The 102,863-nt window shown below is 50.0% G+C and overlaps 4 protein-coding genes and 4 long non-coding RNA genes across 13 annotated transcripts; 3 read left to right on the top strand and 5 right to left on the bottom strand.

Moving 5' to 3' along the window:
* Nucleotides 1-3,338: 3,338 nt before the first annotated feature.
* LOC140610325 (uncharacterized) lies at nucleotides 3,339-5,153 on the top strand. The gene is made up of 2 exons (XR_012012029.1): nucleotides 3,339-3,556; nucleotides 3,954-5,153. It is a non-coding gene; the product is annotated as an uncharacterized lncRNA (long non-coding RNA).
* A 32,274-nt stretch (nucleotides 5,154-37,427) lies between these two features.
* On the bottom strand, nucleotides 37,428-38,795 carry BLOC1S4 (biogenesis of lysosomal organelles complex 1 subunit 4). Its single transcript, XM_072802688.1, has one exon. It carries the CDS (start codon nucleotides 38,786-38,788, stop codon nucleotides 38,060-38,062), a length of 729 nt encoding a protein of 242 aa, XP_072658789.1. The 5' UTR covers nucleotides 38,789-38,795; the 3' UTR covers nucleotides 37,428-38,059.
* A 3,544-nt stretch (nucleotides 38,796-42,339) lies between these two features.
* On the top strand, nucleotides 42,340-69,270 carry LOC140619358 (uncharacterized). 5 transcript variants are annotated; one of them, XR_012019253.1, is made up of 5 exons: nucleotides 42,340-42,894; nucleotides 61,906-62,211; nucleotides 62,601-62,725; nucleotides 62,899-63,983; nucleotides 64,566-69,270. It is a non-coding gene; the product is annotated as an uncharacterized lncRNA (long non-coding RNA). The 5 variants fall into 5 exon arrangements; XR_012019251.1 differs by having other exon boundaries at nucleotides 64,563-69,270; XR_012019254.1 differs by lacking the exon at nucleotides 62,899-63,983 and having other exon boundaries at nucleotides 42,342-42,894; nucleotides 64,563-69,270.
* On the bottom strand, nucleotides 53,953-56,473 carry S100P (S100 calcium binding protein P). Its single transcript, XM_072802651.1, has 2 exons — nucleotides 56,222-56,473; nucleotides 53,953-54,166 (listed from the first exon to the last, which is right to left on the bottom strand). Exons 1-2 carry the CDS (start codon nucleotides 56,357-56,359, stop codon nucleotides 54,017-54,019), a joined length of 288 nt encoding a protein of 95 aa, XP_072658752.1. The 5' UTR covers nucleotides 56,360-56,473; the 3' UTR covers nucleotides 53,953-54,016.
* Nucleotides 62,779-70,573, bottom strand: MRFAP1L2 (Morf4 family associated protein 1 like 2). 2 transcript variants are annotated; one of them, XM_072802646.1, is made up of 2 exons: nucleotides 69,974-70,573; nucleotides 62,779-65,596 (listed from the first exon to the last, which is right to left on the bottom strand). In XM_072802646.1, exon 1 carries the CDS (start codon nucleotides 70,370-70,372, stop codon nucleotides 69,989-69,991), a length of 384 nt encoding a protein of 127 aa, XP_072658747.1. In that variant the 5' UTR covers nucleotides 70,373-70,573; the 3' UTR covers nucleotides 62,779-65,596; nucleotides 69,974-69,988. The 2 variants fall into 2 exon arrangements, with proteins under 2 accessions (XP_072658747.1, XP_072658737.1); XM_072802636.1 differs by lacking the exon at nucleotides 62,779-65,596 and adding an exon at nucleotides 68,479-69,206 and having other exon boundaries at nucleotides 69,974-70,569.
* Nucleotides 70,574-70,644: 71 nt separating this feature from the next.
* Nucleotides 70,645-79,055, top strand: LOC140619375 (uncharacterized). Its single transcript, XR_012019275.1, has 2 exons — nucleotides 70,645-71,145; nucleotides 77,054-79,055. It is a non-coding gene; the product is annotated as an uncharacterized lncRNA (long non-coding RNA).
* A 909-nt stretch (nucleotides 79,056-79,964) lies between these two features.
* Nucleotides 79,965-87,594, bottom strand: LOC140619368 (uncharacterized). The gene is made up of 4 exons (XR_012019259.1): nucleotides 87,353-87,594; nucleotides 80,880-80,991; nucleotides 80,531-80,649; nucleotides 79,965-80,328 (listed from the first exon to the last, which is right to left on the bottom strand). It is a non-coding gene; the product is annotated as an uncharacterized lncRNA (long non-coding RNA).
* An 11,452-nt stretch (nucleotides 87,595-99,046) lies between these two features.
* LOC140619338 (MORF4 family-associated protein 1) lies at nucleotides 99,047-101,154 on the bottom strand. The gene is made up of 3 exons (XM_072802622.1): nucleotides 101,022-101,154; nucleotides 100,468-100,901; nucleotides 99,047-100,095 (listed from the first exon to the last, which is right to left on the bottom strand). Exon 2 carries the CDS (start codon nucleotides 100,861-100,863, stop codon nucleotides 100,480-100,482), a length of 384 nt encoding a protein of 127 aa, XP_072658723.1. The 5' UTR covers nucleotides 100,864-100,901; nucleotides 101,022-101,154; the 3' UTR covers nucleotides 99,047-100,095; nucleotides 100,468-100,479.
* Between the last annotated feature and the right edge of the window lie 1,709 nt (nucleotides 101,155-102,863).

Raw genomic sequence — 102,863 nt, 5'->3', positions numbered from 1 at the left:
GTTCATCAGTGGACATTTCATTTGCTTCCATACCTTGATTACTGTAAATAATGCACTACACATAAGAGTGCAGAGAGATCTTTTTGAAAGAGTATTTTCATTTTCTTCAGGTAAATACCCAGCAATGGAGTTAAAGGATTATACGATACTTCTGTAAAATACACATTTATATTTGACATTTTAAAAAAATGTAAAAGTAAAAAAAAAAAGTAAAAGTAAAACCATGCAGATGAAAGTTACAGGGGTCATGCTTTCTGCTGAAAGCATATGTTGGTCGTGGTGATGTTGGGGATCGGGGCGCCCTCTGGCACCCACGGCTCCCCAGGCTGGGGCAGGCGGCCCAGCCCAGCTCTAGCAGCTGGCCGGCTACAGGCCGCTCCCACCCTATCTCAGGCCTCTGAGCTTCTCTCCTCCGGATCCACCGTATGGGTCTTTGAGAATCAGAGCCCTCCTGCCCCTTCCATTGCCAACTGCCAGGCCAGGGCCTCCTACACACCCGTGGGGGTGTTTCTACAACAGGAAAATGGGTCGGATGTCCAAACATGAGTCTCAAGCCACCCTGAGCACCCAGAGGTGGGAGGGAAGGACTGCATGGTGAGCATTCAGGGCCACGCAGTGACACTGAGTAACTGCTGGGCTGGGGGACAGAGCTTCCTTTGTCCTCAACCGGCCAGGGGGATGCCTCCCCTGAGAGGCTGGTGACATAGCGTTCCCTCAGAGGCAGGAGGACAGGGCTGCAAGCTACAGTTCACAGTTTCCCTATTCCAACTGGATGGGGAAGATGGGCATAAAGGACATCTGGCAGGGACTGGGGCCTGGAAAGAGAAGGGTCTGCAAGGCCAGACTCTGGTCCAGGTAGATGACTTGACCATTGTGCTGGCAGGGTGTCCATGAAGTCAGGCTTGGGAAAGGCACCTTGATGCCTGGGAGGAAGAACAAGATGAGGGCTGTGGGGATGGGGAGAGGGGGCTGACATCAAGGATGATTAGAAAGGGCCTTGGCAGTGCTTGAGCATGGGGGCCTTGGCTATGGGTCAGTGTTGAATTTCTGGTGGAAGGTGGTACTGTCACTGAGATGGGAGCCCAGGAGGAGGAGCAGGCTGGGGCCCCTGGCCTGTTGTCCCTGCCATTTTGGAGATGTTTGAGACATCCGAGAGAAATCACCAGGAAGGTCTGGCAGGGACTGGAAGGATCTGGCCTGCAGGAGTGACCTGAAGGGCTTTCACCCCTCCTTGTCCTCAAGGCAGCAGCTTTCACAGGGCTTCAGGAGTCAGCAAGGACTTTCCAAGCAATATGTGGGTGCAGAAGGTTAAGGACCTCAATTTCCAGGTAGTCCCCTATTGGGAGGCCAAAGCATTGCTCCTTCCCCGTTTCTCCCCAAGCCCCCCACCCATGTCACCTGCTCTATGAGAGAAAAGCCTGACTCATCCATCCTGGATCACAATCCAAACCACAGTGTGGGCAGAGCCTCTTCAATCTAGGCACAGGGACAGGCTTTCCCCATCTTTATCCGTACATACTTCCAGCAGGGGCAGGACCAGAGATGGACTGGCTGCTGCGGCTCATGCCAGCCATTCCAGATTCACATATATCTGGAAAGAAAGAACTCTCAGGTTTTTTGTTTGGTTGTTTGGTTGTTTGGTTGGTTGGTTGTTTTTTAAGGAACATGAGTCTCTTTAAAAAAAAAAAACAAATTTAAGTAGCTCCATGCACAGCGTGGGGCTCGAACTCATGACTCCGAGATCAAGAATCACAGGCTCTAGGGGCACTTGGGTGGCTCGGTCAGTTAAACATCTACCTTCAGCTCAGGTCATGATCCTGGGGTCCTGGGATGGAGCCTCACATCAGGCTCCCTGCTCCACCTGCTTCTCCCTGTCCCTCTGCCTGCCACTCCCCCTGCTTGTGCTCTCCCTCTCTCAGTGTGTGTCAAATAAATAAATAAAATCTTTAAAAAAAATAAAAAATAAAAAGTCAACATCTACAGTACATTAGGAAATTTACAGTATTGGCAACTGTGTAAATTTAGTATGAAAAATTGAGAGTCCACTTAAAAATATACAACAGGGATGCCTGGGTGGCTCAGTGGTTGAGCGTCTGCCTTTGGCCTGGGGCGTGATCCTGGAGACCCGGGATCAAGTCCCACATCACGTTCCCTGCATGGAGCCTGCTTCTCCCTCTGCCTGTGTCTCTGCCTCTGTGTGTGTGTGTGTCTCATGAATAAATAAATAAAATCTTTTTAAAAAATAAATAAAATAAAATAATAAAATATACAACAGTACATCAGGGGTTCCCATCTTATTTTTTTTTTTTAAGGTGGGTGTGAACAAAAAAGCGTGGAGATCCTGACACAAAGGAAAGCCCTTCAAAAGTAAACCAGAGCAGGACCGAATCACTTCCCTTCATTTAGAACTGAGATTTGTGTTTGTTTTAAGCCACAGAAATGATATTCAGGTTGAGTGAGTGTTAGCTGAGAACATATCTGCAAAGAGCATTTGGAGGTCAAGGTCACCCCGCTCTGGGCAAGCCTGGCACTCTGGCAGCGCTGGTGGACCACGGGCTGGCTGTTGGCCTTCAGGGGGCCTGGCAGCAGGGTGGAAGGTTGCGGGCAGGCCAGGCGCTCCTCCCCAAAATAGGCAGAGCCCACAGAGGCCCTGGCTGGAGCCCTCACCCAACTCTTGCTGCAGTGGGCACACGTTGGGAAGATAACTGGCAAAAGACATACATACCCTTAAAAATCTGTCTCTATGAGATCCCCAGCAGCCACAAATGGGCATTATTCCTGAGTGCTTCCTCACTCTGTGCCAGCCACTGACCTAAGTGCTTTCTGAGTTAGGATGATGGAACCGGGTAGCCTGATTCCAAGCCACGTCGTGTATGAGCACAGGTGCAAACACAGACACATTCGAGACCAGGAAGCATTGATTTGATGCTTTGCAGTTTTACTTACAACTCTCTGATCTTGGGACACTGGGTGGCTCAGCAGCTGGGTGTCTGCCTTTGGCTCAGGGCGTGATCCCCTGGTCCTGGGATTGAGTCCCACACGGGACTCCCCACAGGAAGCCTGCTTCTCCCTCTGCCTGTGTCTCTGCTTCTTTCAGCGTCGCTCATGAATAAATAAATAAAATCTTTTAAAAAACAAACTACTCTCTGATCTTGGATAAGACTCTCTGACCCTATATCTTCATCTGCAAAATGGTTCTTAAGAGCTACCATACTGAACCTTCAGGCCCCAAATCCTCCCAGGCTGTGGTGACTGCTTTATGCTCAGAAAGGACTCTGCTATCATCAGAAAAGTTTGCACCTAAATTTAGAAGGCTGGAATCTCTATTTTGAAGTGTCAGACAAGATAACAAGGGAGGAGAGCCCACCCTGACTTCTGTGGCTGTTCTGGTTGGCTCTGCTTGGAGCACAGTCTGGTATTTTCCATGTCTGGGTGTTCCCAGATGCCACCTGGGGTCTAAGCAAACTTTTGTCCTGAACCCCAAATACCATAGAAGCTGCACAAGAGCTAGCAGCCATTCAGACGATCCCCTGATGGCCTCTTCTGGACATTTATGGTGAGTAGGTAGGAGCTGTGGGGCCTGCCTTAGAGAAATCAGGGCATGATGGGGGCGGTACAGTCAAAACTCAGAGGCCTGTGTCTCCTCCTGAAAAATCACCTACTCTGTCAACTTGGGCAGCTGGCTTAACCTCTCTGAGCCTCATTTCTTCACTCTGTTGTGCCCAGCCTTTCACTGGCCAATGCCGATTGGAGATTTAAGGATGACTCAAAAAGGCCCTTCTTCCAGGCACTCCCAGTTTCATGGGAGAGGCAGCTAAGGAAATAGACAGTAACAGGCACTGTGCTGGGGCATCAGGAGGACTTCCTGGAGGAGGTGAGGTCTGGGCAGCATTTTCCTCTTCTGTCAATTGAGAGGGTCATAATAACACTTTCTTTTTTTTTTTTTTTTACAGAGTATGGTTTTATTTTATTATGAAAGTAATACACACTCCTGGTGAAAATTTCCAAGAGAACAGAAAGGTACTAAGTGCAAAGTGTCCCTGGCTCATCCCCAGAAGAAACTACCTATTGCCCACAGTATCTTGTGTCACCTTCCAGAAATGTTCTCCGTGAATGGAAACCCGAGTGAACAAAGCATAGAAGCCCAAATAAATGGTCACAACAGCTTCCACTTCTCAAGTGTTTACTAGGTGTTCCCTGATGGTATTTGCTCTTCTTGATTAACATCTCTTGGACATATTTCTATGTCCACAATCAGCTTTCCAAGATACTGAACGAGAAGCCTGGAGAGGCATAGGGAGCATGTGACTAGGCATCTCCCACTGCCTTCGTTAGTTAGCATGTGTCTGGCTCCCGCTGGAACTTCTCTGTGGTTGAGTTTCCAGGCCCTTGGCTTCCAGATGGAGAAACTGAAGTTGAGAACATCGAAGTGGGGTGCTAAGGCTGCATGGTGACCAGAGGCAGTACCACGCCATGAATCACGGTGTGCGGCTTTGGGGCCTGCGGGAGGCCATGCTGTCTTCCGTCCTGGCTTCTGGAAGGATAAATATAACCCTGGCAAGCCGGAGCCGGTGTTGAAAGCAGAGACTTAGCCTGAGAGTGCAGGCCAAAGGGCGGCCCTGCCCTCCCCCCGCAGGGCTCAGACCCACTGCACTGACCTGTCTCTCCGCATTCAGGCCTCCAGCCAGCGTCTCCCATCCACCCAGGAGCTTGCACAGAACCAGGTCTGTCCCCAGATATGTCACTCGCAGTTTTCACCCTGTGATTCTACTTCTGGGAGTCAGGGTCATGGTGATGGCTGCAAACCTTGAGGTTTCTGTGGTGTGGGCTCCAGGGGACCCAGGAGGAAAAGCATTTGGGCTACTTTGATCATCAGTTGCTGGCTCTGTGATCCTGAGCCTGGCATTTTTCCTTCTTTCCTTTCTTGTTTTTTTAATTGAAGTGAAATTCATTATTTAAAAAAATCAACAGGGCTGCCCGGGTGGCTCAATGGTTTAGCGCCGCCTTCAGCCCAGGGCCTGATCCTTGGAGACCTGAGATCGAGTCCCACGTTGGGCTCCCTGCATGGAGCCTGCTTCTCCCTCTGCCTGTGTCTCTGCCCCTCTCTTTCTCTCTCTCTGTCTCATGAATAAATAAATAAAATTTAAAAAAAATCAACATTTGTTTGTTTTTAGAGAGCATGTGTGCGTGAAAGGGGGAAGTGGCAGAGGGACAGGGACAAAGAGCATCTCCACTGGGCATAGAGCCTGACACCCAATAGAGCCTGACACTCCACTGGGCATAGAGCCTGACACCCAATCCCCCCACCTCAAGATCATGACCTGAGCCCAAATCAAGAGTCTTGCGCTCAACCGAGTGAGGCACCAGCAGCCCCCCAAAATCAATTATGTTTAAATGGACAACTCACTAGCATCCAGTACATTCACAATTTTGTTTAACCACCACCTACATGTAGTTCTAAAGCATTTCCATCATCCCTAAAGGAGGCCCCATACTCAGTAAGCAATTACCCTCCCTCCCCCAGCCCCTGGTGGCCACCCATTGATGGTGTCCCCGTGGATCTGCCTGGCCTGGCATCTCATAGAAATGGATTCAGACAATACATGGCCTTTGGTGATTGGCTTTTTCCACTTGGTATACGTGTTCTATGTGCAACTACGTGGTAGTGAGCATCAGCGCTCCGTTCCTTGTTAAGACTGAGAGATCTTCCACCAGTGGGGATAGATTGCATTGTATTTGTCTATTGTTCTAGCAATGGACACGTGGGGGCTGTTTTCACCTCTGGACTCTTGTGCATGAGATTATTATGACACTCCACTTACGTCAGCCTCACTTGTCACGCCTGCAAAATGGGGACAAGAGAAGGACCTACCTCCTGGAGTTGCTGGGAGGCTGAGTGGATTATAGATATGAGGCCCTTACCTGGCACCTGGTGAGTCCTCCATTGTTGATTCTGTTGGGAGTTTGCTCACAATCTGACGTTTATTGAGCACCTACTGTATACCATGTTAAGCGCTTTACCTGTATTAATTCATTTATGCCAATGTTTTTCCTTCATTCATTAATTCCTCCAGCAACTCTACAGGGTAGGACCCCCTGGGCAATTCTACTGTACAGAAAGCTTGGGCCCTGAGAGGTCAGCTCAGGAGTTGTGTGTAGAGGCAGGACTTGAAGCAGCCGACCTGACCCTGAATCCCACATTCTTAATGCCTTTTTGGTTTATACTCATGGGGTCATTTACACAGCCATCCACTGGGATGTCTGTAGTCGTCACCTCTGGATTGGGGACTGTGGGGGATTTTCGCCTTCTTTTCCCCCCTGGACTCTTCCACATTTCAGTAATTGTTTTTGCAAAACGCAAATAATAATTTTGTAATCAGGAAATAACCACAAATATGACTTTAGATCATAACATATATGCTAAGTGAAAAGAGCCAAACACAAAAGTCCAGGTACAGCTTGATCCCAACAGGTCAAAACGCGCACAGAAAACAACCAGGGGGACTGTTCCTCAACATACTAATAAGGTTTGCTGAGCCACGTGGGATGATTCTGTGACGATTTGGCATAAGTTTATTGTCTTTCTAGCTTTTCCAACTGTATTCTGACAACAGACAAATATCACTCTTATATTTGTTTTGTTGTTTGTTTGTTTTTTAAAGATGTTATTTATTTATTCATGAGAGACAGACAGAGAGAGAGAGAAGCAGAGACACAGGCAGAGGGAGAAGCAGGCTCCATGCAGGGAGCCCGATGTGGGACTCAATCCCGGGTCTCCAGGATCACACCCTGAGCTGATGGCAGACGCTCAATCATTGAGCCACCCAGGCGTCCCTCACTCTTATATTTGGAGAGAGATTCTAGAAACCAAAGACCCACATTCCCTGCTGGGAGCCCAGGGTGTTTCTGCCTTGGGCTGGCTGGGTAGGTGAGTCTGAGCCCCTGACAGGCCAGGAAGCTCCTGTGGAAGCTGTCAGATGGGGCGGTTCCTGCACCGAGAGACTGACCCAGGGCTTGCTGGCCAGACACTGCCGTTTGTCGTTTTATCTCCATCCAGGAATGCAGAGATACAGAGAAAACCTCAGGACCATTGGTGCCGAGACAGGGACCACCTCAGCCTCTGACTGTCCCTGTGCTGGCCACCCAGCCCAGCCACCTCACCTTTGCTTAGGCACTGCCTTCCACCTGGAATTCCCGTCCCCCCTGGGATGTGCTTCCCAGATCCTCATGCTCCCTCTGCTACAAGCAACAGGGCCCAGTGGAGCATTCCAGAGGGCCACCCACGATTAAAGGAAATTGTTTGTCCTGGCTTGTTTTGCGTGGCCCTCGTGCTCCCCCCTTACCCCCCAGGTGGACATCTCCATAGCACCTTCTCCCTCTGCTGACACACGCTTCAGTCTAAGGCCCCCATGCCCTCCCTGGTCCTGGTTTAAAGTGATCCCTCACACAGGGAAACGCGGTAGTCGTGCCTCCCTGGACAGGGCCATGCAGAAGCGAGGATGGCCAGGAAGATGGCTAAACCCCTAATGAAGCACAGCAGGGGCAGAAGGGCTGGACTAAGCTCCATCTGGGGAAGTCCAGAAGCTTCCTGGGGGCAGTGCCTTTCCTCAGGGCTGTGACAGACCGGTGGGAGTTTGACGAGATGAGCTAAGAGGAGAAAGACTTCTCAGCCAAGGAAGGGCGTGGAGGGCAGAGGACGCTGCGTCTGACCCCACGGCCACCCCTGCCTTGGCAGGACACCCAGGCTAGCCCAGCCCAACCCTGACAGCCCCTGCCAGGAGAACAGGTCAGAGCAGGACGGACCCTGGCGGCATTGCCTGTGAGCTGGGCGGGGACACGCCGCTTAAGCAGAGGAGGGTGGGTGGCCTAGGCTGGCCCCTTGGCCTCCCTGGGGCTGTCCCTCCGGCCAGGACACCCAGGCCGCCCAGCGAGGTGTAGGTCACAGCCCAGCTGGCAGGGCGGGAGGGCTGCCCCGCAGCCCAGACCACAGGATGGGTGGGAGCCCTGTCCCCACCCAGCTGTGCTGACACAGCCCCACCCAGGATCCAGGCCCAGCCTCCTGTGGGCTGGACGTGCCCCGTAGCAGGAGGAGGAACCTAGCCAAGGTGAACAACCACTCTGGACCTCAGTGTCCCCATCGGTAAAAGAGGATAAGCTTCTTCCCTCGCGGCTCTCAAGCACATCCGGGGAAATAATGTTGGAAAAAGTGCACTAACCGTTGGAAGCTCATTCACATTGGATTCTTGTTACCATTGCTACCATTATTATGACTTTGTTATTAGTGGTGACTATTATTATGGGCGAATGCCCAGTCCAATGGGAGAAGAAGACAATTCTGGATTTGATTCCAGCTCCGCTCTGGGTAGCTACGGATCTGGGCTGATCACGAGCCTCAGTTTCCCATCTGTAAATACCTAGGAAATGTGAGTCCCTGAGCTCTGCATGGGGCGTGGCCAGCCTCGGGGAAGGCTAAGGTCAGTCCAGAAGGGCAGGTCCAGCTGGGGCAGCTCCAAAGAAGCAGCGTCCTCTTGGACCAACGCCAGGCCACTGCCCAGGGCCTCTGGGTGTGTGTCCCAGCCCACGGATGACCCCTACCTCCCACCCAGCCCCATGCCCAGCCAGCCTGCGGGGCTCACACTTGCAACCCCTGCACTGCGCACCAGCCCTGGCCATTCATGAGGCATTTCACCTAGAAGGTCAGAGGCAAATAGCACTGTTTGGGTGTTGCTGTGGGTGCCGTGCTGGGTGCTGGGCTTGTGTGAACAGCAGGCCAGCAGAGACTGATAACCATAGCCAGCCAGACAACTGGAGCCTCCACCGACATGCCGGCCCAAGGGTCGGGGGCTTAGGGAGGGTCAGGCAAGGCTTTGAGGAGGTGCCCTTGGAGGGCACCTTGGAGGAACCATGGAGGGACCATGGCCTGGCTTCTGCCCTTCCAACCTCTTCTTAAGTCCAGGCTGGTTGTTGGCTCGGGGGCCTGACAGGGGCCTCATGAGTGCACACAGAATGATGATTGCATGAAGGAAGGAAGAAATGAGTGACACCAGGTGGGGAATATTATATTATCTTTATATCAGACTCTGAATTCTCTCAGGGAGAGAACTTGACTCTGTGAAATCACTTAGTTGAGTCTCTTTGGGTGGTAATGGAAGCATGAAAACATCTGGGACTGAATGGCCGCCCCTCCCAGGCCTTCTTCTGGCCTAGGAGGTGAGTAGGGCTCTCCCTAGCCTCTACTGTCCAAGGGCTGGGAAGTCCCAATGGTCAGGGCTCTTGCTGTGCTATGTGGCCTCAGGCCACCCCTGACCTCTCTGGGCCTCGGTCTTCTCATCTGTGAAGTGGGATCATGACGGCAGTGTGCACAGGGCTGTGCCAGGATGGGCGGGTTAGTGGGCAGCGTGGGAGTTGTTAGCCCGCTCCCTGCTTTCTGGAGTCCCACCAGCCGTGGGGGGGTTCCCTGGAGACCCAGAGCAGGCAGTTCGCTTCATTCATGCTTCTGGGCATCCCGGTGCCAGTTGTGCTGGCTGCTGGCAACCTCTTTAATGACCAGGTCTGTCCCCACGCCCCGGTGTGACTCTGTCTGCCTGAATGTATTCATTTAGGCCTCATAAAATAGGGTGACAATGAGCCATGTCAGAGATGAAGAGAGAAGGCTTTCCAGAGGCCTCCCGATGCACTCAGGCATCCAGGAGGGCAGTCTGGGGCTCTTGGGGGAGCAGCTGGGCTCTGTCTGCCAGAAGGCCTGCAGGGCCTGGGCCAGCCTTCCTTAGAGGGGATGTGAAGGGAGAGACAAAGACTAAGACAGGGAAGCAGAGAGAAGAGGATAGGGAGGGGAACCAGTGAGAGAAGGAGCTTGAAAGGACCAGAGACAGGGTCAGAGTCCATGTCAGAGACACAGAGACAGGGTCAGGAGGGTGGGAAGGCAGGAGGGGCAGCCTATGTCCAGCTGCTCTGGCCCGTGGGCCTGCGCAGCCCCACCAAACCGCATAGGAGCCAAGGTTGCGGGGGCAGGTGGGAGGGAGTGGCCTGCTTGGAAGCCCCCCTGCAGCTCACCCACAGCTGCACAACCCACAACTGCACACGTGCCCCTGCGATGTGCACACCTGGTCAGCACAAGGCAGGGGCTACCAGGCTGCGGGGAAGCAAGTACGGACCGGGGCACGCAGGTGCGTACCCAGGACTGTCCCCTGAGGCTACGCGTGTCCAGGGTGCACAGATTCGCCTGAGCAACCGGTGGGGTCCTGGAGATGCGGATAACAAAGGCGGAAGGAAATGGAGATAAAACCAAATGTCCTTATAACCTACAGCCCAGTGACAAATACTTGAGGCTGGCAGAGCTTAGTGTTCCTCCAGGAAGCTCCCAACAGTCTAGATGTTAATGCCTGGATAGAGGGAAAAGCAACCTTGGTTGGACAACAGCAGGGCCTCTGGTATCCTGTGAGTCTTCTTTAGCATATGAAAATCCTTCTGGAACTCCCTTTATCCTTACTTCCCCCAAAGCATATAATCCCTTACCCCTCACAATGGGGATGGGGCAGCAGCTCTTCCTGACCCTGGAGTCCTGTCCCCGTGCTTTAATAAAACCACCATTTTGCACCAAAGACGTCTCAAGAATTCTTTCTTGGCCGGTGGCTCTGAACCCCACAACCTCACCAACATCTAAAAACTAAATCACTGGAACCATCTGGGGCTTCAGTGAGGGTTCCACAGCCCCATTTTATTTATTTTATTTATTTATTTAGAATTATTTATTTATTTGTTTATTTATTTACTTATTTATTTATTTATTTATTTATTTATTTATTTATTTATTTATTTATTTATGAGAGACACAGAAAGAGCTAGAGGCAGAGACACAGGCAGAAGGAGAAGCAGGCCTTCTGCAGGGAACCCGACCCGGGACTCTATCCGGGTCTCCAGGATCACGCCCTGGGCCGAAGGCAGGCACCAAACCGCTGAGCCACCCAGGGATTCCCCACATCCCCACTTTAGAGCTGATCCTGCCCATCCTGCATTCATCCCACAACCCAGACAACAGCTGGGGCCCCTCCCCGTGGAGACCTCCCATGAGGAGTTTCTATGTCGTGGGCCCCACTGCCTGTTATCTTACTGCTCCTCATTGGGCCTGGTGGGACACTCAGCTTCCTATTCTCATTACACACCCCAAATCCACTCCTAAGCAGTATCGTGAACAGAGCAGAGCTTAGGGGTTATGGGGGGCAGGCAATGCAGAGGGAGCTTCGCGGGGACTGAGGCACAGACATGCACAAGGGGCAGAACCCACCACCTGCAGAAGCCATCGCCACGTGGATGGCCGTCGCGGTGGGCAGCAGCCCTGGTGGGGGCCTGGCCCGTTTCCCTCTACCTTTGTCCAAGTCCAGGGCAGATCGGAAGGGGGGGCTGACCCCACCCCAGCAGCCCTCCACCAAGGAGGGCTCGCATGAGTGAGCTCTCTGGCTTCCACTTCGGTCAAACCACCTCTGTGGAAAGGGGTTTATAGCAGCTTATAAAATCCTCGGGAGCAGAGCCAGCTCGGGACGCGTGCAGTCAGGCCACGACAAGATAGTCACGGGATGACTTAAGGTTGTCAATTTTTATACATTCCCAAACTTTTTTCCTACTTTCACTTTTCAAATTGCAGTTTCTATTGAGATATAATTTCTACTACAGAAAACCTGTCATTTTTTGGGCACCTGGGTGGTTCAGATGGTGAAGCGTCTGCCTGTGGCTCAGGTCGTGATCTCTAGGTCCTGGGATCGAACCCCACGTCAGACTCTGAGCTCACAGGGGAGTCTGCATCTCCCTCTCCCTCTGCCCTACCCTCTGCTCGTGATCTGTCTCTCTCTCTCAAATGAACAAATAAAATCTTTAAAACAAGGAAACCTGTCATTTTACAATATACAATCCAGGGGCGCCCGAGGGGCTCAGTTGGTTTTGGCTCAGGTCGTGATCTCAGGGTCATGAGATTGAGCCCCGCTCAGGCTCCACACTAGGTGTGGAATCTGCTTAAGATTCTCTTCTTCCCTCTCGCTCTGCCTCCCCTTCAAAAAAATTAATAAAATGAAATCCATTTTAGGGGAAATCCAGAGCCAATGACCAGGAAAGAATTCTGGACAGGTCTTTGGTGCAAAATGGTGGTTTTATTAAAGCTCTGGGGCAGCTGCTGCCCCGGGTCTGCAAGGGGAGGCTGATTATATACTGGGGAGTTGGAGGTAAGGAAGAAAAAGAATTTTCATATGCGAGAGAGGACCTAGGAGCTATTAGAGGCCTTGCCATTATCTGGTTAGGGTTGTTTTTCCCTCTCGCAAGGCATTATCCTGAAGACAGTAAGGAGCCTCCTGGAGGAACATTACACTTGGCCTGACTTAAGGCTTGTCATGGAGCTGCAGTTTAAAAGACATTTAATTGTATCTCCATTTCCTTCTGGAAGTTAGGTTATTGATAAGAATGCTTTCTCTTGTAAATTACTAAGACATTTGTAAGCCAAAGGGAGACTCCTAGGCTGCAGGATGGTAATCTTTATAAATTAACCATTTGTTTTTCCTTCCCTTAGCTTTAGAGCAGCCAGGAGCACCTGAGGAAGGTCACACACATCCCACCTGGGATTGTGGCAGGAGCTGCAGGATGTCAGCGCGTGCTCTGCCCTCAGCTTGCCTTCTGCTCCCTCATCACCACCATTACCACTTTCCATTTCTAGAACACATGTATTGAACCTCGAAAGATACCTTGGACCGAGTGGCAGTCACACCCATTCCCCTCCTCCCAGCCCCTGGCATCCCTCCAGCCACCACCAATCCACTTTCTGTTTCTATTGACTTGCCTATTTTGGACATTTTATATAAAAGGCATCCTTGAACATGTTTTTGAGATTCACTCACATTGTAGCGAGTGGCAGGACTTTGTTCCTTTTCGTGACTGAATAATATTCCATTGTATGAATAGACCGCCGTTGTGTGCCCAGTCATTTGATGATGACTGTGGGCTGTTCCGAACAAACTTTTAAGATATGTCATTCACAAAATAATTTTGGAAACACCAGTATGCGGTGGACAACTGTCCTTTCTTGTTTTCCCTATTCTGAGACTTAAGTTCTTCCTATGTTTAATTTTTTTAAGGTTTTTTATTTTTATTTATTTGAGAGAGAGCACAGCGGGGAGAAAGAGACTCCCTGCTGAGGAGGGAGCCCCACATGGGGCTCGATCCCAGGACCCTGGGATCATGACCTGAGCCAAAGGCAGAGGCTTAACCAACTGAGGTCCTCAGGCTCCCCTAAATGTTTTTTTTTTTTTTAATTTTAAGAAAACCGTAGTGACTCCAGACAAAAGTTTTAACAAAATGTCCTCGGTGGAGCAAGGGGAACGGAGTTGGCAACTCTAAATTGAGTCCCAACCCTTTCTAGTCTTTTGGTGCAGGAACCACAGGGCTGATGAACCACAGCGCTGGTTCAGCTGTGACATTTACTGAAGGCAGGAGTCTTCACTCATCATTAGGGTTTTTCTTGCACCAGTGTTTTCAGGAGTTTGCATCTAGGTGGAGAAGAAGGCATCCTGGCCTGGCCTGTGGGGAAGTGGATGGCCTTTGTGCACATCCTCCCTGCCCTGGGGTTGGTTCTGAGCAGGGCAGGGGCTGGGAGGAGGACCAGGCCTCCACTGAGCCCACGTGTGGGGTAGGGCCTCAGGCTCCCTGGTCTCACTTACGTGTCCTGTTTCCTGCTGTCAACTGCACGCTGCTGTTACAGGTGAGATAAGGCGCCAGTCACCTGGAAATGGACCGGGCGGGGTGGTGAGAAGGTCATTGCTGAAGAGACTCCATTCAATGCACTAAAAGTTACAAGTAAATAAATAAATAAATAAATGTTACAAGCACATAGAGTTTATTATAACAGTAATACAATAAAGCAAATCAGGTTCTTTTTTTTATATTTTATTTATTTTTTCATGAGAGACAGAGAGAGAGAGAAAGGCAGAGGCAGAGGGAGAAGCAGGCTTCATGCAGGGAGCCCCATGTGGGACTCGATCCAGGACTCCAGGATCAGGCCCTGGGCTGGAGGCAGGTATTAAACCGCTGAGCCACCCAGGCTGCCTGCAAATCAGATTCTTAAAAATAGGAGAAGAAAGAAAAAAATCGCCTGTTATTTCACCCCAATACAAGCACTTATTTGCATTTTGATGAACTTTCAATCTGCCTAACCATTAAAAACAAAAAAGATTAAAAAGCACTTTTTTTCTGATTACACTGGTTGTACAGCTTCCCTGTAGCTAAGATGTAAACCAAAAGAGAAAAAAAGGAGGAAAGAAAGTGAAATGACTCATTATGCCACAACTTAAAGACGCAACGAACAAGTTGCTGTTCTTCCTTCCAGGCTTCTTCTAAACTACTCTATTTCTCACAATTGTATCCTACATGACTTCACACCAGCTTTTCCAGTTTTGTGGTCTTTTTCACCTAAAATCATGGACTGAATTTTTTCAAGGTGTTAAAAAATATGAAAATGTTTTAATGCTACATGTCTTAATAGGGGTTACACATAACATAGGAATCATAACAAATCTTGATTTTTTTCATTTACGATCTCTTTCACACCCTTGAAGCCATCAGGCAGCTGTTCACAGCCCTCACTGCTGATTGACCTATGCAAATACAGCAAGTGGTGGGTAATCATTCTTCACTTACCAGGTCCCCTCCTGATAGGCGGCTCTGTGCTATCGCAAATGATACTCCAAGAAATGCCCTTTTGTAAGTCAAATGTTTCCTACAAATGGGCTTACTGGGTAAAAGAGCATAACTAGTGTTAAGGTTCTATTTCAGCATAACATTGCAGAAATTTTCCCACATAATTGTGTAGGTGTGAAAATAACCAGACATCAACATCCTTTTGACGTAAAGCTGGAATGTCAAGTCCAACTCTATTGGGACATATGAAAATAAATGACTCAGTAGAACAATGACAGCACACGAACCCTAGGGCTTCACTTCTGTGAGGTACAGTCTTAGAATCCCAGGCATCCCCACCAAACCCTCCTGGAGCAGAGAAATGTTGGTGCAGGGACAGCAGAAGAGGCATTAAGTACACTTATGATCCTATATAACCTTCACCATTACTTATTTCCAGATTTTTTTTTTATTATTTTGAACAGAAACTCTACCATTAAAAGGTTAGACCCCACTCCTCCCTCTACTTCTGTCTCCATTAATTTGCCTATTCTAGGGACCTCATACAAGTGGAATCATACAGTATTTCTTCTTTTGTCTGGCTTATTTCCACTCAGCATAATGTTTTTGAGGTGCATCCATGTTGTAGCAGGTGTTCGTAAATTTATCATTATGAACTTCTCCCAACCCTTTCTACTCTTGGTGCAGGAACCAAAAGATAGATAGATAGATAGATAGATAGATAGATAGATAGATAGATAGATAGATATTCCTGGATAGCAAGAATGCTATCCAGCATTCCACCTTACGGATAGACCATATCTTGTTTGTCCATTCATCTGTCAATATACACTTGGGTGTTTCCATCTTTTAGCCATTGTGAATAGTGTTTAACACTGTGTAGGAGTATCTGTTTGAGTCCTACTTCCAATTCTTTTGGGGCATATACGTAGGAGTGGAATTGCTGGATCACCTATGTTTAACTTTTTGAGGATCTGCCAGTCTGGTTTTCACAGCAGCTCCATGACTAAATGTTATGGAAAAAAAACCCAAAACACCTTTTATCTTTAATATTGCTAAGCTGTCAGTATTGCCCAAAGCAATGTACAGACTCAATGCAATCCCTATGAAAATCCCAATGACACTTTTCTGTAGAAATAGGAAAATCTATCCTGAAATTCATGTAGAATCTCAAGGAATCCTGAATGGAACAAAGTTGGAGGTTTCACTCTTCCTAATTTCTCTTTCTTTTCTTTTCTTTTCTTTTTTTTTTTTTTTTTAAGATTTTATTTATGTATTCATGAGAGACACACAGAGAGAAGCAGAGACATAGGCAGAAAGAGAAGCAGACTCCTGGCAGGGAGCCTGATGCGGGGCTTGATTCCAGGACCCCTGGATTAAGACTTGAGCCAAAGGCAGATGCTCAACCACTGAGCCACCCAGGTGCCCCCTAATCTCAAAAATTACTTACTTGAGACATCTTTGGTGGGAAAATGTGATTTTATTAAAGCATGGGGACAAGAACCCTGGGGGCAGGAAAAGCTGCTGCCCCAGGGCTGTAAGGGGTAGTGATTATATACTGGGGAGTTGGCGGAGGTGAGGAAAAAGGGAGGTGTCCAAAAGGACTTTCATCTGCTAAAGAAAACTCTCGGGATCCTGGAGGCATGGCTATTATCAAGCTAAGCTTGTTTTTCACTCTGGCAAAGTATTAACATTAAGATAGTTGGGAGTTCCTTGTAAGAATGTCACACAGATCCCACCCAGGAGTGTGTGCATGGGGGGGTGGGGGTTGAGGTTGTGAGGTGTCAGCTTGTGCTTTGTCCTCAGCTGCCCTACTGCTCCCTCATCCACTAGACCCATATATCCACACAAGCAGCACTCTACTCTGACATCTGCTCTTTCCTCTGTGGAGAGCAGGCCGGGCACATAAATGATGCTCAAAACATGTATCTGAGGAGCAAAGGCATCATGCGAAGTATGTTTACTTGTAACAATTTTTCAGAGAGGTAGTGTTACTTCTCCAAGAGTGAACAGCCAGAAAGAAGCAGGGCCGTGATTTGAACTAGAAGTTGGGTCTCTTTGGTCCACGAATCTTGAAACCTATTGTGTAGGGTAGGTGGTGTTGGCTTGTGTTTCTCTCTGGGTGGCACAATGGGGCATCCCTATGCATTAGCTCCTGGGAGCAGGCTGTTGGGTTGGCAAGTTCTATGGCATCACTGTCATTGTCATAGAGGGTGAGGGTCCCCTTTCTCTCCTGCTGGAGGTTTACTCCTTTAGGTCCTGGTTTATGGGGCATCTCCTCTAGGAAGCCTTCCCTGACCTGCCCCAAGCCAGCTAGTCTCCCTCTTTCTCTAGACTATCCTAGGCTCTGTACAAAGTCCTACTAAAGTGTCCAATTGTAGAGAATCCTAAGAACAATGGAAACACTTTGGGGGAGGATGTCAGGCTTTCCCAGATGTGAATCCCAATTAGCCATCACAGAGTGTGAGACCCTGGACGTATCACTTCTCTCCCTTGGGAGCACCTTCTCTCATCTGGACAGTGGATGCACTAGTACCCACCCTGCCTGGGCTGCTATATGTGACACCACAGACCAGGTGGCTTAAACAACAGACATACATCATCTCACATTCTGGAGACCAGAAGTCAAGGTCAAGGTGTGGGCAGGTGTGCTTTCTCCTGAGGCCCATCTCCTTGGCTTGCAGATGGCCATTTCTCCCTGGGTCCTCACATTGCTGTCCCTCTGTGGGTGCTTGTGTCCTAAGCTCTTATAAGGACACTGATGAAGGAACAGAAGGCAAGCTGAGGGCAGAGCACGTGCTGACACCTCCAACCCTACCCTGCCCCCAAGTCCCAGGTGGGATGTGTGTGACCTTTCTCAGGTGCTCCTGGCTGCCCTAAAGCTAAGGGAAGGAAAAACAAATGGTTAATTTATAAAGATTACCATCCGGCAGGCTAGAAGTCTCCCTCAGTTTACAAATGTCTTAGTGATTTATGAGAGAAAGCTTTCTTATCAATAACCTAACTTCCAGAAGGAAATGGAGATATAATTAAATGTCTTTTAAACTGCAGCCTGGTGACAAGCCCTTGAGACAGGCAGAGTGTAGGGTTCCTCCAGGAAGCTCCCTACTGTCTTCATGTTAATGCCTTGCTAGAAGAAAAAACAACCCTAACCAGACAATGACAAGGCCTCTAACATCTCCTAGGTTTCCTCTTTAACATATGAAAGTTTGTTTGTTTTTTTTTTAAGAAATCTCCTTTTTTTCTTTACTCCCAACTCCCCAGTATATAATCAGCCACCCCTCACACCCTGGGGCAGCAGCTCTTCCTGCCCCCAGGTCCCGTTCCCAGAGCTTTCATAAAACCACCGTTTTGTACAAAAGACGTGTCAAGAATTTTCTTGGTCGTCAGCTCCAGACCTCACCTACATTCCAAGGCTACCTCAGACACCAGTCAGATTAAATGAGGACCCACCCATATGATCTCATTTTTGAACTTGATTACCTGTGGAAAGACCCTATCTCCAAATACAGTCACATTCTGCAGTGTGGGGGTGAGTGGATTCCGGAGACACACAGTTCAGCTCATAGCACTGCCTTTAATCTGCACTCAAATTCCTGCTACACTGCCTCTGACGAGAGTTGCCCAGCTTTGGCTTGCACACCTCCAGTGACGGGGAGCTTTCTACCCCCTGAGGGGATAAGTGGTGGACAGTGATTTTCAGCAGTGGCTGCTATCCTTCCGAGAAGCCTCACATGGAGGCTGAATTCCTTTAGCACTCTGTACACAGAGAAGGCTATTTCAGAGTCTTGAGCAATTCAAAACAGGTTGTTTCGCCCTAAACAGCAAGAGAGCTTGCTTGTTTTGGAAGGCAAATTCAAAGGCAGATTCCTGCTGGTAGACTTATCTGTGTTTTGTTATCTGCCTTGAACAGAAGTGGCTTTGGAACCCCAGAGTGTGGACGCCTGGTTTGCCCAGATAAATGTCACGTCTGCGCACCCAAAGGAAGCTATAAATAGGCCACCTGAAGGAGAGGGGGTGGCTTTCAGGGTGGCCAATGTGAAACTGAAAATTATTTTCTTCCCACCCAAATGAGCTGGATAGTTCTTGTGGGATCCCATCCAGATGGTGAGAGGAGCCACTAGGGACGTTCAGATCAAGTCTTACTCAATTCAGTTTGACTTTATTTATTTATTTTTTTTTTTAGATTTTATTTATTTATTCATGAGAGACACAGAGAGAGAGAGAGGCAGAGACACAGGCAGAGGGAGAAGCAGGCTCCATGCAGGGAGCCCAATGCGGGACCCGATCCCAGGACTCCAGCATCATACCCTGGGCTGAAGGTGGCCCTAAACCACTGAGCCACCCGGGCTGCCCCAGTTTGACTTTATTTATTTTATTTTCCAGTTTGACTTTAAATATCCATTCTCAGCAAAGGAAGCAATTACTATTTTTGTACCCCAATTTCACTCTGCTATTCTATTTTTTTTCTGAAAGATTTTCACATTCCCAACATAATACACATTTATTATAAGTAATATGGAAAATGTACCATGTGAGGGAGAGGAAAAATATTACCTTTAATCCCATCACCTAAAACCTCTGTTAATATTTTGATGTACCTCTCTCTCATCAATGGGATTATACCTTTTATTTTTATTTATTTATTTATTTTTAGATTTTATTGATTTGAGGGAAAGAGAGCGAGCACAAGTCACGGGGGGGCCAAGGGAGAGGGGGAAGCAGACTCCCCACTAAGCAGGGAGCCTGATGTAGGGCTGGATCCCAGTCATGATCCTAATGACCTGAGCTGAAGGCAGACACTTAACCAACTGAGCCACTCAGGTGCCCCTGGGATTATACTCTTTAGAAACAGGTTACAGGGAAGCCTGTGTGGCTCAGCAGTTGAGCGTCTGCCTTTGGCTCAGAACATGATCCCAGGGTCTGGAGATGGAGTCCCACATCGGGCTCCCCGCAGGGAGTCTGCTTCTCCCTCTGCCTGTGTCTCTGCCTCTCTCTCTCTCTCTCTGTGTGTCTCATGAATAAATAAATAAAATCATTTTAAAAAAAGAAAGACAGAAACAGATTACACTGTATCTCTTGCACCCACCAGAGGTGTGTAGAGTGGTGAATAAGACAGCCAAGGGCCTGTCCCCTTGGACCTCACAGTCCAGAGGGGAGACAGAAAAAACACATAGATGAATTTTCAGGCCATTTCCAATGTTAGTGTTAGATACAGGACTGTAGCGAGCACTGGGCCCGTGGAAACCCTGAATGTACACATGTTGATTGCATAGGATGACTTTCTAAATGACTTTCTTTTTTTTTTTTAAGATTTTATTTATTTATTCATGAGAGACATACACAGAGAGAGAGAGAGAGAGGCAGAGACACAGGCAGAGGGAGAAGCAGGCTCCCCGTGGGGAGCCTGATGTGGGACTCGATCCCGGAACACTGGGATCACGCCAAGCTGAAGGGAGGTGCTTAACCACTGAGCCACCCAGGTGTCCCTCTAAATGACTTTTTAAAAGTGGAATTTATGAGGAGGCTGGGTTGCTCAGTGGTTGAACGTCTGCCTTCGGCTCAGGGTGTGATCCCAGGGTCCCGGGATTGAGTCCCACAGTGGGCTCCCCGCAAGGAGCCTGCTTCTCTTTCTGCCTGTGTCTCTGCCTCTCTTTCTCTGTGTCTCTTATGAGTAAATAAATAAAAATCTTAAAAATAAATAAATAAAAAATAAAAGTGGAACTTATGACACAGAGTTTCTCTCATTATAAGCAAACTGTGACAATCTTCTTCATGTATATTTGTATGAGTAGCATGTTGGTATCATCTAATAAACACCTCCTCTGCCTGTGTTAGACCCTATAGATTCTCTGGATTCTCTGGCGTTTTATAGCTTTCCCATCTAGGTGAATCCCTCATCCTTCTCCCTAGACAGCTTATATACCCCAAGGAACAGAATCCTCTCATTCCCTCCTCAGGCAGCTCCTTCCATCTCTGTGTGGCTCTGCCCAATTTTGAAATGAAATTGGTCTTCTTGGGCTTCCACCACTGGCTCTCGAAAATGCGGAGCAAATCAAGTGAAGAAGGCAGCCCTGGTGGCTCAGCGGTTTAGCGCCGCCTTCAGCCGAGGGCGTGATCCTGGAGACCCGGGATCGAGTCCCACATCAGGCTCCCTGCATGGAGCCTGCTTCTCCCTCTGCCTGTGTCTCTGCCTCTCTCTCTCTCTCTGTGTGTCTCATGAATGAATAAATAAAATATTAAAAAAAAAATCAAGTGAGGAGTCTTCTTTGCATAAGCCCTGCTGAGCTTGCAGCCAGCTCCACATCCCCTTGGAGGGCTGACCTTGCAGCTCCCACACCAACCCCCACCTGAGTGGGCAGTTCCTTTCTTGGGACTCCACCCAAGTGGAGTTACCTCACCTCCCCCAGGGAGCCTTCCCATACCACTCCTTCCTGAGGAGCAGGTGGTCTGGCTCTTCTGTCCTCCTGCTCCCGTCCCTGCTCCAGGAAGCACATATTTCTTCACTCAGCAGCTTCAGCTCCATTTCTGTTCTCACTGGGTGTTGGATAAAAAGCTGTCATATAAATGAATGGAGGACAGGAATCCATAGAGCACCTGTATCTCGGACAAACTCTGTCACTGCGGGCACACCGTGTGCCGGATCTGGGCCCACTGCCCTGAGCTGTGTAGTGGACGCGGAATCAGCTATACACGTCCTGCACAACCAGGACTCACTCAGGTTGAGTGAGCACAACCTGCCCTGAGAAGGGGCCGCTCCAGCTGAGACCCCAAGGAGGACGATCCTCATGTGAAGGGGGCAGGCAGCAGAACTCCAGGAATAGTGGCTACAAAGATCTTGAGATGGAGCAAAACCAGGGTGACCCCCCCCCAAATTTATCAGAGGTCATGTGAAGGGCCCTAGCTTCTTCATTCAATCACTACTCACGGAGAGATGGTGTGCGCTGGCCCAGCGGTGGCTGTGGGTCCAGGTACCCCGGGTCAGGAAACTGGCCCCAGCACTGCCCCCAAAGGGCTTAGAGGCCAGTGGGGATGATCAGGTGATTAAAGATATACACATCAGGAAAGGCTTCCTGCCTGTGTGCCCTGACCTCATGAATTCGGTGATTGATCCATTGAATCATGGTTTCACGGACTCACAGGCTGATTTCTTAATACAGTGGATGGTTTGTTCATTCATTCATCTAACAAATCTTGATTGTGGCCTTCTGTGAACCAGGCTCTGTGCTGGGCTCTGGGGAATGGCCATGATCAAGAGATACAGCAACTTGACTCTTGAAGGATACCCTCTAGAGGGACAAGACAAATGCTACCGACATGGGGGTAAAAATCAAACCGGGCCCTGAGATAGAGCCGAGCATTCAGTTGGGGCCGATCCTGGTCCAGGGAGGACCCACTCACGCAGGCGCAGGTGTGAAGGAGAGGCAGGAGGCAACCCCCACAAGGATCAGAGGATCAGCCCGTGGAAAGGCCCAGCACCAGAGTGAGCTTGGCATGTTCGGGAAGCCCGCTCTCCAGGGCCGTCTGCCTGCTGAACATGTGTCTTGTCCACAACAAATCACCCCTTAATTTGAAGGGGCTGCCAATGAAGACGTGCCCCGCCTCCGGCCACACACGGTGCCTTCGTCTTCCTGCAAACCGGCAAAAGCAGCCTCCCCGGCTGGCACAGCCTCCTCCCGGGTAGGCCTGCGGAGCTGGCGGCTGTGTGGCAGGAGAACAGGGCCACATTGTGAGCTTTCCACAGGACGCCGTGGGCAAACAGAAGGGCGGGCAGGCTGGGCGCTCAGAAGCTCATTGAGCCCGCAATCGCCCGGCCAAGAGCGCAGCCAGGAAGAAACAGGTCTTTATTAAGGGAAGGCCCGGCACGGCCTGAAACGGGGGGCATGCCAAGCCCATCCATCTGCAACCTCTGTGAGGCTGGGCTGGGAGGGCGGCGGGGCCGGACGCGGAGCCACGAGCCCCAGAGAACCAGCAAGTCTACCTTTATGGTCTGCAGGCAGCTCGCCTCCCGGGGAGGGATTCACACATGGACGCACATCTTCCTTTCCTGCACTTCCCTCCCCTGGGACCGAAAACGTGTTTTGAATTCCCACGTGAAGGACGGTGGTCCGGGAATGATGCCATGTGAGCCTCCGTGCGCCTCGACATCTCAGCTCAATTGCTCTCCACGATCCCTAGGAATAGGTGCCCCTAGGAATCAACTGGGGCCAGAGCATACCAGTGACTTGGCCAGGGTCCGAGGAGTAAATAATGGAATAGGGATGGAACTGAGTCTGCCCAGCCCCAGGCCTGTGCATTTCACCATCGGTGTGTGTGTGTGTGTGTGTGTGTGTGTGTGTGTGTTGTCTGACCATTCCAGGGCCAATCCAGAAGCTTGACCTGATCGGGACACTCAGGGCGAGCTGGCTTTGGGAACAGCCAGGCTTACTTAGAGCAACTTTTGGGGAAATAAGCCCCAAGGTGCCCTCTGCCAATGCAGGAGTGCTCTTCAGGCTGTGGCATTTCTTTCATGGGATCAGGGCCTCAGGGAGCTGGGTCAGTCCCTGGACGGCTGGTGGGCAGGAAAAGTAGCAGAGGCCCAGAGACAAGGAAGGAGCAGTGGGGGGATACAGGCAGGGAAGTTCAGGGGCCTGCTGAACCTCTCTGCCCCACAGCAAGACCCACCTGCCTGGGGAAGGGGGGCCCAAGGTTTATGGGGCTATAACCTCCTCACCGCTCACCCACCTCCAACCAGAACCCTCCCAACTCTTCCTCCCCAGTGTGGTCCCCAGAGGATCTCAATCAAATCTGCTCCACCTCTCCCCTCCTTTAGGCTTCTCCGGGGACAGATTCCAAGGCTGCAGGACCTGCCCTGTCTCTGCCCTCACCCCCTGCCTCACCCGTCTTTGGACTTGGCCCGCTAACAGAGCTCTGCCAGCACACTGGGTTCACACCTCTGGGCCCTTGCCCCTGCGGTTACTCTGCTGGAATCCTTCCCCTGACTGCTCCTCTGGCAAGTTCTCTTTTTTTTTTTTTTTTTTTTTTTCTGGCAAGTTTTCTTTCTCTTTCTTTCTTTCTTTCTTTCTTTCTTTCTTTCTTTCTTTCTTCTTTCTTTTCTTTCTTTCTTTCCTTCTTTCTTTCTTTCTTTCTTTCTTTCTCTTTCTTTCTTTCGATTTTATTTATTTATTCATGAGAGATAGAGATTCAGAGACAGAGAGAGGCAGAGACACAGGCAGAGACAGCAGCAGGCTCCATGTGGGGAGCCCGACCTGGGACTTGATCCCAGGTCTCCAGGGTCAGGCCCATGGGCTGAAGGTGGCGCTAAACCACTGAGCCACCCAGGCTGCCCTCTGGCAGGTGTTCTACCCTCTGCCAAGGCTCTGGGCCTCCAGCCCCTGTGCTTCCCCTGCCCAGCGCTTGTCACAGGGGGGTTGATAACTCATCCATCCCACTACCAGCCATTCCCCATTCAAGGGTAGGGTGGCGGGTCCCATTATTCTGGCTATGGGGCAAATTACCCAAAGACTTCCTGAAACAAAGATTTGTTAACAGATTCCAGGGGTGGGGGATTTGGGCTCATCTCTGCCCCACGTCATCTGGGGCCTCATCAAGAATCATCTGAGGGTTCATTCATGTGGGGCAGTTGATACTGGCTGTCCCCATGGGCGCCTCCCCATGTGGTCCTTCTGTGTCAGCTAATTTGGGCTTCCTCACAGCATGGCAGCCAGCTTCCCTCAGAGTGAGCATCCACGGAGATGGAGGCAAGTAGAGGGTGGACCCAAACGGAGAGACTGCTTGGTGGGAAATGTGTCTGGGGCACCATGTAAGGAGTGAGGGTAGGACCAGGGTTTATTTCAGGCGATTCAGGTGCCACCCAGTCCAGCAGCCCTGAGCCCAGTGCAAGACCAGCCGCCAGCTCTGGAGAAGTGACCAGAGGCTGGATGTCTGGGGACACATGGCCTGAGAACACGCACTGGCATCTGGGAAATGGAGTGATGGGTCCTGCCCCTCCTAGGGCATGTGGGCAGATTCTTGAACCTTGGCAGGTCCGGCAGAGTGGGATCAGTGCACATTGGTGTGGACTTGCCCTGTCATTCAGGTGACCCCCTGTTGGTGACACCCTTAAAGATCTCTGGGGTCACTGGTGGCAGCTTGGCACTGACTGGACTTACTTGCTGAGTGCTACAGGGTACCTGGATGTAACTTCCTCTGAGTTTTCCAAGGTGGCTATGCAGTGACTCCCATGGTCCCTGGGATGAAGGCCACAGTCTTTAAAGTGGCTTCAGAGGCCCCTCCTGCTCCCTGTCTTACACTAGCCTCAAAGAGTCAAGGCCCCAGAGGCTCCTGCTACCTAGTCAACCATCAACAGAGCAAGATGCCCATGCTCTGCAGGCTTGCAAGAGTCAGACCAACGGCCCACCTGCAGGTTCTTGCTCCTGTCTCATATTGGCCTTTAAAAAAAAAAAAGGTAAATTTTCATATGCTTAACTGATTTTTCACTAGTTCATTTTACAATGATGACTTCACTGTACTGTGTGCTCTCCAAATCCATCTCTGCTCTGTGTGTTTGCACATGCTGTTCCCTCTGCCTGGAGGGTGCTTCCTCTCCCATTTCTCTCTGGAAAGCTTTGACTCACCCTGTAATGTTTAGTTCAGCTATCACTCCCTCCAGGGAGCCATCCCAGACTACCTACCCCTACTCCAGACCTCACATAGAATGCCAAGATTTCTTCTTGTGATGACTAAGATGACTCTTCAGCACACTCTTCCTCAGCGTCCCTTGAAGTCAGGGCCTGGGTCTTACTGGCCAGTGTGCCCAGTGCACATTACACACCCCAAACAGTGTTTGTTGAATGAATCAGTAAAGGATGCGTTTTAAATGAAGCCATCTAGTCTGGTCCAATTTCCATCTCTACCACTTTCAGTCTATGTGATCTTGGATAGTTTTCTTGACTTCTTTGGGCCTCTCATCTCAAAGTCTGGGAGAGTCTGAAAGCTATGTGTGTCTGCCAGCAGTTGTCCATGTGTCTCCATCTAGCAGTGACTTTTTCTTTGTGGCTGTTCTCACCAGATACCGAGACTGGGAGAAATAGAAGAAAGCACGACATACAATGGGTAACCTGGGACGAAGAGCCAGCATGAGGGGTGGAGGGGGAGCATGTGCCACGGTGAGGGGCGAGGGGCATGGCCTTGAGTGGGTTTCCTCCCTCTGCCTGGCCTTGGTTTTCTCATATGTAACAAGATGGAGGTGAGCTGAAATTTGAAGCCACATAGGCTGGCCCCTGACCAGGCACTAGTGGCTTCACCCCCGCTACCTCCTTCTTCGCTCTCTGCCTTCTCAGGAGATCCAGCCACCCCTCCACCCCGCTGACACCTCCTATAGCCCCCACACTCCTGTCTTGGGATTGAGTGAAGTGTGTCTCACACACATGCACACACAGGCATGCATGTACACATATCTCCACCTGAGTGTGGTTTTCTGTACTCTCTCTTCATGTGAGGGTCATGTTCTCCAGTCACTGCCCCAGATTTATCCAGCCAAAGTCAAGACAAGTGACTAGGAAGTGGAATCCCCACAAATAAAATCCTTAACACCTGATACCAGAGACTTCCTTCCCTGTCTTCACTCCTAAACCTCACGGAGAGACACCAGGTGCCATGCCTGTTGCTGCCTCAGGGCCTTTGCAATTGTTGTTCCCTTGTGCATTAGCTGTTCTTCCCCTCATCACAGTCTGGCCGCCTCCCTCTCCTGGTTCAGGTCTCAGCATGGATGACACCTGCTACCAAAGATCCTCTCCATCCCAGGCCATCCTGGGAGTGGGAATGGGGAGTGTCCCACATGGGGAACGGGATGGCACAGTCGCAGGTGGGTGTGTGCTGGAGTGGCTTTCTGGGGCACACAGGGCATCTCTGCTCACAGCCAGATTAGAAGCGAATGACATCTCTGTGCTTCTGCTTCCCAACTGAAAGCTGGGTACTCACCCAGCGGGGCTGAGCAAGAGAATGTGAGCAGGGGGCACAGCACAAGGCCGAGTCTGCACTGACTGGGGCTGCAGAGACAGGTTGCCTGGGGCTCACGGCCCAGGGTCCTGCTGCCTGGAGCACAGCACTCAGGCTGTGGGAGCCAGGAAGCCAGGGGGTTCAGGAAATGGGTCGAGGCCTCTTCCCTAGATGGGAAGACAGACAGTGTCAAGAACAAAAGGAACAGCCCTGCAATGAGACCACCTAGGCTCATCTCAAGGACATTAGGCTGTGTGAACAAAGCCAGTCTCAGATTACATGCTGGATGATTCCATTTATATACCGCTCTTGAAATTTTAAAAATATATCTAGTCATACCGAGAGTGAGTGGGTCAGTGGTGGCCAGGGGTTGGAGTGGGGAAGGGGTGACCAGCAGGCAGAGAGCACAAGGGAGTTCTCTGGGAAGATGGAACAGATCTGTACCTGGGGCGGTGGTTACAGAGAACTAGGTACAAAGGGGAAAAGCGAGTGCCCCCAAGGGCAGGAGGAATCCGAATAAGGGCTGCAGTTCAGTTAGTGGATGGTGCCAACGTCAATTTCCTGGGTCGATCATTGCACAGCGGTTATGTAAGACGTGTCACCGAGGGGAGCTGGCTGAAGGGCACACGTGAGCTCCCTGAACTATTTTTGCAATCTCCATGCAAGCCTAAAACTATTTCAAAATAAAAAAGTGTTTTTTTAAAAAGATTTATTTATTTGACAGGGACAGAGAGAGAGAGAGAACACAAGCAGGGGGAGCGGCAGGCACAGGGGGAGGGAGAAACAGGATCCCCGCTGAGCAGGGAGCCTGACGTGGGGCTCCATCCCCAGACCCTGGGATCATGACCTGAGCTGAAGGCTCAACCGACTAAGTCCCCCAAGCACCCCTAAAGACAGCTTTAAAAATGAAAAACACTGAGACGACCTCATCTAATAACAGCAGAGTGCACATTCTTCTCAGGCTCCTGTGGAACATTTGCCGGAGCCACGTTATGTTTAAAAGAATGGCATCTGGGATCCCTGGGTGGCGCAGCGATTTAGCGCCTGCCTTTGGCCCAGAGCGCTATCCTGGAGACCCGGGATCGAATCCCACGTCGGGCTCCTGGTGCATGGAGCCTGCTTCTCCCTCTGCCTATGTCTCTGCCTCTCTCTCTCTCTCTCTGTGTGTGTGACTATCATAAATTAAAAAAAAAAAAAAAAGAAAGAAAAAGAATGGCATCGATGCAGTGTGTACTCTCAGACCACAGTGGAAGTAAGCTAGAAAATCTTAATGGAGAGATAGTTGAAAAACCCCAGATTCTTGGAGATCAAACAACAGTCTTCTCTTTTTTTTTTTTAAGATTTATTTATTTATTCATGAGATACAGACTGAGAGAAAGAGGCAGAGACACAGGCAAAGGGAGAAGCAGGCTCCTCGCAGGGAGCCCGACGTGGGATTCGATCCTGCATCCCAGGATCACGACCTGAGCCAAAGGCTGGCGCCCAACCACTGAGCCACCCAGGTGTCCCAAACAATAGTCTTCTCAACACAGGAGTAAAATAAGAAATCAAGAGGAACTTGAAAATATTTGAACTGGGTAAAACTAAAAACACAACTTATATAAATTGTAGCAAAAGCAGTTCTTAGAGGGAGGCTGGTACCATTCAACTCATAAATTAGAAAAGCAGAAAAATGGGGTGCGGGTAGCTCAGTCGGTTAAGCATCTGACTCTTGATTTTGGCCCAGGTCATGATCCCAAGGCACTGGGATTGAGCCCCACATCGTTGTCGGGTTCCTTGGTCAGCGGGGAGTCTGCTTCTCCCTCTTCCTCTGGCCACCCATCCCGCTCCTGCTCTCCCTGTCAAATAAATAAATAAGATCTTAAAAAGAAAAAAGGGGATCCCTGGGTGGCTCAGCGGTTTAGCGCCTGCCTTTGGCCCGGGGCGCGGTCCTGGAGTCTTGGGATCGAGTCCCACGTCAGGCTCCTGGCATGGAGCCTGCTTCTCCCTACTCCTGTGTTTCTGCCTCTCTCTCTCTCTCTATCATAAATAAATAAGTAAATAAATCTTAAAAAAAAAAGATCTTAAAAAGAAAAAAGAAAAAAGAAGAATAGCAAATTTTTTAAAAAAGATTTTATTTATTTATTCATGAGAGACACAGAGAGAGAGGCAGAGACGCAGGCAGAGGGAGAAGCAGGCTCCATGCAAGGAGCCTGATGTGGGACTCAATCCGGGGACTCCAGGATCATGCCCTGGGCCAAAGGCAGGTGCCAAACCGCTGAGCCACCCAGGGATCCCCAAGAAGAGCAAATTCAATCCAAAATCGACAAAAGGAAACCCATCTACCCTGAGAAGGCCCTGCTCCAATCTCACTGGTCTTGCACAATGTATTAAGAATTTCCAGGGGCATGTTCCCCATGTGGCTGCAGTGGATATGGGGTTGTCCATGTGGGCAAGAGCTTCTCCACATGCCCTCCCGCCTACCGTCAGGAAGGCAGCCAGAGCAGCCAGCTGTTGCGACCATTGCCATGGCACACCGGGCTGAATCCGCCCAGGGGTGGTGGCTATAATTCAGTAACTCTGCCACTAAGAAATGGTGCCTGAGGCTCACACCCAGCACCCCTACTGGGGGGAAGGAAGGGTGGGCAGGAGGCTTGATGGTGAACCAAGAACACAGGGGGATGGGGTGCTGACTGCAATTCTCACTGCTGGAATGTTCTCCACCCCCTCGCCACCTTGCATCTGCTAAGATGGCCATTATAAACTAATAATTAGAAGGGTTGGTGAAGATGTGGGGAAATCGAAACCCTGTGCATTGTTGATGGGAGTGTAAAAGATGGTGCAAGCGCTGTGGAAAACAGTGTGGAGGCTCCTCAAAAAGTTAAAATTAGAACTATTGGGCAGCCTGGATTGCTCAGTGGTTTAGCACTGGCTTCAGCTCAGGGCGTGATCCTGGAGACCTGGGATCGAGTCCAGCTCAGGTTCCCCACAGGGAGCCTGCTTCTCCCTCTGCTTGTGTCTCTGCCCCTCTGTGTGTGTGTGTGTCTCTCATGAATAAATAAATAAAATCTTAAAAAAAAAATAGAACTGCCATAATGATCCAGCAATCTCACTCCTGGGTATTTACTGAAAAAAGTTGGAAGCAGGGTTTCAGAGAGATATTTATACCCCCACGTTCAAAGCAGTGTTATTCACAGCAGCCAAAAGGTGGAAGCAACCCAAGTGCCCATCAGCAGATGGATGGATGAACACAATGTAGTCCAGACACACAATGGGATATTATCCGATGTTGAACAGGAAGCACATTCTGACACCTGCTACCACATGGATGAACCTGGAAGACACTGTTCCCTGCAAAAGAACCCTGTCACAAAAAGACAAACACTGTAGCACTGCAGTCACATAAGGTGCTGAAAGCAGTCAGGTTCACAGAGGCAGAAAGCAGGTGGTAGGTGCCTGGGCTGGGTGGGGGGTGGGGGTGCGGATTAGTATTTCATGGGGACAGAGTGTGAATCTTGCAAGGACAGAATTTTAGGGATGGACAGTGGTGGCGGCTGCACAACAGCATGAATGTGCTAAACAGCACGCAACTGGACACACAAAAAATGGTTAAGATGGTAAATATATGTTACATGTTATTTTATCAGCAATTCTTTTCAAAAGAATAAAAACAATGATTGAACTAAAACAATCAATTAAGGGGACCCTGGGTGGTTCAGTCGGTGAGACAACTACCTTTGGGCTCAGGTCATGATCCTGGGGTCTTGAGATCAAGCCCAAGAGTCAGGCTCCCTGCTCGGCTGCTTCTCCCTCTCCCTCTGCTCCTCCCCCTGCTCATGCTCTCTCTCCCTCTGTCTCTCTCTCTCAATCAAATAAATAAATAAAATCTTGGGGACGCCTGGATGGCTCAGCATTTGAGCGTCTGCCTTCGGCTCGGGGCGTGATTCTGGATCCAGGGATCAAGTCCCACATCTGGCTCCCTGCATGGAGCCTGCTCCTCCCTCTGCCCGTGTCTCTGCCTCTGTGTGTGTGTGTGTGTGTGTCTCTCATGAATAAATAAATACAATCTTTAAAAAAAAATAAAATCTTAAAAAAATAAATAAAGCAAGAAAGAAGACAAGAACACTTAGGTTTCCAACTTAACCATCTTGCAAAGCAGTAGTGCTGCTGGCACGGGGGACTCCGCTTGTGCCAGCTACTCTTAATTTCTGCCTCCCAGCCTGGGACCTCCCAGCCCTGGATCTCCCACCCAGCAGACTCTTCCCTCAGTGAGCAGAGTCCCAGGCAACAATATACTGTCACGAAAGCCCACCTGGGAGCAGTGACAGGGACTTTGTGTGTGTTGGGACAGCAGTCTGCCTTTTTCTCCCCTCCGAGAAAACTGCAATAGGTCTCCTGGTTTTGGCAGGACCGGGAACTGGATTCCGGGGGACATATGAGCTGCAGGCTCCTCCTTGCCCACCGCCTGCCCATCCTCCAGTGTGCGTCTTCCGTGCATCCCTCACACTGGGAGGGCCTGCTCTGGGCCAGCCCTTGGGCCGGGCACCCCGGACTCAGGGGCGCCCCAAGCCGACAAAGGCCAAGCTCCCGGCCCGCCGTAATGGGGAAACAGGCAGACAGACGGACAGGCGCATCAACAAAGGAGCCTGCTCATTCTGGGTGCAGAACAGACGCAGAGGACGGCAAACAGGGTGAGGGACGGGGCAGGGCCACTGTATGCCCCCCTGCCCCTGCCCCACACTGTATGTGCCCCCTGCCCACTGGCGGCTCCTAGCCCACCTCCCGCCACGCACCCCGGGCCAGAAGAGCAGCCTTGAGGTGTTGCCGCGGCCCCCCCACTGCGGGCCCCCCGGGAGGGACCGGGCCTGAGGGCTCTGATCCTGCAGCTTCCAGGGCCCACGGCCCGACCCGGGGTCGCAGCTGCGGAAGGCGGGGCGGGACCGGCCGCTTGCAGGGCGGCCTTTCTCGCTGCGGCGGCGCCCCCTGCCGGGAAGGCGCGGCTCCTGCAGCTCCCCGGCCAGCCTCCTGCGCGGTCCCGGTGCCGGTGCCGGTGCCGGTGCCGGTCCCGCAGGAGGGGCCTGGGCCGGGCCTGGGACGCGCCCGGGAGCTCCGGCCTCCAGCCTCCGCCTCCAGCCTCGGCCGGGCCCACCCGACGCCCCACGGGCTCGCCTCCCTCGGGGATGAAGACACAAAGGGGAATCTCTCATTCTAAGATGCATTCCCTTCCCTATGGCTGGAGCTAACCGTGGAGGTCCGCTTTGGAAAGGGATTTTTAACCTTTTGGCACATGAAGCAGTCTCTTCAGAAAGATAGTTCTGGGGGGCCCTAGGGGGCTCAGTTGAAGAGTCTGCCTTCGGCTGGGGTCATGACCCTGGGGTCCTGGGATCCAGTCCTGCATCAGCCTACCAGCTCAGTGGCGTCAGCTTCTCCCTCTCCCGCTTTCTCTGCTCATTTCTCTCTCAAATAAATGAATAAAAGAGAGAGAGAAAAAAAGAAAAGGTAGTTCTGGAAGTTCTCTATCAACATCCCTGGGGCACAATGGACAAGTGGCCCTCTTAGAGCGCCCAGGAAAGCTTGCACCAAATTAACAAATTCAATCCTGAGCCTACCTGAACCTGGGATTGGACCGAGTGGCCATCTGACCCGCTCACCTGCTGGCCCATCAGGCTCTTGAAGAAGAAAAATCAGGTCTTATTTTCCTTGGTGTCTTCAGTCCTCCTTGGGTGCTCCAGTTCCCAGAAGACACTTGACTGAATTACTGTATTCACCTTTCTGCCTCCTGATCCTTGTGGGGCACCCGGTTTTTGCCTGGCCATTGGTTCACTCTGGAGGCCTGAGGGATGTTACTGCTGTCAGTACAGCCTCCGGCAGCAGGCCTGATGGAGCCCACACCTGCCAGAGGGAGGGGGTGCAGACCATGCTCTCTCTCAGGATTGAGATTCTGGAGGGGTGTGAGCAAGGGGAGAGAGGAGGCCCAAGTCAAGGTCACTGCAGGGGTGGGAGCCAGATCCTGTAGGGTGTGGCAGGCCATAGAACAGAATTCAGATCTCATTCTAATGTCTCCAGAAGCCAATAGTAGGGGGCATCCCTGGGTGGTTCAGCGGTTTAGCGCCTGCCTTTGTCCTGTATCAGGCTCCCAGCATGCAGCCTGCTTCTCCCTCTGCCTCTCTCTGTTTCTCTCATGAATAAATAAAATCTTTTAAAAAAAGAGAGAAGCTAATGATGGTATTAGGCAATCTATCTGGCCTGTGGTTTTTTGTTTTTTAGATTTTATTTATTCATTCATGAAAAACAAAGAGAGAGAGAGAGGCAAAAACATAGAGGGAGAAGCATGTTCTCTGCAGAGCCTGATGCAGGACCCCATCCCAGGACCCCAGGATCACGCCCTGAGCAAAAGACAGACGCTCAGCCAGAGCCACCCAGGCATCCCTGGCCTGTGGTTTTTAAAGACACCTCTAGGGATCCCTGGGTGGCACAGTGGTTTGGCGCCTGCCTTTGGCCCAGGGCGCGATCCTGGAGACCCGGGATCGAATCCCACATCGGGCTCCCGGTGCATGGAGCCTGCTTCTCCCTCTGCCTGTGTCTCTGCCCCTCTCTCTCTCTCTCTCTCTCTGTGACTATCATAAATAAATACAAATTAAAAAAAATAAATAAAGACACCTCTGGCTGCTGCTTACTGTGTGCAGAGTGGCTTGGAGAGGGGTTGAGGGAAGCAGAAAACCACTTAAGAAGCTGCTGAGCAGCCCAGGTGAGATGGGTTAACTGTGGTATGGGCATTTGGTGCATTTGGGATGTGTTCTGGGTGGTCCTTGTAGTCATACTGATGAGTTGGATGTCAGTTCTATTTTTTTTTGAGAGAGAGAGAGCGCACATGCGCGAGCGCACAAGCAGGGGGAGGGGTAGAGGGAGCCGGAGAAGCAAACTCCCCGCTGAGCAGGGAGTGTGACACGGGCTCTATCCCAGGATGCTGGGATCATGACCTGAGTTGAAGGCAGACACTCAACCAACTGAGCCCCGTTAGCTCTATTAACAAATCATTTTAAGCTGAAGTCCTTAGAAGATACTGCTGTGTGAGAGTCCATGAAGTTTTGTTTCTGATAAAGAAGGCGGGTCTCGAAGCAGGTAAGACCTAAGGTGGCCTCCAGCTGTTTGTGACTGTCTGAGGTCTGAAGACAGCTGGTGACCTGGCTCTCTCTCTGCTGTCCTGAGCCCAGCTCTCTCATTTGCTTTCACCAGCAGTGGGGAAAAAAACCTAACCAACTAATGCTTTCCCATGTGCTGCTCCTTTTGAGGCAGCCAAAGTAGTTTAAAATCTTAAATTCAGACCATTATTAGTTTGCTCTCGTTAGGTCTTTTGTTTCAAGAAATACCTGTTTATAAGTTTTATTTGCACACACCCTGCACATTTGTCTACATGTGGTCTGTGGCTGCTTGTGTACCACGAGGGTGTAGTTGGGAGACTGTGGAGCCTTGTGGTTCTTTCCATCTGGCCATTTAGGGATGTGACTAGCCTGTCCTAGTTCATACAGTTAGCAAGTTCACACCAGACTGATTCTACGAGCTGCACTTTTTGTTTTGTTTTGGGAGACAGTGAGTGAACCCAGGTAGGGAGCTCAAAGCAGGGCTCGATCTCAGGACCCTGGGACCATGACCTAAGCTGAAGGCAGACATTTAATGGACTGAGCCATCCAGGGAATCCCTGGGTGGCTCAGCGGTTTAGTGCCTGCCTTTGGCCCAGGGTGCGATCCTGGAGTCCTGGGATCGAGTCCCACGTCAGGCTCCTGGCATACGGCCTGCTTCTCCCTCCTCCTGTGTCTCTGCCTCTCTATATGTCTATCATAAATAAATAAATCTTGCAAAAAAAAAAAAAAAAGGACTGAGCCATCCACTTTTCTATCTGCACTTTTCCATTTACAGTGAATGGATCCACCTCCTTACACATGGTCCAAGACTCGTTTCTCAAAGTTCTGGCTAGGAGGAAAAGAAGCCACAAGGTACTGACTAGCTCATTAGTACCGTTTCATGAATGTTCATAAACTGGCTCCCGGATGCCCGAGGCTGCCCTTGGACTAGGTGGAGGTCCTATGGACTCCCAGACACTCTAAGCAGAGCTGTGCTCTATAAGCAGGTGTGAGAGTGAAGAACAGATGGACTCCAGTGAGACTGATGGGATACCTCCTCTCGAGGTTTATTAAACCCCATCCTTGTTTATTCTTCTATTAAGTGGGGGAGCTCCAGACCCAGCAGTAGAGATGGGTCTGCTGGGGTCACCCATGATGAAAACTAGTGTCCCCCCCAAATTTTATTGACTTATTAGAGTGAGAATGACCTTCCTTAAATCTCCAGTTGGTCAGGGGTAGTGGAGGAAGGAGCCAGGAGGTCTGAGGGTAGCAGTGCCAGAGCAGAGGTGTGCCTGGCTCCCCCAACCCTGGTTCTTGAGACAAAGGAGCTTCATTTGTCCCACACTATGCAAACCAGCTTCGAGTGCCCCATTCCAAACAAGGCCCTGCACTCTCTATTTAGAACCCTCAAGAACAAGTGACCACAAGAGTTTTCAGAACCCAAGGCTGCTTAGAGATAAGCTGCACATGTAATCATGTAAGTTGTCATCTAAACCAGGGCTTTTTTTTTTTTTTTAAGTTTGTATTTGGAGTGCCTGGCTGGCCCAGTTGGTACAGCATGCAGCTCCTGATCTCGGGGTTGTGGGTTCATGCCATGTTGGGTGTAGAGATTACTTAAAAATAAAATCTTAAATAAAATATTTATTAATTTTAAAGATTTTATTATTTGTTCATGAGAGACACAGAGAGAAAGAGAGGCAGAGACACAGGCAGAGGGACAAGCAGGCTTCATGCAGGGAGCCCGACGTGGGACTGGATCCCAGTCTCCAGGATCAGGCCCTGGGCTGAAGGCGGCGCTAAACTGCTGAGCCACCTGGGTTGCCCCATAAGTTTATTTTTTAGTAATCTCTATATCCAACGTGGGGATCAAACTCACAACCCCAAGATTAAGAACTGCACACTCTTCCCACCAAGCCAGCGAGGTGCTTCCAGGGCTTGTTTTTTAAAGTATTGTCAGAAAATGATATGTGGGGATCCCTGGGTGGCGCAGCGGTTTGGTGCCTGCCTTTGGCCCAGGGCGCGATCCTGGAGACCTGGGATCGAATCCCATGTCGGGCTCCTGGTGCATGGAGCCTGCTTCTCCCTCTGCCTATGTCTCTGCCTCTCTCTCTCTCTGTGCGACTATCATAAATTAATAAAAATTAAAAAAAGAAAATTATATGTGATTAACTTTAAAAAATGTCAAGCTGAATTTCATTCTTTTACTGGTTATTATACTTTAATTTTCTCAACCCAATTTACTTTATAGGTAATAAAAGTAAATAAGTACTATATGTTCCTAAAATAAAGTGTTACTCTTTAAAGTGTTACTTGTGAACTTAATGCTTTCTGGAATTTAGAGTTTTTATTATGCAGAGATTAAATCTCAGCTTCAAAATTCTAATTTTTTCATAATCTGCCCTAATTACTACCTGCTTTTTAATATTAACCACAATTTTATTTTATTTTTAAAGATTTTGCTTATTTGACAGAGAGCATGAGCAGGGGCAGTGGCAGGCAGAGGGAGACAGAGAAGCAGAGTCCCCGCTGAGCACGGAGCCTAATATGGAACTCAATCCTAGGACCCTGGGGCCAGGACCTGAGCCCAAGGCAGGTGCTTAACCAGTTGAGCCACCCAGGGTGCCCCTTTTAAAGAGCATTTTAGCTGGGGCACCTGGTTGGCTCAGTGGCTGAGCGTCTGCCTTTGGCTCAGGTCATGATCTTGGGGCCTGGGATGGAGTCCTGCTTCAGGCTCCCTGCAGGGAGCCTGCTTCTCCCTCTGCCTATGTCTCTGCCTTCCTCTCTGTCTCTCATGAATAAATACAAATCTTAAAAAAAGAGAGATTGTCCTTTATAAAAAAGGCATTTTAGCAACATGGATATTAGATAAGAAAGCTATTTTCAGGGGCAGCCTGGGTGGCTCAGTGGTTTACCGCTACCTTCAGCCCTTCAGCCCAGGGCGTGATCCTGGAGACCTGGGATGGAGTCCCACATCGGGCTCCCTGCATGGAGCCTGCTTCTCCCTCTGCCTCTCTCTGTCTCTCTCATGAATGAATAAATAAAATATTAAAAAAAAAAGGAAAGCTATTTTCATATTCAGTGACGTCATAGGGATATGCTAATGACTTCCCAGTGATGGCCAGTATTAAATGTAACTTACATGTGCTTTCAGCTTCTAAATTCAGAGATTCTTTGTCATCAATGAGCTTCCTGAATAAACACTGTAAATGTGCGATATGGAAGGTCCATGAAAGCTAAGCAGATTGCATTATCGGATTTATCATGATGTACACAGCTAAGGGAGGCTATACCTGCCCTGTCAACCTCTGAGATCTTCGATAAATGACACAAAAACACCCTAAGCTGGGTGCATAGTTGAGGTCTACTGTCTGGGAGGACCAATGGAGAATACAGATTAAGATTCAAATCAAGACCAAGACCTGTTGTAACTGCAAGATTCTATGCTGTCGGGTGAAAAAGACAAAAATCCTAACACTGGTCATTCACACGTGTGATTTAACTATTCACTTTGAGAGGAAAGAAACATAAAATTCTGTGAAATAGTAGCTGAGCCTTTTCACATTTTTCACATCCTCAAGGAGGTACTCCCAAGCCACTTTTCCTTATCCCTAAAATCATGAACAACAGGTGGATTTTCAAACAAACAAACAAACAAACAAAAAAGGGAATAAGTCCTTTTCAGAAGAAAAGCTTTTTCCGATAAAAGCTAGAATTTTTATTAATATTTAAGTTATAAGCCAAAATGTTAGCAACCACAGACGTTTGCCGTGGACAAATTAAGATTCTGAGGCCCCAGTGTCAAATTCAACTTCAGAATTAGCTGCAATAAATCAATACATCTTCTCAGAAAGTGTATGATCCTTCCGTTTACGACCCATGATGTGAAAAGCTTCATAGAACGTGAAATAACTTACCATCTACCCTGAAACTAAGCTACAGAAAATGGAATCGCCATTAGGATGGAAATAACAAGGCTCTGAAGCCCTCGGCAGTTCTTCTTAAGCGTATAAAATATAGAAACTCTGGAAAGGTGAACACTGTTGGTTGAGCTGTAAAACCCATAAAAAGAACGGTTGTGCCGCAGCGCCCCGATGAGCTGGTTCATTCAGCTTCCCCGACGACCCCCCGACCAGGCAGGCCTCGTTTCGGCTCGGGAGACACGGAAAACCACATGCAATCACGCAGGCGGCGAGGCACGCGGGTATGCAACAGGCAGCCCCCCGCCGGCCTGCCACCAGCACGTCCCCGGGACTTAACGCCCGAGGGCGCTCTCGGGCAGCGCCCCCGACCGGCGCCGTCCCGCGGACTCAGACCTGAGGTCTCTCGCTGCAGCAGGGGAAGTGGTCTTCGGTCCGGAACAGGACGGGCGGTTCGTAGGCGCCCGGTTGGGGCCTGCCGGAGGACGCCTTGTGGAAGAAGGAGGGCACGGCGATCGTGTGCAGCAGCTTCCGGAAGGCGCTGGGGAAAGCGCCCAGCTCGGCCTCCGCCCGGGCCACCTGCTCCTCCATCCTGGCCACGCTGGCGCCGATCATCGCCACGAAGGCCTCCAGCCGGTCGATCTTGCTGTACACCTGCCGCATCTCCGTGGCCTTGGCGTAGATGCGAGGCACGCCCTCGCTGACCACGTGGGACGAGTCCCCGCGCAGCATGTCCAGCATGCCCACGAACTCGTCCACCCTGGTGAGCAGGTCCTCCAGGCTGGCGTCCAGGGCCTCGACCTCGGGCCGCGCCCCGGCTCCGGGAAGCAGGCAGGCGGCGTAGCCCGCGGCGGCGCGGCGCAGCAGCGGCAGGTCGCGGCCGGGCGCGCCCGGCTCGGGGCCCTCGTCCTCCCACGGCCCCGAAGCGCTGCTGTGGCTCTGGGACACGTTGCCGCTGTCCCCGCTCCAGGCAGCTCCCTGGAGCTCGGCCTCCTCCTCGGCCGGCCCCTCGCGCGGCGACGCCCGACCGGCGGGACCACCCTCCATGGCCGGCTTCGGCCGGGCCGCCCGCCCCGCTTCCGGGCCCGGCCGTTCTCCTTCCGGCCCCTCCGCACGCATGCGCGCGCCGCCCCCCGCCTGGGCTTCCGCTCGCGGACGCGCGCGCGCCCGTCTCTCTCCCCGCCCCTGGGCGCTCGTGCACGCGCAGCGCTCGCAGGCAGGACTGTAGAATGTGAAGAGGTGACAGGACTGTGGTGAGAGGCGCACATCCTCAGCGCATCTTTTTTTTCTTTTAAGATTTTATTTTTATTTATTCATGAGAGACACGGAGGGAGACGCAGAGACCTAGGCAGTGGGAGAAGCAGGCTCCTGTGGGAAGCCTGATGTGGGACTGGAAGCAGGACTCTGGGATGACGACCTGAGCTCAACCCCTGAGCCACCCAGGTGCCCCCTCAGTGCATCTTTTGCATATGTTCACACAATCCTGTAACCTCCACCCGGATCAAGATACAGAACATGTCCAAGACCCATGAAGAGCATCCTATTATCCCTAGTTTATTCTTGCTGCTTATATCGAAATGAAAGAGGAGAAAAATAAAAGTATGGTCCCTGAAACCTTGCTATTCTTGGTGACTTTAAGAGTTCTCAGCTTCTGGGACGCCTGGGTGGCTCAGCGGTTTAGGACCTGCCTTTAGCACAGGGTATGATCCTGGAGTCCCAGAATCGAGTCCCACGTCGGGCTCCCTGCGTGGAGCCTGCTTCTCCCTCTGCCTGTGTCTCTGCTTCTCTCTCTCTCTCTCTCATGAATAAATAAATAAAATCTTTAAAAAAAAAAAGAGTTCTCATCTTCTTTCCATATTTTCCCCAACACTTGGTATTGTCAATATTTTCACTTTTAGGATGTATAGTGAGTACTATCTCATTGTGGTTTTGATTTGCATTTCCCTGTTGAATCGTGAACTTTAGTGCCTTTTTATATACTTACGGGCCCTGTGGATATTCTCTTCCGTGAAGTGCTGGCTCAAGTCTTGTCCATTTTTAAATTGAGCTATTTATCTTTTCCTTATTGACCTACAGAAGTTCTCAATACAGTTTGAATATGAGTCCTTTGTCATATATCTTCTCCCACTCTGTGGCTTGCATTTTCATTCTCTTAAATGATGTCTTCCGATGAACATGTGAGAATTTTAAGAAATTCCAATTCATCAAACCAGGAACATCTGAAGAGTGAAAGAGGACACTCAGGATACAAGATATAAAATCTTGGGCAAACTATATCATGTAATTATTATGGACTATAAAGATTATAAGATGATCATGAAGGATCATATGTCCAATGCTTACCCTAGTGCAACAGGTGGTAATTGACACCCAGAGATATGTATTTGAGTTAACCAACTTGTCCAAGGCAAGTAATTGGAGGGGCTAGGACCTAATGCAGGATGTGTCTGACTCCAATACCTTTGGCATCAAATAACCTCTATTCACTGTCATAATAGTTATAATACCATCACCACTTACATCTACTGGTGCTTTGGCATTTGCAAAACACTTTCCTGCACATCATCTCACTTATGCATCTTCCCACTGACAGAGATTCAGGCTGGGATCACTGGTCTTTATGAGACTGGAAAATCAAAGCTCTGATGTGTGGCACTGTGCAAACAGCATCCCTCCAAAGTACTGCTATTATGGCACCAGTTGAACAAGCCTGGAAACAGACTCCATCTACTCCACAATGGCATACTCTCGGTGCTCAATAACTTTTTAAGTGAATATTGAAACAACATTTACTGGGCCCATGCTGTTTTGCAGGTCCTGTAGGTGGTGGGGACTGAGACCAGAACCTGTCCTCAAGGAACCTCCAGTAGGCAGAGGCTCCTACATTTTCAGAAAGGAGGCCTTCTCTCTAAAACATTCCCTAAGGCCCTACTTGTGTCCAGGCTGCCAGGAGGGGTTAAGGACAGAGCTGAATCGGAAGTGGTCCTTTATCGTAGGTTGCTCACAGTCTGATGAAGTTGATGCAGGCAGGCTGGATCCAAGGATCCACAGAGGGTGCCCTGCAAGACCAACTTTGCACAGGACAGAAATGAGATGTGAACCGGAGAAAGTAAAAACAGAGTTTATTGAATAGTGTGAGTGACATAATAGCAGACAGCATGTCTAGGAGACTCAGAAAGGAAAGGAGAATGATGAGCCTATATTGGAAAGAAGTCTAGTATACATGTTCCTTCAGGAATCCAGGGTAGGGCCCGATCAAAAGCAAGTGGCAGGTGAATAATAGGTGTAATTCTATAAATCATTGAAGGTAGGGGTTATCGATGCCAGCATCAGCTAAGATTTCTTCAAAACTAACGCCCTGGAACATGTTTGCGATCTGCCTCCTTGTAGATGTTATCAGGTGTTTGGGGGCTTAGGACAAAAGTTCAGAGAAAGATTAACTTTCTTGTTTCCCCTTTGAAGTGGGAACATAGCTTCTTTGGTTAATTCAGATGCAAAATATAGACCAAGAGTAACTGTGACGTAGCAGAGAAATTGCAGAAATAGAGCCTTTCTAAAATGGACTCCCTTCAGCTCCCCTACCTCAAAGGGAGATAAAAAAAACTACTGACTAGAACCACCCAAGGCATCTGGAGAAACATCCCCCCAGAACAAAAATCTGGGAGGAAGGGGTGGGGATTATAGAGAAAAGGCCAGGTAGGATCCCTGGTTTTTGACTAAGGGCCTGTCTCAGAAGAGGGAGCATGTGCTGTAGGTAAGGGCAGCGACTGGAGACCCAAAATAGCTCAGGTTCAAATTCTGACCTAAGCATGATTTTAGCCAGTTTTTCATCTAACAGGTTCATTGTGAGGTGAAATGAATTAATCTCAACATTTTTAAAAAAGATTTTAAAAGTTTATTCATTCATAAGAGACGGGGGGGTGGGGGGCAGAGACACAGGCAGAGGGAGAAGCAGGCACCTGCAGGGAGCCCCAAGCAGGACTCCATCCCAGCACCCTGGGATCACGACTTGAGCCAAAGGCCTATACTCAACCACTGAGCCACCCACGTGTTCCTAATCTAAGCACTTAGAGCAGTAAACATCAGCCCATCTTATTCAAATTCAAGGGAGGGAGAATTGCTTTCACTTAAAAAAAATAAATAAATAAAGGGGCGCCTGGGTGGCTCAATTGGTAGAGCGTCTGCCTTCAGCTCAGGTCATGATCCCAGGGTCCCGGGATGGAGCCCCATCGGGCACCCAGCTCCGCAGGGAGCGTGTTTCTCTCTCTCTCTCTGCCTGCCTCTCCGTCTGCTTGTGCTCTGTCTCTCTCTGTTGAATAAATAAATAAAATCTTTTTTTAAAAAAAGAGAAGCAGGCTCCCCGTGGGAGCCCGATGCAGGACTCCATCCCAGGACCCGGACATCACGATCCCTAGTTAACCAAATAAATAAATAAATCTTGTCCAAGGCATTTAAATAATAAATAAATAAATAAAATCTTTTTAAATAAAATAAAGAAAAAGAAAAAGCCTAGGGATGCCCTAGCGGAGGAGGTAATCAAAGCACTACCAGGCTCCCAAAGGCTGACTGGAGAAGGGAGGCAGGGCAGGGCGCGGGAAGCAGGTGGTGGAGGACGTGCGCGCGCCCGAGGCAGGGTCCCTCTGCGTGCGCGCACCCGCACACAGGAGTGGGCCCAGGTGTGGCCGTAAAGAGGCCGGGCCTTGTCGTGAAAGTGCCGCAAACACGCCCACCCCGGTGATGGCTGCAAGTACCCCCGCAGTGGCCCGAGTAAACAGCTTCCGCTTCCGGGGTGGTGGTCCTATTGTAGGGGTGAAGGCGAAGCCTCAGTCCTACTGTGTCATAAATTGGGCAGTGGGAGCAAAGTTGAGGTCAAGAGGAAAATGAGTGCGTGCTACCTTGGCTAGGTGTTCATGATTTTTGAGGCTTCCCCCAACCTCCGCTGGTCATTAGAGAAAAATTAGAATAACTTCAGGTTCGTCTTTGGAAAACTGAAAAGCCCCTTCCAAAGGGACAGCTGCTGGAGGTAGAGCCGCCTAGGCGCTAAGGAGGGTGGTGCTGGGGAGACCAAAGAAAATCTGGCCCATGGAGCAGAATAGGGGAGGGTGAGAACACAGGGAAAGAAACGGAGAAGTGTGAAGCTGTAGGCCTTTGCCGGAAATGCCCAGGTTCTTCTAGAAGACAGATGCGTCGGAGGACCTAGTCTGAAAGAAGTGACATTCTTGTGGGTAAGTTTTTTTTAGGTTTTTTTTTTTTTTTTTTTTTTTTTAAACACCACTCCAGAAATCTGAAACTCAGGGTCTTGATGGCAGATTTCTTCCAGTTGTGCTTTACCTTCACAGCTGATGGATTCTGGTCATCTGGTAGGGATGGGCTGCCCCCTCATGGATGCTGAAACAGCTTGTTGTTTACTCTGTTTTTTAATTCTGTCTTATTCTGTTAGTTTTTTTTTTTCTTTTTAAGATTTCATTACTTATTTATTTGAGAGAGGAGAGACAGAGATAGCACAACTGGGGAGGAGAGGAAGAAGCAGGCTGCCCACTGAGCAGGGAGCCCACTGAGGGCTCTATCCCAAGACCGTGAGATCATGACCTGAGCCAAAGGTGGACACTTCACCGACTGAGCCACCCAGGCACCCCTGTTTCTGTGGTTTTTAATCCACATGTAACAGTCTCCCTTAGGGCAGGAGAATTCGTCCCTTGGAAGCATAGTAAGTCAGTAAAAGACTGACTTGGAGCTTTTGCAGTGAAGCCAGATAGACTGTTCCTTGGTGTGGTACCACCCAGGAGAACAGGGGGCTCATGTTCCAAGTCCCAAACTGCCAATGGCTTACAAGTGAGGGTTTTTAAGGGCAAAATTTGGGGCGGGGGTCTGCTGACAAGGTGGACACAGTTGATGGATTGGAGGTAAAATCAAGTCGTGTTCACAGATGTTACTTAGTTATTCTGGTCCCATGGAGGTCAGTCTGTTTGCTCTCGAGAGACTTGGAATCTAAGAAATGTCTTTATTTCTTATGTTGGAGATTTTGGATTAAGTACATCTGGTAATTCTGTAGTTAGGATAGTGTTGATCAACTGCTTGTATGTGCATAAACTAGTGGGGTTGCATCCTTCACGTTCCTTTGAATGATCAGCAAGCATTCCAGCTCTTGGACCTGGGTCTGTGTGTTTCCTGGCCCGTCCAGCTGTGCCTGGGGACGATAAGACCTCTAATGTTTGTCCTTTGATCTGACCTAACAAGATGGGTGCTGGCATCAGCTGGTGACCCTGATGTGGGTTTAGATCGTCCAGTGTATTTGATTCCTGAAGAATAACTGTATGGGAAATACTCTCATAATGGAAATGGGGCTTAATGCAGAGTTGTTTCAGTGGCCACGTTCGTTCTTGTTACTTTGCTGTGTTCAAAATGTTGGGCGTGGCCAACATTGTGTTTTGCTGGTGCTATGTGACCTGATTGTCGTCTGGAACTTTGGGACATCTGTAGATGTGGGGCCAGAATCTTCTACCTGTGGAGGTGCCTGGAAGGCACTGCTTGGGTGTGGCTGGTGCCCAGTGTTGGGGTGAGACTGCTTTGGGGAGCACTGGGAAAAACTGGGAGGCAGTTGGAAGATGGTTGGGTGTGTATTTTGGAACTTTGATTCCTGTGAGACACAGGAATAGAGCTATGTCTTGTGGCATATCGTCTGGTGTATGTGGTATCACCCGTCAGGTGAGTTTATCTAGACAACATCGCTGGCCCCAAATAAAAGTTGGAATAGAGGGATCCCTGGGTGGCTCAATGGTTTAGCGCCTGCCTTCAGCCCAGGGCGTGATCCTGGAGTCCCCGGGGTCGAGTCCCACATCGGGCTCCCTGCATGGAGCCTGCTTCTCCCTCTGCCTGTGTCTCTGCCTCTCTCTCTCTCTCTCTCTGTGTGTCTCTAATGAATGAATAAATATAATCTTTAAAAAAAAAGTTGGAATAGAGAATGATGGGATACGCTTCACTGTCGGAATGCCCTCAGTTAACAAGGGTTTTGAGTATCAAATCAAACAGACCATCTACAAGTAGCCTGGGGACACTGGAGAGAGGAAGAGGCATCGCCAGGACCCATAAAGTCCCTTCTAGTTTATCAGGATAGACCTGACCAAGATTTGAGATTGAAGTCAGACATGTGATAAATTAAGTGCTCATTCGCCTTGCAAAACAAAGATCTATAAAACACGTTTAAAAAAATGATTTTATTTATTCATTTTTTTTATTTATTCGTGAGAGAGACACAGAGGCAGAGACACAGGCAGAGGGAGAAGCAGACTCCATGCAGGGAGCCCAATGTGGGACTCCATCCCAGGACCCTGGGACCACACCCTGAGCCAAAGGCAGACGCTCAACCACTGAGCCACGCAGATGTCCCAAAAACCTTTTTTTAAAAGGTGACGTTCAGATGACCAAGGCCCCTGTGTGGGTTAATAAATTTCCTTTGAAATGGACACGCTCCTTTCAGTGCTGCTGCCCATCCACATGTGGGACCAAGTTGCTTGAAGTTTGGGTTCTCTGTGAGCCTGGAACTGTGAGAGAATTGCTCATGGCAGCTGCCGTGGGGATAATATGACAAAACACTCGGCTCTCAGCAGAGATGCCTGGTCCCAGCCCCTGCCCCTCATCATGCTAGAAAGTGTGTTTAGTCTCTCAGGGGGCATAACGTGCTTTCTTTCCAGCCGAGGCCAGGGATGTGGGAGCAGGAGGAGGGACTCAGCACTATGTGGAAGGGACTGGAACTTGCCCTAGAATGCGCAGTACAACTTCTGAGAGTAGAAGCCAGTGGGGGCATTAGAAGCTCAAGAACAATTGACCTGCAGCCCTGGGGGGGTTCATAGGGGCCTGTTGATGTGCATTGCAGGTTAGTTGCTCCATGATCTCTTAATTCCAGGAGTTGGCTGAAGAAGCACCTCTTTGGGATATTATGGACCTTGACTCAGGAAATTTAGTTATAAGTTGTGTCACTGATTTTTTTTTTTTAAGATTTTATTTATCTGTGTGAGAGAGAAAGGGGGGGAGAGAGAATGAGTGGGGTCAGGGGTAGAGGGAGGAGCAGACTCCTGTGGCCAGGGAGCCTGATGCGAGACTCGATCGCAGGACCCTGGGATCATGACCTGAACCAAAGACCAGACACTACGCACTGAGCCACCTAGGCGTCTCATTCATTCATTCATTCATTCATTCATTCATTCATTCATTCATTCAAAGATTTTATTTATTTATTCGAGAGAGAAAGAGAGAGAGAGAGAGGCAGAGACACTGGCAGAGGGAGAAGCAGGCTCCCTATGTGGAGCCCAATGCAGGACTCAATCCCAGGACCCCAGGATCATGCCCTGAGCTGAAGGCAGACTCAATTGCTGAGCCCCCCAGTGCCCCTCTAGGCGCCCCTTAGAAATAGATGCGTTGAGGGTGAAAAACTTGCTGCACTTGTGTGTGTGTGGTATATAGATGTACACAGTGTATGCATGTTTCCTCTTGATTAACTGACCACAGATTATATTTCTTCATTGGAGTACATTTCATCTCTTCATTATCCTAGGTCTTGATGCTAAGCCTCCTTCATGGTCAGAGCCCTAAGTCTTCCGAATCATTTTAAACCCTTGGCTCTAATGCAGAGCACTATAGTGACAGGCTGGTGGTCTTCATTCATGCTTGTGATGCAGAGTAACATAGAGGCATACAGGGCTTTGTGTGGATTTCCTATTTTAACTCATAAATTTTCCCCTAATTGGATTGCATGTCCGTGGAATTCAAACAACTTCTAAGTCAGCTAGAAAATTTGAATTGCCTTCTGTCAGCAGCTCTGAAATCATTTGTCATGGACGAGCCTGTCGTGCCCAAACTCTTTGCTCTGGAGTCTGAAATTCTGTGTTCTCTTCCAGAAAGCTTGGGAAATTCTCCAGCCACCACTTGCAGCAGCTGGCTTGTGATGCCTGAATCTTCACTCATGTTTTGTTGCGGTACTTCTCAGAGTTCTGTTTCTTCTGAGAACAGGTGATTATCCACTATCCACGTAGCTCACTAGGCCACCTTTCAAGTTTCTTGCTTACAGGTTGTCTTACCGGAGAGGCCCCCATGTTCCCTCTTTAAAAACAACACAGCCATCCCTGTTACTCTCTATGCTCCTTTATTTTTCTTCTCACTACCTGCCACATGATGATTAATTTGTGTATTGCCTGACCTCTCCCTATAGAATGTCAGTCCCTTGAAGACAGGAATTTTGTTTACTGCTAAATTCCTAGCACAAAGACCAATGCTTGATTGGCCATATGGTTGTACTCAATGCTCATTGAATGAATGTGTACCAATTTGGTATGTAAATTTAATTGTGGGGCACTTGGATGGCTTGGTTGATTGAGCATCTGACTCTTGACTTGACTCTTGGTTTCAGCTCAGATCATGATCTCTCAGTCATGGGATCCAGCCCTGAGTTGGACTTCATGCTGAGCACGGAGTCTGCTTGTCTCCCTCTCCCTCTCACTTGTATGCTCTTGTGTGCTCCCTTGCTCGCTCTTTCTCTCTCTCTCTCTCAAAAATAAATATATAAGTCTTTTAAAAAGGGCACCTGGGTGGCTCAGTGGTTGAGTGTCTGCCTTTGGCTCAGCTCATGATCCTGGGGTCCTGGGATCAAGTCCTGCATCAGGCTCCCTGCATGGATCCTGCTTTTCTCTCTGCCTGTGTCTCTGCCTCTCTGTGTGTGAATAAATAAATAATTTTTAAAAAATAAATCTTTAAAAAATATTGTGTCTGCTTACCAGGGCAAATAATTCAAACCAAAGTTTCTCAGCCAGAAACCAGTGTCCTTGATTCCTCCTTCCTCCTCAGCAATCTCTTCCCGCTTCCTCACTATCACTGACACACATCGATTCTTTGCCAGATTGTACCTTAGGTTCCCCCACCTCCCTCCAGTTGCCCTAGACCACTAGCACAGTGCTCTCCTAACTGGCCTCCCTGCTTGTTTTATTGCCAGTCCCTCTCCTTCACAGTTAGCAGCAGATTGGGCTACGTTGAGTCCCTGCTTATAACCATTTCCAAAATTCATTTTGCCGCACAAGTCTTTACTTATCGGTATTATTTACCTCCTACTATGTATCAGACACTGTTCTAGGCATTGGGGGCTGTGAACGGACATTCCAAAAGTTCTGCCCCTGGAACTTCATTCTAATGCTGGAGATAATGGTAAGCAGGAGAAATTGGTAGCATGTTACCTAGAGATGAGTGCTAAAGACATTCATTCATTCGAAATATGTAGTTAGTTCTTTCTTTCTGTTTTTGTTTTTGTTTTTTCCTATTTATTTATTTGCGAGAAGGAATATGCTGCAGGAAGGGGCTGGTGGGAGGGTCAGAGGGAGAGAGAAATTCTAGGATTCTGCACTGAGTGTGGAGCCTGACTCGGGGCTCAACGTGGGGCGTGATCTCACGACCCTGAGATCATGACCTGAGCAGAAACCAAGAGTCCACCCAGGCGCCCCATATATATTTCTCATATGTACAAGGATTTCTCCATCCCTCAGCGTGGGCTCACTCTGGTTTTCCTCTGTCACTACCCAGAAGTGAGCCCTCTCCCTCGTCCTCAAATGTTCACATTTAAGATGTTCATCTTCCTTGTGACTAGCCTTCCTCTTACCTCTTACAGACTCTAACTCCTCCTTCTGTCAATGTCTGCTGTCTGGACACAGCCTCTGCAGCTTCAGGGTGTGGGGTCTTCACACTCCACTCCCTGCGTGAGGGCACAGAGAATGTAGGTACTCGGTATGTGCAGGGCTGCAGTTTTGCCAGTTGGATGCAATTCTTAGAGTTGTGTGCATGTCTGTGAAGACAGTCGGTGCTTGTCATTTGTGATAAAGACACCATGAGCACTGAGTTAGCAAATATGGATCACTGCCTCTAAGGGATGAACAGGCTTAGGTTTCTGTCAAGGTCTGGCCACATTGTCATCAACCGAACAATACATAATCTAGTTTTGGGATGTCAGGGTGGCTCAGCGGTTGAGCATCTGCCTTCATCCCCAGGGTGTGATCCTGGAGTCCTGGGATTGAGTCCCGTATCGGGCTCCCTGCATGGAGCCTGCTTCTCCCTCTGCCTGTGTCTCTGCCTCTCTCTCTCTCTGTCTCTCTGTCTCTCATGAATAAATAAATTGAATCTTTAAAAAAAAATAACCTAGTTTTATGTGTGTTTGTGTTTGAAGATACCTTATTTAGCATATTTTTGATTCATTAATGTTGAACTCCCAGCCAACAGCACTGTAACCCACGCTTCATGGAATCTTATCTAACACACGTGTTTTCTCTGTAAGGCACTTCACTATTTTTGTGGTTAGAAATGCTGGGAAGAACTTCAGCACTTAGGCTTGGAGCCCATTTCAAACTGAAGTCACCAACAACCCCTCCACTTCCCAAATGCAGACTGTGAGAAAGACACTTGTACGAGGTGAGCAGAAACAAGAAGGCAGGGTTCCACGTCATTCTCCCTCAGCTGTACATGTCAGTGAGTGACCAGGAAAGCTCCACGAGTATTGATTTTGGGGCTACAAATATATTTTACTGAGTGGGCAAGTTTGTAAATATAAAATCACCAAATGAGGGCAGACTACACACTCAAACAGCCCGATGTAGATGTCTTGGTGAGGAATAGGGAGCCACAGTGGCCCAGGTCAGGGCTCAGCCTGGGCAGGGTGGAGAGGACATCCCTACAGAGGGGCAGCCTGGCATAGGGGTCAGAGCCCTCCAAGCAGGGTGAAGACATCTATGGAGTGTGGCTGGAGGGAGGGAAACCCAACCTGGGAAATGAAAACCCAGGCAGGGTTAGGAGTCCCCAAGGTGATCAGGGGTCAGAGCCCAAGTGGGGTGAGGGGAGCAGCCACACATGGGGACAACTCCGTGCAGCTTGTCAGAGCCTGAAGGGGGTAAGGAGGGCATCCAGAGAGGAGGCCAGACCTGTGATGTGACTCAGCCCAAGGGGTGAGACGGTGTGCATTCAGGGTCAGACTGGCACAAGGATCAGAGGCTTATCAGGGAAAAGTTTTCCATGCAGGAAAAGGGGTGCCAGCAGTGGGAGAGAAATATGAGAAAAGAATGCCAGAATGAACTCCGTGATATTGGATTGAAGTTAGAGGTATCTGAGTGAACTTTTGGTTCTGTGTATATATTATACAACGATGTAGAACCATAATGTGTGTATACGAATTAATGTACACACAAATATTCTCACATTCTGCCTATTGGAAGCAGCAGGAAGCAGTGACACCCCAGTAGTAATGAGCATTCCTGGCTCTCTGATCTTGGCTTTTTAATTTAATTTAATTTTTATTTATTATTTTTTAAAGATTTTATTTATTTGGGAGAGCACAAGCAGCGGAGGGGCAGAGGGAGAATTGGACTCCTCGCTAAGCAGGGAGTCTGATGCAGAGCTCAGTCCCAGGACCATGGGATCATGACCTGAGCTGAAGTCAGACACACAACCATCTGAGCCACGCAGGTGCCCTATTTTATTTTAGAGAGAGAGAGAGCACTCACATGTACACAGAAGGGAGGGACAGGGGACACAGAGGGAATGAATCCCAGACAGAATCCCTGCTGAGTGCGGAGCCTGATGGACCCTGACCTCACCACATGAGCCAAGACCATGAGTGCACCAAGCATCTGTAAGCCAAGATGCTTAACAGAATGCACCACCCAGGCGCCCCATCATCTTCCCTTCTAAATACTACTTTTCCACTAAAAGGAACTAGAAGTGCTTGGAGAAATGGTCAGTTCTAGAGCCAGGGCAGGGAGAGCATAAGATGTATCCAGATACCTTGCTGTGACAGAAAGCAAGGGGTGTTCAGACAAGGTTGGGATAGGTCAGAACACAGAGCGCAGCTTGAATGGGCCCCGCTGCCAAACGGGATGCAGTGTGGTCATCAGAACAGACAGTGGTGGTAACAGTGATAGTGCTTAAGAATCACTTCTTGCCAACTCAGACCTGAGTCATGAGGAAACATCAGATAAACTCAAATGGAAGGAAACTCTACAAAATAACAGCCTGTAATCATCGAAAGTGTCAAGGTCACGAAGGTCTGTGAAACTGGGGAACTGTTCCTGATTGAAGAAGACCAAACAGACACGAGAACTAAATGCAGCAGTGAGGCGTGTTTGCTATAAACGTGATCCTTTGCTTTATAAAAGATGCTGTTAGAACAATTGGCAAAACTTGAATGGGGTCTTGAGATGGGCTGGTGGTCGTGTGTCCATGTGCATTTCCTGATCTCAGTGGCTGCACTGTGATTCTGTAGGAGAGTGCCTTGTGGGGGACAGTCGTACTCAAGTACTCGGGCTGATGGATCATGTCAGCAGCTTATTCTCAGATCCTTCTGAAAAATTAAATTCTTTGTACTCTAACTTCTGTAAGCTTGTGATTTCCATAAGTTTCCAAATTTAGAACATTTCTAAAGTGATTAATAAAAGAACGCTAAAGACCTTTTTATTTTTTAAAAATACTTATTCAGGGGGATCCCTGGGTGGCTCAGCAGTTTAGCACCACCTTCGGCCCAGGGCCTGATCCTGGAGTCAGTCCCGGGATCGAGTCCCACATCCGGCTCCCTGCATGGAGCCTGCTTCTCCCTCTGCCTGTGTTCTCTGTTTCTCTCTCTCTCTCTCTGTATCTCTCATGAATGAATAAAATAAAATAAAATAAACCAAAAATATTTATTCATTTGAGAGACAGTGTGAGTGAGCATAGGGTGGAGGGTCAGAGGGAGAGAGAATCTTAAGCAGATTCTGTGCTGAGCCTGACATGGGGCTTGATCTCATGACCCTGAGATCACAACCTGAGCTGAAACCAAGAGTAAGATGCTCAACTGACTGAGCCACCCAGGTGCCCCAAGACCTTTTTAAAAGCTCAATGTTGGGATCCCTGGGTGGCACAGCGGTTTGGCGCCTGCCTTTGGCTCAGGGCGCGATCCTGGAGACCCGGGATCGAATCCCACGTCGGGCTCCCGGTGCATGGAGCCTGCTTCTCTGCCTGTCTCTCTGCCTCTCTCTCTCTATCATAAATTTAAATAAATAAATAAATAAAAGCTCAATGTTGTCTCTGAAATGTAGCCACCAGTCTCTATCTTTTACTCAGTATTTATCGTGAACAGCAGAAGGCAACCAGGTCTGTAAGCCAGCAATGTTTCTGAATTTGTCAGGAAGTTCTTTCTAGATTCATCCTTTTTTTTTAATTTTCCACATTTTCTTTCTTTTTTTTTAAGATTTTATTTATTTATTCATGAGAGACACACAGAGGCAGAGACCCAGAGGCAGAGGAAAAAGCAGGCCCCATGCAGGGAGCCGGACACGGGACTCAATCCCAGGTCTCCAGGACCAGGCCCTGGGCTGAAGGCGGTGCTAAACCGCTGAGCCACCTGGGCTGCCCCAGATTCATCCTTTTAAAAGTCTGCCTTTTTTCCTTTTGGTTAAGAATTACTAATAAAGTCACTACTGTTATTATATATGGTAATGTGTTATTATATATGGAATAGTTATTAAAATTATTAACTATTACAGTAACTATTGCTGTTGCACATTCTTTGCCTTCAAATAACGAATTTGAGAGCTTTATGGACGAAATCGGTCAGGGTTCCTAGGGGCACAGAAGCTGACCCGGGACAGGTAAGGCAGTTTCCAGGGCTCAGGAAGAGGTTCAGGGTGCCGCTTCCAGGAACAGCCCACACTGCAGAACTGGACGGAGAGGAACTTTGCCTTGCCTCTGAGCTCAGGACGGTTCAGTTCATCATGCCCGCTTCTGCCCCAACACCTTGCCTCTACCCTGCCTGAGTAGACCTGGCTCCTTGAACCCTCCCTTAGCATCACTAGCTCTTGTCAGACTAGGCACGGGTGACTCCGATTGGTGGGTTCCAGGTCATGTGACAACACTTGTTGCAGGAATCTGGTATTTTCAACCAGACCGGTTAGACAGACTTGTGGCCCAAGGTGCGTAAGCAATGAGGGGTGCAGATGTGGAACAGACAGAACGAAGGACAAGTATGCACCACAGGGTGGTTCTGGGGCTGATACTGGCTAAATGTGGCTTAAGCGCTGTGGTCTCGTATGTCCCGGAATCTGGGGGGGTCGCAGCCCTGGGGCATCAGGACCTCTGGGCTGGGGTCAGGGCGCCTGCTGGCTGCTTACCCAGGGCCCGTGCCGCCTCCCAGGGCTGCCCCAGCACGGCCGGGGGTGCGGCCGGGGGTTCTGCTCTGGTGGGAACGACTTCAAAGCCGAGGGGAGACCTCTGCTGCTGGTATTGCAAAGGTGATGGGCGCCTCAAAACCAGGTCCGGTTACCAGCCTTACACCCACGACCTCGACCTCACCTGGGGCGTGTTTCTAAACGTCCTTTCTATTTTTTTTTTTTTTTTTAAGATTTTACTTATTTATTCATGAGAGAGAGAGAGAGAGAGGCAGAGACACAGGCAGAGGGAGAAGCAGGCTCCACCATCCCAGGTCTCCAGGATCATACCCTGGGCCGAAGGCAGGTGCTAAACCGCTGCGCCACCCGGCGTCCTTTCTTTCTAAAGGCAGTGTCCCATGCTGCAAACGTGGTGGCAGGCAGCTAGAAAAACACGTGAGGGCCAGAGTTCAGCAGGGACTGTAGTCCTCACGGGTCATACATTTCTTTTTTCTTTCAAGATTTTATTAGACAGCGAGTGCATTGGCGGGAGCACGAATAGGGGAGAGGGGACAGGGGGAGGGACAAGCAGACTCCCTGTGCAGTGGGGAGCCCCTCCCATGACTGATCTCACCACCCTGGGATCATAACCCCAGCAGAGGTCAGACTCAACCGACTTAGCCACCAGGCACCCCTCCTGTCATTCAGTTCTTCTCTGTTACTGTGTTTTACAGCCTTTGTGGCAAAAACCGAAACCTCCAAACCTAGTATCAGTGCGTTAAAAAGCTGCGACTTGAAAATGCGTTTGGAGAAACGGGGTGGGGGTTTGAGGAGTGGCTGGCCTGCTGTCCCCCGGGCTTCCGAGGTTTGAGGAGTGGCTGTCCCGCTGTCCCCTGGGCTTCTGAGGGTCCAGCACAGGGTGGCACCCTCAGGGTGCTGACCCACCCGCAGAAGCAGGAGCGGGGCCTCGGTCTGCTGGAGCACGGGGAGCAGTCCGGAGGTAGCCCCCTACCCACTGACCCGCATCCTACCCTCTTCATCTCCCCCCTGGGCAGGAGCACGAAGTGACAAATCCACGGACTCATTGTGTTGGGGGTGGGGGCGCTGAAGGGGTCAGGAAATAATCCATTTCCACCAGACGGGGAGCTTTTCACAAGTATTTTACTGATGCTGGCCCAGAGGGTTCTGGAAGCCAGCCTGCAGGGCATCAGGGGAGCCCCGCCCGCTCGAAGTACTGGTGGCAGGCGGCCGTGAGCGTGGCCACAAACACGATGAACTCGCTGAAGTCCACTTCGGCATCCCCGTTGGCATCCAGGTCCTTGAGCAGTTTGTCCACGGAGTCCCTGTCCCTTTTAGTCTAGAGACAGAGGCCGGGGTCAGCGCCACTGCTGGCAGGGTGGGATGGGGGTGAGGGCGTTGGGGGCACTGAGGCCCGAGTCCCGGGGCTCTGGGCAGTTGCGAGCTGCTGGGACCCACCCTTGGATCTAGGGCCGGTCAGAACTGCGTCATGCAGCTCAGGAGGCAGCGTGTGTCTCACTGGCCAGTTGGGGAGAGGGTGTCCTTTGGCCTGTTTTGATATGCTGTAGAGGGGGTACCCACCAGCTTTGCCGCGTCACCTCACCAGATCACATGGGGGCCTGTGCTCTACACCCTCCTAGGCAGTGAGCCTCTGATCCTCAGGGCCAGCCCGGACACAGGGAAATCTGGGGCTGCAGAGCCCCTGGGCACTGTGGTGTGTGGGGGGGTGGCAGGGAAAGTTGGGGCTACAGAGTTCCCCCTCCCCGGGTACCCCGGTAGGGGGGCAGTGGTGGGCAGGGTGTGTGTGTGTGCGTGTGCATGCCAAGGCTCTAGGCAGTCTACGGGAGTCTGCCCCAGTGTGCGGCCTCACCAAGGACCACCCTGTGCAGGGGTGTCCCTGGCCCAGTGCCCCACAGCCACCCACTGGGGCTCCTGAGGTTTGTAGCCAACAGCTCCCCCCCCCCCAGTATGGCAGCTCTGACTGCACCCCAGGCTGGGCTTCCGTGTCAGCTGGACCCCGGAGACGGCAGCCCTGAGCCCCTGCTCTTGCCAAGTTCCTTCGTTAGGATCCCCCCCTTAACCACTGGTTCTCAAATTGTGTTCCCAAGCCACTTGCCTCTGCCCCTCCTGCAATCCCCAAACTTTTGGTTTAAAATCCCCACGGGTTAGACTCAAACTTGGCAGTTTATCAGAGCATCTGTCCCCACGCCCAGTCCCCCACCCCCACCCCGGGCAGGGGCCTTCTGTGAGCACTGGAGTTTGAGACTCTGCTCTAAGTTCAAAAAGAAATTAAACTGCATCTCTAGAGTTTGACACACATCAGCTTTCAGCTCCTGCAAAGGGAAAAGGCTGAGAGAGGGAGAGTGTGTTGGGTGGGGATTTCTTGCCTCCACATTTCTGTATTTTTACATTTTCTACCAGAAACACGTATTTATAGTAGACAAAAACAAACTTCATTTAAAGAACTGTATCCTCACTGCCCTTACATATTGAAAGACTGTGTTTGAATTGAAGACTGAAACTTTTAGGCTTCCATTTTTAAGAATCAGCTCAGGGTAGACCCATTAGAGGGCAGTTAAGTGGGGTTTGGTGGGTTCCAGGGGAGCCAGGAGGGCGAGGGGAGAAGTGGGAAAGAAGGGAAGCTGGAGCTGAGAGCTCCCGGTCAGAGAGGAAGAGATGGATGGTGAGCAAGGGGAAAGGGAGAGGAGGGGAGGATGGAAGGGGAGGAAGTGAGGGAGGAGGGGACAGGAGAGCAGCTGGAGGGTGAAGAACTGAGAGGAGCATAGTGGGGAAAGGAGGAGCGGGAGCAGGAAGGGAGGAGGCAGAGGAGGGCGGGGCCTCTTTTTTGAGGTCCCCGGAGGAGGCCTCCCTTGGGCAGAAAAGTGCCAGGGTGGGACCTCCTCGCGTCTGTACCCCCGTCAGCCCCACTAACACCAGGCCCGGGAATGCTGGGAGGACGGCCAGAGCAGACGGGACAGCAGGAGTGGTTGTGGCCAGCAGCCTCAGAGGGGTGCAGCTGTGAGGGGCCAGCACACCCAACCTCACCGTGGGTCCTGGATCCCCCCCAGTCCTGCAGCCCAGTTCAGGCTGGCACCCTCTCCCCCTGGGCTCCCCCCCACTCTGGCAGCAAGTGAACTGCTGCTCCAACTCCAGGTTTCAAGGACTGACCCAGGAGCCACACCTGCTCCTGGCTCTCCCCCAGGGCAGCCGATCCATTCCTGGGGTGGGGGGGCTCCTCCTTCCAGAGGCTCTAGCCCTGGTGGAGGGCAGTTCAGCCATGCAGCCCTTTGGGCCTTCCCTGCCCTCCGGCCCACTGTCCTCCCTGCCCTCCCCACGTGCCCCCACCAGGTCAGTGCTCCCACTGTCCTCCCTGACCCTCTCCGTGGGCCCTCACCTGCAAGAAGCCTGGGAGCTCCTTCTCCATGAGCACCTTCAGCTCCCCCTTGGTCAGGCTCTGCTTGCTGCCCTCCACCCCTGCGTACCGGGCGAAGACGCTAATGATCATGCCCATGGCGGTCTCCAGTTCGGTCATGGTGCTGGATGTGGACCCACCTTCCCCCTGGGAGCTGGCGTGACGGAGGAAACGTTCCCCAGAGGCTTTCTGGAGCTTTATAAAGGCCAGCCTCTATTGACAGAGGGTGCGACCAGCGGGCTGGACCAAGCAGCAAACCCTGCCCTGCCCCTCCCCGTTCTGCATTGCTCACTTCTGAAGAAATGCATCACAGAGACTTCCTGTCCGAAGCCTCCCCCCAGCCTGCACCTCAGGGCACCCATATTTCCCTGTGCTTCCGTGTGTCCTGGGGTCATTCATCACTGATTTACTGAGCAAGGGTCAGGGGACAAGGGGGTCTGTGGAGGAGGGGTGTGCCTGGCGAGCATTTGTTAAATGAGCAAGGAATGGATGGAGCAGTCCTATCCGGTTACATCTGGCCCCATGCAGTGGCGGAGGCGGGTCTGGCACTCAGGGGCCCAGCATGAGGAAGGCCGCCTGAGGAAATGGCAGAAAGAGCAGGATTTTGCTCCTGTGGTGCTGTGCAGAACACCCCACGGAGCACGCAGAGGACAGGTGCCTCAGTCCCGCTCCCCAAACCCACAGCAGACACTGCTAGCCCCCCAAGCAGGTGAAGGGCCACCCTGGCCTGCCCTGCCAGGCTCCTCAGAAACCCCTGCCTGTTCTTACTATCTCCCTGTGCCATGCTGGGGGCGGGGGGCTTGGGGGGCCGTGTGATTTCCAGACCTGAAGGCTGTCTCTGTTTCCTGATGGACGGTGCCAGGTTGTGACCAAGCCAGGACTCTGGGAGCACAGAGTTGCCCCTCCCTCGCTCCCCAGAGGTGGCATAGGTCACGGGGCTGTTGCTGGAGATGCCTGCAGGGCCTGGCAGAGGGAGCCCCTGGACAGAGCTTGGAGGTCGGTGGAAGGGAGATGAAGCCATTTCCATGCAGCGGGCTCAGCCCCAGCCTGGCACTGGTGGGGAGCAGCCCGTCTTCCACCAGTCCTTTCTCGTTTGGACACGTTGCCTTTCCCAGGTCTCCTGCAGGGGAGGCTCAGCGTGGCCCCGTAGGTGGTCATTTGGGAGCAGATATGGTCAGCCCACTCTGCTGTGCTGGGCAAGTCCCTCTTAGGATGAGACTCCGGGTCCCCAGCAGATGGAGGGAGCTAGGGGGAGCCTCCAGAGGGAATCCTGAGGCCTGGAGCCTCGGCAGCACCACAAAAGGGTGTCAGAGGCCTTGTGGTGACAGTTGGTGAAAGGGAAGTAAGTGTTCAGGGCTGTTGCAACAGGGCTCATGACTATCCCAACAGTGGGGACACTGGCTCAGCGCCCACCCACAGCAGAGCTGGCAGGGATGCCCAGGAGCAGAGTCAGTGGGGGGTCACAGAGTGGGAGATTACTGAGGAGGCAGACAGGTTGGGGGGATTCTGGCCGCAGGCAGGCCAGGGCTTACCCGTCTGAGCAGGGATGAGGAACTTGGGTCAGGCGTCAGGATGGGGAGGGGACTTCCTGACTCTTGCTACAGCCGCGGTGAGGCAAGTGGGAGACAGATTGGGCCCAAGGACAAGGCAGGATCACAGAGCGGGCACCAAGCAGCCTGACGAACGGGAGAGGCTGCCAGACCCTCTTGGCTGAAGACCTGGCACAGAAAGGGGCCCGGCGTGGGGCCAGGAGGGGCCCAGGAGGTGCCGGCCTGTGCTCTCTAGGACAGGGCTTCCCTGGAGCCGGGGCGCGGGGTGCCAGTGCAGCACCTGCGGAGCGCTGGTCCTCCCTGGCCTTCTCAAAGAACAGTCACCTTCCCTGCTGAAACAGGATGCTTCTCCCCCACCCTAGAACATTTTAGTGATGAGTGTGTGGTTTTTTTCCAACATTTTGTATTCAAAATCATTGCAAAAGTCAAGGCAAGGTCACTCAAAGACCTCTCTTGGTGGAGATCTTTGTAGGCATTAAAAAAAAAAAAAGTGGTTAGATTATCACTGGTAGAGTGAACACAGGTGGAAGAAATGCAGGGATGAAGGTCACTAAGCAGCTCGCTCCCCTCAATAGGAGATGCATGGTGGTGACACGACGGGACACGGCTAACTTCCCAGACCAGCTCTTCACTCTTAAACATTTAACAGAAACTGCTGTTACAAAGAAAAACTACCTACAGCCCACTGAGAAGTTGAAACAGGTCGAGTGACATTCCTCCAGGAGCTCAGGTGCCTCGATGTTGATACTGAGGGCAAAAGGCAAGCCTAGCCCAGGCCCAGGATCCTGTCAGTCTACTGGGACATACAAAATTCTTTTAGAAACTTCCTTCATCTCTACCCCCCAAGATCCATGTTGGCAATCATCGCCCAAGCGTATGACCCACCGACATGCATCTGAAGGGTCTCAGGACAAGGGTTTTACTGGATTGTAATAAATGACCTTCTCCCTCTTCTATACAAACCTTCCATTTTGTACTACCCCTGGGAGCTCCCATCTACTTGCTACTTGGGGGGCCATCTGGTTCCTGAATCGCTTAACAAAGCTAATTAAGTCTTCAAATGTACAGAGTTGAATTTTGTTTTTTTACACTGCATTCATCTGGAAAGCTAGTTTGTTTATTCATTTGAAAGAGTGTGTGAGCAGGGGGAAGGGCAGAGGCAGAGGGAGAAGCAGACTCCCTGCTGAGCTGGGAGCCTGAGGGGGGGGGGCTAGATCCCAGGACACCCCCCCCCCCATCATGACCTGAGCCAAAGGCAGACAACTGAGCCACCCAGGCACCCTGGAAAGCTCGTTTCTTCCCTAGCAACTGTGAATTGCATCATGCAGAAACACCTTTCTGTCCCTGACCATTGCGGGGTGATTTTTCTTCCCACCCTGGGCCTGGGTGCCCCAAGATCACTGGTGCCAGGCCCTCTTTTATAGATGGCGATTCTGGGGGGCCTCCAGGGTCAGCAAGGAAGCAGACTGGGGTCACAGATCTGGGAGACTGTGTCTCCACAGGCCCAGCCCCCAGCTTACTGGGAAGGGACCAGCATGGCTCTTCTGAGCAGGGTGAGCTGGGAGAGAAAAGTGCTCCTGCATTGGCACAGACCGCCCCCCCCCCCGGCCCAGCCCACTTTATGCTCCCCATAACCATAGGGCCAGACCTCTGCTTGCTGGCCCTCCCATATCCAGCACCAGAGGCCAGATGAAGAAGTGGAATTACGAGCTTTTACGCGGGGCAAAGAGGAACCACCGAGAAAGACAGAGGGGCCCAGGGGATTGTCACCAGGGAGGCCCTACCCTGAGACAGAAGGCTGCCCACTCTCCAGAAGCCCAGGATGTTGCCCTACTTCTGAGGAAATGGCTCTGTGGGTCCAGGAGCTCTGGGGAAAGGCATGTGTGGGGAGGACCTGCCCCGGGAAACCCCAGAACCGTGAACTTGACTCTGGAGTCCAGGCCCCCCTGAGAAGGATGTTTGTGCTCAGCAAACATGACCGAAGGCCCCTCGTGTGTGGCCCCAGGTCAGCACAGGCCCCAAACCATGTTGGTGCAAGTTCTGAGTCCCCCAGCCCTCCCTCCCCACCGCCACTACTCCCGGCTGCGGGGGGTGCACACCCTGGCCTCTGGAGTGCCTGGGTGGCAGAGGCCCACAACAGGGAGGTGGGAGCGCATAGGCAAGGAGGCCCTAGCCCAGGCAGCACCTAGACAATGATGGGAAGCCCACAGCGGGACGCTGGTGTGCAAGAGCCAGCCCCGTGGGGATGGGATGGGACTGATGGCGAATGCAGCAGAGAGCAGAGACACGAAGAACTGCCGCTTTGGAGAGCTGGGGAGGAGCTGTGGAGGGAATAGGACATGGAGCAGGAAAGGCCCTGCAGGCAGGCCTCGCTGGGGCCCTGTCCCAGAGGCCTGGGGCTCCTAGCCCTTGCAGCACAGCAGAGCTCCTCAGTGACTTTAAATGCTGGCTTCAGGGCCCCGCTGCCCTAGAGCTGCAGTTTCAGGGGGCGTGGTCTCAGGGTCTTGGAGGGTTTTCAGCTGAAAGAGATCTGGTAGGATTTACCTTTTAGGCTAACTCAGCAGCTGGTATGAGATTTGGATGAGGAGGATGAGGCTGGAGGCAGGGAGGCCAGCAAGGAAGCTGTAGAGTAAGGAGCCCTCCAGGGATGCCAGTTGGGGAGTCCCACAGCCCCTGCCCAAAGCACATCGGGGAACTGGGAGAGGCCTCAACAGGGTGAAGAGAGAAGGAAGTGGAGGGGCCTCACCCTCTGATCCATCCTTTGCAGATGGGGAAACCGTGGCTCAGGGCAATGATGTGGGTGAGCCAGCCTAGGCTCCTCTCCAGTTTCACTGCACAAACAGCCCTGGTATCAAACCGTTTTTATCCACGGTAATGTATCAGACAAATATTTGCTGAGGGAGGAGGTGGGGGGAGCTGAGAAAATGAGTTTCTCGAGGACAAGCTGAGTGTCAGGGGTGTCAAACCACAGAGCCGCGGGGGCAGGGGCCTGGTCTCAAGCCTAGGCACATGGCTCCCGGGGAAGGGGGCAATGAGCCCTGGGCCCCGGCGCAGCCGCCTGCAAATCCTTCTTCAGTCTAGAAAGCAAAAGGACTCCACCTGCCACCCCCCCACCCCCCTTTGGAGCCTTCTGAGGTCTGGACGTGACACCCGGAGCAGTAGCAGCTGTGATGCCACCATGTGGATTCTTGGGGTTTGTGATTGAGAGCACTCCCAACAGGCTCCGTTCCCAGGGCTGATGCCCACAAACTAGGTGCTGAGAACAGCAGAAATTGCTTCTCTCACAGGCCTGCGAGTCCAAAATCACAGTGTCAGCAGGGTGGCTCCTTTGTGGGGCCTCAGAGGGAGACTTCCTGCTGCTCTCCTACCTTCTGGAGACAGCCTGAAATCCTTGGGGTTTCCCACCACACAGCCCCTTAACTCCAGCTCCTGCCTCAGTTAAATGCTGCCAAAGGGCTTTGATGGAGAGAAAAAGCCCACCCTCTTTGCCATCTCAGGAGGGCTGGAGCCCCACAGCCTCCAGCCCAGAGCACATAGGGCTCACCTCTGGCCTCCTCCAGAGCCACACCTCAGGAAACTGCTGTTTTCTTCTGCGAGTCAAGACTTGCAAGTGATGGGTATCAGAAAACCCAGGACAGTTTGGGATGATAAGAATAAAAGTCCAGGCTGGCCAAGACAAAGGGCGCTCAGGACACGTTTCTGTGTGTTCAAACCCAGGCCTGGCTGACCCTATGACCCTATAATGTGTTAATGCCCTTCAGATGGCTCTCTCATGAGATCCTCCTGACATTAGCATGAATCCCCCCCCACCCTGCCCCAGGTCTCTGTCTTAAGCAGAAGCATAGGGGGTCTTCCCTGCCGCCTGTCCCCACACTGTACTTCCTAGATCCACCAGGGCCGCGTCGAGGTCCATGCCGAGTTCTCTGAGGCCCCCAAAAGACAGGGCTGGGTCTGAGTCTGCCCCTGCCATGTGCTGGCTGGGGACCTCTGTGAGCCCAGTTCTCTCCTCGAGAGAAGATGAAGCATCACCCCAAGGGTTGTAGTGGAGAGGGACAGCATCCCACCCACAGGCTGCCCGCCAACAGCCACAATGGTTAATGTTGTCTGTTTGGCTAGTCTACAGGGCCCAGCTGCGTGGTTCTACATGTCTAGATGTTGCCGTGAAGACATTGCTTACTGGACTCAGTGAGGCAGAGGACCCACCATTCTGCAGGTGGGCTTCACCCCAACAATTGACATCCTCCAGAGAAAAGACCAAGGTTTCCAGGAGAGAGAGGAAGTCTACTCAAGACTATGACAGACACCCTGCTTGTTTCTGGGTAGCCTGCAGAATGCGGACTCGAGACTGTGACATTAGTGCTTATTCCAATCTCGTCACTGGCCTACTCTGTGATTTTGGACTTGCCACATCCCCACAGTTGTGTGAGCCAATTCCTTAAGTCTCTGCTTTCTATTCCTAACTTGGAAACTAGACAATCTGACCCTGTGGGGGTAGCCCTGCCAGCCTGAGGAGAGGCCGGGCCGCTGACTCCCCAATCTCAGATTCGTCAGCAGCCCCTGCCCTGCCTGAAGTAGGGGCTCCTCCTCAAGGGAGGATGGTGGGCAGGGTAGCACAGGGAGGGAGAGGCTGGTCTGGAGGCTGCAGCACCTCCACCCCTGCACCCAGTCCTCACCCGCATGCATGGTCATGCTGGCACCAGCCTTGCAGGGTGTTGTGGAGACACAATGAAAGTGAGTCCACAACCCATTCCCCTCAGTGGCCACGATTGCGATGGGCACATTTTAGATTCATTTTGTTTCTATTTTGTTAGATTTCATTTTGAGTCCAGAGAGAACTGGGCTCACAGAGGTCCCCAGCCAGCACATGGCAACTGTGGACTTGAAACTGCTGCCACCAGGAGCCAGGGCTCCCCAGGCTTCCTTCCGAGACTCACAGGTAAGACCACAGGCCACAGGGCTGGATGTTTTTAAGACTGTTAACATTTGACCTTTAGTCTTTAAAATTTTTATTTTATAATTTTAGGACTGTGTTTTAAATATAGGGAAGTGTAAAATGCAACCAAAAAAGATAGTGGACCCTACTCAGCTAACTTTTGTTGACATTAACAGGTAAATACAGTGCTCCTGAGCAGGCTTAGAAAACCCAGCAAGACTAGAAGGCACACATCAAGACTGAGAAGCTTGCCTTCCCCAGGCCCCCCGTTTCCCATTCCAAGGGAAGCACTAACAGTTGCTTGTGATTCCTTCCAGAAAAATGTCCATGTACCCCCAGCTTCTAGGAACCAGCATCGCACGAGGCATTCAGTGACACCATTTTTAGGCTCATAAGCACCACCCTCCATCGTTGGCCTTGATCTGCACCTTGTATTTCCACCTAGCCCCTCCCAGCAAGTGCTCAGTGGCTTGATCCTCTTGGCCTCCCGGGTCTCCACCCATCCTTCCAGCCTCCCCCAGGGCCTCCTTTCCAATGACACTGGATCCACAGCACTGCCCCAGCAGTGGCTTGGAAGGTCAATATGACTGGGGTAGGGAGCCCAACCAAGGGAAAGGTCCTGGTGGTGCCAGGACAGGGATGGAGGTATCCGAAGCCAAGACTGAAGGGGTCATGGTCATGGTGAGGGCCAGCATCCGGTCAGATTCTGCAAGCCACGACATGTTTGTGAAACTCCCCATGCCTGGGTGAGGAAAGCCAGCAACGTTTCCCCAGGCACACGGCTGTCCGGATCTAAACAGACCAACCGTTTCCTTCTTCCCACACTTGCCATCCTCCACCCTGGTGCTCCAGCCACAAATGCCTTGGCCTTTCACATTCAACGCTTTTTCTAATCATCCGTCTTTCCTCTGTTAACCTGCCACTGGGTGAATGTGTGAGTGGACTGAGGCTGAGCAGCTGTGAGACCTCATGGTCTGCCAAGCACAGCTGAAACCGAACGCTACCCTAAGCTTCTGTGGGCAGAAGGAACAGAAGGGATCTGTTGACACCCTCTACACAGATATGCTCTGCAGCGACCTCTGTTGGTTACAGGGCTGACCGGCCTGCACATCTCACCAGCCCAAGGCACCTGCTGGGTAGCATTTGGGGCAGGGCAGGTCAAGCCTGAGCCTCCTGAAAGATGAGGCCTCTGGACTGTCAGGAGAGGGCTGCCCAGGGGCTGGGGGTAGCAGAGCGGTGGTGAGCTCGCCGGCATCACCAGGTGAGTGGCTGTTCCACCAGAAAGCCACACCCTTGCCATCTTGTGTGGACTCTTCAGGTCACCTTCCCAGGAAACCTGGGGGGCGGTGGGGGGGGGGGGGGAAGGCCTCTGGATCACGGCTCATAAACCCATTCTCACCCAGCACAACTTCAGAATCAAGTAGATTGCTTCAGGAGGGGTCGGTGAGATAGGGCAGGGTGTATCAGAAGTCAGATGCCCTATCAGATAGGGCAGGAGGTCTCCAGCACCGTGGAGGTCAGGATTCTCAGGGGGAAGCGGGGAGGCTGCTGGGGAAGGGGCATGTGGGCTGCAGTTGAGTGCTCCCCAAGGCAATGTTCTAGAAATAGAAGATCAGTGCTGATGCACCTCTGGTGGCTTAAGAGAGAACTGCAGGGAAGTTTATGCTAACTAAATCAGAGGCTGGAGGGCAGGAGAGAGGCATGGAGAGCCAGGGGGTTAGGGACCACTATGCACCAGGGTGGTCCCATCAGCAGGTGCCTTCCCCGTGTCACACATCAAAGAAGAAACCCTCGCTCGAACTACTCCCCACTCACCTCGTTCCTCTGTTTTCCTCCACAGCAGAACTCCTTCAAAGTGCTCCCCATTCTCCCTCACCATCTTTACTCCTTTTAGGTAACGGAGTGCCCCAGTCAGAAGCATCAACATGGGCAAAGGCCCTGGGGCCAGCACGTGCTTGTCATGGCTAGGGAACAGCAGAACAGCCTACCTGGCTGGAGCAGTGAAGCAGCCTAACAACCAGGAGCTAGAGGTGGGAAACTGCAGAAACTGAAGGTCAGAGGTGGGAAACTACAGAAGTCTGCCCATCTTGTCCTTTGCAGTCTGTGGTCCTGACTTGGGATTTGGTTTAAGGGATAACTGAATTCTCAGACAGATGCCAGAAAGTTACTAAGGGAGAATACCAAGGGGAAAATGGACAGCCGGTCATTGGAGAGTCCAACAAGCCTGCTCCAGCTGACGGCTCGAGCATGACAGAGGACTGCTTCGTCAGGCAGGCATATTCTACGGGAGCACATTAAGGAACTTCTCTGACCTTCTCGGAGTCACAGGGCGTACCATGCAGTTCAATCCATGTGGGTTAGAGTGTGGGACTCATGGGACACTGAGTGATCAGACCATATACCCCGACCCCTCAGGATGCCTCTGACTGCCCAGGAACTGCATCATGGGTGTCACCAGATGACCATGCGGGAGTACCAAAGGTGGATTTCATCTGCTCAGTACCTTTTGCAGCTGGGGAATGTGTCTCAGGGCCTGTCTGGAACCCAGCCACTGTCTGCTGTCTAAACAGACTTAGTCCTAATGCAGGACTCACGTGAAAGTCCCAGGGTAGCTGGGCCTCTCCTTAAATTCCCAAAGCCTAGGAAGAGGCCGGACACACCTGTCTTCAAAGCTCTGCCTCGAGGGCCAGCACTGAAATTGTCCACTGGCTGAGTGGTTTACTTGACATGAACTGGAGACAACTGGAACGTCAAGCCCCAAGGAAGCTCAGAGAAGAGAGTGCAAAACCATCATCTTCTGGTGGCCCAGAGTCACAGAGCCAGCTCCTCCTCCAGAGCGAGTTCCTGGGGGTTTTGCAGCCCCTGCATCCTCACCTGAACAAGGAGGACAATAAAATGACCTCTCAAATTTCTGAAAATTAGATAATGTGTATGTTCAGTACCAAACCCCAAGTAGCTTCTAATAGACTTTTGTTTTCTCATTCCAGACGTCCAATGTGCTGCCTGCCCCTGGACAGGAGCTGTAGGAACATGGCTGTGGGCCGACAGCACAGATGGGACACTTTCGGGTCCTTGAGTGATTTTAGAATTGGATCTGTTCCACCCCATTTGCATCCCAGAGACTGACTTTATTCCTCAGGAGTTTGATGCAAGCAAAGATAATACTAACCACTGCCAGTTAGAAAGGGAAATGGATTTTAAGATGTAAATAAAAGGATGTTTGCCTTAACAAAGACCTCACATTCAAAAACTGGGGACTCCCAAGAATCCACCCCCCATTTTCACCACTACCCCTCTCCATTTGACACTGCTGCTGTCACCCATGGTCCAGCCTGCGGGGACAGCCAGGACAGGGGCCTCAGAAACTGCGGCTCCTATGGAAGGGGTGTGCAGTCCTCAGCCCCAGCAATCCCAGCTCTGTGCAGCTGCACCCACGGTGCTCCTGGCATCATTAATTGGTTAAGCCAGAGCACAACATACAGTTGTCCTTCTAATAAAGGACTCCAGACTTGGGGGGCTGGTCCCACAGGCCATTGGCTGTTGCAATTCCAACGGTGACAAACATCATGAGCAACCAAATGAAGCAGAGGCAGGGAGGTAGGCCAGGTCCTCTGTTCTCCCCTGCACAATCATGGAGGTGGGATCTCTACCCTCGCCTCACAGGCCTTGCCTCGTCCACCTTCCACAACCACACGCGAGTTTCCTAAACCACAGTGTTGTTGACCTGCTCAAGCCTTTCCAGCTAACCACCACTACCTCAGAGGCCTGTCCTACTTGAATCGTGGTACCTTGACCAGCACAGGCATCATGTGGGCGCTTGTAAGAAATACATGACATTAGGTCCTTTACAGGACTAGAAGCTGCATTTTGAAATGACCCCGGAGTTTCAGAGGCACTTTACATTTGAACAGTGCTGCTTTAGGGGCTCGGTACAGAGCCAGAAGCAGCCCCAACTGTTGAGACTTTTTTTAGCGAGTGGTAGGTCATTTCAAAAACTTAAAAATATATTTTTTCTTGTCACACATTCAAAAACATTTGACTATTCAGAATATACCAGTATATCTCCTGGTATGAAGAACTGAGAGCACATCCAGGTGCAGCCCAGAGCACGAAGACCCCAGGTGGAGAAGCAGGGAAACACAGGATCAAGTTTAAACTCTTCCAAGTCACACGCAGATGGCTACAAGCATGCCTCCTACCTCCCGCTCCCTGCAAAACCCCACAACTCTCCTCTATCATGTCACATTTCTACCTACTGACAGGCTCCCAGGGTGGGTTCCAGAACACTTGTTCCCTGTGCCTGGGGTGCTGTTCAGGGCTGAGCTCACAGTTCTGGGTCCAGACCAGGAGGCACTGGGTCTGAAGAGCTTTCTCACACCCCCAATGCTCAGTGGACTCCCTCTTCAGCGCTCCCACCACAGTAAAAACACAGGGTACAACATCTCCTGGGCCACCTGCAGCAGGCCTGGGACCACAAACCATATCATTACTAGGGCCACCTTTCACTTTCAAAACTGCCCCAGGGGATCCCTGGGTGGCGCAGCGGTTTGGCGCCTGCCTTTGGCCCAGGGCGCGATCCTGGAGACCCGGGATCGAATCCCACGTCGGGCTCCCGGTGCATGGAGCCTGCTTTTCTCCCTCTGCCTGTGTCTCTGCCTCTCTCTCTCTCTCTCTCTCTGTGTGTGTGACTATCATAAATAAATAAAAATTTAGAAAAAAAAAAAAAAAAAAACTGCCCCAGTTCAACAGATGACATGGCTACCCTCAACAGGTGCTCAGGCCGTGAACCTCGGGACACAGCTGGATCCTTACACATCCACATCATCTCTCAGCAATGCCTTCAGAACACCATGCACCCACCGGTGCCTGCAGGGACCACCCTGCCCCAGGACTCCCAGCTGTCTGCTCCTCACTCCGCCCTCAACTTCAATTCTTAATCCAGCAGCCAGTGAACCTCCTCATTCCTGGTCAGGTCCCACCACTCCTCTGCTTAAAGCTTCATTTCCGTGTCACCTGCAGTCAGAACGATTGTCCCTTCTGACCTCACCATTTGCCACTTTCTCCCAAACCACTTGTGTCTCCTGCTATTCCTCAGCTCTCTACCCTGTTTGTCCCACCCACAGAGAGCACAGAACATTTTTTCCTTAGATATCCTTGTGTATATTACACACACCCATCCTTGCTCAAACATCACCGTATCAGGTATGTCACTTGACCACCCTATATCAAACAGCAACACCTCCCTCCCCAATACCCGCTTCTCTCTCTCTTTTTAAGAACTTACCACTATTGGATATATATGACTTTTTTCCTGCCTTAGCACAATGAGGCACTGTCCTAAGCTTACAAACGTCAAATCCAAGCGTATAAGCACTTTGTTCACTGATGCACCCCCAGCACCTGTTGGTACTCAATTTATGTGGGATATATAAATACAACCAATGGGGGCACTGTATTGATTCTGTTTACAGAGCTGTCTTAACCCATGGGACCACCCCTCCTAGAAACTCCTAGCATCCAGCAGAGTCTGGAGTGGCACCCGGTCACAGTGAACATTAAGGGACTGAATGAACTTCAGCCTCCTGGAGGCAGAGGTCAGACCAAATGCTTTCCAGAGGCCCCTTCCTGCTCTGCCTTTTCTGTCCTGTTACAGTCCCCACAGATAGAACCTTCCCCTGGCCTACAGGCTTTTGAGCACATTCCAAAATAGGAAGCACCGGACACCCATTTGGCAATAATGACAACCAAAGGGAAACTTTCATTCTGAAAACGATTTATTTATCTCACCTTTTCCTGGCCAAGTCAATGGCTTTGGTTATTTGCACAAAGGTTCTAAAAACTGGCTTTCAGCGCTTCTTTTCTAGGCAAATGAACTTTATAGTAAGAAGCTAGAGCTCTGCTCTCAACCCCTTTGGGGTGTGCTCTGAGGACCCAAGCTGGGTACCACCTAAGCCTGGAAGATGCTACCTGCTATCAATTTGGGGCCCACCATTGGTAGCTCCATGCTCTTCTACCCAAGCCCTCCAGGTCACGTAGATGTCACATGCAGTTGTGGCAGAGAAGCTCCTAAAATGCATGATTATATCAAAATGGTTTACCCTGAAGTCAGCCAATACACACAGTACCTAGAATTCATCCCCTATTCTAGGTTACTCACCAGACAGGTTACATGATGTGCACCAGTTAACATGCCACAGAAAATTACATTTCTGAAAAAACAAAAAAGCAAAAACCAAAAAACCAAAAAACAAGCAAACAGAAAAAAAGAAAAGAAAAGAAAAAAACCACAGCTCTCCTCCTCTGATACGAGAGACTGCAGAATCCCAAAATGCGGATGCCATCCATCTCCATGCCCAACAGCCCCCGGGGCTTCTCAATCTGATCCAAAGCAGCAGCATCTGCATCCTTGACCGGTCTGGGCTCTTGCTTCAGCAGCTGCAGCCAAGCAGGGTCTTCTCTCTTGCAGAAGTCTGACCTCAAGTCTCTTTCATGGGTCCCCAAATTCCAGGAAGCATTAAAAAAAAAAAAAAAAAAAAAAAAAAAAAAAAGCAGAGCACAAGAGTATACGTCGGAACTTTAAAAAGACAAAGTCAGAGCAGCCTACAATCTAGGCCTATTCCCTTAGGTAACAGTATTTACCTAGAAGCTGTCTTCTCGAAACTCAATACACCTGATAATCATAATCATATCCGCATACACAACACTGAAATCCTCTTCCCAGAATAATACTAGAGACTTAGTATTCAACGTGTGAAAACATCGTAGAGAAAGTGAAAGACTCTTGGTTTCATGAAGCCTCTCCGGTCAGTCCTCTTTACCAGCTGAACGGAGTCCATCAGCGGATAATCTGGAGTACAAGTGGGGCAATTCATCATCATCATCACAACCTAAATTCTAGAACTCGTATCCTGGGGTCAAACAAACCCAACCAACTGTGCAGAATGCTACCGCCTGCTCTCGGGTCGTGGGAAACGCTCCGACCTCATCACACCAAGAAAAGTCCTGTCCTGCACTTGCATTCGCGCTCCTCCAGCTCGCCTCCCGGGGTTGCTTCCACCCGGCGGAGGGGGCTGGCCCACCTTCTGCAGACGTTCCCCGCGGCGGTCTCTACGGTTCACAACACACCAAACGCCTTGCGGCTAATTCCCAACGTAAAAGCGAGACCCCGCGTCTATCCGCCCGGCGGGGCGCTCCGCGGCGGGGCTGCACGAGCCCGGGTCCAGCCAGCCGCCCCCGGCGCCCCGCACGTACCCGCCCCCGCGTCCGTCAGGCGCAGCCGCAGCCGCAGCTGTCGATCTGCCGGTGCAGCTCCACGATCCTCCGCCCCATCAGCGCGGCCTCGGCGGCCTTCCGCTCCGCCTTCTCGCACAGCCTCAGCACCCGCTCCTCCGCCTCGCCGCCCGCGCGGCGGCCGGGCCCCAGCACGCCCTCGGCCGAGGCGTCCACCTCGCTCTGGAGCTCGTCCAGCAGGCTCGCGACCTCCAGCAACTTCCGGCGGGCCCGCAGGTGCGCGCGCACGTGCTCGCGCTGGAGGGCGGCGACGTCCCGGCGGGCGGCGGCGCGCTCGGGGCTCGGGGGGCTCGGGGGGCTCGGGGGCCGGCCGCAGGGCTGCTCCGGCCCCCGCCGCTCGTCCGCGTCCGCGGGCCGCATCGCGCCGCCCCCGCCCCCGTCCCCGCCCCGGCGGCCGGCTCACGGGCCCCGAGAGGCCGAGCGGCTGGCGGCGAGCGTCGGGTAGGGGGCCGAGCTCGCCGTGTGGAGCAACAGGTTGCGCCGAGTTTTCGCAGCAGAGACGGCGTCCAAAATGGGGCCCCTGCCGTCTGCCAGCGCTGCGCTCACGTGCGTCCCGTTTACGGCACGCCGGGGCTGCTTTGCGGCCGGCCGTGCGTGCGTGCGTGCCGGCGCTCGCGGAGTGCGGACGTCGCCCTGCGTGCGCCGCGACGGTGCGCGGTCGCCCCGGGTCCAGCTCCCTAGCGTTCCAAGCCCCCGGGAACCGGCCGGGGTCCGCGCTGCTGGGATGCGCAGCTTCGGTGCGGCGAGGAGCGAGGAGGCGAGCTGGGCGTCGGGGCTTCGGTGCGCGCGCCGGCGGCTCCCCGCCCTGGGCTCCCGGGCACGGTGGCTCTCGGCCCCGCCCGCAGCCGCGCTGTGCGCTGCGGACGGACGCTCTCGGCCGGGTTCGCCCCGCCGCCCCGCCGCCCGCCCGACTTCTGCTGGAGCGTGGGATTCACTGAGCCTCGCTTTATCCCGGCCGGCATCGCCTCGCCCGGCTGGCGCCAGGGGCGTCCTCGCGCAGTCGTTCGGGAGGAATGATCCATTCTCCGTCAGGCTGTGTGAGCCCGTCCCTATCACTGCAGGCTCTGCAGGCAGGCAGGTTCTGGGTGGTTTCCGCATGACCCTCCCCTGCCTCGGCATACAGAAAGAGCTCAGTAAGTGCTGATGTATCGTTTTTTCCCCCCGGCATTTCTTTTTTCTTATGCTTTGTTTTTTTCTTTTTAATTATAGTTGACACACAATGTCACGTTAGCTTCAGGTGTATAACTAGTGATTTGGCAACTCTGTACATTAGGCTATTCTCACTACAGGTGTAGCTACCATCAAAGATATTTTTTAATGCACCTATTGTCATTGTGGGACAGACGAGGTAAATTTCTAGGCGTTTTCACTCTGTGCACCTCTAGCAGGTGATATTGGGGAGACCCTCCTTGTGGGTTGGCCAGAGGTCACGTCTCTTCTAGGCTACTCTACCGTGCACGTGGCCCCTCTTCAGAGGCAGCAGCATCATGTCCAGTCCTCATCGTTTTAACCCGGACATCACTGTCTGCTCCTAGCCAGAGAAGACTCTACTTAAGGAGTTCATGTGATTAGATCAGGTGTGCCTGAGTAATCATCCTTTTGCAGTATAATGTAACATAGTCACAGGAGTAATACTTGAGCTCACAGTGATACCAGAGAGCAATAATATGGCTCACGGGAAGCTGTATTAAAATTACGCCTAGCATAGGCTCCTAGGAATCCTAAGAGCTTGATTTCCCAGCAGCCATATATGACAAAAGTAGCAGTAAGGAAATCTAGAGAGCTAAACATAACAAGAATTGCCCGGCTTTTGGTACAAGAGCAGAACAATAAAATACATAGGAAATCTACTGAGTTTTTGAGGCAGTCGTATTAGCTAAAGTGCTGCCACCCTAGTTGAAGAAAGTTCAAGACTGTTCAAAATGTATAAAGGCTTCTAGACTCCCAATTTTCTATCAGCAGAAAGTAGGCTCAGTAGCCAAAACTGACATCTTTTTCAATGCCGTCTTCAGAAGTGGCCAAGATGTGTGATGGAAAAGAGAGAACATGTTGGAGAGTACAGACACGTGTTGTGGAAGACAACGGATAAAGGCAGGGTCAGCAAACTACAGCCCTGAACTAAATGTTTTTCACATATTTAAGGAGCAGTTTAAAAAAGAAAAAGGAGGGACACCTGAGTGGCTCAGCGGTTAAGCATCTGCCTTTGGCCCCGGGGTTCGGGGATCAAGTCTCACATTGGGCTCCCTGCATGGAGCCTGCTTCTCCCTCTGCCTGTGTCTTTGCCTCTCTCTCTCTGTCTCCAATAAATAAATTAAAATAAAATAAATAAATAAATAAATAAAAATAAAGTGACACAGAAGGTATGTGATGTACAAAGCCTAAAAAGGTTGATTCTTGGCAATCCTTGGGTGGCTCAGCGGTTTAGCACATACCTTGGGTGGCTCAGCGGTTTAGCACATAGGCCCAGGGCATGATCCCAGAATCGAGTCCCACGTCAGGCTTTTGCATGGAGCCTGCTTCTCCCTCTGCCTGTGTCTCTGCCTCTCTGTGTCTCTCATGAGTAAATAAATAAATAAAATCTTAAAAAAAAAAAAAAAAGTTGGTTCTCTGGCCCTTTACAGAAAAAATGTGCCAACACCTGCATTAGTGAAGCTTTTGTAGGTTGCAGGGCCAAGACCTAATCAAGGAATATTCCTTATCCTTAAAGTAGAAAGACCAGACGATATTTGCCCCACAGCATGTCAACATTGCTGCAAGTCAGTTACTGCCACCATTCAGCCTCCCTTACAAATGGGCACTGTCCTGCCCCATCACCTCAGTGTATTGGCTCTGTGCGGCTGTTAGAGACTGCATGTTTGCTGTCCCCCCCACCGACCCCAGATTCATATGTTGAAACACTAATCCAAATGGTATTTGGATGTGTGTCCTTTGGGAGGTAGTTCGGTCATGAGGGTGGAGCCCCCATGATAAGATTAGTGCCCTTAGAAGAAGAGACGCCAGGGAACTGGCTAGCTCATTCTCTCTCGGATACAGTGGGAGGGCAACTGTCCACAAGCCAGGAGGAGGGCTCTCCCTAAATGCCAGATCTGCCAATACCTCAATCTTGGATTTCCAGCCTCCAGAACTGTGAGAAATAGTTTGTCGTCTTAAGCCACCCAGTCTATGATATTTGTTATAGTAGTCTGAACTAAAATACAGGGCAAGAACTCGTCTTTTAAAAAAGTTCATAGGCCTCTGGGCCATGAAAAGCCATATTTAAACCTGGTGTGGATCACAAGGTATCAGACTTCTAGCCAAATGCCATGCCTAGAGGAAATTTGGGGGGATCCTTAGAAGAGGTTGAGGAAATTTTACGTAATTGGGGACAATGGGGACAAACTGTGGTAGATTATATAAATGATCCCAGTTCTCCACCCCTTCCTGCATCCACATCTTTTGCCGTGTGTCTTTGGCCAATGAAATGTTAGCAAACATGATTCAAGAACATTGTTGGAGCGTGCTGACACAGTGGGGCCCCCGCCTTGCAATGAGAAGAATGTGCTGGGTTGTCTTAGTGGTCTCAGGAGGAAGAGGAGGGAAACACTGGACCAAGCTGCCGTAGACAGGCCCAATTTAGATAAGCTGGCCCACAGACACATTAGGGAGCTGGTTTGGATCATCCAAATCCCAACCAAATTACAGACCCTTGGGCAATGTTTGTTGTGGTTACTGGCACTTAGGGTGGCCTATGCAACAAAAGCTAATTGATCCAGTTGGTATGAACCCTGTTTAGATGAGATTGTGAACCCAGATGAATTAAAACGCCAAGCTTAGTTGGAAGGATCTCACTCAAATGCTCAGATGTTCTGGGTTTTTTTCTTTATTTTTTTATAAAGATTTTATTTGTGAGAGAAAGAGAGCAGGAGCAGGGGGAGGTGAGGGAGAAGCACACTTCCTACTGAGCAGGGAGCCTGACATGGAGCTCCATCACAGGACCCTGAGATCATGACCTGAGCCAACGGCAGATGCTTAACTGACTGAGCCACCCAGGCACCCCTGGGTTTTTTCCTTTAGAAACTTGGGCCTGGAGGTGCCTGGCTGGCTCAGTTGGTAGAGCATCGACTCTCAATCTTGGGGTCATGAGTTCATGCCCCACACTAGGCATAGAGCCAACTTAAAAAATAAAAACAAAACAAACTTTAGAAACTTGGGGCTGGAGTGTCTTCCTCAGGAGGTGGTATTCATTCCCTTGGCACATCCAAAGCTTTTTCCATGTCCCTTTTTCACACTGACACTGTAGTGCTGCTTTTCTGGATGTCACAGCACCAGACACAAATTTTATTATATGTGCTGCCGAAGCGAGCACGACCAGACACACATTTTAGAAGACACAAATTTTAGAAAATATAAGTCAAGGGATCCCTGGGTGGCTCAGCGGTTTAGCGCCTGCCTTTGGCCCAGGACGTGATCCTGGAGACCCGGGATCGAGTCCCACGTCGGGCTCCCTGCATGGAGCCTGCTTCTCCTTCTGCCTGTGTCTCTGCCTCTCTCTCTGTGTGTCTCTCATGAATAAATAAATAAATAAAATCTTAAAAAATATATAAGTCATTTGTCACTATAGCCACTTTTAAATATCACTGCCATATGCACAAATGATGTTCCCCAAACTTTACATTTTACAATCAAGATCACATTGCTATGGCCAGCTGCAGACCACATCACACCACATTGAGGATTCTGGAAGAAAGGGGATCTTTCTTGGTTACAGCAGCAGAGAACTTGGCAACCTGAAGAAAAGTGGAAAAGATAACATGTACCTAAAGAACTGTATAATCAAGCTAAGGAGATGTGAAGGCAGTGTTGAAAGTTGCCTGGATTCTTCTAGTTGTTTATAGTAGAATGTAAGAGGGAGAAACATCTGTTGAATATAAAAAAGCCAGGACTTGCCGGGTTTGCTGGGTTTCTCATTCCCAGCCTCTCTGCATAGCAGACAGTGCTAACATTAAGGAGGGGCTCTGGACAGAGATCAAATCCTTGCTGTCGGGAAAACAAGGTTAAAGGTGAAACCTAAAGGCATGACTAAAAATGCTGTGTTAAAACCTCAGGTAGATTTATGGTGTTGCTTCATAGAGCCTTTTGCTTTTTTTTTTTTTCTTTTTAAGATTTTACTTATTTGTTCATGAGAGACACAGACAAAGAGGCAGAGACGCAGGCAGAGGGAGAAGCAGGTTCCACACAGGGAACCTGATGTGGGACTCGATCCTGGCACTCCAGGATCATGCCCTGGGCCGAAGGCAGGCGCTAAACCACTGAGCCACCCACAGATCCCCATCGTAGGGCCTTTCAAACACACAAAAGGCCTGCTGAGGATCTCAAGATAGATCTCTTGCAAACTGCAGGATCCTGGGGTCCTGGGATCAAGTTCCCCATTGGGCTTCCGGCAGGGCACCTGCTTCCCCTCTGCCTATGTCTCTGCCTCTCTATCTCTGTGCCTCCCATGAATATATATATATATGTATATATATTTTTTAACTTATTCTTAAAAAAAAAAAAAAAGGAAGGAATCTTATGTTCCCTCTCCTGGAATCTGGATGGGTCTTTGTGGCCACCTAAGAGAGTATGGCCCAGGTGACTGCAGCTTTTTTTCCAACTACCCAGAGCCACCACACTGGACAAATGATTGGGAGAGAACCAAGGAGATGCCCCAGAGGCCCCAGCTTTCCAGTTTTCCAAGCCCAGGCACTAGGCACATGAAGTGACGGAGCATTCGAGATGACGCTAGCCCCAGCCAACCCTGACAGCAATTCCACAAAACCCTGAGCCCAAAATGCTGGACTGAGTCCTCCAAATTCTGGACCTATTAAGTTTTATTTTTTAAATTTAAAAAAATATTTTATTTATTTATGAGGGACACAGAGGGATGGGCAGGCTCCCTGCGGGAAGCCTGATGTGGGATTTGATCCCAGGACTCTAGGATCACTCCCCGGGCTAAAGGCAAGCGCTCAACTGCTGAGCCACCCAGGGATCCCCCGACCCATTCAGTTTTAGAGTGATCTGTTATGTAGCAAGAGACCACCAGAACAGAGTGCCATGCCAGAAGCTGCAGTTTGGTGAGGGCTTGATGTACCTTCTGCCACAAAGCTGAAATTACTTACTTGACAGCTTGAAAAAACACCCACTTATTATCTCACACTCTTAAATTCAGAAGTCCAGTGTGGCTAAAGTCTCTGCTCATGTCACCTGGGCTACCTTACTTTCTGGAGACCCTGGGGAAGACACCATTCCCAAGCTCATTCGGGTTGTCGGCAGACTCCACAGTTGCTTGGGTTCGTAGGACTGGGTCCCTGTTTGTAGGCCAGCAACATGCATGGAATCCTTTCTGTGCTTTGAATATCTTGGCTTTCCTCTCAAGCTCCAGCTCTCTGCATTGAAGGCCCATTAGATTACAGTGGGCCCACCTGGATAATTAGAGCTGCAAAGTCTCTTTTGCCTTGTCATGTCACATGTTTGTGGAAATAACACCACCAGGTGTGGCGATCATGGGAACCAAAATTCTGACAAAATCTCTGATGATGAAAGCTGAACCTGAGGAACCCCAGGCAATTAGGCCTTGGTTTCTCTCCACCTAACTTGGTGACCTGCCACCAATGTCACTCCAAAGTCATACCTCATGGTGTGTGACCTAGAACAGAGGAAGGAGCAACATGAGCACGGTATAACTGAGAAAGCCAGTTCTTTCCATAGCGTTGGGACGTAAGCCCCTGTGTACCACCTGCCCTCTCACAGGGGGTCTTTTAAACACCCATGACTTCTTTTAAAGTAAATATAGATTATTAAATAAAAAGGTTGGGGGGGGGCACCTGACTGTCATAGTTTGGTTAGGTGTCCATGACTCTTGATTTTGGCTCAGGACAGGATCTCAGGGTTGTGAGATCAAGTCCTGTGTCAGGCTCTGTACTCAGCATGCAGCTTGCTAGGGATTTTTCTCTTCTTCTCCTTCTACCCCCCCTTCCCCTGTGTAAATAAATAAATACCTAAGATCTTTTTTTTTTTTTTTTAAAGCAATCTGGAGTGACAGTGCCTCCATTCTACAGGTCTTACTGTCTTTTCCTCTTCATGTTCATTCACGATAGTAAAAAGTTGTTACAGAAGAGATTTTCTCACCCCTTGGCTTCCCATCGCTCCCTACTTTGGATGGAGGAGGGCAGCTTTGTTGACATTGTGAAGGAGCTCAGTTTTAGGGTTCAAGGAGAGCAGGGCTGGCGCTGAAGGAAGAACTGAGGGCAGAAGGGACAACAAGGCACAGCAGCAAGCAAGGACTACCAATGGAGAACAGGATCCATACGTCCACCTGGAACGGACTTGGTGAAGACAAGATGTGCCACCAACCCAGGACCTCTGAATGGTCAACAGATAGCAGAGTGGCCCCTCTGGAGATGTACTGCACTTACCCACATGGCTTAACCCACAGGAGTAACCAAGCAGTGAAGCTCAGGGTTGGGGGTGGGAAACCCCCCGGAAGCGAAACCCAAGTGCACTGGGAATTCCGAACTGGGAGTAAAGCACCGTGATGGGGAGCAGGCCCTGCACCAGGCTCACTGGAGCTGCCGCTGGAGCAGAAAGCAGGAGAATGGCAAATGGCTAATGTATCCAAAAAGTTGGGAGTCTGTTTCTCACCTATGTTTCACGTCATTATCCCAAGAAGTACTGGGGAAGGGCTTTGTAAGAAGAGTGGTGCGTAAACCTGTATCATTCCATCCTGCATCTCACAGAGAAGTTGGGTTGATCCAGGAGAAGGGAAGAGGAGACACCCATGAAGAGCTGACAAGAAGACATAGGCAGGGTGGGGGGTGGGGGGGTATGCATCCGAAGGCCACAGCAGGAGCCCCTCAGTTGGTCTGGAGGTGGCCTGGCACAACCAGCTCAGGACTCTGGCTGGGGAGGGAAGGTAGGAGAGGCGCTGGGGATGGATTTGGACTGCCTGCCGATGGCATGTGCTCCCCAGGGAAAGGTTACAGCAGTGCCGATGGCCGTGCTGTACCTTCCCGCTCATTGGCTTGAGAAGCCTTAGGAGGTAAGAATTCTTGGGGCATCTCATGCGGCTGAGCGGTTACCAGAAGCCACAAAGACCCTCAGTTCCGTGAAGGATGGAGGCAGGCACTGGAGCAGCCAGCCCAGGGAGAGACTCGGGGCTGGCCATGCTTCCCACGGCCTGACCACCCCCCTGCATGGGGTCCCCAGCACAGGGCACGCCATCATGTCCCCCAGCTTAGAAAGGGAAGGCCCTCCCTTGAACCTGTGCCTATCCACTCGCATTTTTCAGGAGTTGTAGGTATGCACTGTTTCCACTTCTTACCCCCTTCAGGTTGGACTTGATGGCACTTCTCAGGTGCAGTGGAGCCGCTTGAACAGGGACAAAAGCCCTCAACAGGCAGCACAAGGCCAGTGCGCCGGTGCAAACTCCAGCAGAGGTGGGAGGTGGTCAGCCAGCGCAGGGGCGGCCCTGGAAGGCTTTGATAGGTCAAGAGCAGGAAGTGACTCTCCTCTGTGCATTTCCCCTTCTCAGGAACCCGCACCACGGCCACCCAGCTAGAAGAATCAGCTGACTAATTGCTTTCGCTGCCGCCCGCAGGCAGCCCAACAGCACCCTCTCCTGGCTCCACTTCCCCTGACCCTCAAATCCGCTGGGGGCTGGAGTCGGGGTACTCAGGGTTGGGGTGGGTTCTCTCCCTGCAAAACCCTCCTGAGCTCCGGCCGACTCCCTGAGAAGCCTGTCTTCCCTGACCTAAACCAACTCAAACTTCTGACCCTGTTCAACCTTTCATCAGAGTAGCCAGCACAAAATATGGCATAGATTTACTTGTTTGTGGTCCATCTCACCCACTGGAAGGAGGGTAAGGGCAAGACCTACCCCACTTTTCTGGTCTATTTACCACTGTTTCCCTAGCTAGTTTTGACGGATTCCTGGGGCTCAGGAGATGGAAAGGGAGAAAGAGCCAAGAGTGTCCTTTTTCTAGGAATGGGATGTGGGCTTATAATAAATCACAAGACCTCATATCTTTTAGAGCCTGTTTCAAAAAGCTTGCTCATTTCCTCCCTGGGCAGTAAAACAGGTTATTAACTCAACAAATATTCTAAGCTCTGGACCTAAAACAGTGAACAAAACAAACCAAAGTTCCCATGCCCACAAAGTTTACATTTTGGTAGGACTCACTGCTAGGTTTCCTAAAACCTTCACCCCTGAAACAAAACCATAATACTAAATACGTTTATTATTTTAAAAAATATTTATGTATTTTATTTTATTATTTTTTTATTTATGTATTTTAGAGAGAGAGCACTAGCAGGAAGGGGAGAGCAGAGGGGGAATCTCAAGTGGACTCCACACTGAGTGTGGAGCCCGATGTGAGGCTTGATCTCATGACCTGAGCCAAAACCAAGAGTTGATGCTTAACTGACTGAACCACCCGGGCACCCCTAATTTTTCTTTAGGGAGGAGGAGGTGCAGAGGGAGAGGGAGAATCTCAAGCAGGCTCGATACAGAGAATGATCCTACTACCCGAGATCATGACCTGAGCCAAAATCAAGAGTCAGATGCCCAACCAACTGAGCTACCCAGGCACCCCCCGCCCAAATAAATGTTTAAAATAAAGATCTGTTTAAATGCAATGTTGAGCTGGAAAAAAGTGTGGACTCCTCAGAGGCCCCAAATGGAACAGAAACAGCAGTTAACTCAGTGAATGTGAACATTAAAGCCAGACTCTGTGCTGGAGGCATCTGCAAATCTTGGTGCACTTGCCCAGGATAGTCTGGAGCTCCGACGTTAGAAATGTGGCTCAGATCCCCCTTCAGAAATGAAGATCTTGTAATCCTAGCTGCTGTGAGAGTTTCTTTCTTTCTTTCTTTCTTTTCTTTTCTTTTCTTTCTTTCTTTCTTTCTTTTCTTTTCTTTTCTTTTTTTCTTTCTTTCTTTCTTTCTTTCTTTCTTTCTTTCTTTCTTTCTTTCTTTCTTTCTTTCTTTCTTTCTGACCCTATTTATTCATTATGAGACACACAGAGAGAGAAAAGAGAGAGAGAGATTGAGGCAGAGATACAGACAGAAGGAGAAGCAGGCTCCACGCAGGGAGGCCAATATGGGACTCGATCCCGGGACCCCAGGATCACCCCCTGGGCCGGCAGGCAGACGCTTAACCACTGAGCCAGCCAGGCACCCCTACTATGAGAGTTTCATGGAGACAGTCAACACTGGCACTCATCTTCGGACGCTGCCCAAACGGAAGATGCTGCCTCACTCAACTTCACGATGCTCCTCCTGGGGCGCCTGTGTCAGTGAGTGATCTGTGAAGAGGTACAAAGCTTAGTCCTCTACCCCGACTGCCTGAGAACCCTAGAGAACTGTCAAAGCTTTCTTTTGCTACGTAACAACACTTAGAAGCTTAAAAGAGCAAACATTTGTCATGTTATAGCTTCTGTGGCTGAGAGCTCTCAACTGAGCTTGTAGTTTGTAGTCAAGCTGTTGGCTGGGCTACTTCAATCTCACCTGACCCAAGGAAGGGGGTGTGATCTGCTTCTAAGAAGACTCATGGCTGTCGCCTGGCATCACTCCCTCACTACATGGGCCTCATGACATGGTGCTAGCTTCCCCCAGGATAAGCAATCCTAAGAGAAAGAGATGACATCCAAGATGGAATCTGTGGTCTTTTCATAACTCAGACTGACACCCACCCCATGGCCCAGTCCAGCCCATCTCCTATCATTCTAAATAGTTTTACTGAAAACACAGCCAGGCCCATTAGTTTAGGAATTATCTATGGTTGTTTTTGAGCTACAATGGCAGAACTGAGAAGTTAAGACAGAGACCATAGGGCTTAAACCCCTAAGACATTTACCATCTGGCCTTTTACAGAAAGTTTACGGGATGCCTGGGTGGCTCAGCAGTTGAGCATCTGCCTTCGGCTCAGGGCATGATCCTCGGGTCCTGGAATCGAGTCCTGAATCAGGCTACCCACGGGGAGAAAGAAAGAAAGAAGAAAGAAAGAAAGTTTGCTCACTTTTTATTTATTTTTTATTTATTTTCCCCCCTCACTTTTTAAAATATTTTATTTATTTTAGAGAGAGAGAGAGAGAGCATGAGCAGGGAAGAGCAGAGAGAGAGAGGAAGAAGCTGACTCCCCACTGAGCAGGGAGTCTGAAGTGGGGCTGGATCCCAGGACCCCAGGATGGTGAGCTGAGCTGAAGGCAGATGCTTAACTCACTGAGCCACCCAGGCACCCCTACATGTGGTGTTTTAACCTTGAATCCCTGTGGGGTGTGTAATTCAAATGAATATAACTAGACAAGTGACAGCCGATGAAGTGGTGCTGGTTCAGTGTAGGTCCATGGTACTCTTTCCAGACCCTCAGCGCAAATTCCTATCCTTTCAAGCCTCAGAGTGCCAAAAATGCACTAGGGGGAGCTGTTAGTGATGGTGACCCTTAAACCAAACTACAAAGGAAATAGAAGAACAGAACCAGGGATGCCTGGGTGGCTCAGCGGTTGAGCGGTTGAGCGTCTGCCTTCGGCTCAGGGTGTGATCCCGGGTCCCTGGGATCGAGTCCCACATCGGGCTCCCTACAGGGAGCCTGCTTCTCCCTCTGCCTGTGTCTCTGCCTCTCTCTGTGTGTCTCTCATGAATAAATAAATAAAATCTTAAGAAAAAAAAAAAGAACAGAACCATGTTCTGGGTTTCAGGTCAAATCAGACCTCACCAGGTTGTCCAAACTCTCCCAAGAGTTTGGACATTATATGGCCAATAATATGATTTAACTTCAGAGGGAATTGTTTCTCTCCCAGAGAAATGACAAGTTCTAAACTGCATACAGAACGTCTGCCAGCCTTCTTCCAACGAAGCAGGTAGGACTCCATCAGCAACTCCACTCTTGGACAACTGACAGGGTCTGGCTTGGCCCAGTTTTCCAGCAGCGATTAGGTCACATGCGAGGCAGTAACATGTACCGAAACAGCCAAATTTACAAACATTGAGAAATTCCAAGGAAAAAACCATAACCATCTCATCGATTTATAGTCTAAACTCAAGCTGCCTTGCAAGCCCTTCCCAAGTAAAAGTTCTTTCCAGAACAGAATATGTTTGACCATCTGTATTCCTACAGTGGTTACCACATAGATTAGATGCAGATTTAGTGGTATATGTAGAAGGGAACAAGAGGCTCTCAGGTTTCAACTTTTCCAGGATGTCAGCCAACCAGTCAACCAGAGTCTGATGCTGAACCTCCTGGGCAATTGGGAGAAATTTATTATCAAGATGTTACCTGTGAGGATTGTAGAACTCTTGGCCCATACCCACTCTGTCCAAACCCTGGCATTCAGACACCTGGCCAAACTCTAGCATGGCTTCCAGCATCTTAAGGCTGCGTCCCCAGGATGAACAAGACCCCAGCCCCAACCCCACCCTAAAGTGCCTACAGGGGCAAAGCTCAAAGTTGCTGGGAACGTCTGCTGTTTGTTCCAACCAAAACCTACGGATAGAGAAGCACCCGAGATCCCTGTTACAGCAGCTACTTTAGAGAGCTTGCACTTATAAATCCTCTTTCCCCTCTCTGAAGTGTCAATCTTCTACTACCACCCGAAACAGTCTCCTTGAGCACCTGAAAGCCATCTCTTTGGCCTCACTCTTGGCGCAGGTCAGGGCTTCACTTGGGTGGGTGCCCAGTCCAGCTGGCACCAGGGCCCCTGCCATGAAGACAGACGTTTGATTCTCTGGATGTGCTCCAGCGAGCCAATCCAGATGGCCTAGTCACATGGACCAAACTCTGCCTTTAACCCTTCAGTGCCTCTCCCCAGCACACCCAAGCCTTTAAAGTCTGCTGCCCTTTGTTTCAGGGAAGTTGCGTTCAGATCACGCTGGACTGCTTTAACCTTTGACCCCCGTGAGACTCCACTGTGCGGGGATAGAGGAGCAATGGTGCAGAACGCCACCTCTGGTCAAGCGAAACGCTCAAAACTGCTGGCAAAACGTAGGGACATTCAATGGTGGACTTCTGTTTCACACTTTCCAATTTTGCTCTCCTCCCTCGAATTCTGCTTTATTATAGCCTAGGGTTTTCTTTGGTTCAATCCCCCAGCCAGTTGGCAGCTCTGCACCTCTTACCGTTCTACTGCTGACCTTTAGGTCTCAACCTTTTTTTTTTTTTTTAAGATTATTTATTTATTTATTGAGACACACACAGAGAGAGGCAGAGACACAGGCAGAGGGAGAAGCAGGCTCCCTGCAGGGAGCCCGACACGGGACTCCAGGATCACGCCCCGGGCTGCAGGCGGCGCTAAACCGCTGCGCCACCGGGGCTGTCCCAAGTCTCATCTTTTAAGAAAATCAAATCATTTTCCCTAAGAGCGCGCGACCCTGCATCTCGGCCCGCCTCTCGTCACAGCCGGGCGGGGCGCCCACCCCGCGCCGGAGCTGCCCGCGGGCCCGCAGGTGCTCGCGCTCGAGGGCGGGGACGCCCCACGGGGTGGGGGCGCGCGGGGCTGGCGGGAGGGTCTGGCCCCAGCCGCGCGTGCACGTTGGGCCGACAGCGAGCCCCGGCGCAGGGCCGAGCTCCGCCGGAACGCAGCCGTGCTGAGCAACAACGGGCGCGGGTGGACTTTTTAACCGAACTGCCCCACACTTGTCGCCTTCAAAGAGCGGAAGTCACGTGCGGCACGGCCTCCCCGCCGTGCGGCAGCGCAGCGCCCTGTTTCTTTGCGACCCCTTTCGCGACGGAAGGGGCCCCCTTTACGGCCGCGCCCGCGGCGGGAAGCCCGAGGGATGCGCTGGCGCCGGGGCCGGGTGTCCTGCGGTCGCGGGCGGGTCCCCGCAGGTGCGAGCCCTGCGCTCGGGCCGTGGCTCTGCGCTGCCGAGACCTGGGGGTCAGGTGGTCAGGCGGAGGTGTGAGCCCAGCGTTGCAGAAGCCGTCTTTCGACCCTGGGCCCCCCAGGGCTGCGATCCGCCCCTCCCCTCGCTGTGTCCCCGCCTTTCTCCCAGGGCCTGCCGCCCAGCGGGGCTTCAGTACTTGGGTTTTTTTGTTTTTTGCCTTACCGTGCTATTTGGGGGCGGGGGGGCATAAGTGGATCACCTTCTGTTCTAGGCCTGTGGTCCCCAGACAGACTAAAAGGAAAGATTGGCGGCGGGGGTGGGGTGGGGGTGGGGTGGTCCGGCCGGCACAGGTGCCACAGGTTTGGGCTGAGCTTTCCAGTGGATCAGGTGAAGCCGGCGGTCCCACTTCTGAATACCTGTCAGGGTGATTGAAACGACTAACTGGGAAAATGGGCGTGAAGGTCCCTTGGAGGATTGAAAGAAGCGCCAGGCAGTACAGTTGCAAGTGGTATTGTTACTAGACTGTGTATCTACCTGGTGGTTGAGGGAAAGTGCTGCAGTTAGATCTGGGATTTGGGCCCTGTGGCTTCCTAACGTGCTGGCTGGGAGACCTGGGGCAAGTCAGGGAGCAGCCCGGACGGAGATGGCCCTCTGGGCGTCGGTGTGCCCACCTGTACTTAGTGGGGTCGGACACCAAGACGTCTAGGGAGGCGTAAGATAATAGGCACAGGGCCCCCAAAGATGCCCATATCCTTTTAATCATTCATTCATTCATTCATTGGAGACAGAGAGAGAGAGGCAGAGACATAGGCAGAGGGAGAAGCAGGCTTCCCCCTGCAGGGAGCCCGACTCCGGACTTGATCCCAGGACCCTAGGATCATGACCTGAGCCTAAGGCAGATGCTAACCACTGAGCCACCCAGGCATCCAAAATGTCCGTATCCTAATCTCTGGAACCTGTGATTATGTGCGGAGTTATATAACTTATTTTGTAATTATAAATATATTACACGGTAAAAAGGACTTTGCTGATGTAGTTTAAAAAGGGTCCTAAAATAAGGAGATGAGCCTGGATCATCAAGTGGGCCCTATGGCTACCGGTAAAAGCAGAGAATGTTTTGGGCTGGATTCAGAGAGCTGTGGTAGAAAAAGAAAGGAGGAGTAAGAATTGCAAGAATGGGATGATCGGACAGGCTGACGCTGGCTCTAAGATGTTAGGGGATTCGGACCCTGGCTTCACAACTTGCTGGCTGGGAGATTTGGGGCAAATCTAAAGCCTGAAGATGATTTGCTGTACCACTGCTGGTTCTGGGATGCAAGTGGCTATGTTACAAGGACAAGGGGGAGGCATCTAGGAGCTAAGGGGGGCCCCCAGCTGGCAGCCAGCAAGGAAACAGGGACCTCAGTTCTACAACACAGAACTGGATTCCGCCAACACCTCAGAATGAGCCTGGAAGTGGTTTCTTCAAAGAGCCTCCTCGTCAGACAGCTACCAAAAGCTTGATTTTGTTCTTGTCAGACCCAGAGTACAGAAACCTGCTAACCCAGCCTGGACTTCTGACATTCAGAACTGTAATAATATATTGTGTTGATTTGAGCTGCTAAATTTGTGATAATTTCTTATAGCATCCTTAGAAAACTAGTGCTGAGGGAGAGGGAGGGTCTGCTTGGAAGTAGGGCTTGAAACTTGGTCTGCAGAACGGTTAGATGAAGTTAGGAAAAAGTCTGTCCTGCGATCCCTGGGTGGCTCAGCGGCTTGGCGCCTGCCTTTGGCCCAGGTCATGGTCCTGGGGTCCTGGAATCAAGTCCCACATTGGGTTCTCTGCATGGAGCCTGCTTATCCCTCCTCCTGTGTCTCTGCCTCTCATTGTGTGTCTCTCATGAATAAATAAATAAAATCTTAAAAAAAAAAGTCTGTCCTGAGCCTAAGCATGGGGGAAAGTGGATAAAAACACTCATGGACTTGCTACAACCTTATTCTCTGAGCTCTCTTTTCATACATTTTGGAGTCTTTCTCCTCCACCCTTCCTCCACCCCTGGCCAAGATAGGTGCTGCAAATATCTTCTCTCAATTGATGCTTGACAATTTTTTCAAAGTAGTCTTTATGATTTAAAGTTTTAGGTTTACAGAAAAATTGAGAAGTGTAGGCTTAACCTCCCACCTTGATTAAGGTCCCTTGTTAAATGTAAAATTTTAGTTTAAAAAATAATTTAGAGGGCATCCCGGGTGGCTCAGTGGTTTAGCGCCACCTTCAGCCCAGGGCGTGGTCCTGGAGACCCGGAATCCCACGTCGGGCTCCCTGCATGGAGCCTGCTTCTCCCTCTGCCTGTGTCTCTGCCTCTCCCTCTCTCTCCTCTCTGTGTATTCTCATGAATAAATAAATAAAATCTTAAGAAAATAATTTAGGGGCACCTGGGTGGCTCAGGTTATGATCTCCAGGTTCTGGTTTCGATCCCCATGTCAGGCTCTGAGCTCAGTGCAGAATCAGCTTGTCCTCCCTCCCCACTCTGCTCTTCCTTGTGCACTCTCAAATAAATAAATAAAAATCTTTTTTTTTTAATTTTTATTTTCATTTATGATAGTCACACAGAGAGAGAGAGGGGGGCGGGGCAGAGACCAGGCAGAGGGAGAAGCAGGCTCCATGCACCGGGAGCCCGACGTGGGATTCGATTCCGGGTCTCCAGGATTGCGCCCTGGGCCAAAGGCAGGCGCTAAACCGCTGCGCCACCCAGGGATCCCAATAAATAAAAATCTTAACAAATATTTTAAATTATGGTGAAGTATGCATAATGTGAAAGTTACCATTTTTGCCACTTAAAAGTAGACAGATTGGTGCCTTTGAGCACATTCACGCTTTTGTGCAACCATCGCTACCAGTTCTGGCTCCAGAACTTTTCCTCTTACCAAACTGAAACTCTGTACTGTTAGACACTAACTCCCTCTTCTCTATTCAGCCCCTGGCAACCACCGTTCTAACTTCTGTCTTTGTGGATTTGAATGCTCTAGTTTTGTTTTCTAAAGATTTTATTTATTCATGAGAGACACAGAGAGGCAGAGACAGGCAGAGGGAGGAGAAGCTGGCTCCAGAGCTGCAAGGAGTCGGATGCGGGACTCGATCCTGGGAATCCGGGATCAGGCCCTGAGCCAAAGGCAGATGCTCAACTGCTGAGCCATCAAGGTGTCCTAAATGCTCTAGTTTTTAAAAAATGAGGCAAAATGCATGTAACAATCACTTTAAAGTGTAAAATTCAGTGATATTTTGTGTATTCATTGCCAGCTCTCTCTAGTTTTAAAACTTTTAAACTTTTCCATCACTCCCCCAAAACACGCGTTACTGTTCAGTGATTACTCCACATTCCCCCTCTGCTCATCCCCTGGTAATACCAATCCCCTTCCTGTGTCCATGGATTTGTCTATTCTGGATCTATCATATATACCACTCTACTAGGGTTGTCACAACGACGTATCACAGAATGGGTGGTTTAAACAACGGAGATGTATTTTTCTCACAGTTCTAGAGGCTAGAAGTCCCAAGACCAAGGTGTTGGCAGATTTGGTTTCTTCTGGGCCTCCCTCCCTGGCTCACATGCAGGTGGTTACCTTGCCATTATGTCCTCACATAGCCTTTGCTCACCAGCATCCTTGGTGTCTCTTCCTCTTCTTATAAGGACACAGGTCATATTGGATTAGAATTCCACCCTTATGACCTCATTTAACCTTTATTACTTCTTTAAAGTCTACTATGATCTGAATGTCGTGTCCTCCCCCACCCCCCACCAAATCCCTATGTTGAAATCCTGGTTCCCAATGTGATGGTGTTAGGAGATGGGCCGTTGGAAGGGCTTATGTCATGAGGGTGACATAATGGGATTTTGCTGAATGGGATTAATGCTCTTATAAAGAGCTTCCCAATGCGTTCCCCTTCACTTTTGCCTTGCACTCCATGAGAGCTCATCAAGAAGTCACCAGCTATGAACCAGGAAGAGAGCCTCACTGGAATTCAGCCATGCTGGTGCCTTGATCTTGGACTTCCAGCCAATTTTGTTTCTAGAAACCTCACTAAACTCTACTAGTAATGCTAATGGTTTATCTTTTTGTTTTTTTTAAGATTTTATTTATTCATGAGACAGAGAGAGAGAGGGAGGGAGGAAGGGAGAGAGAGGAAGGGAGAGAGGGAGGGAGGAAGGGAGAGAGGCAGAGACAGGCAGAGGGAGAAGCAGGCTCCATGCAGGGAGCCCAACATGGGACTCGATCTCGGGTCTCCAGGATCACGCCCTGGACTGAAGGCAGTGCTAAACCGCTGAGCCACCTGGGCTGCCCTGACGGTTTATCTTTAGATTATTTCAAATCCATGAACTGTGAGAAATAAGTTTCTGTTGCTTGTAAGCTACCCAGTTTGTGGTATTTTGTTGCAACAGCTACAGTGGACTGAGACAAAGGTCCTGTCTCCAAATACAATCATGTTGGGAGTGAGGATTTCCACATATGAATTTGGGGAACACAATTCAGTCCATGACATCGTATGAAAGGAATCATACAGAGGCACCTGGCTGGCTCAGTCAGTAGAGCATGCAACTTTTTTTTTTTTTTTTTTAAGATTCTATTTATTCATGAGACAAGGAGAGAGAGAGGCAGAGACATAGGGAGAGAAAGAAGCAGGCTCCATGCAGGGAGCCCGATATGGGACTCAATCCCGGGACTCCAGGATCACGTCCTGGGCCGAAAGCAGGTGCTCCACCGCTGAGCCACCCAGGCGTATCCCCCCCATTTTTAAAAAAAGATTTTATTTATTTGAGAGAGAGCATGACTATTTGCATGTGCCTGCACATGCACACATGAGTGGGGGGAGGGGCAAAAGGAGAGGAAGAGAGAACCCCTAGCAGACTCTGTACTGAGTGCAGAACCTGATGTGGGGCTCCATCTCATAACTATGAGATTACAATCTGAGCCAAAATCAAGGGTCTGACAGCACACTGAGCCATCCAGGCGCCCCCATAGAGCATGCAACGCTTGATCTAAGGGTTGTGAGCTCAAACCCCACGGTGGGTATAGAGATTGCTAACAAAAATAAACGTGTGTGTGTGTGTGTGTGTGAGTAAAGTGATAGAAGTTTATTAAGTGAAGATACAGAGAAAGCTCTCAGAAGTGAAAGGGGTCCCGAAAGAGTGGCCCAAAAATAAATAAACTTAAAAAAGGTTTTTAAGAAGGGAATCATACAATATATGGCCTTTGTATATGGCTTTTTTCATTTTGCATAATATTTTTGAGTTTTTATCTAAGTTGTAGCATGTATCAGTACTCATTCCTTGTCATGGCTCAATATTAACTCATGAGTATACCACAATTTGTTTATCCATTCATCCACTGATGGCCATTTGGGTTGTCTCTACCTTTTGGCTATTATGAATAATGCTGTTCCAAACGTTCTTGTACAAGTTAATATTTTAGTTTTGATGAAGACAAAATATCAAGTTTTCCTTTAATGCCCTTTTCCCCCTGGTTTTATTTTAAGAAATCCTTGGCTACCCTGAGGTCATAAAAATTTATTCTTTTACATTATCTTCTAAAAGATTAGTGTTTGTTCTTTTATACGTGTGAGTAATCCAGCTAGAAATGAAGTTTGAGGCAGGGACCTGATTGCAGTTTTTCCTGTATGTGTGCTTAGTTATCCCAGCCCAGCTTACTGAATATTTTATCCATCCCCTCTGGTCTGCAGTGTAACACCTGTCAGGTCTCAAGTCTCTATACTTGCTTGTGTCTGTTTCTGTTCCATTGATCTCCATCTCTGGGCTTTCACTGCATTGACTTGATTACTAAATTAGATTTATAGTAAGTATTGATATCTAGCTAAGTATTACAAGGCCCCCCGCCTCCCCCCTCCCCCCTCCCCCCCCTGCTTCTCCTTCTTCAGGAATGTCCTGGCTTTTCTGCTTGTTCTGACTTTCTTTTTTTTTTAATTTTTATTTATTTATGATAGTCACACAGAGAGAGAGAGAGGCAGAGACACAGGCAGAGGGAGAAGCTGGCTCCATGCACCGGGAGCCCGACGTGGGATTCGATCCTGGGTCTCCAGGATCACGCCCTGGGCCAAAGGCAGGCGCCAAACCGCTGCGCCACCCAGGGATCCCTTGTTCTGACTTTCAATTATTTTTTTTAAGTTTGACCAAAACAATCAAACCCACGTGATGAGATTTCTTTGGGATTGGATTGACTCATCTCATTGGGCCAATTTGGGAAAGAATTAGAATGCCAATTTTGTCAGCCTATTTAGTTGTTCTGTAATGTATTTCACTATAATTTTATAATTTTGTGCAGAAAGATTTTCCATATGTCTTGTTAAAATTGTCCCAGGCACCATTTGTATTGGGTTGAATTATGTCTCTCCCTTCAAACTCATCTGTATTCTGCCTCTTAGAATGTGATCTTATTGAAAATAGGGTCTTTATGGGGCCCCTGGGTGGCTCAGTTGGTGAAGGGTCTGCCTTTGGCTCAGGTAGTAATCTCAGGGTCCTAGGATAGAGCCCTCAGTGGGCTCCCTGCTGGTGGGGGAGAAGTGTGCTTTTCCCTCTGCCCCTCCTCCCTGTTCTTGCACTCTCTCAAATAAATAAATAAAATCTTAAAAAAAAAAAGGGTCTTTGTAGATATAATTAGTTAATATGAGGCCATACTGGATTAGGATGGGCCCTAAATCCAATGACAGGTATCCTTACCTGAAGACCATGTGAAGACACAGAGAAACACGCAGGGAACATGGTCATGTGACAACACGGGGGCAGGGATTGAACTGATTCAAGGACTGTCAAGGATTGCCAAAAGTCGCCTGAAACTGGAAGAGGCAAGGAAAGAGACTGTCTTTGATATGTTAAAAGGGGGGCGGGGAGGCTTCTAATACCTTGATTTCTGATTTCCAGCCTTTTAAATAGAGAATGAATTTCTATTGCTTTGAGCCACTCAATTTGTGGCAATTACAGTCTCCCTAAGAAAATAATACACCGTTAAAAATTGTTTTGGTCCTATTATAAATGACACTCCTTATTTTATTATTACTATTTTTGAGAGGTAGTTAGGTTGAGTTTTTATTTTTAAAATTCCAGTGTAAAAAATAAAATAAAATAAAATAAAATTCCAGTGTAAGTAATATACAGTGTTATATTAGTTTCAGATGTACAATATAGCAATTCAACAATTCTGTACATTTCGCTGTACTCATCACAGTTAGTGTACTCTCAGTCCCCTTCATGTAATTCACCCATCCTGCCACCCACGGCCCCTCTGGCACCTATTAGTTTGTTGTCTATAGTTAAGAGGCTGAGGGATTTTTGTTTGTTTGTTTATCTCCTTTTTCCTTTGTTCATTTGTTTTGTTTCTTAAATTCCACATAGGAGAGAAATCTTATGGTATTTGTCTTATTCTGACTGACATTTCATTTAACATTAAACCTTCTAGGTTCACCCATCTTGTTGCAAATGACAAGATTTCATTCTTTTTTTTTTTTTAATGTCCCTGTCCTATTCCATTGAATATATATACCACATCTTCTTTATCCATTCACCTATGGATGGACTCAATAACACCTTTTATTTATTTATTTATTTATTTATTTATTTATTTATTTATTTATTTATTTATTATTTATGTATGTATGTATTTATTTTAAAAATAGTTTATCTTTTTAAAAATTTTATTCATGAGAGACACACAGAGAGGGAGTCAGAGACACAGGCAGAGGGAGAAGCAGGCTCCATGCAGGGAGCCCGATGTGGGACTCCATCCGGTGTCTCCAGGATCACACCCCGGGCTGAAGGCGGCACTAAACCTCTGAGCCACCTGGGCTGCCCAATGACACCTTTTAGAAAATATATTTTCTCTTCTTGCTGAGTAGAAACACCACTGACTTTCTTTCTTTCCTTTTTTTTTTTTTTTAATTTTATTTATTTATTCATGAGAGACACAGAGAGAGAGGCAGAGACATAGCCAGAGGGAGAAGCAGGCTCCCTGAGGGGAGCCCAATGCGGAATTTGATCCCAGGATCCGGGGATCACTTGATCCAGAAGGAAACGCTCAACCACTGAGCTACCCAGGTGCCCTACGCTGCTGACTTTCATGTATTGATTTTGTTTTTAGAAACCGTACTAAACTCTACTACTAACAGTGATGATTTACCTTTAGATTCTTTCAAATCTACGATGTTTTAAAAAACTATCACTGGGGGCAGCCTGGGTGGCTCAGCTATTTAGCGCTGCCTTTAGCCCTGGGCCTGATCCTGGGAACCCCGGATCAAGTCCTGTGTCAGGATCCCTGCGTGGAGCCTACTTCTCCCTCTGTCTGTGTCCCTCTCTCTCTCTCTCTCTCTCTCTCTGTGTCTCTCATGAATAAATAAATACAATCTTAAAAAAAATATCACTGGAATAGAACAGTAATAGTTGTGATCATTTAAGAAACATGTCCAGCCTGGGTGGCTCAGCGGTTGAGCGTTGATCATGCACATGCCTTCGGCTCAGGGGTCCTGGAATTGAGTCCCACATCGGGCTTCTTGCAGGGAGCCTGCTTCTCCCTCTGCCTGTGTCTCAGCCTCTCTCTCTGTCTCTCATGAATAAATAAATAAAATCTTAAAAAAAAAGAAACATGTCCACAATTCATTTGCTCCTTCTCTTGTCATAGTTCTGCTCCCCGCTGAGTTATAGGCAGAGACCACACTGGGGGAGTTGCCTCACAAGGTCATCTTTCTTTGTACAAATAAGAAGATGAGGAGAAATAATCTCCAGAGCACTGACTCCCTATTACTGCTTGGGATGAGTATTCAGATGGGATTTTAATATTATAACGAAGTCGAGGTAACTGTAGGGCACTTCTGGAACTTTCTGATTCATCTGAGCAGCTGTCTTCCTCAAATGTGTCTTCTTCTGTCCCAGCAGTCTGTTAGCTTGTTTCTAAAGGGTAAGATTGACAGCTAGGCAGAAGCTTCTACTAGAAGTTTCCTGAGTTTGGGGGGCAGGCTGGTGACAGAACTTGATTACCCTCCCCAGAGTGTGGACAGACTTGCTGCTAACCAGCAGAATACTGTAGAAGTGATGGTGTAGCACCTTGAACAGTGAACATCTTTGAGCTGTAAAAGGACCACAGCTTTCATCTCTGCTTCTCTGTCTTAGAGCACACAGTACATCTGGCCTCTAGGTGCCATCGGAGGCCACAGACAAGAGTGAGGACACAGTGCCCAGCTGAGCCCATTTAGTCCCTCCTGGTCTTGGTCTCCAGGAGGAGCTACTCAGAGAGGCTCCTACTTGTCTATTATCTTCCCAGGCCACACATGACATATGCTTTAGGAAGGGCACCCTTCCAGGGGCAGGGCCACTTTGGAAGCCTGTTTCCTGCTGCTGCAGATGTGGGGCTCATCAGGTCCTCTGGAGGCTGAACAACCACTGGATTTAGCACACCCTGCTTGGAATTTCTTTGCCAATAAAATTTCCTCAAAATCCCTAGATGTTTTGTTTATTTTCAGCCAGTTCCAATGTACATGTAATTACAGCACATTACAGAAATCTTGTCAAGACTAGTTTTTTGTTAACTGATCCCCATGCTCTGTCCTTCCCCTACTATCTCACTGATGCCCATGTGGAACAAGTGGCTTTGATAAGAGGGTGACAGTAGTAATCTGGTCTTTGCTGCTTGAATGGCACCTGCTATCTGGGGAAGAACCTTTAAAGAGCATACTTGAGGGACACCTGGGTGGCTCAGCGGTTGAGCGTCTGCCTTTGGCTCAGGTCATAGTCCTTGGGTCCTGGGATCGAGTCCTGCATCAGGCTCCCCACAGGGAGCCTGCTTCTCCCTCTGTCTATGTCTCTGCCTCTCTCTGTGTATCTCTCATTAATAAATAAAGTCTTAAAAAAATAACATGCTTGAGAGAGACCTTGGGGTCTCAGGCTTGTCTCATCTCTAAGATGGCTTCTTCTCGAGCCATCTCTCTTTTTTAAAATTTAAAATTAAAAAAATTAAAATTTAATTTGTATATATAAATTCTTTCCCTAATATACACACATCTATCTCAGGACTCTCAGATCAAGAGTCACATGCTCCACCCACTGAGCCAGCCATGGCCATCTATAGCCATTTCTCACAACAGTTTCAGTTTGGGTTGCAGAAACTCTTGCCATTTTCAACCCCAAATGACCAGTAGTGATGGCCTCTCACATCTCCTTCAAAGAAGCTATTGTAGAAAGCATAGTTGACAACCTCCAGCTGCTACTTCTTTGGCTCTGCTGTAATGGTCATGCCAAGGCCATGGCCATCTGCCCTCAGGCTACATTCAGAACTAAATTTACCGTGCTCATCACCCCATCTGTCCCACTGATGAACCAAGTAGAAATCAGCCTAGGGCATGATTCTAAGGACAAGTTTCCCATAATGTTCTCCACCCCCAAATCCTCTTTTGGTCCTGTAGGAACTGGTGGGCCATTGCCTGCTCCCTGCCCTCCAGCCCAACCTTGCTCCTTGCTGGGCTATCCCCAGAGAATTGTGCCAAATGGTCCTCAGGTCCATGAAGGGTAAGCTGCTGGTTTCTTCATGTTCCTCGTGCCTCGGTCAGGAGTGGGGGCCGGCCTTTCCCCTGGCCATTGCTATACCACTTGTCGTCCTCATTCTTGTCTAAAGCGGCATTCCTTTAGCGTACGTGCTGCTCATCACCCTCTGTTCCCCTCCCACCACCCTTGGAAGATTGTCATCTTCCAACCCTCCTTCCACATCGGATCACCCTCATTCCTTGTACACTTTGGCACTCAGCTCCTGGCTTTCCTTTCCACCCCATGTCCTGCCATCATCTTGGATGAGTTCCATGGCCATCCCGTACTGGGGGCCCCAGGTCCCTGGCCTCCCCACAGCTGATGAGCTCCTCGATGTCCCTTGGCCGCTTGTTCCCAAGGGTGACTTAGGGCTTGTTATTGCCCCAATACAATAATTGTATTGTATTGCTCAGTACTTGCTCAGCCCTCCTCCTTCCTGACCATGCCCCAACCTTCTAGGTGACATTTGCACTATAGTCACCAGCACCTTTGCTTTTTAACCTCACTGACCCCTCAATGTGCTTTAACAGCTAGTTTCTCTTGTAGCTCTCCTCCTTTTCATTTCCCCACCTATCCCTTCCGATATCTGTGGATATCTGTGACGATATCCTCCTCAAAACTCTTGTTTCCGCCTTCTTTCCTTTTCCCCTCACTTTACCCCTCTGTCAAAAACACAGCTCTTAATCAGTTGCGTGCTGCTAGGGACCGCCACCAACAAGGGTGCAGGAAAGCCCAGGGCTTGGGGGAGTCTAGTTGCAGCTGCTACAGGTGGTAAAGAAATGTTCTTTGAAGATGCAAAGAATATGGGTGAGTTTTGGGAATAAGAGATTGGAGGATTTTTGTGAATCATGGAGTTTGAAAGAAGGAGGAATGGGCATGTAAACATGACAAAGGAACTGCAGAGCATTATGGGCATCAGAAAAGGGTTGGACAAAGGAACTGCAGAGCATTATGGGCATCAAAATAGAATTGACTAGGTGAAGCTCTCACCTATCTTGGGCAGCACTGAAGGAAGCCCTGGATGGATTTATTTATCTGGTCACAGTGCTAACCAGGTAACCATGTTTATCTCTTGCCTGGAAGAGGGAAGATTTCAGGACCAGGGACTTGAATTTGGGCTCTTTCACCTTGGAGTTGTTTGAGGGCAGAAGAAAGTGAACAGCTACAAATGAATGAGTGAGAAAGATAATTGTTTGCAGATGAAAGCCCCGAGCAAGTGGGAGGGATGTGAAAACAAGTGAGCCTCTAGGACTAGAGAGAAGGAAGGACAACCCTTGCATCAAACCGAGGGAGAGGAAGAAAGGGTCAAAGTACGAGCATCAGTCACCTTAGTGTGGCTCATATGACCATTACAATCCCCAAATCTCGGGGGCTTAAAACAACTAAGTTCTTCCTTGTTCATGCTATATGTTCATCATAAGTTGGCAGGGCAACTACACGTATCAAAGGAACATAGGCTGATGACTAACCACTACTTTTTTAAAGATTTTATTCATTTATGAGAGAGAGAGAGAGAGAGAGATGAGAGAGAGAGAGAGAGAGAGAGAGAGAGAGAGAGAGAGATATCCAGGCAGAAGGAGAAGCAGGCTCCATGCAAGGAGCCCAATGTGGGACTCGACCCCGGGACTCCAGGATCATGCCCTGAGCTGAAGGCAGGCACCAAACTGCTGAGCCACCCAGGGATCCCCCAACCACCATTTTGAATGCTGCTGGTCCTTGTGCCACAGAGGAGACAACTCTGGAGGGTCTCTTGTTGGGAGATTCTGGCTTGGATACAACATGTGCTACTTTCCCTCACAAGATACTGGCTAGAAATAGTCTCATTCTCCCTCTCTGCAGCCCCCTGCCCCTGCCCTCCACTCACCACAAGGGGTCTAGAAGTTCAATCCTACTAATGGCCCCTAAGCATTCTGCTCCAGATGAGCTTTAGTTCTGGAAGTCACGCAGAACACCCATGCAGGAAATAAACTCAGGCCAGTCTCTGCCCAAGATCACACAGAAAGCAGTAGCAGGATGGCTGGGAGCCAAATCTCCTGTTTCCCAGTTCCCCTCTTCCATGGCAGCCAGGACTCTAAGGTTTTATCTTCAGTAAGGTTAAGAACTCCTTGGAGTGTCCTCCCTTCATTGAAGTAATTTTTTTTTTTAAAGTAACTTTCCACTTTATTTTTTAAATAAGCTCTACACCCAATGTAGGGCTTAAACTCATGATCCTGAGATCCAGAGTAGCACGCTCTACCGACTGAGCCAGCCAGGCGCCCCCGGAGTCATCTTTGTTAGTGCTTGTCCCCAAGTGCTGATTGTATCCTTGGTTATTGTCAGTCCTGGCATATCTACTGGAATTAAACTTGCTTTCTTCCCCGGGGTCATGTTGGCTGATGAAACATCTAGATGCACAAGCCTCTGTAGGACTGACTACTCTGTTTTCCCAGCCTGATTCTTACCCAGGGTAAGGCGTGAGACCAGCAGATTGTGAACATTCTGCATACTTTGCCTCCATTTCTTATCAGAACTTCTGTTACATAGTATCTTGCCTATCTCCTCTCAGAGGCCTTTCCAGGCCTCTATGCTCCCACAAGCCCCATGTTTCTTTAATAGCACACTGGAAACATCTGAACAAAGATAGGATCCAGCTTAAGGAGGCTATGCAAGGGAGAGAACCTGGCCAAGGACCCCAGCAAGCCTTTCTGTATAGCTGCGACCAGAACTCTGAAGGACAGCCAAGAAAGGGACAGAGAGCCTGGAGCTCATAAAAGATACAGATATAGAAGAAAAAACTCTGACAACCCTGGTCATACTCAATGATGTGACTGTACAATCCTGTAAGACTGCCTCTCAGAAACATCCTCTGCTTAGAAAACTCAGATTTGATTGTTCCAATTGAAGTCTATCCAGGATAGACCAGGAGCTGGGAACCTTGGAGTTGGTTGCTTACAAGGATAAGGAACTAATTTAGGACGAAAGTTCTCAAACCTCTAAGGATTATCTACTTCACAATTTATAGGACAATAAACAGTGAACACCATGCAGCTACTAGAAAAAACACAGACCTAGAAGTTTATATAGGGTAAGACTGTCAAACCATATAGATGAAAACACACAAAGGACATTCACAGGTTATACAGTCTGCTACCATCTATGTAAAAACAAAAAAGAACTCAAATTTCCAACCCAAGGTTGGAGAGTTACATATGTATATGCTCAAACATGCATATTTGCAAGGGTATACAATGTACTGGTAAATGGTTGTTTTCCTAGAAGACAACTGGGAAGATGGGGACAGCAACAGGTCACTTTTTTAGCTTTTGAATTTTGTGCCATTCGTATTACTCATTTTAGTTTTTATTTTTTTAAGATTTTATTTATTTATTCACGAGAAACACACACAGAGAGAGGCAGAAACATAGAGAGAAGCAGGCTCCATGCAGGGAACCCGATGTGGGACTTGATCCTGTGACTCCAGGATTACACCCTGGGCCGAAGGCACATGCTTGACTGCTGAACCACCCAGGTATCCCCATATTACTCATTTTAAAAATTAACTAGCCAAACGCAATGTGGTATCCTAAAATAGAAAAACAGGCATTACTGGAAAACTGGTGAAATCAGAAGTCTGTAGTTTACCTAGTATTGCACCAATGTTATTTTCCTAGTCTTAGCAAATTACAAGTTTAAATTTTGGTGGCTGTTGTTTCCTGGTTCCTAATTTCATCCTACCCACTTATGATGAAGACCCATACAATTTGGAACTTCTGGCATTTTCTCAGTTCCTTGAGCCTGGATGTCTGTTCTTCTCTTCAGTTTCTCAGCAGTACATCTTTCAAAGCCAAGTTCCCCAGTTATCTGCTCTGAAGTGCTTCTTAACTCTTCCAGAGACAGGACATGTAGCTTGGGACACATGGTTTCCTACTGTTTTACACTTACTGATTGGGCTTCCTAGGAAGCAGACTTCAAGATGAAAATTACATTAAAAACATTTAACAGTCAGTGCAGGTTGTTTATTAGGGCTTAGGCGCCATGGGAGGCCTGTTAGACTAGGCAGAGAAGCAGCCCTAGAAACAGCCTCAGCAGACCCCACAGGCAGCTCACACAGAGATGCCCTTCAAAGTCTTCCCAGCTTGTAGCAAGAGGCAAAGAGCCCTTAGACCCCTAGTCTATTAGTCCTTGGATATGGGCCACCCAGGAAAGGGGGCATGACCTCAGCTAAGGCTACTCTTAAGCAGAGGCGCTTCTGGAGGGCTGACCAGCTACACACCATCTGTCAGCAACACTTCTAGCAGCTGGGGAGTAAGCGCATCATATCTGAAGGTGCTGGGAGTGGTGTGGTCCACACCCCCCCTTACCATAGCATTCCCTAATGTGAGGGCTAATGTTCCAGTTTTTTAGGTTAGGTGACTGGAAGTACTATGGCCTGTCTGAAGGCAATGGCCCAGACCACAGGATTTCAAGAGGTTCCTTCCTACACTAAAAACTGAGTCTGCCCTTTTTCGATCAACATGTAGATACTAGCATGCAGAAATAAATCTTCCCCGTGACCAGAGGCTGAGAGCGTCAAAAACTAGAAGAAATTCATCCTCCATTTGGTAATGATGACAATCAATGAGAAAGATTTTGAGAGAAATAAAATTTTAGTCAATAACTTTTTAGGTCCTTTGTCTTTTCAAGCAAATGAATACTTTTATTAACATGGTCTTTTTTTTTTTCTTTTTTTTTTTTTTAATTACACATGGTAGGGTTTTGACCTCAAATGCTTTGTCAGGTCTGCTACTCAAATGAACTTATAGCAGGACGACCTATCAACCTCAAAAATACCTAGTCCCTGTCCAGTTTAGGGTCCAATGCAGACAGTCCTCCTTTCTTTTCCCAGCCAGCCCCTCAAGAGCCTTTGCAAATATCTCTTCCATTGTGAATCCCCTGAAATGATCAGAATATCACATCAACTTGTACAAAAACCAAGATCTTGTCTATTCTAGGTTCCATATCAAATAAAACTGAGTTGGGTTGTCCAAATAAACTGACCAGACAGGTTACATCAGATAGTACGCCACATAAAATTTAAATTTTGAACAAAATACATCTTTTCTCCTTTGGTCTCACACAGAAATTAAAGTCCGGAAAATACAGACACTACTATCATCCTCCACACCTCCTTTCGACTCCTCAGTCCTAGCCAGGTCAACCCCATTCACATTCCCAGTTGAAGTCTGGTCCCTTCTTCTTCAGCTTCTTGAGCAGTTGCTGCACGAAGCAATCTTCCAGAAGTAAGCAGCTCCTTCAGCACCTCCAGAGCTGGAAGACTCCAACTCTTGAGTCTCATGTGACACAGACTCAAAGATCCAGGGAGCTATATCAAGTCACACAAGAAAGCACAAAGCACCTCAAAACCTAGAAATCACCAAAGCCCAAGAACAAACATCACTGCTGCAAGAGCTTACAATCTCGGCCCTAATTCTCATGTGAGATCATCTTCCAAATAAAAGTTACTTTTCCAAACAAAAACATTTAACAGTCAAAACTTATTTTGAGGTCACCAACCACAGACCATAGCAAAAAACGTAGTGTAAGTGAGGACAGAGTGTGGGGTGGGGTGGGGGGGGGGGTGGGGGAAGAGAGAGAGAAAACAAAAGGCTCTCTGGTTTCAGCTTCTCAAGGATGTCAGCCAATCTCCCATCAGTTGACCAGAATCCGTTGGCTGTAAACCTAAAGTACAGTTCGGGAGTAGAGGGGAGAAAGCCGTCATTCAAGAGGTTAATTCCGAAAAAGAAAACCAAACGAATCAAAACCCCTCACCAATTCAAACACGCAGGACGCCCCCCGACCCGCTCCGATCTTCCGGCAAACCCCAAAACGGCCCAATAACCGCTCCCCTCGGCTGGTCCTCTCTCTCCTCGCCGTGGCTCGGCGGCCCCGGCGTGACTCTGCCTCCCTCAAGGCCTGCACAGGTGGCTCTGCAGGGCACCGCGGCTCCCGGGTGCAAGCGGACACACTCCGGCCGCCCTGCTCACACGCAGGGTACAACCGGAGCGCGCCGCGGCCTCTGCTCCCCCCGCGCCGGCCTCCCTTCCGCCTTACCGCCCTCCTCCTTCAGGACGACTCGCTTCTCTCTATCCGCCGCACCAGCTCCACCAGCATCTCTGCCATCTTCGCGATCTCCTTGGCCTTCTCGTCCGCCTTCTCGCCCCTCTTGGCCGCTCTGCCGTCCACCGCGTCGCCGGGATTCTGCAGGTGATTCAGGGCGCTCTCCTCCGAGGCCTCCACCTGCGTTTTTATCTGGATGAGCATATTGTCCATCTCCCACAGCTTGCTCCTGTTGCGCATGTAGGCTCGGCCGTGCTCCCGGGTGAGGGCGGCGATGTCCTCCCGCATCTCGTTGATGACCGGCAGCAGGAACTGCTCGAAATCCTCCTCGGGCTCCAGCACTTCCACCTCCTCCGGCTCCGCCAGCTCGACGATGTCCAAGGGCCGCATCCTCTCTGCCTCTCCGGAACCGCGCTTACCGACGTCTGCTGCGGAGAGAAAATGGAGACTCGCTAGGCTTACCGACAGAGTTCCAGAAAATCCTTTAAAACTTTTACCCTTTTTAAACTTTTTTCGCTTCACAGGAGCCGCGGAAACGAACGACTTACGAGGAGAGGAGCCGCGAACAAAATGGAGTCCCAGCCGTCAACCAGCGCCCTGCGCGTTGCGGCCCCTTTCGCGACACGGCCGTGCCTCTTTACGGTCACGCCGCTCGTGGAACGAGGCGCGGGCGCGCGCACGCCGACGGAGGATGGGCGGGGCAACCCCGCCCCGCGGCCGGGAGCGCGCACGTACTGGCGCGCACTGTGCTTGACTTGCGCTTGCCGCTTTCCCCTAGGTCGCGCCCCTGCGCCGCCCTCCTTTTGGGGTGAGCCCTTCTGGGCGCGCCCTCCTCTTGGAGGGCTTCTGGAGCACTCAGTTATATATTTTTTAAGGCTTAACCGCGCCCTTCCTGCAATAAACAAAGATAGAAAGGCTGTGGCATCCCCAGACTAACTCCCATAGCCCCTTGTGTTTTAGTAGGGCGGCCAAACCCCTCTTAGCTGTCAGGAAAGTGCATTTTTCCGTCATCTTCGGCTTACAGTCGGAAATGCCTGCGTGTGTTTTCACCAGGCGGGACCCCCCTCGCTCCAGGGTACCAGGCCCCTACTGGTACCTTCATCCCGAGGCTCCGCCAGACCCAAAGCTCAGGGGGATGTGAGGAGGGTTTTCTTGGCTAGCCTTTGCAGGTGTCACCACCGGTCCAGGGTCCTCTGGGGGTCTGTGTCCCTGAAGCCCTGGGCGCAGCTTGGCACGTGCTAGTAAACTCGCTTTAAGGGGCGCCTGGGTGGCTCAGTGGTTGAGCATCTGCCCTCATCTGGGTGGTGGTCGGGGGGGTCATGGGGTCAAGTCCAGCATTGAGCTCGTCCAAGGGAGCCTGCTTCTCCCTCTGCTTATGTCTCTGCCTCTTTCTCCGTGTCTCTCATGAATAAATAAACAAAATCTTTTTTTAAAAACCATACTAAACAATTTTGAGAAATGATAATTTTCTAGCCTGTGGATGGGGTCATAAAACAGGAGTTAAAACTTGAGGAATCCAGCTTGCACAAGTGCGGAGCCTTTGGCTTTTGTTTTGCACAAATCTTAGTTGTGACTATGGTAAGAGTTAAGGGGGAAAAGAAACAATAGTCATGAAAATGCTTTGTAAATACCAAATATATACACATGTAAGGTCCTTATATTTTAGATATTTGTCAGATTCCTTATCTTTTGTTGCTTTACTAGAAATCCAACTTTTGGGCTTCCTCAGTATATCAGAGGCAGCTAGCTCATCAGTTTTTTTTTTTTAAAGATTTTATTTATTTATTCGAGAGAGAGAGAGAGAGAGAGAGAGAGAGGCATAGGCAAAGACATGAGGGAGAAGCAGGCTCCATGCAGGGAGCCTGATGTAGAACTCCGTCCCTGGACCGCAGGATCACCACCTGAGCTGAAGGCAGATGCTCAACCGCTGAGCCACCCAAGCATCCCTCATAAGTGTTTTTGTATGCATAAAAATATATAGCTCCAACAACAACAAGGGATACCACTGCACCCTTGTTAAAAAAAAAAAAAAACCCAATCCAGAAAACTGACAGCACCAAATGCTAGTGGGGATGTGATGTGAAGCAACAGGAACTCTCATTCCTTGCTAGTACAAATGCAAAATGGTACACAGTCACCATGAAAGACAGTTTGGAAGTTTCTTATAAAACTAAGCATACTCTTTCTATATGGTCCAGCAATTGTGCTCCTTAGTATTTCTCCAAACGACTTGAAACCTGACACCTGCACAAAAACTTGCACACAGATGTTTATGGCAGCTCTATTCATACTTGCCCAAACCTAGGAGGATTTAAGGTGTCCTTTATTAGTTTTTTAAAATGATTTTATTTATTTATTTCAGTGACAGAGCATGAGAGAGAGTACAAGTA

Source organism: Canis lupus, chromosome 2, assembly GCF_048164855.1.
Source record: "Canis lupus baileyi chromosome 2, mCanLup2.hap1, whole genome shotgun sequence".
Lineage (NCBI taxonomy): Eukaryota > Metazoa > Chordata > Mammalia > Carnivora > Canidae > Canis > Canis lupus.
This window is presented reverse-complemented; position numbering and strand designations above follow the sequence as displayed.

Excerpts from the sequence above, each read along its gene's own strand:
- BLOC1S4 (XM_072802688.1), bottom strand. The coding sequence starts at position 38,788 with ATGCGTGCGGAGGGGCCGGAAGGAGAACGGCCGGGCCCGGAAGCGGGG.
- S100P (XM_072802651.1), bottom strand. The coding sequence starts at position 56,359 with ATGACCGAACTGGAGACCGCCATGGGCATGATCATTAGCGTCTTCGCC. Across the intron at positions 54,167-56,221 it reads AGCTCCCAGGCTTCTTGCAG|ACTAAAAGGGACAGGGACTC; the intron begins GTGAGGGCCCAC and ends CTCTGTCTCTAG.
- LOC140619338 (XM_072802622.1), bottom strand. The coding sequence starts at position 100,863 with ATGCGGCCCTTGGACATCGTCGAGCTGGCGGAGCCGGAGGAGGTGGAA.
- MRFAP1L2 (XM_072802646.1), bottom strand. The coding sequence starts at position 70,372 with ATGCGGCCCGCGGACGCGGACGAGCGGCGGGGGCCGGAGCAGCCCTGC.